Source organism: Corvus kubaryi, unplaced genomic scaffold, assembly GCF_017639235.1.
Source record: "Corvus kubaryi isolate FWS band 111438036 unplaced genomic scaffold, C.kubaryi_AGA036_p1.0 split3-73, whole genome shotgun sequence".
NCBI classification, from domain to species: Eukaryota; Metazoa; Chordata; class Aves; order Passeriformes; family Corvidae; genus Corvus; species Corvus kubaryi.
In genome coordinates, this window is record NW_024582091.1 from 16,156,075 (window position 1) to 16,298,291 (window position 142,217).

General features: G+C 40.7%; 5 protein-coding genes and 2 long non-coding RNA genes across 18 annotated transcripts; 4 read left to right on the forward strand and 3 right to left on the reverse strand.

Moving 5' to 3' along the window:
* Positions 1–2,464: 2,464 nt before the first annotated feature.
* On the forward strand, positions 2,465–7,669 carry LOC121659217. The gene is made up of 3 exons (XR_006014212.1): positions 2,465–2,746; positions 4,191–4,230; positions 5,691–7,669. It is a non-coding gene; the product is annotated as an uncharacterized LOC121659217 (long non-coding RNA).
* Positions 7,670–18,732: 11,063 nt separating this feature from the next.
* On the forward strand, positions 18,733–34,981 carry CFAP206 (cilia and flagella associated protein 206). 2 transcript variants are annotated; one of them, XM_042016120.1, is made up of 12 exons: positions 18,733–18,963; positions 20,278–20,361; positions 20,658–20,748; positions 21,813–22,001; positions 22,268–22,426; positions 22,893–23,101; positions 23,821–23,940; positions 26,427–26,625; positions 27,349–27,486; positions 29,449–29,642; positions 30,665–30,808; positions 33,254–34,981. In XM_042016120.1, the coding sequence occupies exons 1-12, from the start codon at positions 18,856–18,858 to the stop codon at positions 33,482–33,484; spliced, it is 1,866 nt and encodes a 621-aa protein (XP_041872054.1). In that variant the 5' UTR covers positions 18,733–18,855; the 3' UTR covers positions 33,485–34,981. The 2 variants fall into 2 exon arrangements, with proteins under 2 accessions (XP_041872054.1, XP_041872055.1); XM_042016121.1 differs by lacking the exons at positions 18,733–18,963; positions 20,658–20,748 and having other exon boundaries at positions 18,970–20,361; positions 33,254–33,562.
* Positions 23,077–35,266, reverse strand: LOC121658818. The gene is made up of 3 exons (XR_006014057.1): positions 34,993–35,266; positions 23,803–27,247; positions 23,077–23,163 (listed from the first exon to the last, which is right to left on the reverse strand). It is a non-coding gene; the product is annotated as an uncharacterized LOC121658818 (long non-coding RNA).
* SLC35A1 (solute carrier family 35 member A1) lies at positions 33,957–51,455 on the forward strand. Its single transcript, XM_042016127.1, has 9 exons — positions 33,957–34,045; positions 35,082–35,371; positions 38,571–38,748; positions 43,058–43,217; positions 43,582–43,734; positions 45,461–45,527; positions 48,855–49,031; positions 49,432–49,566; positions 50,901–51,455. Exons 2-9 carry the CDS (start codon positions 35,116–35,118, stop codon positions 51,029–51,031), a joined length of 1,257 nt encoding a protein of 418 aa, XP_041872061.1. The 5' UTR covers positions 33,957–34,045; positions 35,082–35,115; the 3' UTR covers positions 51,032–51,455.
* A 1,405-nt stretch (positions 51,456–52,860) lies between these two features.
* On the reverse strand, positions 52,861–84,446 carry RARS2 (arginyl-tRNA synthetase 2, mitochondrial). 5 transcript variants are annotated; one of them, XM_042016123.1, is made up of 20 exons: positions 84,344–84,446; positions 83,596–83,669; positions 82,888–82,993; positions 79,495–79,578; positions 78,068–78,165; positions 76,886–76,941; positions 75,270–75,353; positions 71,727–71,803; positions 70,075–70,230; positions 68,509–68,615; positions 67,824–67,919; positions 65,762–65,822; positions 61,239–61,315; positions 59,814–59,938; positions 58,476–58,543; positions 58,267–58,376; positions 57,156–57,251; positions 55,338–55,412; positions 54,365–54,428; positions 52,861–53,003 (listed from the first exon to the last, which is right to left on the reverse strand). In XM_042016123.1, the coding sequence occupies exons 1-20, from the start codon at positions 84,380–84,382 to the stop codon at positions 52,917–52,919; spliced, it is 1,740 nt and encodes a 579-aa protein (XP_041872057.1). In that variant the 5' UTR covers positions 84,383–84,446; the 3' UTR covers positions 52,861–52,916. The 5 variants fall into 5 exon arrangements, 4 of the variants coding, with proteins under 4 accessions (XP_041872057.1, XP_041872058.1, XP_041872059.1 ...); XR_006014054.1 differs by lacking the exon at positions 52,861–53,003 and adding an exon at positions 54,766–54,891; XM_042016124.1 differs by lacking the exon at positions 75,270–75,353.
* A 140-nt stretch (positions 84,447–84,586) lies between these two features.
* On the forward strand, positions 84,587–120,419 carry ORC3 (origin recognition complex subunit 3). 4 transcript variants are annotated; one of them, XM_042016116.1, is made up of 20 exons: positions 84,588–84,694; positions 87,100–87,154; positions 88,851–88,948; positions 92,878–93,022; positions 94,278–94,382; positions 95,136–95,290; positions 96,227–96,363; positions 98,020–98,179; positions 98,999–99,112; positions 100,515–100,648; positions 101,137–101,200; positions 104,154–104,270; positions 105,172–105,251; positions 109,033–109,166; positions 111,553–111,638; positions 112,115–112,212; positions 113,110–113,251; positions 117,503–117,619; positions 118,663–118,742; positions 119,858–120,419. In XM_042016116.1, the coding sequence occupies exons 1-20, from the start codon at positions 84,671–84,673 to the stop codon at positions 119,961–119,963; spliced, it is 2,151 nt and encodes a 716-aa protein (XP_041872050.1). In that variant the 5' UTR covers positions 84,588–84,670; the 3' UTR covers positions 119,964–120,419. The 4 variants fall into 4 exon arrangements, with proteins under 4 accessions (XP_041872052.1, XP_041872053.1, XP_041872050.1 ...); XM_042016117.1 differs by having other exon boundaries at positions 111,556–111,638; XM_042016118.1 differs by lacking the exon at positions 117,503–117,619 and having other exon boundaries at positions 84,587–84,694.
* A 4,567-nt stretch (positions 120,420–124,986) lies between these two features.
* On the reverse strand, positions 124,987–141,923 carry AKIRIN2 (akirin 2). Of its 4 annotated transcripts, none has more exons than XR_006014056.1 (6): positions 141,286–141,921; positions 130,594–130,737; positions 129,763–129,897; positions 126,915–127,108; positions 125,980–126,051; positions 124,987–125,669 (listed from the first exon to the last, which is right to left on the reverse strand). XR_006014056.1 is itself a non-coding variant. In XM_042016128.1 (5 exons), exons 1-5 carry the CDS (start codon positions 141,488–141,490, stop codon positions 125,659–125,661), a joined length of 582 nt encoding a protein of 193 aa, XP_041872062.1. In that variant the 5' UTR covers positions 141,491–141,923; the 3' UTR covers positions 124,987–125,658. The 4 variants fall into 4 exon arrangements, 2 of the variants coding, with proteins under 2 accessions (XP_041872062.1, XP_041872063.1); XR_006014055.1 differs by having other exon boundaries at positions 129,763–129,912; positions 141,286–141,909; XM_042016128.1 differs by lacking the exon at positions 126,915–127,108 and having other exon boundaries at positions 129,763–129,912; positions 141,286–141,923.
* Between the last annotated feature and the right edge of the window lie 294 nt (positions 141,924–142,217).

The following is a 142,217-nucleotide window of genomic DNA, read 5'->3' on the forward strand; positions in this document are numbered from 1 at the left end:
AAGCTTTTCAATAAACCATGAATTCAAACAAAGTGTTCTTAGATGTCGTAAGTAGTGGTTATGCGAGTAAATGCATCACTGCTGTGCTTGTGTCCCATTCCCTTTAACCTGACTTCTAGCCCAGATGTGGTGACAATATGACAGGTATGTTCCACTGTGTCACCGCAGTGAATCCTGGTCAGACTGCCTGAATACAAGCATATTCTTGCTTATGTGTGTATGGCTGTGAAAATGTGAGTGAATCAAATTTAGTTTAAAATCAAAATTGCCTATAAATGTAATACACAAGAGCCCTTTGTTCATTTGAGGAAGAGGAAGGTATAACACTGAAAAGGTATTTCAAAGGGAGATCATAATGCTTCTTTGAGCCTTTTCCTTAGTTTGCTAAGTAGAACCAACACAGAAGGTTTTGGGAAACTGCATTCTCAAAGCCAATGTTGTCACAGTTCTTGTTTAGCTACATGCAGAGAGCACATTTTCTTTTGGGCACTGGCTCACAGTATTTCAGGCACTTTATAACTAAGGTTGTGTTACAATCTTTATAGTAGCACACCTAGATAATGAGTTACAAATTAAACATTTATACAGCTTACCTGGTACTTCAGCAGAAAAAGTATGAAAAAGCCATAGCAGAAACTTGTGGAGGCTCTTGCCAAGTCATAATAGGAGCTGCTATGGTTGAACATGCATACAAGTTATCTGAAGATGGGCAGTCCTGGAAAAAGAAAAGTGTAGCCTATGGCTCTTATGAAGAAGACCTTTATGAAGAGTTCCTGTCAAACACTACATAAAGTGTAATAAAGTATGTGAGGCCTGCAAACTCGTTAATCCCAAAGAACCAGGGTGCATGTGCCTCAGATCTGTCAAAGCACAAACTAGACCTGAAATATTTCCAGCACTGGCAAGGCTAGTATCAAAATGCCAGCTGGGTCAGCACTGGAGCTCAAGTGTCAGTTTTCCTTAAGGTACTGTAGGGCTGCAAGGCAGCACTAAAGAGGATCCTTTGGGGGTAACTCTTAGTACAGCCTCTCCCCCTTTGTACAAAAGGAGAGTTTTCTAATTAAAACTGGAAAGTTATTCTGGAGTTGGAGCTACATGTTGAAAAGAGATTGTGACCCTTCACTTTCTGAATCGGGTATTAAAAGTACCCTCACCTTGCTAAAAAGACATTAGCATTACTTTCAAGTAAGGCCACATTTTCACGTAATGAAATGTTCTGTATTGTCCTTCCCACCTTCTTCTTTTATTATGGCCCAACCATTTGCTCTGGTGCTGGGAACTGGATCAGGGACCTGATTCCACTTTAAGAGGGGAGAACTGTGAGTCCAGTCAACACAGCTATTTGTTACAAAACAGGATCTTTGCTCTTGATCCAATAGAGAACAAGGTAAATGCTTGCTGACATGTTTAATGCATTATCATGAATCATGTGGGGAATGCAGAGGAGGAAGTGGCTGCTGCTGTAATGTCTGTGTTAAACTTCTCCTAAACTCTCTTATCTCTGAGATTGACTGTTTTGTGGGGTGTGTGTGTGTTAAACTTATTTCCCTGCTAGAAATTAAAAGTCATATTAGTGGTCACTTTTGAATAATAACTTGGACGAGCCTAGGTTAAACTTTCTGACAACAGAAAAAAAACTCCAAACCTGTAAATGTGTTTGTCTTCTGACTTTAATCTAGAAGTATATTTATACATTGCATTCTTGTGCCAATGAAAAACCAGAAAACAAAGACAACAGATGCCATCACTATGATGAGGAAGAGGAGGCAGCTCAAGGAAATGAAAAATCTCCAATTTCTTAATGTGTTTAATCAATATCAGAAGATAGCTGTGAAATTATTACTCTTGTAACCAGCTTGTGTTAGTTTCCTATTTCTATTTAGAAATAAATGATTAAATAAATGGTAATTTGTCTATGGATAGTTGAGAATGGAAACTGGGTAACATTCAAGAATATATATATATATATATATTCAATAATATCCATCTCTTAGTTATTCAACAGATGGTGCTCTTCTATAGAAGGCTTGCTGACCTCTCCTGGATAAAGACTCCTAAATGGTTGGGAATGCTGTATTTGTTAATGAGAGAAGTCTGATCTCCATCACAAGCTGGATTGATCCTTTCATTTGTTACAAACCACATTAGATGAAACCAATTGCTGTAGTCAACAGCAGAAAATTCCTATTCCATCTCACAAACCATGTGAAAGAAACGGTGTTTCAAAGCGTGACTTGAATAAGACTGTAATACTGGGTTCAGTTCAGTAAGCTGAGCTTTTTAAGTGAAAGCTTGGAATTACTAACTTTGCTGCCTGTGGCTGTTGTCAAGGCAGACATAAAAGCCACACTAGTCATAATCCATTGTCGAGAAGGGTAGAAAGATTTTTTATTTTCTCTATTGCTATTCTTATGCCTCTTCACAATGGCTGTGGCTTGATTTAAGATTGGCTACTTAGCAAACAATGACCATTCAGGCAGTAAACAATCAGCTGTACAAGCAAAAGTATAGTTGCTACATATTATCCACAAGTTCTTCCTTGTACACTCTCAATGTCTCATAACAAGAACATCCTCCCCCCATACCCAGAACATCCTCTCTCATTAATATCTGCTTGGCCTTCTCTGTGGGTTTTACTAAAGTTTCAGAATTTCACTGTAATATTCTCACAGATAAATTCTGACTGGTTTCAGGTCTGATTCTGAGAGACTGTTAGTCCAGCTGTCAATCTCCTCAGCTGCCAAGGGTAAGTTCTTTTTTTTAAAATTCTGCTGCCAAAAGGAGCTCTATTGGCAGGTACTGGAGAGTTCCTGGTTGACTTTGCTGGAAACCTTGCAATGTTACAGAAACCACCAGCCACCCAGTGTGCTGCATATGGGACACGAACTGTAATTCACTGACATTATTGCTGGTCAATTAGAGGTGCACCCGTGTGACTGAGGCCTTGATCTGCGTCTCTGCTGTGCAAGCTGACACATGCTCTTGCAGGCTTGCCAGTTCTGCACTGAGCTCTGTAGAGACCATCCTCTGCAGGGCCTTCACCGAGGACAACGAGGAGTTGGATTCCTTTCATAGTATGATGTGGGACCACTATGATCTTGCCAGAGGATTCCTGGGAAGCTGCCAAAAAGACAGCAAAACTTTCTTTTATTCCATTCAGAAGGAAAATAACCTGGGATTCTCTACACATACCACACTAGCAGAGCTCTTTCAGTATGTGCCCCCAATCTTTTTAGCTTTAAATCTAAGGTTAAAATGTTGGAATGTACATGGTTCAAAGATCCTCCTGAACAAAAAGCTTCTAATACTGTAAAAGCCTGAAAGCCTAAGTTTCATCTGTTCCTGTGCTTGGTTCTATATAAGCAGCAATATGTTGAGTGACTTGGAGTGGGTCTTGAAAGTTTGGCAGTGTAAAAGGACATACATGGTATTGAAAGACTTCTTGAAAGAACTGAGCTCATTTGGAAGTGAATAATAAGAGTTCAAGTGTATAAGCCCTGTTAGTTTCTAAAGGCTCTGCTGCTTGCATCATTTTCTTGTTTACTAAAATTATTTTTCCTTTACTAAAATTATTCTTCCTCTAAGAATACTAAAACTGCATCTCTTTCTGTTCCTCTAGTGAAAAAAAATTACTTTTTTTGATACTGTAATCCTTAACATAAAATCATCATATTTTAATTGCCTTGCAGCCTTACTTAGGACAAAAAGCTCTGTTCTGCTGCAATTTATTTACCAAATGCTGGTACAGGAAGCTGGCTGGAAAACTTGAGCGGTACAGTACTGTCTAAAGCCCAGAGGAACAGTAAGAACCCTTATAACCCCACAGGAGGATGGCAGCTGGTGTTAGGTGGTGGCTTTTTCTTGGTTCTGAATAGGTTCCTGTCAGGCCTCTTTCCTCTTGTACACGAAGCGTTTTGTTAAATCCAACGTACGGCATTAAGAAGTTTCTGAGTTCAAACATGCTGTGCGGATTTGTCACTGTGAGTTGCTGCAGGTCTTCCAGAGCTCCTGGCAATAATGCTCTTACAGCACCTTCTACTGAACTCTCTTGAAAGTGGGAATTGTCCTTCCGGTAAAAAGTCATGCAGGCTTGATACCATAATGTGCTGGAAAAGCTGTTTGTTAGCTGATACCAGTATGACTTTTTACTGAGGATGGCAAAACTCTTCCCCTTTGCCCTTTCCTTGCAGGCTATCTTAATGAATCTGATGTGTGTGGACAAGAGAAATGGTGAGTCTGCCAAAGATTTACAACATTTAAAACCACCCTCTAGAATGTATGCTGGAGGCAGGAATTTCTTGACTATTTTGCAGCAGTTTCTTTCTCCCTCTCCCTGAAAGTGACCATCCTACAGTGTCACTGTATGTGCACACAGAGGGGAGGAACCACAACATTTTTTTCAAAGTATTTAAATGATTTTGACTAATCTACTGGAGTCAGAGTCAAGGAAACGAGAACTAGCACAGAAATGTGTGAAAAATGGCAGACTAGCTTCTTCAGGAAATACACAGAATCACAGAATGGGTAAGTATTACAGCTGGTGATGGGGTCCGAGGCTGTGACCCAGGAAGAGATGACCGGTCCGGGGAGATGGTCCCGAAAGGAATCGCCTTCCCGAGGTCCGGTGTCTTCCTCTCAGCTGCTGGCAGAGGAGCCCTTGCAGAGGCTGTCAGCTCTTTAGTGATATCAGCTCGTGGTTTCAGTTCAGCTCTGCAAGGCAGCCTCTAGGCCAAACCAGACCAGAGGGAGAGACGAGAAGGCCCGTGTGGCTGGTTCCGCACGAAGGTAGCTTTATTGTGGGTCCCCTCCGGCGAAGGGAAGAGCCACGGATGACCTCTCTCTCGAGGGGTTCAAGGGAGCTTGCCTTTATAGGGATACAGGGGATCAGCAAGGGGACCAATGGATTACAGAGGGTCTGGGACAGACCAATGGGTTGCAGAACGATCTGCATAGTGTCTCCCAAAGGATTGTGGGTCTACCTTTCCTCGCCATGACCCAAAAGTAGTTGCCTTTCCAGGGAGTCCTGCTGGGCGATTGCAAAATCTTTTACCTCAGCAGACATCCCTCCAGGGCAGTGGCTGGGCATATCCCACAGGTAGGACTGGAAGGGACCATAGTTCCCATCTGGTCCAACTCCCCTGCTCCATCAGGGTCATCTTAGAGCACATTGCACAGGATTGTGTCTAGATGGTTCTTGAATATCTCCAATGAGGGAGACTCCACAACCTCTCTGGGCAGTCTGTTCCAGTGCACAATCACCTGCATAGTAAATAAGTTCTTCCTCATATTCAGGTGGAACTTCCCATGCATCAGTTTCAGCCCATTGCCATTTGTCCTATTGCTCGGCACCACTGAGAAGAGCCTGGCTCCATCCTCCTGACAACCTCCTTTCAGAGAGTGATAGACATTAATGAGATCCCCTCTCAGTCATCTAAAGGCTGAACAGCTCCCTCAGGCTTTCCTTGTAAGAGAGATGCTCCAGTCCTCTCAACATCTTTGTTGCCCTCCACTGGACCTGGTCCAGGAGCTCCATGTCATAGACACATACACAGTCATCTCTCAGCTTTATTTCCCCCTCACACACACCCCTCACACTGTATGCATAGCCCATTTTTCTTACCTGTTGTATTTTTTTCTTCTCTTCTTGACTTCAAATGGTGGAAATGTTGCCTCTGCTACTGTCAGTACAGGTAAGAAGCAAACATCTTCCCTTTAACTGCAGGCCTCTAGTTAGCCCTGAATCTTCCACGGGACATGGAAACAGTTTTTTTCTTCACATGCTGATCAGAAGTCCCTTCTGTAGCTCATTACAAGACTGCTCTGAGTCACTCGGGTAGAAAATTTTTGACCAGCAAAGTAGACTGCCTCACCCACAGATGTGTGCTAGGAATATCTGTCTTCATTAGAAGTAGGGGGTGCAATGCAGAAACAAAGCAAGAGGATATTTCGTGCATGCCCTAAGTACAACAGCATTCCAGTCAGGTATTGTGTAAATGTTTGATCTGCTGCTCATGTTTTAAGGTGTGACTTGGGCCAGATTCTACTTGATTGGGATGTAAACAAGTTTACTGCCAGATATGCCCACTGATGTATAGTCATTAACTCAAGCTTTTGGGGGAAGTTTTACATTGTGGGTATTTTCCAGACAGTTCTAGAAGAAGTCTTATATAGGGAGGATACAGCTCTTAGCAGGCTGTAAACTTATATTCTTCCTTTTGATATTCTGTATTTATTTGCCCATCTATATGTCCATTATCTAAAATGCTGTGAAATCTCCACTGTAAGCAAAAGGTCAAAGAAATACCAGTGGTCTTTCATCAAAACATCCTTCCAGAATTTCACAGGTTCTTTTGAGAGCAGTCTGTGCACTAAGGGTCATCCACAATGCTGAGAAATAAGCTTTAATGTCAGTGTGTGCTTCCTTCAAAAACTCTAGGAAGAAGAGGATATTTTTCAGGATGAAGTAAAAGGGAATGTAATTTTCAGAGCTGACTGAAAAGTTTGAAGGTCTTCTGAAATAAAGAATTGCAACAAGTGCAGCCACCAGGCTTAGAACTGGCATGAAAATCCTTGCTTTGCTCCAAATGTCCATTTCTCTAAATATGTAAGTTACTGCTTTGATAGTGTTAGAGAGTTTGATTCTGAATTCTGTGTTTATGAAAGACACTTGGATCAATACTTAATGTGTTGTCTTTTAAATCTCATCCTGTAGGGTGCTTACATTTAAAGTTAATTCTATCCCAACTGAACTTTGAAAAGGGGTTGTGAAAGTTGTCAGTTGGAAGTTCTCAGCCCGGTGTGTGAAAGCTTAAAGATGGCTAATATGATGTGTCTTTTATCAACACAAGTGATTCAGTCCTTCAAACACTATAAACCAAGAATTTTACAATCAGATTAAATTGTTAATTGGGAGGCCTATTGGGAGGAATTATACTCGCCTAAGAACAGAGCAATGACATGAAATGAGCTAGGAGTAGCACTTCAAGGTAACTAATGCTTAAACATCAGTAATATGGTGACACACAGGTGGAGAGAATTATATGAAGTTCAAACAGATTAACAAAACTGTGGACTAAAGTCCACAGAAAACTGATTAAAGTCACAGATTAAAAGTAAAACAAGAACGTCCTTCTCTGTCCTATAAAAGCAACCACCCAGATGATTACCGAGATGACCCACCTTAGCTATTTCTGAGAACAAATATCCTTTGTCCATTATTGGAGAGCTTAAGATTGAAATAGCATGATGTTGCACATGTATTAAGATAGAACAAACCATGAAGAATAGTAGAAAGAAACTCGGTTGAAAGAAGAGCATTATGCATTATGGTTAGCTGTTTCAAAATTTGTTTCAGTAAAATAATCCTGTTCAGTTCCAAATGGAACAACACAGGGGTTCAGCCAGTTAAAGAAAATCAGATTTTAATTGAAACTATTATGAGGAACTTTTTTTGTACATAAATATTGTGTTTAAATATGTTTGTTCTAGCCTAAAAGATCACCTGACAACAAATTAAATTTTCTACTAAAGCACAGCCAAACATTCTACAGTAGAGATAAAAATCAAACCTAGATTTTCAGATTGTGGTAGATTATCTATAATACCTTGTCGGGGTCCCTTCCCCCCTGCCATGTGGTCCTGGGAGAGGGGCCCTAGGAGGGAGACACGGGGTTTCCCTGCCCCTGGTCAGTCTCGTTCCCCATTGGTTGTTCTGTGTTCCCCTGCACGGGCAAGGACCCTCGGGTCCCATGATTGCCGGAGTTCCTCGGCAGATCCCGGCCATGCGGGTGGGAAAAGAAACATCTCTGAAACATCTATCAAGAATCAGTCCATAGATATTTCTTTTCCATGGGCCTCGTTGATTGATATGTGTGTTGCAGTATCCCCACTGTAACAAATGGTGGGTAATGCGAGCAGAACGATCCCCGATCCCTAAGGACAGTGACTGATTTGTGAGGAAACTCTGGATTTCTCTTGTTTTTGTTTTGCTGTTCCATCTCTAAATTATGGAGGAACTGTGGGAAGACTCTTGGCTCTCAGAGTCGCATATGGACATTTATCTTAAACTTGAAAAGATTCTAGAACAACGATTTGTAAATTTTAGCTTAATTCAAGCTCAAAAGGAACTGAAACACATCTTGGCATGGTTGTTGAAGAACTTTTTCTACGTTTCTTGGGATTTAATTCTTACCAAAGACTTTTGGAAGACTGGACACAGTTAGTTTCTGAGTCAAAATATATGCCGATGGAAGAATATTTTTGTGAATATTATTTAATTACCAAGACCATTGAACAATGTCAGCTGCGTCCTTGCGAAGTTAAAACTGCTTCAGGGACCGTGCGACCCAGGCCACGTGGACCGAGCCCTCTGCCTGCAGCAGCGAGGCAGTTCCCATGCGCAGGCGGAGCGGCGCAAGCTGCAGTGTTGGCGGCGGAGCGAGGCATGGCGGGAGTGGCGCAACCCGGCGGTGCCCGCCTGGCCCCGCGCAGCGCGTGGTGGAGCGAGCCCCATGAATGCCCGACCAAGAGGGGAGGTGCACGGGCAGCAGCTGGTGGTGGAGCGGAGCCGCGCCCAGCTGAAACTCGCGCTGGAGCAGGGTGTGGGGGGGTCGTCGCTTGGGGGCCTGGCCGAGACATGGGCGCACCAGGCAGCGGCAGCGCAGCTGAGAGCAGAGGAGGCGGCGTGCAGGGACCTGAGCTCAGTGGTGTGGCCCAGCTGGGCCCGCATGGCCCTGAATGCGACCCCAGGAAGAGCACGCAGGCACGAGCAGCCCCGACGGCCCCAGCAGCACTGACAACCCTGGCAGTTCCAACACAAAAGCGAGCGAAAGCGAAAAAGAAAGCAAAACCACAGTGAGACAGAAGACAGCAGCCACTTGGAAAAAGGAAAAAATCACTGTAGCTAAGGTTTTTGGAATAATAAAATGGTATAATGTTAAACAAAATTATGGTTTTGTAACAAGATGTGACAACCAAGAAGACATATTGGTTCATAGAACTGCTATTAAAAAGAATAACCCTAAAAATTACCTGCAAAGTGTAGGAGATGGGGAAGTTGTACAATTTGATATAGTGCAAGGAAAGAAGGGTTTACAAGCAGCAAATGTTACTGGGCCTAGGGGTATTCCAGTCAAAGGCAGCCATTATGCACAAAATTATAAACAATATCCATCCCAGCAACTTCCCTACCCACAGCCTACTTTCCCCTTTTACCCTATACCCAATATGAACCCTTTCTTAAGTTTACCCCATTCCCAGTTTATTCCTAATCCGTTTTTCACCCCATGGCTTCCCTATACAATTCCCTTTCCCTACAACTCCTATCTGATGCCGAGGGGGGGATGGAAAGGGGGAGGGAAGAAATTAACTATTGTTGTTTAGAGTTCCAACAGGTACAAATGGAAGAAACCCTCTCCTGCCTCAGTTTCCCCACAAAGCATGCCCGGAGAGTCCTGTCTCCCTTCTGTCAGCCTTAAGATGTTCCAGAGAATCTGTTTGGACATTTAAAGACTCAGGAGGGTGGCTTGTTTTGTTTTGAAACTGTTCTTGTTATGTTTATCCAGTTGTTTTCAATGTTAAGCTTTAAATCTCTTTTTGTTAAAAATAAATGGGTGAAATGTCGGGGTCCCTTCCCCCTGCCATGTGGTCCTGGGAGAGGGGCCCTCAGGGGGAGGCACCGGGTTTCCCTCGCCCCTGCTCAGCCTCGTTCCCCATTGGTTGTTTTGTGTTCCCCTGCGCGGGCAAGGACCCTCGGGTCCCGTGATTGCCGGAGTTCCTCGGCAGATCCCGGCCATGCGGCTGGAGAAATAAACATCTCTCTGAAACATCTATCAAGAATCAGTCCATAGATATATTTCTTTTCCATGGGCCTTGTTGTCTGATACATGTGTTGCAGTATCCCCGCTGTAACACATAACTCTGCATAATCATGGCCGTTGTTATAGGAAGGTTCTCACAACAGCCTCCGAAGCATCTGAGATAGCCATCCTTGGAGCTAATGGGCTGGATGAGATGGGTGGCACTTCATATCCAGTTTGGGAAGACTGTTGAATTTACAGATCTGAGGATCTGACATTGTCTATCTGTGAGGTTATGGTAGGAACCAGACTCCTCCTGCACTTTCATTTTTTGGTTGAGAATGCTGATGGAGGTCTGACATTGCACTTCTTCCTTGCAAACCTTCTTCCTGTTTGTGGAAAGTTGTTAGCAAGGAATTTAAAAAAAAAAGTTCTGTTGTTAGATGAACCCTTAGAAGATATGTTCTGTTAGTGGTTCAGGCACTGAAGAACTTTACTCAATTCTTTAATTCCTAACCATCCCTGGGCAAATGACTCCACCTCAGTAGTCTCTACTCAGCTGTGCAGCATTAATGATTTCAGAATGGAGCTCTCAGCCTCAGTTCTTCATCTATAAAGCCATACTAGTCCTTAATTCATAAGCATTATTTGTGATCAGACATACTGACAAGGTGGACTACGTAAGAAGACTTCCTTACTTAAAACTTTCAGAAATGGACTGACTAAGAACTCTGGGAGATGTCAGTTAGCCTGCTCTGGGCTAGAAGATATTTCTTACAGCTTTCTGCTCCTGGTTGATGCTTCAGACCAAGAAAGCTATTAGCATGCTGCTTCCCTCATGTGCAGGTATCCATATGTGCATGTCAAGATGTATGTAACTTATTAATAGTCTTCCTCCCAGGCACCACTACAGATATCTCTAGAAAAAAATCTGATTAAAATGAGACTCAATGTTTACAAAAAAACAGGGTTGTGTAAAAATGTGGTCTCCTTCAGGATGAGGGGGTTGTAGCATTGGCTGGTGACTCTCTTGAAATGATGACTACCTCTGGCACTTCAAGGGAGAAAGGCATGCTCATGACTGATGGTCATGTGTTTTACATCCTTGTATCTCCATACAGAGCTGTTACTGAGGAAATGCCAGAGGAAACGACTGGCAAAGCTTTGGCAGCAAGAATTCAATGTGAATGTAGGGATTTTCTTTCTGCTTTTCCCAAATAGTCCTAGATGTTGCAAGTGACCAACTTGAAAGAATTGCCCAGAACTAGGGCTTTTTGGAAGCTGTTACTTCACATTATATTTCTCAGTAAAGCAATGTCTTGCTGCAGCATGGGAGAGCACTTGTGTTCTACATTTATTAATATTGAAAACTTTTAATCTGCCATTAAGGTTTACTGTGCTCAAAATTATGTGCCAGCAGTCACATTTCTAAGTGCCTCAAAACTATAAAGGATAGGTATTGTCTTGCCAAAGTGTTCCTGACCTCAGTCCTGTGGTTATGCACTGGAGTCAGCCTGCACGTCTACATGGCCTCCAGCTTACACTTTGATAAAGGCTTGAAGAAAACTCCAGCTTCAGTCATGGGAAGGACCTGAAGAGAAAGTCAACATGGTAAACTGTCCTAGCAAAGGGCTTTCAAAATTTTTTTCAAGACATGTCTTTGATGCAAAGCAAGCCCAGCTTGTGCTTCTCCGATGTTTGTGCATTCCAAGGAATAGGACTTCTGCTCTTCTGTCAGCAAGATGGATTTTATGACCATCTCTAAATCCTTTCATTTAGATTTTATTGCTACAGTTGAACGGTTCCTTCCGTATCACGTTTTGTGTACTTGTAATTTCACAAATTAGTTTCCTACCTCCTTAAGTTATTTTCTATCCAAATATTGTTTTCCATTTCTTTTAGCAAGATTAGCTGACATGCCAGATTGAAAAAACAATCACAGCTGGCCAGTGCTGTATAAAGTCTTAGAATTCATTTCTAAAGTAAAAGGTAAGAAAGAAGTGCTACTTCAGCAATATTTCTGGTTTTCTAAAGGTTATTAGGCATCCCATGATGTTAAAATACCCCTTTTTTTCCAGTTCTTAGTGCTGCTTTTGAAGATTGCTACAAACAGGCACAGCTCTCTAAAGAGTTTTCCTGCCAAGTATTCAGCGCAAATTGACAGGGTCTTAAGCCTTAATAGTTGCTTTAGGGGAGAGAGGCTGTATTGGGAATAGAACTGCTTTTGGGCTAAAAAAATCAGAATTTTGGAGAACAGTTGAAATCTGCATATAACTACAAGGGTATCTATTTTGTTCCCAGCTCATTTCTTGACATGGGGAAAACACTGCAGGGAGGGCTCTGGAGTACTGTGGATAATAATCCTCTTGCCCTCCCTGTCTGATTCCCTGATCATTCCCTTCCTTTCTGACAGATGAATTAAGAGCATCCTTGTACATCAGTGAGAAGCCTGTAGCTGGATAAAAGTAAGCAGAATGAGAAGTTAACTTACAAACTGTGGAATAACCACATTCCCATTACTAGTACATTTTTTCTTCTCACACTAATGGAGTCAGACACAGCAGGATATTTGCTGTAAGATTCTCTCCTTCATCTATTTATTGGATAGTTGTAGTTCCATAACTTTGAAATAAGTTCCTATAGCCTGAACTGAGAAGAAAGTCTTCAGTCCTGCATCTCCTCAGGAATCCCATCAGTGCAAGGTGCTGCCCAGCAGTTGATTCTTAAAATTATTGAGCTCGAAAGAAAATTACAGCACCAGGGATTTTTTTGCTGTTGTGTTTTGTTTGTTTGCTTTTGCATAGTGGTGGGACATTCTATATGTTGCAATGACTCATCTGAACACTGTACAAGGAGGTGGTCACCTGTAAAAAAATTTAATGTTTCTGAATTATTATCAGGCCCAGTTACTAACCCATGAAGTAGCAGTGTGTGCTTCTGGCCAAACTGCTCTTTTGAAACATAACTCATCAGGAATATGTGGCAACTACTTGATAAAGATCAAATCTATGATAAATCCTGCGTCTAGCTTTGAGCAGATTTTTTTAGAGGGATGATTAATGCAAAATTATCTTGATTACTTTTGTAAATGCCTTTAACTGAAATGTTAATGTAATGTTAATATTGTTTAGGAGCCTTAAGTAGTGATTCATCTGAATACAGCTGAATAATGCATCTTTTGCAGGAGTTTCCAGTTGAGGCACTGATGGTATGTCTGGAATCTCTCCACTCCCTCTGCACAATGACTGCCAGAGCTCTCAAGGTTTGAAGGACAAATAATTGTGCTCTGCACCCTTTTCTGTAACCTGGCAAATACAGTATATTTATTGTGCCTACTAAGGGATCCAGGCTAACAATAGTGAATTTATGAACCGGGTTTCTATGCTTCTGGGGGTTTTTTATCCAGAAATGCTCAAATGAAAGGTAAAATTTTTGTGCCGTGTTATCTGTCAGTGATTTTTTTTTTCTATTTCTGAGTTAAAAGCCAAATTGGACTTCTTTGTCCAGCAAAATCTTGCTGCCCGGGTGACAGTTTCATCCTGGGGTTAACTGTTGTCTTCCCTGATCTGAGTTCCCTGTACAATGATTTAGTCTAAGGCCCCTTCTAGGTAGCCTCATATTGTACTGAGTCTGGTATGTTGGGACTGAGGGGAGACACAGCACTAGCCTACTCAGACATACTTTCTTTAATGCAGAAAAATGATGGAGCTGGGAGAGGTAAAGAGAAGAACAATCTAACATTCCTTTATCATATTTCAAAAGTGAAGGTCAGACCCTAAACTGTATGTTAAATAATTGCTATAAATGTAATCTAGGATTCCTTTGAATGTTAACCATTAGTCTACACTGTGCCTCAATGAGTCTGCAGTGGTTACATACCTAGCACTTATATAGCTTTCCAGGAAAGTCATGGGAGCTTAAAATAGCACTGCATGCTCTTTTGTGACTATGTCATTAAAGCTGAGCTGGTCAGCTCTGTTGGCCGGCACCCCAACTCTGTGCTCCAACCAAGGCATCACAAGCACAGAGGTTTCCATTTGTTGATATACAGGTTTGAGGAAGAAGAAAGAATAAAAATCCTTGCACCAAAACATTCTCAGCTTTGAAAGTTGGCTTTATTGTGAACTAATAGACAAGCTAAAAAAGGTGGCATGACTTGTCTGTCCTCACAAAATGGATTTCTGACTGTGACACTTCTCCATGACACTTTGGAAATAAAGCCAGATAGATGGAATGTATCTTCCTCTTGAAAGAGACAGGTCTTTGATTCCTGTGTGAAGACAGCCTTTCCCTGCACGGCTCCTTTGAAAGAAGCAAGCATAATAAAATGCACTTCAGTTTCTGCATCAAGGTGCAAGGTAGTTTTAGGACTCTGAAGAGTAGAAAACAAAAACCTGCATCACACATCATATGTTTTAACTTCAGAGATGAGGAAAGGGACAATATCTCAGCTTCTGCTTGTATCCTGCACTGTCAGCTGTAAATCCCTGCACTTAAGTGTATCAACTTTGAAGAGCTTTAATCGGTGGATTATTGGAATATTTATGGCAGCAGAAGACCTTCAGGCCGAGGAGCTGGTGCTCATTCACCAGCAGGGCATCCAGTCAGAGGAGGTCTGAGTGCAGAGAGAGGCTAACTGAGCTGGAAGGTCTCTTTCAGATGAGCCATGAGTAGGAATGACTATAGGGTGGTTGCAGAATTCCTTGGTGAATGTGGCTGTGTTAATGGAACTCAGACAGACTCTCCCTCAGCCCAGCATCTCCACTGGGCACAGGGCAATGGGTGAAGCTTCAGAAAGCAGTGCTTTTTGCCATCCTGGCAGTCATTATCTTCTGGGGTGCAAGCTCTCTGTTCACCTAATGTGACTCAGGCTGTGCCCTGAACTGGACTGCTGAGTCATGTAGCTGCTTCTGGGTTGTGTCCTCTGCAGCTCAGTGGTGTAAGAGCACCCAGCTGCAACTTTGTCCCCACTCTAGCAAAATGAGGGTATGAGCTCAGACTTGAGCAACCTGTTAAGTAAATCCCATTTTCTGTATGTAGCTGGATAAAGGGGTGACTTCCTAGATGTCAGTCTATCTTCCTAGATAGCCAGTCTAATGCGACAGCAAATTCATCAAACAGCTGATGTGCTTTCCCATGAATAAAGCACTAGGGTGTCAAACTTTGCAGAGATTTTTAAAAAACTGTGTATGTTGTTTTTAATGTCTCTTCAAACTAATCAGGGAAATCCTCCTACCCCAAAACCAGAAACTTTTTACTGACTGTCTGTCAATGGCTCAGATACGCCGCCAGGGGGAAGAGTTTATCTGTCTTTCAGGTACCAGGCCTCCATTCCTGGAACTGTTTAAAACTTGATACTAATTCCAGGAGAGGAACCCAACTGCTTTGGTTATAACACAGTGTTCTGCAACCTAAAGTCTTCGGTAGGTTACAAATAAGTTAAAGTAATCTTTGTGGTTTAGTACAGATTACATACCTTCCCTGAAAGTACGTTTTTCTTTGGAAAATAAATCATTCCCTTCCCTTCCTGTCCCCTCCCCATGTTGCAGGCAATTTGTAATTTTTGGATTCTAGTGCTATCTGAAATACAGGTTAATGCTACTGAAATGCTTAAAACAGTAAAAGAATTTAAATTCTCAATATGCTAAACTGAAAATATATTTTTCTTTCCTTCCAGCCTGCAGCCTAAAAGTGTACAGGCAGTTGGACATCTCCTACTGGGATTTATGGGTGTGGGCTAGCACTGGTAGCTTTTCAGAAGCTCCATATAATTCAAGTTTTTGCAAAAGGAATGCAGTAACAGTGTGATACAGTCACTCATATTTATTCCCAATATTTTGTCTTTTGAATTAAGTTCTCTTCGGCATATAGGTGTCCTACTGACAACAGCAAAGTTGTATTTTTCAAAGAATGTCAGTTATTTCAATTGAAGTAAGATGTTCTTATATCTTATTTTTCCCCCAGGAAATACTCAAGCAGACTAAAATGACTGTGAATATTGAGGCAGGGGGAAGTGGGATGTTAAGGTGTGTGGTTTTTAAATTTAGGATCAAGCGTGTGTTTACTGAGAGACTCTCTACATAGTCCTCACCTGCTGTGCTTTGGTTTGCACAGTACAGCAGGCTTTGGGCACGTGAATATTTTGGGTGAAACTAAGCTTGAAGGAGAGCTCTGGCTCTTAATGAACTTAATGCACTTCAGCCACAAACAAAGGATCAGTCATTGGGACCAGACTAAAGTTAGTCTGAAGGAACAACTGCTAAAGTATGTGTGTTGTGACTGTCAGGTCCTCAGCACCAAATGTTGTGCAGAGATTGTGCTAACTGCAGATATAGACACAGACACACATTGAAATAGTCTGTAAATCATCTTTAAAAAGTCCTTTAATTGCTAGGCCAAAACTGCACAATTATACGGGCTGTGCATACATACTAAGAACCTGGTCACATCCTACCTGCAGATTCATGCTCTCTCTGAAAGTATTTGTTTATGAAGCCTGTGAATGTGTCATCAGAAAGTCTCACTGACTGTTACAGGATGGAAACTGACTTTCTGCATCGGCAAAGCTGCAAATTCCACCTCCATCTCTACTGCAGACAGTGTTTGGTTGAACTCTGTAAAACTGCCCACTTTTAGATGATAATCTTTTCAGGAGGAAGTGTTACCATCACTGCTTTGAGCACCAAGTTTTAGAACTAACTTTCAAAATTTGCTTTTGTAGAAAGAAAGTTGGCACTAGCACCTTCTCTTTTTCCTTCTAATCCCAAAAACTACGTTCTTCTTCTCCTCTTGCTCCTCCCCACCTGCAACTCCAGAAGAGCTGGTTCTTGTGTGATTTACCACAAAGCACAGAGGAAAATCTCTATGACCCTAAGCTCACCAACAGCAACACGCTTCTGCTCCAGGAAGGACCCCAAAAGCTTCTCGTCCTGCAATTTGTAGAAAAAGAAAGGGGTCCTGTAGATTTTTATTCTCTTGATGAAAGCCTTGCTACAATTACTGAGCTTAAGGGTATTGAATTTTTAAAATGTCAATGCAGAAGACATATTAAGAAGCCCCATTATCTGTGCTACTAGAATGAAACCTAAGACTTCACAATGTCCGTTGCAGGATTGTTTTGATGCCTGTTCCACAGATCTTCCCAAAACATTTCCCATGGTGATGCTGGCACTCCTTGCATTGTACCTTTGTACACACACTGACAACATGGATGTAACCCTGCAGCTACTTGCCAGGTAGCATAGTATCATCTTAATTTTACTGATAAGAGTGACTTGTCTGAGGTCACAGTGGAAAAAAATTATCATTTTGATCTCATTGTGATTCTCAGTGGAGTTCCCTATGTCTGACAGCATAAATCAAAGGGAAAAAAATTAAATCAGTGGAAAACTTGTGCAGCTTTTCATCTGTTATCCCTGCATTCCCTGTGCCTTTTGAGCTTATTTGATTGCCTTTCAGGGACATAGCTTTTAAATTTAATTAGCACATTATTGCTCTTTCCTCTATCTGATATGGAAAACCTGGAATTAATTGCATATTGACTAACTGAACCAGTTACAGCAAAGCATTGCATTCATCCAGTGGTGTACCCACTGGCGTGTGCAAGAACTTGGGGGTCGCTGGGCTGCTACTTGCAGGCACTATATCTGGAGGAACTGCCACCTCCAGCAGCAGGGATGAGACCTGAAAGCAAAGATGGCTCTCTTGCTTGTGTTGCAGAGCAAAGTTGCCTCGTCTGTATCGCCTCTGCCTGCAGCACTCACTGTGTACCACAAACACATTTTGTTTATACATGTATGTGTGAATTTATCTACATATTATATGCATTTATAGGTGTGTAAATGCATTTATCTGTACCAGGTCTGGCTGGGATGGAGTTAGCTTTTTTATCAGCATCCCCTGTGGTGCTGTGCTTTGGATTTGGGGTGTGTTGTTAACACACAGGTGTTTTAGCTGTGTGCTTGCTTGGCCTGAAGGTTTTCTTTTTCCCACTCTACCTCCCCCCACCCCCGCAGACCATTCATAGAATGGTTTGGGTTGGAAGGGCCCTTAAAGATCACCTAATTCTGATCCACATATACTCATACATACAATATATATACCCCCCCTGCTGCCATGTGGGGTATATATATTGTATGTATGAGTATATATGGGTCCACAAAAAAACCATTTGGGATCTGGAACATCTCTCTCATAAGGAGAGGCTGCAGGAGGTGGGCCTGTTTAGTCTTGAAAAGACTGGGAGGGTATCTCATTAATGCACATAAATATCTCAAAGATGGGTGCCAAGAGGATGGTGCCAGACACTTTTCAGTGGTGCCCAGTGAGAGGGTGAGGAGCAACGGCCATAAACTAAAACAAGAAGTTCTACCTCAACATGAGGAAGAACTTTACACAGAGCGTGGCAGAGCACTGAACAGGCTGCCCAGGGAGGTTGTGGATGTCCCTCCGGAGATGTTCCAAACCCACGTGGACACATTCCTGAGTAGCCTGCTCTAGGTGACTCTGCCTTGGCAGCGGGGTTAGACTGGATAATTTCTAGAAGTTCCTTCCAACCCTAACGATTCTCTGGTATTAAGGTATGTATACCCACGGACGGTATGCATGTGTCTTTATACACACGTATGTATGTATATTTACGCGCACCTACATACAGCCATAGCCGCAGACGTCCACACGGTTTGTGTGTGCACTGAGATGTTCATGTACCCATACACACCTACACTCCTGTGCCTCTACAGCTGGGCATATATGCAGGCGTGTATGTTCTGCACGCACACCGACCCATGCATCCTGTACAAACACGCGTCTCCCTGTGCGCTGTGTGTCAATTCACACCGCCGCGTGCCCCTCGCCGCTCTCCCGGCGGGCCGGGCCGGGCTGGGCCGCGTCCCCATGGCAACGCCCGGGGCTGGCGCTCGGCCGCGGCCGCTCCCGCCCCTCGCCAGCGGCCGCCGGCGCGCTCTGGGGTCGGGACGGGCTGCCCGGCGGGGCCGCGCCGAGAGGAACCCTCGCTGAAGTGAATGTAACCCCGCTAAGGCGTGTGTGCTTGGCCAGCATGTCCGGCGAGCTGACCCAAAGCGTGATCAAGAGAATAATCCGCCAAGTCGGCCTGGAGTGCGCTGCCCAGGGACAGACCCTCTCTGAAACCTTGGTGGCCTTCATGGTAAGCGCGAAGGGAAGCGTTCAGGGGCTGGCGGCAGCTGAGGCTTTCAGGGCTGACCTGAGCTTGGAAATCTCTTGGTTTCCAATTGCCTGCATTGAGAAATTTTAAAGGGGCATCCAGCGACATCTAGTAAAGGGTCCTGTAAAAGTATTTTATTCCCCTGAAATCTGTGTGAATATAATGCCCCAAGAAGGCTGCAGGTCCTGAGTCTTGGAAACTCTCTGAACTCCAACTCAGAGCTCTTTGTCAGTTTTGTTATGCAGGCAGATTACCATTATTTTCTTTCAGAAATGGAAAAGAGAAGTGTTCTCAAGTTTTAATAACGTTTCTTCACAATCTCATAAATGAATGTGTGATCCATAGGTGAATGTTTAATGCAGCACCTATATTTGTTCTTCGATGTTTATCTCCTCTCTCTATTGTGATGGATAATTTTTTTTGTTGTTTCTCTGTTCACACAGGGCCAGGTAGTACAAATGGGCTGAATATTTGAAGGAGTGGGCTCTGATCCCACTTAAAGTGAAAATTTAATGGAATCAGTCTCAGTACTGTCCTTGGTAGACAACCATAAGTATCCTAAAAACATTTTACATTTTGGCTTCTCTTAGGAGACATAGCACTGCTGCAGAATATAGTCTGAATGCACCTCCAGAGATGTGTCTGAAGAAAGATGGAGCTAGGTTCCTTTTAAATTGTTGATCAGCTCTTGATAAACTTGTGTATAAATGTAAATGGTTCACAGCAGTACTGTTAATCTGCTATTTTTTCCCCTAAAGGTGACACTACAGATCTAGAAAATAGATTGGGCTCAAAAGCAGTATTAATCAATTAAGCAGGAAGATTTTAATGAGTAAAAAATTCATACAAGTGGCTGGCAAGGCACCCAGCATGAACACCAACTGCAAACATGCACATATTTTGCTGCATGCAGAATACTATGGGTTTTTTATTCAAATGGTAAATGTTTATACTGATGACTATAACACCAACAAAGAAGTTTATAAACAACCATGATGGATTTTCAAAAAATGTTACTTAGGAAAATATTTTTCCAAGTAATTTTCAAAGGAGCTGTATTTAAATGTTTTTTCCAAAAAAAAAGGTTTTTTTCTTCATTTGCACCTGAGAACTGAGATTGAAGCTGACTAGATGAGAAATGAAGTGATTTTGTTTCATTATCAAAGATTGAAATGGATAAAAATGAATAGTAAAAGAAATACTGAATGCATCTGAGATTTTTCAGAAAATAAAAGGTGAGGTGTGAAGATGATATTTTGAGATGTAAATTAGTATCTTTGTTTTGGCAATCTCTAGGTGAAAGCTGTTGTTTTAGATCCAAGAAATGACTTTAATATGGATCGAATCCTTACAGAAAACAATATGCAGGATCTTATCCAGGTAATTCTGACATGATGTTGAGAGTCAGTATTTAGCTAAGACTACAGCATTATTTTCTACCTGTTCCTGTAACTAAAATGACATGCACACTTTCAAAATTCTAGTGCTACTTTATTCTCATGGTTCTGTTGCTAAAGACAACAGTTTCTGTAAATAAATGCCTTAGAAAAGCTTTATATGGAGAGAATGGTAGCAAGGGGGCTCTACAGCTGTTGTGAAACCTGTAGTAGATCCCTGTCAGTTCAGATGTTTCCCCAGAGATGAGAAAGAATTCACTTCTCTGACTCTCTTTTTAGCGCTGTGTTACCAGACTGCTTGACACAACAAACCCATCCCTAAGCACAATTAAGATGCAAGTTTACTTTGATATGAACTATGCAAACCGAGGTAATTTCTAATATGTTTTCATAGAAGTTGATGCTGAGTTTAGAATTTAATAATAGTAATTACTGTTAAATGAATGCTGGCAGTAAAGCAAAATAAAAATCCCATGAGAAATTTACTGTACAGGAGTCTGATGTTTCAGTATGGGTATAGTAGGGAAAAGTGTACATAAAATTTGAGAGTACACTCTTCTCATCCTGTCTGAGAGATTTACTGAATAGAATGTATTAGGTTGCTTGAGGACAATTACACTTTCAGGTTCAGTGGTTAGCTGTTTTCAGCAAGAAAAGCTTGCACCTGCACCTGCACCTGTGTGTCTGAAGGCACTCAGAACTCTGCTCATGTATCTCAAAGAGAACTCAGTGTTTTATCAATATCCCTAACTGGGAGATGTGAGTAATCTTGAACAATCAGTTACAGTTTTAATTGAGTACATTTTTGTCTCATCAGTAGTAATTTCATATGGTCTGAGAATGGGAATGTGAAAATAAAATGAGATGGGGAAAATGCCTCTGCTGTAAATGTAACTTCAGATCTCAATGGGACAGTGGAGGCTGGCTGGGAAATAGAAGACACAGAACAAGTACAGACATGAGAAAAGCATTTCTGTGTGGGGAGATAATGAAAATATTTTCCTGGTAGCATGGATTAAACCCAAAAATTAGCAACACTGGGAGCTGCTCCTAAATCTTCTGAACTCTATAAGCTAAGTAACTCCAGCAAGTTTTTGAGATCTTGAGTAGTGTTCAAATTTGAGCATGTAAGTTCTGGTGTGTTTGAAATACGTCCTACAGTCAGAGGAGTCCAGAGAGCCAGAGACTTGCTGTTTAATTTGGCCTGAATAGTTCTCAGGACTCTACTGGCTGATGTTAATCATGCTAATTATATTAATGTGTAACTCTTCTGTATTAAATTCTAATGGTGTGGTACTATGAACATCTCTTCCACATACCTGTGCTTCAGAAACCTTAAGAGGGTGCTCTGACTGTGGAAATGAATTGTACCCTCTGTATAAGCCAGATTTCAAAGAATTTAGATAGCACTTTCTAAGCGTCCTTGTTTCCTAGATGATTTACTCAGTGAGCAGCAGCGTGTTCTGGAAGGAAAACTGGCTCCTATGGTCAGAGCTATCACAGAGGCTGGTGCACGTGCACAAGAAGAAAGAGAGAATATGTATCAAAAGATTGTTACCTATGTGCTGCTGAGATCTGGCCTGGGAGCCCCAACAGATATTGAGGCTGTCAGGGAGGTAACAGGTCAGTAAACTCCCAGCTGTGAAATTGGGCTTTTCTTCTTGAAAAATAAAATTTCACCTTCTCTTTGCTGACATTTAGATACAAACAGGGTAAACTGTGATAAATGCTTACTATCCAAACTGTCATTGCTCAGCCTTGAAGTGTAAATTTCCTATGGGTTTCCTACTTTTTGCATTTGTTCAGGAGAGGGTATTTTTTCTTATTTAATGATTTTCTTTTCTGTTCCCTCATATTGAGGGTTTTCTCCCACTTTGTAATGCTTATAGCTGCCTTGCAGAGTGTATTCCCCCAGGCAGAGATGATTACTTTCATCTCACTCAGTAAGAAGGACAAAGAACAACAGCTGAAAGATCTTGCCATGCTAGTCACAGGAATTCGTTTGTACAACAAGCAGTGCCAGAAAGGAGGAAGCGGCATTGAGGACTGTAAGTAAACAACTGCATTTGATCTGGGTATTCCCAATTCATTCTTCCTGGCCTTCTTGACTGGAGCTGCTCCAATAATTTCCCATCCCAGGGAGGCCTGTAACTGTTATTAATATTTTACAAATTAGGAAACTGAGAATTCAAAATTGTGCAGATTCTCTCAGGAAACCCATGTCAGTTGTAGCAACAGAGTTGCATCTAATATAAAGCAAGCTTTCTCACATTCCTTGACTTCACTGTGATATTTCCACACCTGTAATTCTAAATATTTGAAACAACCTGACTAGTGAGATAGGGTGGTTGAATCTGGTTCGCAAGTATTTGGAAATGCATGAATATGAGGACAAAATTTAGAAATTAAAATTTTATTAGAGGACCATTATGCTCAAATATTGCACTTTAACCATTCGATAATGATTTCATTATTTCTTTTTATACATATTTCGTATTTATTCTACGTGAATAGTGCCAGCCATCCTGAATGAAGCCATTCCGTCAGCTACACAGACTGTCGATGAACGTCTGAATTCCTGCCAGCTGCTAGCCCACCAGTACACAGCCCTGCTGGAATCCATGCAGGAAGACCCCCACAGATACTCCCGGCTTAGTACTTTTAAATTAAAAGAAGCACTGTTCAATGTGAGACAGTACGAAAGCTTCCTAAGCATCCTTCTGGTGAGATATCATCGTGTTATATCCTGTGGACTTTTATTGCAGATGGAATGTCTTCAGCTTACCTACTTGTACAGGACAGAAATATAAGAGAAATTATTCGGAAATAAATGAAATAAAATAAAATATATTTTTAGATAAAGAACCATAGATTGTTTAGGTTGGAAAATACCTTTAAAATCATCAAGTCCAGCCATTATCCTATTAGTCTGGCACTGTCAAGTCCACCATTAAAGAGTTGTTTGCATAATGATTCTCTGCCCCAAAAGGCATGAGAGAAAAAATCTCTGTGATGAATCCATAAATTATCTCAATTTTAGTCTGCAGACACCCCCAAAATATATGGAGTCATCAAAAATCTTTGAAGAATACAGCTTAAATGCTTGTTAATGAAGAGCTTTTCATTTGTGTTTTGAGAAACTGCAGGCATTTATTAGTCTTTCCTATATAAGGCATTGAAAAAATATTTTTTATTTTATTTTGTTCTCTTCATTGGGAAAATGTAGAGGATTTTCTATAAAAATTGGTAGTTTATGTGTGAGTGAAGTGTCTAAGCACCTGAACATTTAAGGAAAAATGTATTTTGTAGAAAGCTAGAGTACATTTTGTTCCCTAAAACAGTTGTTCTGAAAATAGTTGAATGAAGAGATCCAAGTAAATACTTATTACTAAATACTTGATTTTTTGAGTATGATGCATCTTACCTGGAGTTCTCTTTCCAGTCTGATGCAATTACAAATGCTCAAGAAGTTGAATCATTGGGTGTTCAGGTTGAAGCAACAATGATGGTACTGAAAAACAGAATGCAGGATAAGACTTCCATAGAGTCCAAAGACGTTTTTGTAAGTATTACAAATGGAAAACCCATTACTTCTTCAATAGAAAGAAATTATTAAAGTAAGATACTTTGCTGGTGTGTTTTTGACTAGTTTATATTAAGAAAGGGGCTGCATATTTTTTCTCTATATTACAGTATCATCTGTGATTTTTGAAGGGACAACTAAAAGACTTGCTCTTAAGGCATAAAAAAGGCAAGGTACAATAAAGGAGCAAAGGAATTAAATGGTATTTTACTGTAAGTGTCTTGAGTTATTTGTCAGTATTTGTAGATTTACAGTGATATTTTCCTTTTTTGTGTGTGTAAATATTCTTTCCTGTTCCTTGCAGAAACTGTAAGAACATAATGGTTGCAGAAAACAGCACATCAGAGTGTGATTCTTTAAAAGTTCCCTTAGATAGCAATCCCTGTAATTACAGTATGAGTCACTGATATAATTTTTCTGAAGAAACTGGGTTTCTGTGATAGGGGTGTCAGCCTCTTTTCCCCTCACAATAGCTTCTGAACCTGTTGGCAAGTTTCAGTCACATTTGTCAGAGTCCAAAGATCTCAAAATATGTCATTTTCTGCAAGTTTTGTGAAAAAAAAAAAAAAAAAAAAAGAGCAACTAGAAACACACAATTAGAGCCTTACCAAGATCAAGTCTGAAATGGTTTGTGTGCTGCCTGGCCAGTGAGCAGCCACTGAAGGTACCTCTGCAGGATTGATACTCTGTACTGTTGCACCCTTGGTTGGGAGCTACAGGACATGGGAGGGAGGTATTGGGGGGAGAGGGAATGAGTGCTGTGAACTATAGGTATTATGGGGGAGGCTGCTTGATGAGCCTGGGAAAACCCGGGATTATTATGCTGGCATGTTATAAAGGAAACGGGAGAGAAATATGCTAGAAACCAGCTTCATTTAATTTGCTTTTCATGTAACAGCTCGTTATTTTGTGTGATTTGATTACCATTCCAATTCCTTGTGGTTAGCTCCTGCACCAGCATGCAGTTTCATCCATATTTTAGGTTATTTTTCAACATTCTAAGCTAATTATTAGAAAGCAAAATAAAGCCTACTGTGGAGGAAGAGGAAGATTATGACCTCCACCTACTCAGTTTATTTTTTACACTTTCCATAAGGGCATCCAAGCTGGAAACTCTTAGGAACAGCACTTTAACTGAGTGATCCAAGCTTCAGTTTATGTATGCTTTTGATTTTATAAACCAGATGTTCTCATTCGGAGAACATTTTCCCCTCTTGTCCAGCTGTTCAAAGCAGTTTTTTCTCTTCTGTATCTTTGTGGGGCTTAAGTGACTGATATACCTTATCCCTTTCCCTAAAAGCTGACTGTTGTTGTTTGCTGCCTTCCTAGAATTTTTTTTTGCTCCAGGTTGGTTAGTTGTTTTGTCTTCTCTGCTGAAGACAGAATATATAATGCCTTTTGATTTCAGATCCTTTCCAGATTTTTATATTAACACACCATTTAAATAACTTCTCTTGTCTTTGGTTTGTTGTTGACAAGCTGGATCCTCTACAAAGGTAGAGAAGCAGGGCATTCTGTCTTTTAAAAGCATAGGATAAGGCCTATATCTGTAGTAAATATTTGTTTTAGGAAAAATAGTACATTTCATTAGTATTCCTTGTTTTTTCTATTAAAAATGTTTTTGATCTTGCTGCCCTTCCTTTAATTTCTTCCATTTTTGTAACCATAACATTTCCACAGCATTAGCAATGCTGATGAATTCCAGAGCTGGCTCTGTTGGCTGTTCTTACGATAATGTTGTTAACATGCATAAAATGTGTTGTTAAGTGCACATTTCAGATTGGTTGAATCTCTTCCTGTAAATGGTAAATGCTCTCTGTGTGTTTAGATGTAACAGGGCACTTTTTATGTCACTGTCATTGAAAACAGCATTTATACTTAAAGCTTATAGGCTGCCTCTTTATGTGCCTACACCTGTATACCAGCGTCACTGCCAGGAAGGGCAGCTTCCAGTTTTGCCCTGAACCATGGACCACTCTGAAGAGGCCTGCACCCCTTCCATTTGGCACACGTGAGGCTGCAGTACCTAGTCACTCTGGAAACAGGGCAGACAAAATAAAAAAGCCTGATAGTTTGTACCTAGGTGTGGTTTTACCTAGTTTGGTAATTAATCAGCTGTGTTCCTTCTGGTCCTTATTCCTGTACACCATATTTTCAGTTATAAAACTGTATTGTCAATGAAGTGCTCAATTCAAGGCATGGTCACAGAATACATTTATTTGGAGTAAAATACAGAAAAGTACTATTCTTGCCTGTGGGATGACATGCTGGATATACTTGCTTTAGGCATATGTGGTGGAAGCTCCTCTTACAGTGTCCCTGAGTTCCCCTTGAATTTATGGTTGCTGAAGGCCTTGGAGATCAGCCCTGCTTTGTTCATAGCGGAGACTTTTGTGCACAGTGCTTGGGTTACACTGTAGACATAAAACAAATCTGCAGTTCGGATCATTTTCTTTATGTTCTAGCCTCTGTTTATGGAACTTTCTAAGCTTTGGACCGGCTTTCAGGATGCAAAACTACTGCTAAGCTTCTTCACAAATATGACTGACAATCTGCAACAATTCTTGGAAATCCAATCACGGCTTTTTCCAGAGGAAATGCTAACATCTTTTCTGGAAGGAGTGACTGTGAAAAGTGATGAGGAAAGGATAAAAGAAACCATGGGTATGGAAAGTTAATACTTGTTTGTTTTCCCTCATTTTCCAAGATTTTGTAGTTGGAATTTTCTTTACAAAAGGTGCTTTACAGAAGGTGGTATATATTGATTTTTTAATACTCAGAATTTGCACAGTAAATTAAAATAAGCATTGTAGGGTATAGATTTACACTTTCATGTAGTGTAGCTTGGAATTTTATTTTTACATGTAAAATTTAAATGCAGCTTCTAGATAGAAGCATACCTTGCAAAAATGGCAGAATGATCAGAGAATATATATAATATTTTAAAAGACTTTAAAGTGTATTTGTGTCTTTTTATACCTTTCAGAACTTTGGAAATGGAGGGGTAGGTGATAAACAAGATAATTTAGCAGGGTTTCAGTTACCAGAAGTGTTTGTTTGTAAGATGGTATCCCTAGGAACCAAGTGTTATGCCAGGGAGTTTGTAATACATGCGTGGGTGAAAACAAAATGGAAGAATAAGATATTACCTTCCTGTTGTTGTCCCCTGTTTCCAGAGAAAACTAATGCTACTAAAGAAGATTCCTGCAGGACTGATTTTTCAGTAGGTTCTCTTTCAAGGCAGGACTAAAGTTTGGCTTTTGGGATCTGGGCACTGCAGGTCATCCTGTGAAAATCAGAATAATCTGGTCATCCTGTAATATTATTATCTTTTAAACAACTGATATTTTAATATTGAAATCCTTCCTTTGTTTTATCTTTTCGTAGAAACCAGAGTGAATGTTTCTGATTTCAAGAACCAAGAATGGCTTTTTCCAGAGACTACTGATAATTTTGATGAGTTGCTAATCCAGTACCATGGTTTCTGTGCACATTCAATTGGTGTGAAAGGTCTCACCCTAGTAGGTATGCTTTGTAGTTAGACATTTTCCATACTATATATTTACACAAGGACTAGGGAAAATGTAAAGGCATTCTGAATGCATCCTCTTATGTCAAAGCTGGAATACTGTTTTTCCACATTTGCAGTTTTCACCTCAGCTAACTTACTTCCCTTGTTAAAGTATGGTTCTTTAAATACATGAATAAACTGCCCTTAGTAGAAGGTAGGAGGGCTTGAAGAGCAAGCAGGGGCAGAAACAAGATGGGATGGAGAAACGTTTCTGCCTGCTGTATGTGCATCTGTATCACCTCCACTGTAGCAGAATACAGGTTTGTTTACTGTTGTTAATGTGCTATAATGCAGGCATAGGGAAATGACCATTCCTTCTATTTTGTGTATCTGTATGTTGCAAATATAGCCATTAATGCCTACATCACGTGTATTTTTAAATAGTCATGAGAAAGTACTAAAAATCTTTCCTGAAAAGAGTGCAAAAGTGCACTTGATTAAGTCAACTAATGGTAGGAATTTTTGTCTCTCTAGGCTCATTTGTCTTGAAAGTAAGCCTTATTTCAGCTACCCTAGTTCATGTTTTCTGTCTCCCTATCCTTTCTAGAACCTGTCCATATAGAATTTTTTTAAACCTACTGGAGTTTGGGAGGAAAATATGGCCATTTACTTGTCAGTATTAAAGAACAGCTGTTTCAATGGCAATGTAGTTTATTTACACTTATTTAGTATTGCACATGAGAATATCTGTCCTGAGTTGGACTGAAGGTCTCTCTAGCCCTGTATCTGATTACTGCTCATGGACAGTCATGAACACTTTAAAATTACGAGAATTCCAGTCAGAGTGATCCTTCCTTTATTATATCTTTCCTTGTTCTAGCAGTTATGGGATTTCCTCTGATTAATGTTGAGTCTGTAACCTTCTGTTAAATAATCCTTCAAAGAGGTTTTTCATTTATCTAATTGATTTTTGAATCCATCTAGAGTTTGCCATGGGATATTCTTATTCTCAAGAGCCCCACAATTATATATGCTATGAAAAGGTACCTCTTCTTGAGATGGTTTTAAGCTCTGGCTTGATAATTTCAACAAAGACTTGATAGTCCTTCTATTAAAGGAAAGAAATCTAGTAAATAGTAATTTTATATTGCACACAATTTATGGTTTTATAACCCGCTATCATATTATTTCTTTTTTTTTTTAATGCTGAGGAGGCTTCTTCTTTAACCACTCCTTCTATGAAAGGTATCACAAGCCTTTGATCACTCCTAGATCCCTTTTACTTGTTCTGTTGTATTGGAACAAAATGTATTATTACAAATGTAGCCTACAGGTTGTTATAATGTTGGTTTTCTTCTCCTCTGTTTGCATACTAATAATTCCTTTTTTGACTGGGTATTTTCAGGGCACTGTCTATGATGATTCTGGTCTTTCCTGGGCAATGACATCTGAAGCACAGCCTGCCACTGTCCTTGATATCAGTTTGTGTTTTCCCATATAAGTTATTTGGCCTTTATTGACACTTCATTTTCTCTGTTAATTTATTGTTCAGCTTCCCAGCTGCTTTATCTGCTTCTTCAGTTATTCTCAGTGTTATGCTCTTTGGTATAAATGCACTGCTGATCTGCAGTCAGATATTTGCTGGAGATTATAGGGGAAACATTTGAGAGTAGAGACTGGTTTCTTATGCCTTTGCTATATGTGTTTGATTTGTTGTTTTTCTGAGACATGCACTAAGGCATGCTGGATGTGAACTGATCAAAAGCAGTTTTACTGGCCTAACAAAACAGACTTTTCTATATTTGAAAAAGCTTGCTTTCAAGGGTTTATACTGAGTTCAGAAAAAGAAGGAAGTGAAACTAACTTGAGGGAAACACAGAATCTTGATTACAAATGTCTTTTGTATTGGATATCATACTGTTCACTATTTTAATTTGTGGAGTTTATTTTGGGTTGGCTTTTCTTCTCATTTTTAGGAAATCCTACTATTGGAATTTTGAAGCACAAGGAGAAATGTTATGTTTTCAGTTCAAAAGAAGCTGCATACATCTTTGCTCAAGATCCAGATAAGTTCATTCAATTGAATGTAGAAAAAGCAAAAGAATATCCAGAGCTAATTCAACTGCTTGAGCTCCATCATCAGTTTGAATACCTTGTTCCACATGCACAGGTACACACTGCCCATGCCTCTTGCGGAACAGCTGTTGCATCACTGATTGGCCTGTCCTTTCTAAAAGAGAATAGATGATACCTATCTTTAGTGAAGAATAAACTCTTCTGCCTATCTGAAGGTCCATCTTTTCCAGGTCTTCAGTGTTGAAAAAATGTTCCTACTTAATGTCATTTTCACCTTATCTCTTCATAGGAGAATATGCAGATCCAAAGCATTCTGGCAGTGATAAAAGCTATTAGTCCACAGCCTAGGCAGGTCTTGTGTCTGATGTTTATTTTCCTCATTTTTGCAAAAAGTAGCTTAAAAGAACAGTAAATAAATGCAACAGAAGATAAGTCAGATATCGTGTTAACTGGAGTTTTAGCTTAGCAGTCCATCCATGTGTGCTGGATGAGGGTGTAGTGATACCTGGGGACAGAAGTTATGGAACATACTACAAAATAACAGACAAAGTAATAGGAGAGTTATGTGATGGTCCTACTATGTGAAATTCAAAGACTTGATTTGGATTTATAGACAAGATTCTGTGTGATCCACTTGTGAATTTTAGGTCCCTAGCAGTGGAAAGAATGTAGTCTTGAACTGGCCCTTGGTGTGAAACATAGTTTATATCCCAGCTGTAGCAGAGATGTGTGCATTTCTCCCAGTTATGATTTGTGATACTTTGTCCATTCATAAAGACAAACTGAGGTGCCTGCATCATAAAATACTGGTGGTAGTGGGACCCTTTTTTTTCCAAAAGCCAACAATTAAGTACTCACTAGGTATCCAGGAGCCTGCAACTCAGCTGTGGCCTCTGCCTCAAGGGTTTTCTGTCAGAAATTAAATCTATCAGATACTTAATGTTTTCCTTTTAGCAGGGGTATGGGGAACAAAAATATTGTTGAATGTAAAAATCATTATCCACTTGTGGTTTGCAGGTCTCTACTTGCTTTTAAAGAGTAGCATATCCATATGCTATTTCTCTGTATCCTTCTCATTAATGCCTTGCTTGGCTTTGGTTGTTTTTTTTCATTCAGGCCAGAAATGCAAGCAAATATTCGATGAAACCACCCCCAAAGCGTGACAGTGGTACTCAAACTGATACCCATATCTTGCCTCCAACTATTGTGAGATCCTATGAATGGAATGAATGGGAACTGAGAAGAAAAGCTATAAAATTGGTTTGTACTGTTATTACCAGATTTTCATTGTTATATAACAAAGTTGAGAATAAATTATTCTTAACTTTTGTTCCTTGAAACATAAATCTAACCTTTTATTCAAAGACATACACTTCATTACAACTGGGTCAGTTTTTTTTTTCTAGGTATTTTCTCTCCTTATTTCTAGACTTCTCTCACTTCTTCCATATTTTTCCCTGTTTTTTGAGCAGTGCTTCCACTGCTGTATCTATTAATTTCAAATTTTGCAGTTGCCTTCCTTATGTAATAAGAGTTTGTTGTTTTGAATTGAATTGCATGGAATATTAAAGTTGTTCTACATGCAAATCGATTTAATGGGTTGAAGATACTACATATAATTTATTTGGGAAAAAAAAAGCCAGAGCAAATGTTTGTCATACTATCATGATGATTTTCTGATGGATTGGAAATCAGTCTGTCCATAGAAGGTTGACCACATACGTACATAAAAACTTTTCAATCAACAGCATATATTTCAGAAGCTTCTTTCTAAGGTTTGCCAGCACAAGTAGTTGTCAAGGTATAGCACCTGATTTTCACAATTCAATCAAAATGAACAACTTGTGAGTACAGGGAATATTGCAGTTAACAATATCAACCGAACACAGAATATTTAAAGGGATTTTTTTTTTCTTCTGTGAACAGATGCACTGTGAAGGCCTGTGGTCCACTGGGCAGCCTATTTCCTTTCTGTTTTTCTTTTTGCCACGAAATCTCTAACATTATAAAAGGAATCCAGAATTTTGAACTGAGGAGTCTTGCCAATGTTGATAGCTTATAAAGGATTCTAAGAAATAGTTGTTACTGAGGTATATAAAAGAAGCCAATTAGGTGTACAAGAAACCTAGCTAAAAGCCTCTTTTGCTTCTGTAAAGGACAAAAGTACATAAATAAACATAAGATGTGGTCAATGGCTCTTCAGCATAAGCAGAAGCGGATATCTTCCAAAATCTGGTCATGAAGATCATTCACAAACAAATTTGTAGCTTGTTAGTTTGAAATATTTAGAGAAAGTACTTTAAAGTACTAAGGGTGTTTGAGCCTCAGCTGTCCAAATGGGAGATTAGTGATGTGGAGCTGAAACCCAGATGCATGCAAAAGTGCTTTGACTATGCTCATTTGTAATATGGAGGTGATAAAACATTTAATATCAAGGTGATAAAATGACAGAAATAGTTTATCAGTGCATCAATGAATTTGATACTTCAGGAGAGCATCAGACATATTTGTGGGTTTTGTTAGAGGATGAGCTCAGATGCCTTTAGGGTTTTTTGTGTTGTTCATACTTAACCAAAGCACTTGTAGTGGTATGAAGTGTAAAATATTACTTTGTTAGAACACCTATATGCTGTTAGAAGTAATATTTTTAGCTCACATTTGTTTCTCTCTGCAAGCCCAGTTCCTTGTAATTCAGTCATTAAAACCCTCAGAAAAAGAAAAGACTTAATATATTGTCTTTCTTCCCATGCCATCTCCTCTGTAAGTTCCTTATTGTTCTTTTCTGGATTCTCCTTGATGACTCTGTGTATAAAATTTGGTTGTAGATTAAGGTACCAAAATGTGCCTACATTTACGTGCTTCACCTAACATTCCAGCAGAGAGAGACCTCAGTGGTGGAGTCTGGAGAATGTTTTAACTTGCCCTGATACAACATTTAGAACATTTGGCCAGCTGTATCACTCTCCAGCTTCCACTGACTCCAATCTTCCCTGACTGGACTGGACTTCAGGGACTTTCTCACTTACATGGAGGGGTCTGAATTCCAGCACATGAGACTGTATTTTGTATATTTTGAGAAGAACATTATATTATAATTTACAGTGTTTTACATCGTTGCTGACATAGAAGGCTCAGTCATTTTTTTTGTTTCAAGTGCTGGCTTTAGAATACTAACAGTTTGTGAGAAGTGGTTTTGTTGTTGTATCTACAGCAATTTCTGTGAATAACCAGCTTTAATCATAAATTACCCTAACTTTTACACCTTGTCAAGGAGTTAGTGAGCAACCTGGTGTAAGAAGGCATTTTTTCACTTTTATCTAATACTTTGTGGCACCAACCCCTAAACCTCATCACATTTGGCAGAAACCAGACAAAGACTGGAAGCACTTGCCATGAAAACATTTTTTTCTAACAAAACAAAGGTGAAGCATTTAAAAAAATTTGAAGGACAATGACCAATGAAAAATATGAAATTATAAAGAGACTCACTTAAAATTGTGAGGGCTACCTAAAGTGCTGTTCACACATCCTGTTAGTTCAGGAGTTAAAAATCACAGTCGCAACCAAGTATTGACAGGAGGGTAAGGCAGGCCGTGTTCCAGGTTTGTGAAGCCCATGGATGTAAAATAGACAAACACTCCTAAGTATATACTAGTGCTAAAATGTTCAAAGTTTACCTTAATCTGATTCTTTTTGTGTCTTTAGGCCAATTTGCGCCGCAAGTTAACTCATGCCATGCAGACTGATCTCAGCCACATGAGAAGAGAGAACGTCACCCAAGTGTACTTGCCAAAAGATGTCGGCACCCAGACTAAGCGTGACAACTCAAGCAATGTACCCAAACCCCAGATTTTCCTGAAGGGTCTCCGAGGAGGATCATCTCCCACTACTCATATGGTTGCAGTAGATTTAACAAGACCACTGGATGAAACCTAAGTGAAAATGAGAAACCTGAAGATACATCTTCAATGTGTATATAAAAATCCCTGAATATATTCGAATTTAGACACTAAAGATTTTTCTGTGTCTGTTGATTCCAGGAACAGTTGGTCTGTTTCATTTATCTTATCTGTTGGGGCTGCTGACTGGCATTAAGTGACAGAAGTGATAAGACTGAAGCACAGATTTTAAATAGCAATTTAGAATCAAGATGTTCCCAAGGACTTTCACTTCTAACATTTAAATGCATAGCATTGTGGGATTTTACTGAAGTTTTAATGCAATGGTTGCTTGTTGAAAATCTGTCTTTAAGTGAAAAAACTTAGCCCAGGAGAGTCACTCAAGTGTCACAGCTCCAGCCTTAGAGCAGAACTGTGAAGAAGGTAAAACCAACAAAATGAAACCAGTCTGGCTGCTTGGGCCTGTCCATTTGTGATGGCGTTAACCCAACCCAATGAGTGTAGGCCAAGGCTGGGAGGTTGAGAAGAGGGAATCTGTCTTGGATGGTTCTGGCACCCTTTTAGGTCTCTAGCAATTTCTTGACAAAACAGTGTACAGGTGAGCACACTGCAAACTGTAGGAGCTTGACTTCAGGGGACCTTTTTGAAAGCTCTGTTTTGCTTGTGTTTGAAAAACTAAAGCACAACAGAGAAAAAGTTTCTAGCTTTATGTCATTGTGGCAAATATGTACCAGGTCTGACCAATGCAACTGCGGATAGCATTTCTGTTTGTGAAACCCTGAATCATTTGAGCTTTAGGATGAAACATCTTCTCAAATGGAAGCAGGGGGTACTTTAAAATAGATATTCTTTTCATGACAGTAAAGACTTCCACAAGCTGCTACCTGCACAATGCCCAGGTGCACAACTCTGATTGCATAGGGTGTGCTAAGGTTTCTAAATCTCTTTTTCTTGTGTGCCTTGTAATGCAGTGTGGTTTCCTGGCTCGTTCTTAGACAAGCTTGTGACAATGAAGCTCAAAGATTCAAGCTGCTGAATGATTTTTCTGTGGCATTGTGCAGGATAGCATTCTCTTGTTGTTTAACTGTTTGCAAGACACCTGACTTCACTTTTAGAAGTTATACAATAGGGATTAATCCCCAAAGCATTATTTAAAAAACAAAGGAGCGTGAGGGGAGCACTAGGAAAGAACTTTGCTAAATGGTTTTTGACTAGGTGATTTTCTCTGTTGGGAAAATAAACTAGTAGCAGCCAGATGTGCTGCTCCTCCATGTTTTTAAATCATGAGCAGGCACCAATGATTAGATTTATTAATTAAAATATCAATTCAATTACTAGCTGCAGTTTTATTTTTTTCCCCAGAGAAAAATACCCTGTCACTTCTTTATTAATGAACACTTTTTCTTGCTGTGATCTTTCTATATTATCATCATTTGCTTTGAGGCTTTTATGCTACAGTTCTTACCAACCAACTGGTATTTCAAGAATCCAGAAATACATTTCATTTAAAAGTAAACTGATGATTGAAATTTCATTTTATCCTACTTTGTTCTTTTCCACTGGAGAAGGTACTGCAGTGCTGTAAAATACTGGAGAATACAATTGTAACCTCCATCTCGGTTTTGTCGCGGCAGAAACGTGTCGGTGGCTACGAGCTTACTCCTGGCAATGAGAAATGCGTGTGAGATTTCCTGGATGTTTGCTGCCAGTAAAACAGTTCCGAAAAGCGGCCGGGTGGAGCAGGATGCTCTCCAGGATATCCAGGCAGGACGGAGCTCGACTCGATGGTTCGGCGCGGGCGGCGGGGCGCTCTGGGCGGCCGCGCTGCACTCTATGGTGCGATGGGAGGAGCGGCGGGGCACGGCGGGCGGCTCCGGCCCGGCGGTCCTGGCGCCTTCGGCGAGCACCATGTCGCCTCCGAAAGGTGAGGGCGGCGCCGCGGGGCGCCCGGCGGGTCCCGCGGCTCCTGGTGGGCGGCACGGCCGGAGAACGGGAACAATTCCCACCCGCTTCCCCAAGAGGAAACGCGACCCGCGCGCAGACTCCCCCCCGCCTCCCCCCTACCAGGGGGAGTGGAACTGGCCTCCCCGCTGGGGAGTGTGGCGCCGGGCGCCACCACCGCGGGAGCGAAGGGGGGGAAGGGGCTACGCGGGGCCGCGGGGTCGCGCTGGGGAGGGGCTCTCCCCGCCTGCTTTCCCGCCCTGCCGCTCTCCTCCCGCCGCCCGGGAGCTTCTTCCCGCGATGTGGCACCGCTGCGTCCCCGGCGTGTGGGCGGCGGGTGCTCCCGGTACGGGGCTTACCGGGTCCCCGGGACGCCTCCGCCTTTAGGGTCAGCCACAGCCGCGTCTCTCCTGCTGCCAGTTCCCCTCTGAAGGCGTCTGACCGTGGCGCAGCATCTTTGGGGCTTATTTTTTGGGGCACCTTTGGCGCAGGTGTTCAGTGCATGGGGACATCCCCTGCACCCACCCTGTTTGCGCCGCAGGTGTCCCTGAAAATGCCGGCGCGCCCGGGTGCCTACTGGAGTGTGTTTAGATTGGACATTAGGAGGAATTTCTTCACAGAAAGGATGATTAGTTGCTGGAATGGACTGCCCAGGAAGGTGGTGGAGTCACCATCCCTGGAGGTATTGAAGGAAAGACTGGATGTGGCATTTAGTGGCACGGTCTAGTGGACTTTGTGGTGTTCAGTCATAGGTCAGACTCGATGATACCAGAGGTCTTTTCCAGCCTAATTGATTCCGTGATTCTCTGTGATTCTGTGTACAACGAGGCCAGAGCCCACACGGTCCCGAAGCCAGAAGCTCGGGCAAGCCGGGAGGGTTTAAATCGGCCAGGAAGGCGCCGCCTGCCCCTCTTCCAGCTCCCCCATGGAGGGCCTTGCCCAGGGCTCCCCAGCTCCCGGCAGTGCCTTGGCGGGGCCTGGAAGGGTTAGGGGCAGGAGGCTCCCAGCGGTGTGTGCCAGGTGCGCAGCACCCCGGATAACCTGGCAGGGAGCGAGTTGTGATCCCTATGCCAGGCTTGGCCCGCGGCTGCCTTCCAGGAGCCCTGGCGGGGAGCCCTTAGATGAGCCGTGGAAATGTGTGGGAGGCCCGCACTTGTAGCCCTTAGATGAGCTGTGGAGATGTGTGGGATGCCCGCACTTGTATCCTGAGGCTTTTGGCCTGTCTGGTCCCTTTTTGCCAGAAATCATTTCATCCAAGTGGGATTTACTATGAAAAAACCAAAAGCTTCTTCCAGTTCTTCTTTTCTTTAGGCGAGTATGAGTTCAGATTTACCAGCAAAAGCTACAGATGCCCCAGCTATGTTTTTCTTCTGCTTCCCTCACTGCACTGGTACTAATGCAGACATGTGAGCCAGGCCGGAGAAATGTCCAGGCTGAAAAGAATTACAAATACTTTTTTACATAATGCTGGAACTATCTAGTCTAGATACTAGATTCATTATGTCTTGCTGCATTTGGTTTACCCAAGTTTCCAAACCATTGACAAATTGGGGCGCTTTTTTTTTCCCTTTTTTTTTTAAAAGGGTAGTTAATAGAGGCAAGGATTAAGTTTAGCTTTAGTTTGGTGGTGCATAGACTTAAAATCTTCACGTGTCAAATCGCAGCATTAGTGTAATTTTTGTCAGCACTGAAACATCATTAGAAAATACATTTTTGTAAAACCATATGGGGTTAATTATATTTCCTGGTTGTTATGCCCTTGGATTCCCTCCCCACAATCCAAACTTAATTTAAAAATGGATTACAGCTTGTAAGTCTCTTCTAAGCATTGTTAGTCCAGAAACTAACTGGCTCTGTCTTATGAAAGTGGTTACTGACGTGGGTAAGATTTTTATCTATAAGGAAGTAGCTAATTTAAATTATTGCAGTGGCAGGAGGTATTAACTGTACCTTGCAGAAATGTTACGCAATTGAAGACATCTCTGGCTTGAAAGAAACATGAACCAAAGCATTGGGCGCATTGGATTCAGCAACTCATTCCTATATTAAATAGCAAAGTTTTTACAAAACTACTTATCCTGTATCTTGTTTCCTAATCAGCAGAGGAACACAAACTTCCACCAATTAAAGCACATTTCTTTAGGATATTCGAAACATGACAGTGGCCCTAAAGGTGCTGCTGAATGACCAGTATCCACCAGAGAGATGCCAAACATAACAATCTACCAGTTTGAAAAAGGATTTTGTAGAAGCCACACGTTTGCTAATGTCTCACGTTGGGTTGTGCCTTTATGTAGAGAAATCCCGTTTGGAGTTGTGTGCTGTTTTCTTTGCTGGTTTAGATGTTTGCTTAGCCATTCCCTGACCTGGGAATGCACTGGAGTGGCCTGATAGAATTCTCAGGCCTTAGAGGAGTGCAGATTTATGAAAAACTTCCTTGTGCCAGGAGAGCTTGGACAGGCTAACTCCCAAATTTTGCTGGATAGTAGTTGGTCCAGGTCAAAACTGTTACAAGAATTGCTACTGATGTAGGAGTATAGCAGTGGGGAAGACAGAGGGCATAACGCAGATGATACACAGTCCTTGTGGTGTTTATTTTACTAGGAGAGCCTTAACCTTAGACCTTTATACAGGGAGTTTTTCAAGAAAGCCCTTTGTGTGAAATCCCATCACCATTCAGAGCAAAATCTTCTTCTTTTACTAACTTAGGTGGAAAATAGGGCTGAAGGAAATTCTGCCTTATTTATTAAGATTTGCTAGATTTCTTTGCTGATACTGAACTTTTCTTCTTTCTGCTTTTGCTAGTCCGCCAACGCTCTTTGTGTCAGAATTCAGTGTATTATGTGAAGAGGATCAGCTGCCATTTCAGTGTGAGTGCCTAGTGTCAGCTAAAGAGCAGGAAAGCATAGAAAGACTTTTTGATTTTTATTAGATAAATATTAATGTATAATTCGTTTTTCTAGAGCATCTATTTTCAAACAGTTGGAGTTCCTATACCAGCTTCTTTGAGAAGGCTGTAAAATTTAATGAAAACTTCTTTATGGGAAGTGTTTCCTAACATTGTAATTATTGTCTGCTGACACAGTGGTGTTTGATACAGCCCTCCAGCTGGAGAACACACTGTTTCAGTTTGTAAATTAAAATGGGGGTCACGCTGAGTCGTCTCCTCTGTTTTGTTTCAGAAAATGTCAGCTTACTGTTCAAGCTGTACTGCCTCACGGTGATGACCCTGGTTGCTGCCACATACACGGTGGCACTGCGGTACACCAGGACAGTGGAGACAGAACTCTACTTTTCAACGACAGCTGTGTGCATCGCTGAAGTTATCAAGTTGTTCTTGAGCGTGGGCATCCTGGCTAAGTAAGTGTGGGAGTGCTGATCAGTGTTTTGAAAACCAGTCCTTGCTTCTAACCTCAGGTTCTCAGGTACTGAAGTGCAGGTACATTCGAGAATGTGGCTGGATAATCGTGCTGTGGAAGGGTAATTTTAGAGCGGGTTAGAGTTTGTGAGTCCTCATCAACTGAAACTGCTTTGTATACAGCATGATATTGAGGTGTGTCCTCTCTGCATATTTTCTATTTTTGTATGCTTTGGAATCAGTTCACAGTGTCAGCATGGATTATCCACGATGTTTTGGGTCTTTAAAATGTTGGTGTAGATGAAAGTTGGACTTTAATCATCTGCTGTGAGCCATTATCTGCTGAGTTACATAAAATTCTAGTGTTCCTAATAAATTTTCCCAAACAATGTTGCAGACAGACATTTTGCTGTCTCTAATAATCTGCAAACCAATGCTGAAAGACTGTGATCAAGAAATACTCGTTTCTGTAATCCCAGACTGCTGCTAAGAACTAGAACTTGTCCATGCATGAGCCCTCCCTCAAGTAGGGAGGCTGTCAGTCTGGTGCCTTTTCTGTCAGCTTCCCTGTGCTACATCCTTCCTAGGAAGAATCTTCATATTCCGGACTTTTCCGAAGCCCAGTTCTTGCTGTTGTGGTGTAGAATTTGTTCTTTTAGGGTCTCTGTCTCTCTTTGTGGCTTTTGGTACATCAGAAGGCTGGCTGTTATCTGCCAGAGGATCGTGGAGTCACATGATGTACTTCAGATTTTCATCAGATCTTTTCCTCTTAACATACAAATGGCATTTTATTTGAAGTGAGGCAATATTTGAGTGTGATCAACTGCCTTTTTTTTTAACCTTTCATTAAATGGAATGTGTTAGAGTAGGCAGGTGTGAGCAGTAGGGAATTTCTGTTTTTCTCTTCATGCACCCTGGGCTTCTCACTCTGTCAGCACAAAATGCTGGCAGAAGTGACTCTGTTGACACGTGCTGTGGTTCTCACTGTTGTGACCAGTGAGGATCCCACTGGCTCTCTGGAGACTGTAGCAGCCCATGTTTCCCAGTAGTGAGGGACCTCTGGGTAGCCTCACCTGTGTGTAATTTGTCAAATCTTGTGCACCTGGGACCCAGGCTGTGTATAGTACACCTAGTGCAGTGGGGTAAGCCATCCCTTTTGTTAAGGGTCTGTAATACTGTGTTCATTAAATGTATGAATGGTCTTTTTTACTTGAAATAATTAAAAACTAAATTACTTTTAACTCGGAAAGGAGTCTTAGCATGTTGTTGTTTTTAGAACAGCCCTGCACAGCCAAAAGTCTCTGTAGCTCCTCATCGTCCCTTTATCAGCAGAGGATGTGTAGAATAGAAGTGTAGCCAAGGGGGCAAGCATGGGCTGAGCTTTTCTTAGCTGATGGCAGAAACATATGGATTCTGTTGTCTTGTGTTGGCAGATGTGATGAATAATCTTTCTTCCTTCATTTTGCTTTTCATATCTCTACGGATTTGTGTTTTCATCTCTAATTTATTTTCTAAGCTGGGAGTCCTTGTTTAATTTTCTGTGATCATTATAGTTCCCATCCTTAGAGCATTTCCAGTATTGTTAAATCCCTTTTGAAACAGGATCCAGAGCTGCATGCTGTATTCAGGATGTGATTGTGCCATGACATTAGGCAGAGGACTGAAGGTGCTTTTTCTCTTGGCCTCAGTTCTTTTCCTAAGGATTCTGCTCATTTCTCTGAAGCTGAGCCTTGAGCTGGTGCCGTCCAAGAGCTACTTGCATCTTTTTGTCAGGTGCCCATGACTAGATTAGAGAGGGTTGCTGTATTTAGGGGTTGTCATTTCCTATGGTTCTTTCTCCTTTATTGACACCTGAGCCTTATTTACCAGCTAAAATGGGAAGAATCAGATTCACTGAGCTGTTTGGAGGTTATAATGTCTATTCTGATCTGGTCAGCTGGTGGGGTTTTTCTCTCCATAACTGAGAGCGATATGGGCACCTGCAGGCACCATTCATCAGGCCATGCTCACCTCTCCTTGGTAGGATGTCTGGCATGCTGATGGGTCCAAAAGATGCCAACTTTCTAGTAACCTCCCTTTTCAGATCACTTATGAATATGCTGAACAGCATCAATTCCATGTAGCTTCATTCTATGTCTCCTTTACATCTTCCTTCAGTTTTAAATCCTAACCAATTTGTCTCACCCAAGGCAAGGTGCCTTTGTAGTTCAGTAACCAGTCAGAAGATAGAGTACCATCTCTTTTTACTGTACAGCAGGATACATTTGTGTGGGTACCTTTTCTTTTTGAAAGAGACAGCATTGATAACTGCAGTATGCAGGATACAAGAGTACAACTCCCGCGTTGTTCCAGCTGCAGAATTTGTTTTCTTACACATTATTATATGGTGCCTTCACTGTTTACTCTTAAGGTATCTCCTGGAGGGCACATTGAATGGATAAATGCCAAAGAATTGTCTTTCAAAAGTGAAGCTTACAATAGTTTAAACTGTGCTAAAAATTAAGTCAACTGTACCCTCCATTTCTCATGCTTATTTAAAGTCCTGTTCACCATCTGGTAATAGCATTTGCTACATTCTTAGCTGGTACATAACTACTTAGCAATGGATGAAGAAAAGCAGAGGTGTTTTGCAAACTCTAGTTTTAACTTCAGCTTTGCTAACAAATGCGTGTTTCTGTTGCACAGATGATAATTATTAGTATCTCTCACCTCTTCATACCTAGGAATTGGCTTTGTGAATGGGGTAATGAATTTATGAAAGGAGAAATGGCTTTAAAGTGAAAGAGAATAGCTTTAGGTGAGATATTAGGAATAAATTCTTTATAGGAATTCCTTTATAGGAATAAATTACCCAATTTTCTTGTACATCTTATTTCCCAGTCCTAGACAGTGTAATAAATACATTCAGAAATGGAATAAACAAAAAAAAAATTGCCCATAATATCAATGACTCCTAACATTTTGTACAGTTCTGTATCTAGTGCAAGTTACCATGGTGAGCTGTAGCATGAACTCTTCCCCTTTTCTTGTATTGCAAACTTCACTTTGAGTGCTACTTGTCCATGGATTTTTTTGTCATGGTTGTTGTCTGTGGCCAGACATGTCTGGTTTTTTGTGTGTGCTTTCTGTTATGGAAAAATACAAAAAGAATCCTTTGCAGCTGCCTGTATAAAGACTGCTCTTCCTACGGGGGGAAAAAAAGCCAGGAAAAGGAAGTATATGCTTGGTGCAAGTAGGGAGGAAGGTAAGGAAGGGGAGAAGTTTGAATGGAAGGATCATGAGAGGGTAAAGCCTCTAATTCTTTGTAGAGGAAAAGTTGAAGAACTGGAGTACAGAGTCAGGAGTTGATCAGGAAAGGAAAATATGCTGAAACGAGGTGGTTAAAGCTATTTATTTATACAAGTGTGCAACAGAAGCACAAGGAGAGTTAAATTTAAGAGCAGTACAGTTTGCAAGTTGAAAGGCCTGTGGGAGGGGGCAGGAATTATTTTGGATGTTGGTATTTGTCAGTGCTTAAGCCAGTGAAGATTGGAAAGGGGGGCTGTGGGAGAACTGGGAAGAGGACTGGAGCAGCAGCAACAAGTAAGCAGCAAATGTCAGATTGATGTGCAAGTGATAAGGGAGAGCCAGTAATGCAGAGGTCAGCTGTGAACAGCTGAGTAGCAAACTGCAAAAGGGGGCAGCAGCCAGCAGCAACGCGCTCTTCCCCATTGCCTGCTCTTTCACACGCTGTAATTACTTGAAGGAGAGGTGTGAAATGCAAGGACAGGGACAGGCACAGGGAGCTGCCACACACCTGCCAGACCTCTTCACGTGTGTGCTGGTGCTGGTCCAGCATCTCCCACAGCACAAGTGAGACCGGGAACCCATGGCTGACTGAGGAATGAGAGTTTTTTCTAGGTAAGTAGTGTGCAAGGGTACAGTCCTTTTTTGGCTGTACTGTGAGGCCCAGTTTAAAGGGGATCTGGAAAATCATGAGCATTTGACATCGCACACAAACATTAATACCCAGTAAAAAAAGGGAGACACAAACAACAACCTTCTGTTCCACTGCCTGTATTGACCCACTGCTACACAATAATGCATCTAACTTCCTGATTCTAGAATGTTTCTCTCACCTTCAGGGCTTTCTACTTGTTGAAAATCTCACTTGTTTTTTGCCAGTTAACCTTTTTTTCTTGTATGAGCAGAAAGTACAACTGATTGTGGAGAACAAAATTTCAGGCCTCCCAAAGGATTCATTGATTTGATTTCTGTTGTAAAATACCAGTTTAAGAATGCCCTCAGTTATGCTAATATTTTATTTTGCAGAGAAACTGGAAGTCTGACAAGGTTAATAACATCTTTAAAAGAAAATGTATTTGGAAGTCCTAAAGAATTGCTAAAATTAAGTGTTCCATCTGTGGTGTACGCTCTCCAAAACAATATGGCGTTTGTGGCTCTTAGCAACTTGGATGCTGCAGTCTACCAGGTAATACACGTTTCTGTCAGTAACAGATCTGGAAATATATTTCTCTTTCCTGATTCATGAGGCACATGTATCAGGTATTTGTCTGCTGTGCACGCAGCACTCTCTTCAGCCTCAGTGTTAAAAGCCAAACTGTGCTTTGTTATATTCAGAGCATACACTCTGCTGCAGAGCTCTGGCTTTCTGAGCTAAGCCACTCACTGCTAGAGTCACTTCAAATTCACTTTGTTGTAGTTGGCGATGGATCTGTAGGAAATCAATGAATATAAAAATCTATTGTTCTGTAGTTGAATTTTCTATTTTATTTTCTTGTCTTGGAGGAGTTTCTAAAACCATGTCCTCTACACTACATTCCCATCTTCTTTAGGTGACGTACCAGTTGAAGATCCCTTGTACAGCTTTATGTACAGTCCTGATGCTGAACCGTACCCTTAGTAAGTTGCAGTGGTTCTCTGTCTTCATGCTCTGTGGTGGTGTTACCCTTGTTCAGTGGGAGCCTGCTCAGGCTACAAAAGTACAGGTAAGAGTTAGTATTTTGCCTCTTCAGCTAAAGAATAAACGATCATTGATCACTGGCTTTCACATTTATTGTGTACCAGTTCAGGCAGGCTTATGGTATTGCTCCAGTCTCGCTTGTTGGAAGCGCAACTGATTGCTACAATTAGTATAAATTACTACAGTCATCATAATCAGTCTAATGCACCATCCTAGGAGTGTCTGAGTAATAGATTGTTTCCAGCAGTTGGCCTTGGTAACATCATAATTGTTGGAACAGAGAATTTGGAATCAAAGCACTGGGAGGAATTAGGAGCTAAGCTCCAGCACAGTGTGGGTATGTCATTTAAACACACCCTTCAGAGGTACTGACCTAATCCGGTTCTAGGGATGAACAAGTGTCTTCTGTTTCTTAGGTCATAGCTGCTCCTCAGCTGCATTAGTGGGAAAGGCAGGTCAGGCCTCTGGGAATACTGGCCACAGCCCAGTAGACAGTGCCTCTGAGCACTGCATGAGTACCCACAGAAAATGAAACACCACACAGCTACACCGAGCTGAGCTGAGGGACAGCCCTAGATAAGCAAGTGCATGTTGTACTGCAGTGAAATGCTAATAATTTTGCTCCACTTAATGAACTACTTCTGTGTCCTGATTTTGGCTGGGATAGAATTAATTTTCTTCCTAGTGATGCCATGAAGATTTTTTGCCTTCTCTTTTATACCCCTGTTATACCTTTTTTACAAGTTCTATATTCTTAGTGCTTTTTGCCTACATCCTTGGACTTATTTGTCCAGCTAGGAGACTAAACATTTTAGAAGCTTCATAGGTAGGGGTTAGTGTGCCCCAGACCCCAAGGTCCTCTCCAGAACACATTCTGTAAACTAAGATAGAACCATCCAGGGGAAGGCTCCTTGGGGAGGGGGGCTCATTCAAGCCTCTCACTGGGGAATCTTTGATAGATATGCTAATTAGTAAGACCTATAATGTTATACCAGATCTTTTGGGGGTGTGCACTGTGGTGTGCATTTCGGTGCATTCGACCTGGATGTAGTGCACCTAAGGATCCTTAAAATAAATACCAAGGTAAAATCCCTTTTCCCTTCTACCCATGTTTGACTCTTGATTTTAAGATGAGGAAAAGGCATCACTAGTAGCTGGTTCAGTGCTGTGTTTTGGATTTAGTATGAGAACAATGTTGGTAACATTGGTGTGTTACCACACAACACAGTTGTGGCTCAGTAGTGCTTAACCATGAGTCCAGGTCTTTTCAGTGTCTCCTGCTCTGCCAGTGAGGAGGGGCACAAGAAACCAGGAGGGAACATGGCCAGGACAGCTGACCTGAACTGGCCAAAGGGATATCCCATACTATAGTATGTTACATCCAGTATTGAAAATCAGGGAATTTGGCCAGGAGGGGCTGATTGCTGCTGCAGGATGGGCTGGGCATCTGTCAGCAGGTGGTGAGCAATTGTCTTGGTTTTCTTGGGTTTTATATCTCTCTCTCCTTTTGTCAATAGTAGAATTATTAGTAAATTTTATTTTGATTTAAGTATTAAACTGTTTTTACATCAACCCACAAAGTTTCCCTTTTGTTTTCGATTCTCCTCCCCACTGTGGGGCTTGGGGGGGAATGAGTGAGGAGCTGGGTGGTGCTTAGTTGCCGGCTGGAGTTAAACCGTGGCACTCTGGAACTGATTACTGTGAATTACTGAAGTGTTGTATCTTTTTTAAAGTAACGGCTGATGTTGCAGGTGGAGCAGAATCCATGGCTAGGGTTTGGAGCGATTGCTGTGGCTGTTCTGTGTTCAGGATTTGCAGGTACAGTATTATTTCTGTTCACGGGCTGCATCTAAAGGACTGGAGAACTCACAGTGTTTAAAACTGAACACTCTACATTTGTTAACTGTCTTCCTGTAATAGTTTATTCCCTCTGCCCATAATTATCTTCTACTTCTGGTAATTATGGCAGATTCATAATATGATTACTCCCATTGTCAAGCAAATGATAGGAGCATGTGCCATTGGTTTTACATGATGCAACATAGAAGGCTGGTTTGCAAGTGGAAGTGTCTTTCAAATGCTGTGAATAAGACTGTAGGGAGCAGCATAATGACTCACTGTGTACATTTAATTAATGTACATCAATTTTATAAAGTTTACTTTGCAGTGAATAGCTCCTCTATGGTGATCACATGAAATAGTTGTATTTTTTTAACACAGGGAACTGAGCTCCTCTCTCAGCTCTTGCACCAGCCCGGAAATACACATTGCCATAGTTCTGTAGGTGGAAAATCTAACTGGGATGCAGAGGGAGCATGAGGAAAGCAGAGAGGTAGATTAGTAGCAGGAAGTCTGGATAAACTCAGTGAAGGATTTTTGGTTTTATTTATTTTTGCTTTGTTCTAAAGCCAGTGTCTCTCCTCAGGGTAGTTTTTTCTTTGTCTTCTGGAGAAGGACACCAAAACTTTAGGACAAGTGAACTGGTGCTCAGAAATAAAGAAATGCAAATTACTTCTTAATTTGAAGTTTGGCTCACAGGGGCATTTTCCCCTGGCTGTAAACTGGATTCTTCCTCCCTCCTCTGTAAAAAACCAAGGTACTGTCACCCACCTCTAGTACTGTAAAATCCTGAAAGAATAATCTTATCCTGTGCATAGATGCTCATTACTCATGGAAAAACATTCTGGTGGGCAGAGGAGGAAAGGAGGAGAGTGTCATTCTTATTTGGTGCTGTTTCAGTGAAATGGGCACTTTGGAGCAGAAATACTAAATAAAACTGTATAGAGCTCAGTCAGCTTTTCCTGGAAGGTTATGAATTTCCTCATTTAAATAGATGCTCCCAGGCCACAAGACAAAATACAGCCTTCAGAGTCTCCTGAAACTCCTGCTTTCCCCAGTAATGTGGGTCAACAGCTGTGCTTCCAGAGGTCTGCAAATTCAGAGCACTGACAGGCTGATGCAGACAGCTTGAGACACTTAGGGCTTTCTTCTCCTGCAAAAGGATTGCAGCTTGGGTTTCCTTGCTGACAGCTGAAGCTCTGGGGCAGCTGGGAGGGACAGTGTGTTTCATCCGCAGAGCTCCTTATGCCCTTGGGGCTTTACATGTTGAAAACATAAATCCTATTCAAATTCCCTTCCTCTTCTTCCTTCCCACGCTCACATGAAGCAGTTATTTTGGCATTAGACCTCCAGTTTCTGGACTGACCATGTTTTACAGTGTGTTTTATTATTCAAGCAAAAGAAAAAAAAAGGTTAAGTGTTTTTGTCACTTAGAGATCAAAAATAAGGTTTTTCTTCGAATTGCTGATCCTGTGATAATTCTCAAGTATCTGGGGCCCCAACAATGCTTTTAAAAGTATTGGACAGATAATTTAATGGCAGATCCTTTATGACTTACAACAGTTCTGAAGAGTGAGTTCTCTTATCGGCCCCCATACTTTCCTTCCTCTTGCCTAGTGGATTTGTGAACTGTATATTCACAAATCTAGAAGCATAGTTTTATTGGTTTGCTTACTGTTTTCTCAGTTTATAAAATTTGCAAATATGATTCATACTTGCAAATTTCATGCCAAATTTCTGTTACATTGGTTACACCTGGTTGTGCTCTGTGGGTCTTCTCAGGGGGCAGAAATCTCAAGGTAGTTATTCTGAGTTATTTTAAAGGTTGCAGTCAACTAGTTTGTTGTTGTTTACACTTCAAAAATTTATATTCCTATGAGGTAATATAGTATTTCCTTGTTTTTGTAATTATTTGAACCCCTGAAATAGAAATCTGCTCTGTCATTTATTCACCATAAATACTCACTATACTCTATTAAATTATAAATTGCATTTTTTGTCAATAAAAGAGTAGCAAGACCTTCCTTGAAGCTAACTTGGGGATTTTAGAGGGGGATGTGCCTAGGCCTTCTAACACATGGGTCTTTGTGCCACCTGTGTTGGTTCCATATTATTTTCTCATATGGTATGAAGGATCTTGTGTGATATTAATCACCAATAAACTTCTAGTCAATAGGGCTCTCACCAGAAGGTCATGGAAGTGGCTGGTAAGAGTCCTGCAAACTGCTCTCCCTGTTTTGAAATGTGGAGGAAATTCCAGAACTTGACAGAGTCGTGATGGGTGAGCAGTGGTTAAAAAGGCAGGTGGTGATGGCCTTGCCAAATGTCTGCCTTTTAGTCTGACAAATGCCTCCCAAGTAGGATAATGAAGAAGTATTTGGGGAGTTTCAGTAATGCAGAACATAAAAATAATGCTCTTCAGTATGAGCTTTAGATTAAAATGAATTCCACTTCCTCAAAACCAACCTGTAGTTTCAATTAGCAGAAGGCTTCGATTTTGATTTGCTCTGTAATCCTCTGTGGTTTCAGAACGAGCTGCTCTGCCAAGTGCTCTGTGAGCACAAAGCTCCTGAGGAGTTTTCAGTTTCAGTGCTGAGGTAATAGAGATCCTCCCTTCCTCCCCTACCCCCCAAGAAAAATTGAACTAAAATCAATCAATCTAAAACTAAAATCAACATTAAATTATTTACATGGAGGCTGTGGATTGAAAAAGGGCAAAGATGGGAAAGGGTAAGGATAAAATGGATTGAGGGAAACCTTCCTGTTGAGTCAAAGCAGATCCTCTTGCTAGACTGAGCCCCAGGGCCTGACCAATGGTTTTGGCCTAAAGGTTTTAACTGCACTTAAACTTAACAGCCTAATTTGAACAATTTAACAAAAGATTCTGTAAGACAACAGTAACTCGCTTATAGGCCTAAGTTAGTTACGAATCTGAAGTGTTTGAGAATGTAAGAGAGGACATCCATAGTCCCTTTGCTGTAGCATATGCATGCTCACACAGATGTAAAGGAGTTTGTACAGGGCAAAGAATGCCCCTGGAGTTCAGTGAAGGGCTCACATGGGATGCCTTTTCATCTTCTCAGCGGGCCAGGGGTTGAGCCTGGAGGAGTGGGGGCACCAGCCAAGGATCCATCATTGGCCTTCAGCAGTGGTCTTCCAGGGATAGTGAACTTGAGAGTTTGCTGGCTCTAAGCGGTGTCCCACTCTGAGCAAGGTTGTCTGGTTTTAAAATGCAGTAAACCGTGAATCATTCTTCTCACTGAAATGTTTTTGGTTTTTTGTTTGTTTTGGTTTGGTTTTTTTCAGGAGTTTATTTTGAAAAGGTGTTAAAGAGTTCAGATACTTCCTTGTGGGTGAGGAACATTCAGCTGTACTTATCTGGGATTGTGGTGAATTTATTTGTTGTGTACATGTCAGATGGAGCCCAAGTTCTAGAGAAAGGGTTTTTCTATGGCTACACATACTACGTCTGGTTTGTCATCTGTAAGTATCTTGTGGTTTTAGTCTTTTGGCATTGCTTTTCCTCTTTAACAATGATATAACTGATTGCAGGAAGCTACAAATTCAGTCTAACACTCCTTCTACTGTGTTTTGATGGATTTTATTTAAAAGTATCATTTCCTTGGAAGTTACTCACTTACTCAATTTAAAATTGTGCTGAAACAGCAGCCTAAATAATTGACTAGCAAGTAGATCATCTTTAAGTGAGTCATATCTTATTTACTGGATGCCACATAGACATCCCATTCCACTGAATGATATGTTAAATCACTAATTAGGACAATGTAGCCCAAACCAGGAGCACACTAGTGGAGTAAAATGCATCATTTCAAGAGTAACCAACTGCACCTGTACTAATGGTAACACCTTATCTACTTCCTAGTTCTGGCCAGTGTAGGTGGCATCTACACCTCGGTGGTTGTTAAGTACACAGATAACATCATGAAAGGCTTTTCTGCAGCAGCAGCCATTGTTCTCTCTACTGTGGCATCAGTCATCCTCTTTGGCCTTCAGATAAGTAAGTGCCTTTTTGCCTTTGATTTGATGGCCGTGCATGTTTCCTGCCTGTCCAGCCTGCTATACACAGCCCATACCAAAGCCATCATTTGTGCCCCCTCTCAGTTTTTCTGGTTTTAGCTTCAAGTCTTCTCCAGGACTCCTGTGCACTAATGCATCATTGTCTCTGTTGTGGTGCACAAGGTGCCTGATGACTCTGTGCTTTCAAAGGCATCGGTGGTTTGTTCTTTCAGAAGCATCTACAACATCAAACAGAAAGGTTCTTTTGGTTTAAACAGCTTTATTTTCATGCATCACTTTCTGATGCAGTTTAGTGTGTGATACAGCTGTTTACCTGGAACTGCTGTTGATAGGTTATTATTTCTTGTTTGGTTTAGTACAGCCAGTGCCAAATTAATTCCTCAGCTATTTCTTCAAAGGGCTTTACACATCCCTGTTGAGTTACACCCACTACAGCATTAACTTCTACTTTCCCCATCTGCTGTGGACACCATGTCAGAAAGTCAAAGAGCAGCTGAGGTTTTGACTGACTGATGTGGTGGATATTTTTGAGGGCAAACAGCAGATGGCTCTGGGCTGTTCTGCAGCTACAAAGGATTTTCTCCCCAGTCAAGTCTGCATCTGGTACTGTGCCCAGGACTCTTACTCAGTCCTTCTCTGTTTAGTTGTGGGTAGTTTCCTACCTTAATCCAAAGATGATGTGGCAAAATAGTGGAAAAACTAGCTTTCTGATGTAGTATTAGTGAGACAAAACTTAGAGAAAGTTTGCATAACGAGAAGACAATCAGTGTTTTGCTGCAAAAGAGCATCATAAAGCAAGGGATGAAAAAAACCCCACTTAATTTTAAAAACTTACTTGGGCAGAGTGTTTTACTGACAGTTGACACAAATCAAACCTGGACTAATGAGTTTCCTTACTTGTTAATAGTTTCTTAACCCTGTCTAGACATGGAAAGGCAAAAAAGATGTGTCATCACAGGCTACTTTATTACATTCACTGCTTTTTATTAATTTTATCAATAAGCAGTTAAGTTTATTGTAATGTAAGCCTGTCCAGATGGCACCTGGGACTGCAGGAGATGCTTCACTCTTGCTTTTATGACCACCACCACCACATTCTTGCTGATGAGACTAACGGGAGATGCAGGGATTGTAAACACTCAAGAGTTCGTGACAGAGGATGAAGCTAAATGCTGTGACTTACCAATAGCTTGCTGTCCTGTTTAGTTATGGGTGACTTCAATACTGTCATTCAGATCTCATCATAACTTACACAGCTTGCTGAAGGTTTCTTCTTACATGAATATTTATTTAAGCTATTTTGTCTCCTTTCAGCGGTTACCTTCTCCCTGGGTGCTCTACTGGTGTGTATTTCTATTTACCTCTACGGATTACCTCGACAAGACACCACAAAAATCCAGCCCTCAGAGACTAAGAGCTCAAAAGAGAGACTTGCTCCTGTGTGATGTTGTCCATAAAAAGGGACAGATGGACAAGAGAAAAAACAGACTTTAAAAATGATTTTTTTTTCCAAAATTAGCCTTAAGCTAGTCATGAAATGGTTTAAGTGGGATAGACTAAAAGCAGAAGTTAGTTCTGTTTTACGTGTGGAGTTTCCAGTGGCTGACACTGAGGCTACACTGCAGCTGAGGAGCTGGCTGGGTATTTTATGGAAGGTATTCTTCATTCACATTGACAATGAAGAGTCTGATTTACAAGGAAAACCCAATGAAGGAACTGATCACTCAATTGTATATAATGTATATAACAGAGGGAAATCAGTCCTTTGTGTATTTGATAAACTGTCTTGCTCTTTGAGGGCAGAAATGCCTGAAAGCTTCATAAGAAATTATTAAAAAAAGCAACTACTGCCAGCATTTTCTCTTAAAATACTTGGCAATTGTAGTTTGATTAATGACAGGAACTGTTTCTCTTCTAGGCAATAGGTACAAGATGACACAACTCTACAGGGACTACCCCTGCTTTGAGCATCACCTACCTCAGAGTGATTAGAGGCAGCCCTTGCTGTCTGGGTTAAAAAGTCAGAGAAGACTCTGAAGTTGTGGATTTCCTTCTTCTCTTCAAATGTTTTCTATACCTGCTGTAAGGGGTAGAGGGATCTTCTATGTGTAGTACAGGGGAACATTTGTATTTGTTCCTGTACCTCTGGCTTAATTATGAGTTAGTCAACACAAAGTTTCTGTCTACAAGATTTTTTCTCTCTAAACTTCTCTGTGCATACAGAGTGATGCTTGAAAATGGTTCCTGTGCATGTTAGCCTTTAATTTATTAGTGCCAACTCTGTAATTTCAACCTCCTTCCTCATCTTGTTAGACTTTCTAGAAATTTCAGCTCTACATTGGGGGAAAACTGACCCTGGTGCATTTGGGCAGCTTGTTGACATTCACAGTGGAGTTGTAACATGACCAAGTTCATACTCTTGGATATATTCCTTCAGACATTAATTAAGCAGCTGGGTTTTACTTGAAAGTGGGGCACATTAAACACAGCAGTAACAAACATGCTTAAATTCTCTTCCAATGGGAGAGGATGTTCCCCTCTGCCTTTTACTGACTGTTCTGTGTATCAGAGCAGCCACCACAGTGCTGCTCTTGGGAGTTGAGGCTTCCATGGTGGAGGGTAGTGCCAGGCACCTGCAGGAGCTCGCAGGTGCTGCTCCACCTCTCTCCATCAGTGTGAGGCTCAGGGCTGCCAAGCAGCACCTGCCACATGGGTCAGTGTACACAGTGCTGAGGGAACACTGCGCTTCCTGTTCCACCAGCTGGCCAACAGTCTCTTCTTGCTGGCCATCACGTCAGCGTGACAGAGGAAGGGCTGAGGAACAGGGTGTGGTGTGACAGCTGCCAGTTGGGCTTGGCTGAGGCTTCTGAAGGGGGAATGCAGCACAACACACAGGAAAAGGTCTCTGCATGGTCTGAGTAACTCTGTTAAACAGACAGAGCACCTTGATCCATTGTGGCATTAGGCCTTGGTACACAGTGGCAACCACAGGAATGGAGAACTTTGCTTAGGGCAGCACAGTTAACACCACTTCCTCTACCAAAAGGATGTGATATTTACATGGCAAATACACAGCGAGTATCGTTTATGGGAAGTTCCAGGTAGAAGTGCCACCAAATGCCCGAAGAAAGTGATTGCGACAGCCTTGCCCCCTGCAAATGGCCATGCAGTACCTGCTCTTCTGCAGTTGGTAGGATGGAGAACACAAACTTCCCAGCGCAGATGGAGTTTTCAGCCTGCAGGAGCAGTGACACACAGGAGAGGATTCATATCATTGTGGAAAAAAATCATTTTACTAAGAGATGTGACTTTACATCGCATATGGCCTCGTTACATTTGAGTTACAGGTGTAATGCCAAGAAGTTTCATTCCGTTGGCTAGAACCAAGCGTGCAGCTTGGAAGAGACAGAGCCGTGCCTGGAAAACAAGAAAAAAGTCATTTTAGGGTAGTGCTACAGAATAGGGTGTGGTTCCTGGAACAGCAGTTTGAAGCAGAGGTGAGAAGACCGTGTGCAGCCTGTCCCTGTGCAGTCTCAGCCCCTACCAAGATTCAGATCTACACATAACCTGAGCACTAGGGAACACACCAATGCTGCCAGAATTCACACCAGCTGCTGGCAGCCCATTATTGCACTGTCAACAGAGGGACACTTTGTCAAACAAAGGAAGCTGGAGAGGAATGTCCAGCCCAGCCCTTGTGGCAGAGCAAGCAGAGATGCCTGAATAAGAGTGCAATGACTAAAAACTGAAAATCTTTCATGCACCACGGGCTAGTACAGCCTGAGGATACTGCTGGAATCCCTCCCCTCGCTGTGCCTGGGTGACAAGCTGTCAAACAACTATGGGCTGCTTTGAAAATTTCACTCTCCCTTGTCAATGTCTTGGCTGTTGTACAGCTGGCTGTTGGGAAGGGCTCTATCAAACTTGATCCAAAAATCATAGTTCTTGAAAGCTGTCACATTGCAAGATATTTAGAAATATTTTTATTTACAGGATAAGGTACTGAAACTTTCCTTTAAATCTGATGTAGTCCATCTCCAAAGGCACAGATGCCTACAGTATCTAAGCTCAAACACAGACTGCAGCTCCACCATTTCCACTGAATGCTTTTCCCCTACAGCACAACTCAAGACTTAAATGTGACTTCCTACCAAAATCAAATAGGTAATTCCTTTTGAAATAGATGAAAGAAAACAAGAGAGGCAGTGTAATTAATATATCATTTACTGAGTCATTAGGGGGTCAAACATTGCCTGGGAGATCAGTAAAAAGAATTTGCATTTATAAGGAATGGCACGTTAACAGTTGTCAGCCTATGTGCTTTAGCTAGAGAGGCAATACCGACAACTTGGGATATGTAGGTGGCAAGAGGGAGGAGACAGATTCAGTTCTCTCCTAATTCTCTATCTTCCCACATAACCACTAAAGGAAACCATCAAAAGTCAACCACCAATTAAATGCTCAAATGTTTACTCTTAAAATATTTAGAAGGAAAGGTGATGAGAAGGTGTTTGACTGGGTCTGGAGCAGCTGTCCTTAAGGAACGTTGTGTTTTGGGAGGATCAAGCAGAGCAGCCCTTTCCAGGAGGCACAACTGTGAACAGCAATCCCTGCATTCCCTAAGCAGTGCCGGCCTCGGGAGAGCCTGACTGTCGGCTCCTCCACCTGTGGGTGCGTATTCCCCCCAGTGGTGACACAGCTGGGCTGGCAAAGCCCTGATGGATCCTTCCACGGGGCTGCCTTGCCAGGCTCCAGCCCCCAACCCCGCGGTGCCGTACCTGTGCCACGTCAGGCGTGCTGCCTTTCACGGGAAGGGTTTTGTGTGCCACGGCTGCCAGGTGGCTGAAAGGGAAAACACGGGAGAACAGTGAGAAGGAGCAAGTCACTTGACAAATGCAGCGCTGTGGGCTACAGAAAGCAGCAGAACTGGAAGAGCCACCCACAACTGCAGCATGCCAGAGGCTGATTTCCAACAGCTTCTTCACCTGGCTGAAGGAGGGCATGGTTTTCTGTAGCCTGCATGGTGTTGATGGCACGCCCTGACAACTTAATTCTCCTGAAATAACCCCAAAATAATCTCCCTGCTAAACACATACCCTCCCACTCCCTGCCCTCCATCCCCCCAAAAAACCCACAAAACAATCTCAGGACTGCTCTGGGAAGATCCTTGACAACCTACCCTATCATTCCAAGATGCATGATTCTTTGTACAGTTTTCCTTAACTTGTTAAAGCCTTCCCCATACACAGGCTCTACAGCTTCCTCCACCAAGCCTACTCCAGCATTTCATGGTGCTGTCCAATCCCTATGGGAATCAGATACACAGTAGAACTTACACTAATAACAAGCTTTGTTCATGGGCTGAGATAGTGGTTAAAAGCAGTTTGGATAAAATTTCCTAGCTGAAATGTTGATATTGAGAGGATGTTATCAGCTCAAATCTGCTCCTTAAGACATCATTAGTCCACCATGATTTTGGGTTCAGATACTGTGTTTCAGCCAAGTGATTATTTTTTCTTAAAAGCTGTTAAGCTTCTGAGGAGGGTCCTGGCTCCAGCCTTGATCTCTACTGTTTATTACATTATTTGCTATCCTACTTTATATATTTCCTGCTTCATGGAAACTGTCCCACACATTTGTATCTTCCTACTATTTTTACTCTTCAAAGCAGTGCAGATATGAGGGCTGCAGAGCCAACTCAGGAAGACCTGTCCTCACTGGAGACACCACCAGTATCAGCAAACACCTTACCTCAGTGTGAGGAGGTAGCTGACAATGTGCTTGGGTTGCAGATCCTGAGAAGATCTATACAGGACCTCGTCATACCTGTGAAGGAAGAAAAGGATTGTTTGGTGCTGAAGTGGTACAAGGTGTACTCAGATAGAAGGCTCGTCAGACTTGCTTAAGTCAGAACAAGCACACAACCACAGCTGTAGAATTAGCACAACTAATCTTCTGAAGCAGACCTAAGCCATGTCATTAGCACACAACTGATTATTCCTTCCTTGTTCACTTGTTACTGAAGGAGATTGCTTCTGCTCCTCATCATGCAAACACCTCGGAGAGGCAGGCTATAGCAAAGAGAACATGAGAGCTATATTTGCTCCTGGAACATTATGTCTGGTTTTACATCTCAACACTAATTGTAAGTTTCTAGGAGCAAAAAATGTGTTAAATAACCAAGGAAATCAAAATAGTCCGTTAGAGAGCATTGCCTTTAGTAAATGCAGCTTAGAATTTTAAGTAGATAAAAAGAATATTGCAACATTAGAAAAAGACAAATCCTGGAATACAGAATCACACAGAATGGGTCAAGTTGGATGGGACCACAGTGGGTGGTCCAACCTCCCTGGTCAAGCAGGGTCATCCTACATCACTTACACAATACAGTTAACTTTGTAAGACAGTATTAAACAGGGTAGTGCAAGCAGAGGCAGGAGATCTATGTTTTTTCTTCATGTGTTTTGCTGTCCTTTTTCACAGCCTGCAAGAAGGTACCAACACCTCTGGGGCTGAAGAGATTTCAAATTCAAAGTGGGGAGTGGACTTCTTGATCTCTGCTCAGCTCCCAGGCCCATCACTGCCAGCATGCCCAAGCTGACCTGCCATGGAACCTTCCTCTCTTAAAGACAAGCTGCAGAACTGGGGAGTGCACCCTGATAACGAGGGCTCTGCAGTCATGTAAGAGTATAAAAAAAATCCCAAGAAACAACTCACATGTTTTCTGTGAAATACAATGGCACTGGATAAATAAGACACTACTGGTTTTACTGAGAGCTGTCTGGTCCTGCTGTTGCACAAGAGAGCAGGCAGCAAACCATGGACTGCAGGCAGACCTCTGGAGGCAATTACAGTTAATGGTAGGGCTCTGCAGCCAACATGTGCAGGTCAAAGGAGCCACCTGGTGCCCTGGCATGACTTTTGGAAGTCCTAGTTTTAAACAGATGGCCTCAGGAAGGTCTTAGTATGGTCAAAAGAGTTAACTTGCTGGCACTGCACAGTGTGCAATGCAGTACATAGGAATTCTGAAAGCTTTGGTCACCTCCAACTCCCATCACAGGCTGCACAACATGGACAACTCCCTTGTCTCCATAGTTTAATTATACACCTATGAAATAATGAAAACAGAAACTGCTACACTTTAGGACTGAATTAATGAAGAACATTACTGCTATTAACAGGTACCAATTGTGCATGTTCAGTAGCTCTGAAGAATCCATTTACCTCACCTCCTCTCTCTTTTCTCACATGACAAAAACAGAACATGAGGGACCAAGCAAATCTGCAGCTAATATTTATACAGAGCTTAGCACACTTTTGTGAAGACAAGAAATAATTAGGAGGCTCATGTACACAGAGTACATTCCGAATACTGCTTTTTCCATCATATGGCTTCTAAAGCCACAAACACTTCAAATGTTGCGATCCATGTGGCACAAAAGGCAAGTCATTGCCCCAAACAGCCATTTTTTCTGATGATCATGCAGCCTGTGCCTTCTCAATAGGTCAGTGGCATATCCAGATATTTATTTTAAGGGAACTGGTATTTAGAAAGAACACTAGACAAACCTGAGAAGATGCTGAAGAACAGAGATGGCATCTGGCTCTTGCAAGCACGCCACATTAACGTCAGTTAGCTCTGCATTCCCATGCATCTGTTCTAAACTAAAATGTAAGAATGGAAAACAAATGCTGGATGTAAACCACCTCTTAACAATGCTGAACAAAAAAAACCAGTAATCTGTGTTTTTAAGAGAACAGGGTAGGCTCTGCTCAAGCTGAATAGAACACTGAGACAGACTAGCTGACTGCAACCTAAGATAAAAAACAAAAAGATTTGTGCTGGCCATTCAGTTAGCAACACGGTTAGAGACATGCATGGACAACAGGTCCAGAAGCTAAAAGGACTAGGGAGGTAGTCAATCCCCCACTAATGGTACCCTGGCACCACCAATACCTACATGATAAGGGAGTACAAGAGGAACAGACCAGAGAAAGGGATCAGGCTTGCATGTTCTCCCCGAACACCATGTCCTGCTACCATTGCCTCAGAACATCAGGCTGCTACACACCTTTGGCCTGACCCAGGAAGGAATCTTACATGAAAACACATATTGAGGTCCGCTCTGGCAGTTCAGTAAAATTGATTAAACTGTTCAAACTGGACTCTTCTGAAACTCTTTTAAAAAAATAATTAAACATGTCAGGTGTTTGACCTAAGCCAACAGGAAGAGATCTCCTTTTAATCTTGGTTACCAACAGTGGGAAATAACAATGTTAAAAATAATCCACTAGTTACTGTGCTAGCCAAAACATCCAAGTTCTGTGATGTGGTGTATTTTACAAGTTTTGTAAAATACATTTTGGCTTTTACATCAGTTTCCTTAGCTCTAGGCTACCATTCCTCATCACTGACACCAGCCACAAAGAGGCTGTTCCTAGAACTGAGAAAGTACATGAACAGTTAGCTCAGTTCCGTGGAAACGAGGTAGAAAATTAATTTTAATTGGCCTGCTCTTCTGGGAAGTCTCAATGATTTCCATCTTAAACTCACACCTCTGCTGAAAAAGTGAGCATGTGTCATATTTAAGGAGTTAGCACTACTACTACTTAGCAAAGCAGTAAGTTAATAAGGTTAAAATTCATGTCAAACTGTACTGTGCAGAAATGCTCCTCTTACCTATGGAGTCTGGCATGGGTGTACTGCAAGAACACACCTGTATCTCCCCGACTTTGGAGAGCTCGATCCCAGCTAAACTGGTAATCAGATGACAGAAGGCCCCGGAAGTCCTGCAACAATAAATTGGTGTCGCCCAGATAGGGCTCTTCATCTCAATTTGTAACTTCTCACAGATGATGCAAACACCTCGTGAGGCAGCTCAGACTCACCTGAATTATGAGTGCTGCAAGACCAACCTTCTCTGCTGTCTCCACAGGATCTTGTACCTCTTTGGTTGCTGAAGAGAAACAGAAAAAAATCATTAAGTCTGCAGTATCATAATGACCTCTTGCTCAGACCTGGAGATGCCAATAAAAGAGCTTATCTTCCATAACTGTAAACTAGCAATATGGAAATTGTCAGCATGCATGCAGCAAGGAGTCTAGGATATAAATCTCTCTTAAAAGCTGAAAACAGCTGTTTCACATGGGCTTTTTCCCACTTTCCCAGATTTTGAGGTAAGAAGGGTTCATTATGACAGGCCACACAGGCTACCCCGAATTCCTTTTCACAATTCTGACAGCCAATCTCCAAGATCAGGGAAATGCAGATTTTGCTGAAAAACTGACAAAAAGCTCCAAGTGATACAAGATACATAAAAAAAGGAAAAGTTGTTCTAATGGCTAATGGACCATTTGGATGTACGTTTAGGGAGTATTCACACCATCCACTGTAGATATCTAAACTGACTATACTAAGGGCATCTGAACTGGGAGAATCATGGAATGCTCTGGGTTGGAAGGGACCTTTAAAGATCATCCAGTCCGAACCCCCTGCCACGTGCAGGTAACACCATCTCCTTGTCCAGTTTACAAGGAAAATCATCAGTTTTAAAAAAGCTGAGAAGGCAGAGCAAGGAAGATGCATACTACTTAAGATGATCACATTGCTGACTCAATCCAGCACCTAACTCCAGAGAGCACAAGAGGGGGCAGCATTTCACTGGGAACTGCCTGAATCTGTACTGCATCAGGAGGAAACGATCCTGGAACCACAGCCCGATCGAGGTGCAGGCAAACTCTCCCTTCAGTACAATCTGGGGCAGAGCAGTGACCTCCCGGGCACTTGGAACAGCCACGAGGCTGGCAGGGTGACAAGGCAGTAGTGGGAGGCAAGCAAAGGTCACTCTTGCCAGAGAAAGCTGTCAGAGCTATAAATCCTTTGGCTGAAATCTGACTGATCCCTGAACTCCAGCCCCAACCCCACTATTGACTAGTTTGTCTCTCCAGAAAAAAGAGATTGTTGTCCCCAAAGGCAGGTAGTTCCTTCCCAGGGTATGATGAAATAATTTCACTGAATGTGATTTGCAAATCTGTAATTTAGGGGAGTTCACAGAGTTGCAAAGAATTATTTTAACATTGTTTATATTATGGGAAGTACTAAAAGAAAGAAAAAGGGTGTATCACTGTGATTAGTGCAATGCAGGGAGAAGTGAAGGGTGGAAAAGATGACACAATTTGATCAACACAGAACATCAAAAGAAACTAATAAGACCTGAAATAGCTAACTTTTTGTGGAAGTCATGTTTTCTAACATCCTTGAGCGAACTTCATTTAAAACATCTTCCAGAAAAATTACTTCTCCTCTCCGAGTCTTCATGCCTTGAACTAGACCAAAAGACACATGCTGGCACCTGTGTTGAGAAGCAGCAGGACCAAAATTACATTTCAATTGAGAGAAATGTTTGTGGTGTTTGTTCAGAGCTGGATTCTCTATCAGGAAACAGCAATAACAGCTGAATAAATAACACTCCAACGTGGGAAGCTTAGTGATATAATCAGCAACTCTCGTTTCAGCAACCAAGCTCCATACTTATTATATAATGAGAAAATTATGATCAGAATTATGATAGCCTGGTCATTTGTGTGCTCTCAGGAATCTCTCTTGCTACTAGCTTTAGTACAGAGGCCTCAATGCAATAATTTGCAATAAATTGAGGAGAGGCAGGATACAGACAGATCAAATTACTGTGGCAACAGAGATCTGTTAATATAATTAGAAAAGGAGTCATAATAATTCTATTGTGGCCACATTAAACTAAAAGTATAATTAATCATTGCTAATAATAAAGTATTCATTGTTTCTGCTCATAATAATCCCAAGTATTATTCATGATTGAGAATCTAAGGTAATTTTAGCACAAGCTTAAGCACTGTGAAAGGAGGCAGGTTGGTATTCCTGAAGGCTAAAACCCTTTATTTAACCACAAAAGACACACAGTCTGGCAGAGAAGAATATGATTTAGTCTGTAGATCCATTACTGACCTTTGCTCAGATTGCTAACAAGGTTGGTAATTACAAGGAATTACAGCAGGGATACAGTTCCCTGCAATACATACTTCAAGCCTGAAGCATGATTCAAACTCTGATTCTGATCTCTGCTGAAATAAAATACTTCAAGAGCTAATAATTTTATATGTGACCACACAATATCCCAGAAGCTATGCCACAAAGTCTCTTAAAAATTGTTTACCTTTTTCACATCAAGCAGTTATGAAAAACCTGTTAAATGAGAGACAGGGCTGTTTTTCCCATCCTAAACACACGGCAATGACTCCATTCACAAATAAATCAGACCAGCAGGAGTGGACACATAGAATGAAAAGGCTGCTCATGAGGACCTGAGGCTCAACTGCACATAATTCTGAGGGTTTGTTTCTCTGCTGGACTAGTATTAGTTGGGTCCTACAGACCAAATGTCTGCTTGTACCCTGGAGTCCATTACTTGCACACCAGCACCACATCTTCTAGCTTAGTTTCATCCAAAATGCCTTCATGATGTGTGCTATAGCATGGTGGTGGATGGACACCATCAGAAGATTCTCTTCACAAGAGCACTCCACTGAAATTCCAATGTACATATTATACACATTCTTGGGGGAAAAAAAATTAACCACCAAACCCAGTATATAATTAAGATTTTTAGTACATACCTTTCTGCCCAGTCATAACCCATGAGCTTCAGTATTTGGAATAAATGTTGAAAGTGATTACTTTGACTTTTATCTGTCTAAGGAATAGAATTGATGCATATCAGAAAACACTACGAGTCTGATAAGGAGTAGCTTTTAACACACAAACACACAATACCACAGTGCCAGTAAGTCATTGCAAGCAAAATTAAGACCTACAAAGACAAGCAAGACTTGAAAATTGTGACAGCTGGAATCTATGGCAACGGGACTTCGAGTTATGTTAGAAAAAGAAATCCACCTTTTCAGAAATTATTATTCTCAGGTCATGAAGGCAAAGACACAAAGTGAAAGGAAACCTTGATGTTCTTTAGTTTCTCATGATCTGTGAGTTGCCCATCAAACAAAACATCTCCATTTTCACTTCAGAACCTTGCTGCCCATTATACCCCTGTGTTACATCACCAGACTCCAAGGGTCTTCTGGCTTAGATACAGAACACCTCTTTAAGCTCTCTGCCTCCAGAACCCACTAGTTTCTATCGTCTCCAGTGTGATTTGTAGTTTTACATCATAAGGCAGGTACATAAGTTTTTTTTAAAAAAAGTACACATTATCACAATTTCATAATGATACATCTTGTGCTCACTTCTACTTTCGGTTACTCTCCTACGAATTGAAGTAGTTTCTGACTGTATGTTATGTCTAACAACAACTACCATATGGGTTTCTAGCCACAGCTGTTGCTATGAGGTTCATTTTCCTACCTAGTTGTTTCGACTGCCTCACTCAAACTCCTTTTTATCCCTCCTTAAAGAAAAATGCAGAGATAACCAAATAATCACTATTTCCTCGTTTGTTTGGTGTTCTGCGACAGGGAGTGAGCAGTGCACGAAGTGCTTATCTTGTATTCATTCTCAACTCTACCACTGTATCAAGCACCTGCCTCCTCTCTCCTAGCTCCTCATAAGCTGCTCTGCTCCTGGGAGTCACCTCCCCATGCCAACTCACAAGCAAGGCTGATAAGTGGACAGCTGATAAGTGGACAGCTGATAAGTGGACAGCTGATAAGTGGACAGCAGTGGTCAGTGCTTCAAACAAGGCCTTCCTTTTCCATGCACCCTACAGATGAGGGGCATCTCTGCACAAAGCCAGACCTCTCTCACTAAATGGCTGGCTTTAAGGTAGAAACCTGCAGTCTGACAGCATGGATTATATTTAATTGTTCATATATAAAAGCATTTTCATCTCCTTCTTGAGTGCAACATTCAATGGAATCTGAGTACTTCTTTAATAATATGCCACATCTTAAAATGTTTTGAATATTTTGCTCATATCACTGCCTTTTTATGAAATAAGTAGGATTGTTTTAAAACCTAAATTGGTGAATGCACTGATTTACAGCATTACAAGTAGTAAACCAAATTAATGTTCTTTTAAACAAGTTGATCTGATGAAAATAAGATCATCTTATGAAATAAGACTCTAGAGTCTCTAAATAATTTTCTTGTAACAAGATTAGGATTCTGAAATACATTTGTATTTAATTATTAAAGACTAAAATCATTAGCATTCTCATTTAAACCCATTAAGTCCTCCTGCCTCTGGTAACACTGAATAAAGTCCTAACTCACCACAAAGCAGTGCCACAAAGCAGCAAAGCTCAGCAAGACTGGCAGTTCCCTCACCAGGTTGTCTGTCCCACAAGAGTCTCCTAAGAGTTTGTTTCGCTCTTTTAGGACCCACTTTCTCAGCCCTCAGAAAGTCAGAAATGATAAAAATACTAACCAGGTCCTCTGAAAACTATACAACCTGAGCAAGGCTGAGAGGACAGGCCAAGGCTGATCTGTCATTTCCAACTTGAATGAGACATTGGCTATGATGGACAAATCAATCACATCACAGTCTGGATGTGCTGTGCATCTCTTTGGACTTGAAGGAGACCAGGGAGGCCCAGGCAAGGAATTAAATAGTGACTGATGTTCAGGTACAGCAGCAGTCAGCTCGAGACTATTGCTCCTATGCTTGCTCACTCCATGAGCTGAACATTCAGCTGACACCCCGATTTGTGCGAAGTAGACCCCCAACTGTTCTTTTTCCTGACTGTTCCTTCTCCCTTGCTCCCTGCTACCTCCTGGTATAATAAACACAAATAATTACCTACCCACATGAACTAGACAGGAAACATCCTGAACATCTAATGCACTGAATTTTAACAGCCAGACTGCCCTTTGATGCCAATGAACCCACTGTTCCAGCCAGCAGGGGCAGAAAAACTGCCGCCAAAACCAAATGTTGGGGTTTTAGGAGTTTCCCTTCTGTTTTCTTTTTCTGTTAAAGAATTTTCCCCATACATGTTTCCAGGGGGACAAATTACTTGGTGCTTAAGAAAAACGAAAGACCTGGCCACAGGAGGAGGGGTGCATCTGGCTACTCTCTTTCACCTGGGCTGGTGGGCAGTTAGTTCCCGGCGTTTGGACGGAGAGAGAGGCTGGAAGGAATTCGTCAGCATAGCAGGCTTCTGCTTTTTCAGCTGCCTTCCTTCTACCGGAGAAACCCCGGGATCCCAAGCCCGCCTTTCCCTGCCCCACTGGGAGCCAGGCTGCGGCTGCCCTGGCCCTGTCGCTGCTTTGAGCCTTCACTATATCGTAGCCCCGCACGCCCTGCCTGCCGAGACCTCCAGGGGTTCCCGCTGCAGCTCTGGAGTTCGATACGTCTCGTCTGCCACCCGGGATTTGTGCTTGTCCCTGCAGTTCCAGCCTGCCATTCCAGCCTGCTGTTCCCAAGGGTCCGGCCGGACACCGGGATCGGCTGCCCAGGGGTTTGTGAAGCCTTTGTCCCATCCCTTCCCGGGATCCCAGGGCACCGGTGCCGCGTGCTCCCCGAGCTCGCTCCGGAGCGCCCCCTGCAGCCGCGGGGGAACCATCGCACCTGCCCTGCTCCCCGGGAGCCGCCAGCGCCCCTGCCGGCTGCGAGCGGAACTGCACCCGAGGGGAAAGGGCCCGACAGCCGAGAAGGCTGGCACTGGGTTTGTGATTGTTCGCTGTTACTGCCATGGTTATTGCTCTTTGTTTGACTGGTTACACACATATAGATATATAATAGTAAAGAACTGTTATTCCTAGTCTTCATGTCTTTGCCTGAAAGCCCCTTAATTTCAAAATTATAATAATTCGGAGGAAAGGGGGTTGCAGTTTTTTTTTCCTTCCATTTCAAGGGAGACTCCTGCCTTCCTTGGCAGACACCTGTCTTTCAAACCAAGACACCAAACGATTTTCCCCCAAAATAACCAAAAAGTTCCTGTTCTATGACAACATGTAAGAATAGTAAGCGATGGGAAACTTCCTGAAGACTGAAGCTAAAAGGAGGAATGCGGTTTAACTAGAAGTTGCACTTTGAACTATCTCTCTATTTACTGTTTTGCTTACTGATCTCCCTCCCTGCATCTTGCTATGTGTCATATTATATTGACTTTTGAAAAAGCTGTACAGAGTAGGTACAAAGACATTACCAAACACATCATGACCACATACAGATTTTTTCCACGTTACTAATTCTGGACTTCATATAAAAGAACATGGCTTTCATGATTAATTTTTTTTCTAAATATGAGAAGAAGAAGATTTAAAAGCATCACATGATATCTCCTTGTTAATATGAGATCAAAAACCAGTTTCAGACAAGTAAGGAGATAGTCCTGCTATTCATATCCATTACTGATACTGCTAGAATTGTTAAAAAACAAAATAATGAAACCAATAAATATAAAAGGATTCCCTGTCTACAACTGCTTCATTTGGATTGATTAAATAGCACTTTATGTGCAATTTCTACATAATGAAACTAAGGCATTGTTCAAAGCCATAAAAATGTACATTTCAGATAAGATATCAGGACTTCAGAGTAGACTGAGAAATTAACGGTCTAAAATTAATCTAAATTAGCATTTTAAAACCCTTTATAACACTAACAGCTTTTTCTGGTTTGTTTAATTATTAATTACAACATTTATACAGAAAATATGTCAAATCAAGTAAAAGTTCCTTTCAAACTAATTGCAATAAATTTTTTTAATAGAGAATAACTCCAGAGCTTATTTCCATAAAATCATGGAAAGGCTTGGGTTGGAATGGACCTTAAAGATCATCTTGTTCCAACCCCCCTGCTGTGGGAAAGGACATCTTCCACTAGAAAAGGTTGCTCAGAGCACCATCCAACCTGGCCTTGAACACCTCCAGGGATGAGGCAGCTTTTCTGGGCAATCTGTTCCTATGTCTTAGCACCCTCACAGTGAAGAATTTTTTCCTAATACCTAATCTAATCCTACTCTCTTTCAGTTTAAAGCCATTTTTCAACCATTGTAGGGGTCATGCACTGAAACAGAACCAAGAAACACTGCCACACAGAGGCACAGCTGCTGGGCAGTAAGGGCATCTATTTTAGTGCCAAAAATACTGTGTGTCAAAGTCGTATTTCAAGCCAGAGGCCCCTGGGTTACTGGAGAGAGTCAGCACAAAAGTGTGTGCTGAATCTAGAATTACTTACCACATAAATCATGGTATCCCAGCTGTGCTTGTTCATTCTGTCTATGGCAGCTGCGAGATCTCTGAAAGAGATAACGAGAAACTATTTGGACTTTCACTCAAACATACCTCACTATTTGCCTCTTAGAAAAATAATCTGCTTTTTATGGAGGGGAGAGGACTTCCTGAATAGAAGGATCCATGTATGCCTTACACATAAAAAAGGATATGTATACTTTGCTGATGACACATTTGAAATGTTTCTTTAAACCACTACCTAATAAAATAACTGAGAAAATAGTTCTTTGGTGCAGAGTAAGTCCAGTCTCTGTCTGTCTATTGGGATGTGAGAAAAACAACCCTTCCCTGGAAAACTAACCCAGTGTTCAGCAGCAGCTGAAATAGTACAAAGCTCACCTTCACACACACACACACACACACACACAGAGGAGTGTCACAGGAGAACCATCAGCCTTGTATTCCAGACTAAAACCCTCCTCAGGGGTCACCACAGCAGCCCTCCAGACCACCTGGCTGAGGGAGGGTACTTCCTAAGGGACATGCAGGATGAAAGGGAAGAGCATTTGCAATTGCACAAGACTTGTTATGGGATGCTTAGGGGAGGAACCAAAGGCAAGAAAAGAGAAGGAGAAGATGGTAACCGGGATGGGTGGCTTTGATGGCTGGTTTTATGTTTGCCTAGTTCTGCCCTGCGCCTCATCAGCACAATCTGTCCTCTCTGCCCATGAAACTCCATTTCAAACTCTCCTGGGGTCAGGGGGCTCTCTCCTGTGTCTGCATGCGTGTTTGGAGTGTCAGTAGCTGGACCTGGGGACTACAGCTCATGTAGGCCCTGCATCCGTGGTGCCAGCAACTGAGGGAACTGGGCATAAGCAAAATGAAGTGATAACAACTGGAGTCTGACCAAGGGTCACAAGGCATCTCTGCTGCCAACAGCTGGAGTGAGGGCACACACATCCACGCATGACTGACAGCAAATATCAAGCTGAATAGCCAAGCAAGTAGGTGAAGTATCCTGGGAAGTCTCCAGGTGTGCCTTCAAAGATGAGGTACCCAGAGGAGTCTGTACTGTTGGCATCAGAGGGTCCAGGCCAGCTGCTGGAGAGACCACAGGGACCTCCAGCTACTGGAGGGATACATACTGCACATACAATACATATGTATATGACTTAAATTATTAAATAACATATATATCACATACATAATACAAGTATATATCTCAATATATATCACATACACATGTGTATCTATACACATACATATATATATGCCTATTTCTTCACAGTAATAGATACTCATCCTGATCACCCAGAGGGCAACAAAATGCCCAATGTGCTGAGTGGTTTTGGCCCTGTGCATGGGCCTGCTGAGATCAGGGGTTCAGCCTTATTCCTGGCTGACCGGCAGACATGGAGCTGTGGCATCTCTGTCTCTATTTGGCTACAGGATTCAGCAGCTCCCTCATGTGCAGGATTGACTGTAGCATCTCTCTAATACCCTTGCCCTGAAAAGCTGTGCAGTTTACCTTGAGGGCTAGACACTAGATTTATTTACGTTCCTGGCACAAAGAAACTGTTAAGGCTTCCATATTAAAATACCCAAGAGGAATTTTAGGATACTGATGAGATGGCAGGAAAACAGCAGTAAAATTGATGTTACAGTGCTGGTGGTCCACTGAGTCAATGAAGACATGGCTGAACAAGCAATTTTTTTCTGCATCACACTGTCAATAAATATTTTAAGCAAAGGTCTTTCTAAAACCTTCATCATTTGGCAACTATTTATTAGATCCAGAGATCCCAGCTTTGTTTTCAAAGTTAGTAGCTGGAGAGAGTATTATGATTTATGCGAAGAGGAGATTTACTAACAGATTGCTTAAGGGGAGGAAAAGTATTTAAGAGCCATTTTCATCCCACCATAGTTACATTGCTAGTTTCACTTACTAGCGAAGGTGTTCCATCCTAGAAATAAAAAGCTTCAAAATCCATGCTATCAGTTACAAATGTGCTCATGTTCACAAGTTCCCTGGCAAAATAACTGGCAACGAACAAAGATGGGCTTGCCTTGTTATATAAAGAGATGTCCCATCACTGCGCATGACAGTGGAAACTGTTGAGAGGTCTTTCTTCTCCGAGAGATCCACAATTCCTGTCCCTTTTCTGTAAGTTGAGGGAAGACACTGATGTCACTGCAAGCTAGTACACAGGTATGTTCAGGTAAGACTGAGGTCAGAGCCAAAACAAAGGCCTCTTGCCACAAGGAGGCCTCCCTCTAGACACTCTCATACTTTTTCTTTGAATGATTGTCTCCTTTAAGTCTTTTTGTAAGTTTGCTGTCACCACTGCTGATGCCAGGGAGCAGCCTGCCCACATTCTGGTGCATTCCACGATTACAGCTTCCACCCCAATTCAGCCAGGCACCTCTTTCATCAAGGCAAGGGTCTCATCCAATTCCGCTCATTAAATGGCACATGCAGCTACCCAACTAATCAACAGGCTAAAACACCATTAGGAGTTGAACATTGTCATTGTACCCAGTTTGTCACAGCCAGGCTTCTGTGCTGGTCACAGAAAAGGAAAATGTAATTTTTAGCTGTGACTGCACAAATCCTGACGGTCTACCAGAACAGCTACCAAAACCATCTAGAGAAAACTCTTCCCCTCAGATTATGTACAAACCTCACTCATCGTATCTTGAGTGCAACTGAGATGTTAAATAAGCTAACCAATAGACTGCATGAGTTCATACATTGTTTTCTGAAGGAGTCCTTTATCTTCCAACATCTTTAGAACTTCCTGGGCCTTCTCTTGGTAAAATGATTCTCCAGAATATTCATCAAAGTGCACTCCTAGACGCTGATAAGTTCCAAGAATATCAAAGAAGGGTAACATCGTTAAGATTAAGGCTAATCATTTTTCTTCAGACTAAGTCAGATTATAGGTGACAGATCAGATATAGTGCAAAGTTTAATTTTATTCCAGTAAATGTCACTTCATTGTTAAAACAAAAGGATGCTTGAATTTTGATTTAATCAATTTCTGCATTAGAATGAATCTCTCCCTGAGTTGAATACAGTGTTGGATATAACATTCATGAGAAATCAGGCATAAACTGGTTAGAGCAATTAGTACACAAATTCTGAGACAGGTTTCTAACTTGCTGTGCCAGAGGTGAAACAAGTGGGTTTGGACATGAAACCAACCCTATTTTAAAAGGATGCTAAAAGGAATTTTAAAAAGTAAAAGCTACTCACAGACATTGCTGAGCATACAGAAATCACTATCATGAAGGCTAAGGGTACACTCAAGAGAGACAAGATGACCTTAACTGTCAAACCTGGTCAGGTCATCAGTTCAATACTTTTTAGTTTGAATGAAATTGGGAGAGAAAGACCTAGCTGTACCAGTCATCATGTGATCGATGATGGGTGACCTTCAAGATCCAGCCCAGCACCTACTTGCCCTCAGAGGTCAGCTTTCCACAAGAATTATCAAGTGCCTTGCTCAGGAGATCTTAACTTACAGTACTTTCTTGGCTCCAGTGATATGTTTCAGGGAAGAAGTTAAAGTACAGCCAGGTTATTTGGATTATAAACTGTTTCCCAATTTTTTAAGATTAATTTTTCCGTCAGTGGCACAAACATGTCCCATGGAACAGCAGACACTGGCTCCAGTCATGAGATCACAGTGTGCAACAGATGGCTGTATGTTACCTCAACTCCACCAGCAGTGAACTCCTGCTGCTACAATTTCTTACACCCAATTTAATATGCAACATTATAACATTAGATCAGAAATGTGAAAACAGAGTTATCTTCTAATAAAATTTATTACATGGAAACTATTAAATTTGGTGGGTTGTTGCTGACTTCAAAGATAAAGCAAAACTGAGCAATATTTATCCAGCACTGATTTGCCTTGCTGCTTAGCATCACACTCTGAACTTCAGGACTTCTGAGAAAGGAGAATTAGTCTAAAAGCCAGTTACGTGGACACCATTAGATAAAAGGTATCTAGGATGTCAGCAACTAAAGTAACAGCCTGCTTGGATGAGAAATCAACTACTGTGCTTTTTCCAAGCAGAATGGGGCTTAACTGGGCATACTGGGAAAGAGCGTCCCCACAACATTCTAAAGTTTATGGGAAAGGCAATGAATTGATAACATTAGAGCAATCTCTGATCCCAAGTCAGTTCACTGCTTGGCAGTTTCCTGGATGAAAAGGTGCTGTGCACTGTCAATTATATTGATGAAACAATGGAGAAACAGACACCATTTTACCAGCAACACAGAAAAAACATTTGGATGATTTGTACCTTGTAAATCCGGATGTATTCCTCAATACTGAGGTCTCTAAATAGCTTCCAAATTGACAATGTCTGCTCATCATGTTCCTCCAGTTTTCTAAAGAAATCCTTAGCCAGCTTTTTTGTGTTTTCATCTTCTGCTGCTTTGTTAATCTGCACATACACCTAAAATATAATGACACTGAAAATGTTGAAGTAGTATAATCCTCTCCTCCAATAAAAACAGTTCTACAAGAACAATACAAATTCATTTAAAGACGACATTTTTAATGTCAAAATTTTAAAGACATGTTAAAGCAACACATTTCCCATTTAAAGAATGAATGAATAGCCCAAAGCCCAATAGGAAAATGTTCAGCTTATCTTGAAAGAAGATGAATGTCCTAATTCCTTACTGCTGTCACTATCATCCTCTTCATAACCTTGAAACAACTGCAGCAGCAAAATATGGAAGAACTAATTTATGCATGAAAGGGAACCTATCGTGGACTTTTAAACCACAGACTTGTCTTCAGAGGACCACAAAATTGACATTTATAGCAACTGCACTGCCTAAAATTGAGATAGCAGTTGAAGCAGCAAAATCCTTGACAGACTCAGTATTTTACAAGCTCATATTCATAAGAAAGATTGATTTCACACAACAGCAGAAAAAGCACCATTTTGAAACACATCTCAGTCTTTGATATAGCTAGGGATACAGCTGAACAAACACTTAAAAACTGCGAATAACTGAGAAACTAATTTGGTCTCAAACAACTACTGTTTTAGAATCTTTTCCGTCTTGACTGAATACTGTTCTTTACACTTAAAGACAATTTTTTTAAGGTCATAAACCCTACATGCTACTGCAATAGCTGGTATTTTAAAGCTTTAGTGCAAAATTCAAGTATTAAAAATTTAAATTCTAAGAATGGACTGAAATTATAAACAAAAATTAAGTAATACACAGTGACGCACAACCACAAAAATATGACTGCTTCTTGTTTTCTCTTTCAATCAGTCCTACAACTCTAGAACACCTCAGTGTTGAAAATCTATCAATTTAAATCCGCAGGGCTCAGGGACAAGGGAACAAGGGAATAGAATTTACCTGTGTCAAAGAAGCTGGCAAGCTCAGAAGAAGCTACCCTGCCACATAAACAATCTGACTAACATGCATTCAGCTGTTGCGTGTCCAAGTATTCAAACACAGTTTGCTCCTTTGCCGGGAGACAGATTTATACTGTCGTGTTTGTGACACGCTGCCTGAACACCAGAATCAGCCATAGCTCCCATATCCAGCTCCAAGGGTGAAGCACAGCTCAGCTTTGCGATAAGCAAACACTGACAGTGCCACACAAGAACCCTGACTGACAAAGCCCCATTAACATGTGAGATCTTTCTTTTAGAGGACGAGGGCTTGAACATCAGCCATTCATGAAATTTTGCTCATCTCTCCTCATGGTTATTGGATCTGTGCAGGAAAGTACATAAATCCCTTATGTGCATTGTTACACCCAGCACCGCTGTCACACAAAGATCACTTACAAGTCCCAAAAGATCAGCAAAAAGTAAATAGTAACTCAGATGGTATTAGGCATATTTGAATGAAGCATGCCAACAACCAAACCCCTATTAATCCTGGAAAGACAAATCTAGTTGGTCTTCTCTGAACTTACCTCAAAAAGGTGTTGTAAAGGACTGGATTTTAGTTTTTCTTTGCTGCCAAAGGATTGGAAACCAACACCCAATAAGCCTTGAATAATAATTAGATACAGAGTTAGACAACAGACCAGAGTATATTGAGAAGTTATTTTTGTAAGTCTAGTCTTAACACCGTAACCAAAGCCTTACACTTTAAAACAATATAATGGGTGTATGCTACAAAAAAAAAACCAAAAGCATAACCTATTATTGCACTGCAAAAACACCCCCTCTCCCCCACCCCAACCACGGAAAATATAATAGCTAGAAAATAGTCAGAAATACTATGTTGATTTTTCAATTCCTCACGAAAGGAATTTGTGTTTCTGGACTTGTACAGAAAATTATCTTTTACACAGCAGCAAGCAGTAAATGAGAAGCCACACAGTGGAAACTGTCCAGCAACAGAACATACTCAAAATTCCTTGTTTTGCTTCCTCCCTTACTAGTATTACCATTTCAAGGACGGTAAGAACCGGGATACAATGTGGAATTCCTCGTATCACTCATGCCATGTTTTCAAGGGAAATTTTTGCTGCCTGCTTAGAATATGCAGCTTTTTTGAGCATCCAATTTGGCTTCAGGACTTTCCAAAAGCTATCCAAAAGGGCAAGAAATCCAAATCCCAATCTTTTTGCCTAAATGAAAAGACCCCATTAACTCTGTCAGTAATGTAGCAATATTAACATGTCAGTCTCTTAGATTATCTGAGGCTGGCTTTAAGGTCAGTTCATTCCTCTGAGCTGACAAGGACCAGGACCGATGTAGGAAAAGGTATGCAGGTATCCCTTTGGAAAACTCTCTGCAACTAAATAGCACTGTCTCAAGAACTTCCTTCTTAGGAACACTGAGTACAGAAGAAGATATGGCAGACTTAAAGAAGAGGAACAGGTTAGGTTTTAGGAAATAAAATTAGTCTAATCCAACTGACAGGGAGTTTAGTTAAGGACAGCTTGTTCTATGGGCAATCAGAGCTCGGTTTCCTAATGATCTCTCTTAAATATTAGTGTATCTAAACATTCCACTATTCAATGTTGACTTTACACTCCAATCTCGAGCACAGCTGCCAGTCTTTATTCAACCCAAACACATCCTTCCACACATTTGCTGTCTTTCCCAAATTATTCCCAGACCTTGTTACACTCACTGGTTAATGGCAAGATGCAGCACATGTTGGGACTGATTGTGACTTAGAGGTGCTGACTGGTTAGCCAGCAAGTTAAACACAACAGTTAACGTTCTCTCTCAGAGGTTAATGCATTGTATTTCTACCCTTACTCAACTGCCAACTGCCATTAATTCCAAAAGAAATTCACTCTCTCGGAGATATCTTTCTTTGTCAGATCTGGCTAAAGTTGCCCAAAGCATTCAAAATTTATTAGGAGCAGAGTGACAGGAAGACAGATGGACAGATAGTGTGACTGCATAAGCTTTGTTACCTTAAGAAACCTGCCCCAAAACTGCCTAAAGGCTGAGGGTTTCTTTGCTATGTTTCAGGAAAATATGTTTTCAATTATTATATTTTAAAGCTTCTGACAACAGCAGTTGTAAAACCAGCTGACAGATCGTTAATTACAGCACTGCTTCTGAGAAAGGACCCTTACAATAACATTGCTATGCTATAATTCTGCGAAGCCTGAGTATTATTTGTTATAATACCTGCCATATATTTGAGCTGAGCCAGCCCAAATAGAGAGGGGAGTACCTACTTTGAAAGAAATAGTTGGAACTACTAGGTCAAAAGCATGATTGTAAGAGCTGTGTGCTGCACAAATGGCACACATGTAAATAACAGGTATTGTGATCTCATACCTTCAGGAACCTTTTTATTAAAATACATAAAACTCCTGATATTCAGACTTCAGAGTGCTATTTAGTATCTTCAAAGGCAGACTGAATGAGGTCAGCTGAGAAGCCTTTTATCCACATAGCATTTCACTGCTTAACTGTCACTGCCACATTCATTATACAATAGTGCAGTGATAAAATTATGTCTAAGGGGCAAAAATGAATGAAATATGCAATGATGAAATTTACCAAATTTTTGGTGAACTCATTCTGTATTCAGTTCTTATGAAACAAATCATAAGTGAAGCAAAGCTGTGCTATAAGCTACTGTTTCATCAGAAACAGGATCAGGAAAGACAAGCTGCAGGGGAAATAATTTAATAAGGAGCATTCTATTACCGCTCTCACAGTCCTGAGAATGTTATACTGCACTGTCTAAAATCCAGGAATTTAGTCTAGAAGGACAAGAGGTAGAATAGAAATATTCTCGGCACTCTGGGTTCCTACAGAACTGAACATATTTTAGTTTTCTACACTTACAAATCTGAATATAAAAATGGAGTGAAAGTAGGGTATTTACATTCAATTTTTAACCCAATTCTCTTCATAAAATTGATTCCTTGATGTCCCCATAAACAGCAGTACCATTGAAACTTGAGGAGGCAGCATAAGGGCTGGAATAAACAAAAGTGACCATTTAACAGACACTGCACTTTGTGTTTGCCATTTAAACATCAATAAATGGATGGTTTCCAGGGCCTACTGCCAAAGTGGTGGGGATTTTTATAGTTTACAGAGGTGTACCAGCTTTCAAGAATGAGGAAGTGGGCATGACTGCCTTTTTTTTAATGCCTAAAAATATTCCAAAACCAGCTTTTTGGGGGAAATTGGAAAAGTAGAAGAGAATATAGATCAATTTCTAATGCAAGATTAACAACAGAAGTCAACAAAGTTGTGAATGCTATGGATGGGTCAGCTGCCATAACAGAAGGATAGCTACAGATCCAGCAATGGGACATAAATGATCTCTGGTCAGGGAATAAATACCAAGCCATGCATCCTCAGGCTACACTTGAGAGGACTTTTCAGTCTCTACTGATCTAATGGACATTTCAGAAGAGGTAGGGGTGTCTATGTGTGTGCACACAGGACTGATAGTCTTCCAGGCCCTATTCACTTGCACATTCTCCACCTACACACCTCTCTTTTGCTACATTTTAGGGGGAAACAGTATTTTGGGGAAAGTGCAGGGATATCTCTAAAGATACAAACTCTATGGGCCCCAACATGCCAAAATGTGGTTGTTGCGGAAATTAATTATGCTCTATGAATAATGAGAAAAGGAACAACAACAACAAAACCCTCAAAACCAAGCAACCAAAGAAAAAAAATCCAAGCTCAAATGAAAAAACCAAACCCCAAACCAAAACATATAACCCCCAAACTACACGTTTAATCTGAGAGAAGAGCTACTGAGGGACAGAAGGACATTTGGATAAATTTGGTCCTGTCTTGTACATCAGTACAGGTCAAACTGCTGATGGATCAGTCTGGATTGTTTTCTTCAGAATTTTTTAAGGAGATGAACTATACATTACATCCATGGAAACAAGATATCATTCCTTATGAGTGCAGAGTGAATCCAACGGGCCTACAAAAACTGAAGCTGGAAACCTAAATCATATCATACAGTAGAAAAGGGCACAGAGTAAAAAAATATTGAAACGTACCAAACTGCATGCCCCAATCACCAAGGTAATTTATTCTTACTACTTCATGTCCCAGTGCAACTTTGAGATTTGCTATAAAATTCCCTGGTAATGAAACAAAAATGGTATTATTCTTCAGTAGTAGGTAGTCTCTCATCTCTATAGAACAGTTTTCTGGTTTTGTATGATCAGTATTCAAAATGAAGAGGAAAATACTCCATAGAATTTGCTAAAATACCTGACAACCGAAAACAGCAGTAGCAGTAACAAGCAAGTTCCTTTCTGAGCAGGAACAGAAAGGCTGGGCATCTGAACTGTGCAACAAAGTATTTCACACAACAGGTATAAAAACACACACAGGTGTATGTACTGCAAAGTATAAGATCATGAAAAACCTTTTAAAGTCTTCTTGTATTCTCACAAATATGTGGCATTATACGCAATTCCATCACAGTCAGGCAACCTCATATACCAGGTTAGGCAAGCACTCAAAATTCACGAACTGCTGTTAACTGTGATGCGAAAAAGAGAACATCAAGTCCTGAATCTCTGTAGGCTGTTGGAGCACTTCTGAGTTCTACAATTAACACACTATGCTCCAAACTTGTCATATCATATAAGGACTTCTTACTTTCAACTGCTTTTACAACAAAAACCCTTCATCTCTTTCCTGAGCTTAGTTATAGCCTTAGAATTTACACAGTAGAAATACCCACATCTCTTCCTCTACTTTCCTGTGCTTCAAGGGTATCTTTTAATTACAATACTGTTGTAAAGGATGCAGAAAGCTCTCTCTTCTGCTGCTGTTACAACACCAGATTACAGCTTGCAGTTACTTTCAATTCCATTCTCTGTAGTTAATTAATTCTCTTACTCTGGGACAAACATAGATCTACAGAACTATTTTTGAAAGTGGTTTTCTTTTGTAACGAAGGATCCAGAAATGGAACATAAAAAAAGCTCAAGATATGTCATTTCACTCAACTATCTGTCCATAGAAGAGGCAATTACTTTATGCAATTAATAACTACACATGATACATTAAGTGTAATTAAAAACTAATACATTATTAGATACAGAGATTTTGTAGGATCTTCTGCTATAACCTACTAGTTTTTATTGTGAGATCAGGAAATGAGGGAGAAGTAAAGTTTTCCACTTACCATTAGAGCACTGCACAAGAAATTTATTAATTATTCTATTAGAAATTACAGCAACTGTGTCAGTAACACTGGCATAAAGTAATTAGCATATAAAAGCAAGCTTTCTGCAGGACAGCCACCAAGACATAACCATCTGAACTGCTCTGCAGTCCAGTGCAAATTGAGAATTTAAATTTCAAAGGACTCTCATAACACCTCAATGAAAACTGCCTTGGGTGTCTTTGAAGACCAATTTTTAACTACTTCATTTAATATTCACAGTCGTAAAACTATATTATGTGTGACTTAATAAATCTGCCAGCAACACACCATGTTCTTTTCTTCACTGCATAATGAGCAGAAGGGTTTTAATTAGCAAGTTGAGCCTGACACAGCCACTCACACCCAAGCAGTGAAATGCTAGCAGTGCTCTCCTGTCAAGGGAAGCAGGCAGACAAAGCAGCCCTCCCAGGAGACAGTGAAATGCACACTCACCTACTATGGTGGAACGCAGATGTCCTATGTGAAATTTTTTGGCAATATTAGGGGAGCTGTAACAGATTTTTACAAATAATGTTTGTTCAGTGTACAAAACTACCAGATCACCAAGTTAAAAGAATTCAACTCATGCATCTAGCAGAGCTGAAATAAAACCTCCATTTTCAATCTTCCCGTAAGATTCCCTGATTAGCTTCTGTCCTAGACAGCAAGTTTTCCTATCCAACCAGCTTTCCCTCCAGTATCAGATAACAGACAGGGTTGTGGTTAAACCACCCCACAAACCAACCCAACAACAACAAAAAAATCTAACCAAAGCCCAGCTGTGCTAGTGACAAAGAACCGAAAATATCTCCTCCCTTTTTTACATGTTTAGGACACATGGATCATTCTCCTCTTGTCTTTATTAGAGATAAATCTGATACCAGGATGAGAGACCTTGTGTACAAGGATCAGTAAGCAAAATTAAATCTTTCCAGCAATGCCCACCCCCACAATGAAAAAAAAAACCAACAAAATCCAACTCTCTACACAACTGTTTGCCCAGATTAAAAAAAAGAAAGTTCAGCTATGAAAATTCAACCTCCAAATTAAAGCCAAGTTCTTACTTTCTGTGACTATGGAAGCCTGTAGAGGGAATATTACTAAACAAAAATATTTATCCATAAAAAAATCTGAGTCAGCCACTTTTCATTCCGTGAGTAGGTGACAGTCAACAAAATTGCACTGGAAAAAAATTTAGGGGGCGGCAATTAACAAGATTTAGCCAGACAAATGCCTGTCTGCTTTAACAAGTCAGGGAGGAAGGTATTAAGGTGAAAAAAGAAATGGATTAATGGCTGGAAATTCAGATTTTGTTGCTTCATAACAAAATAAAAAGATGCTTTCTTAAAAACTGAATGCTATTAGGCATTAAATGACAATATTCTTAATGGAGGGCAGTGTAAGGCACAAGCTCCTTAAATACCACAAGCATGTTTTGGGAAAAAGCCTCAAATCCCCGAATACAATTTATATTCTACTTGGTGAATATATCAGTGTCAAATACAGCTTAATATAATCCTGTAAAAATATGGTTTAACATCACAGGCATGACACTTTACAGCAATGAATGTCAACCGGAAAATATCAATCAGCAGACAAGGCAATTACCTCAAAGGACCCCTCAAATGGGCTTACCTGAACTCAATCACTGCCTTTTGTCTGGGAACTGTAGAGAAAAGTTCACTTTTTACTCCGTACTCTGAGCCATCTTTCCACACCTGCTGCAGCACAGTCTAAATAAAGCACAGTTGGAAAAAAACAAAAACACACACAAAAAAGTTTCATCAACAGAAAGTATCACCAAGAAAACTGTTTACCAGCCACAAAGGAGACTGATCCCACATCCTTTACTCACATTAGTAATCAGATTGCTGGTTTGCCAAGCAAACAAGGTCTCATACACAGATGAAAATGCCACCAACTTTTGAAAGCTGTATCTGATCAAGTAAAAAAATTAAGAGAAATTGTAGGCAGAATTTTGGTGAAAATAAAGGCTGAATTTTGTGGAAACCTTCTACTTTTTCAGTGCCAAAGAAAGCCAACTCTTCAATTCCCATGTGTCCAAACACCCCTTCTTTCTCTCTCCCATCTGCAAGTCTGTAAGGCCACTATGAATGATCTGTACTAAAATGTGTCTACTTTGCAAGTCTGGAGACTGTGTAAAATGACTTAAAAAATTCCTCAAGACAGTTTGTGTGAGTATTGTCAGTAATGTGTTCACAGCACCAAGTCAGTCCCTACGTAAACTGAAACATGTAAGATCACACAGGCCAATGCTCTACAGACCTAATCCACAAAGCTGTATGCACTGGACAAGTTTCCTGAAGATAACAGAAGCCTTTAACAAAGTGAAATAAAGTGGAAATCTCACTTCATTCAGTGGAAATTTTTCTTATTTTTCCCACTCAAAAAAGCACTTTAAAATTTTTCTGTAACAGCTATTGATTTTTTTTTTTTTAAGGAACAGCATCTGTAAAAAACCCTTTAATTCTGTTCTTACTATGACACCTAAGAAGGCAAGCTAGACACACATACAAAAATTACTTATAGATCTATTCTCTAATAGCCATTGACTCGGTTACAATGTATATGTATACTTCAGTCAGGATATTGAGGAATATATCTTCCCTTTGGGCTTTTTCCCCCTTGATTTTTTTTTTTTTTTTCCAGTCAAGTGTGTAATGAAGGATCTGCTATCAAATACTTCTACTTCAGGTAAAACCAAGAGTATTTACAAGATCAAAACTTTTGAGCTGTATACTGTAAGAACTCAAAGTAGATGTAACCAAGCCTGCCTTTTAAAGCACAGAGAGAGAGGAAAATAGAAGAGTTATGATTGTCAGTGAACATTGGATGCATTGTTTTCTCACAAGAAGAAACTTTCTTCAGCCTCATTCCAAATTCTACGCCCACATAGCAAACCAGCAACAGGGATCCTCAGGGAAAACTTGTGAAAGACAGTTTTACATAGAAAATACCTTCCTAAGACAATAATAGGTATTCTATAGTTTTATACTGAGAAATTTATTTTTACATTAAAGCACTTGGAAGACACTACTCACCTTTGCTAATAATTCCCTGTTTATTGTAAAATTCACTGTTCCTGGACCAGCGCTGATTTCACTCACTACTGAATCACATTTTAGCTAAGAGAATAAAACAAAACAGAAACTCTAAATGAAAACAGGTAAACTGGAAAACTGTAATTCAATCCACTGTAAATATTCATTTAATCCCCTGTAAACATTAAATGTGATTTATTGGTTTGAAGCAATCACAAATGGATCATTTCATCAATGCTGTCAGAAAAGGGATGATTTTATTATTTCCCATACATGCTTAATAAGCTCTGAATACAACTCAGCTTGAAATGTCACACATATGTTCCACTTCAGACCCTTCCTGTGCACAGTCTGCATTTTCTTTTGATTGGGAACAGTAGTTGAACTCTTTGTACAGACAAAAGCTGAGATACATTTGACAACTTACATGGTGGCTGCCAGCAGTTAACAAAAAAAAAAAAAAAAAAGTTTAGTGACAACATTCTGCAATACCCAGTGTCACAAAATAAAGATATGAAAGGCCAATTGATTAAAAAGTTCATTTACAATTTTCATAAGGCACATGTCTTGAAAATTCTGAACCCATAAGGAATATTTGGCCAACCAACACCTAATGTCAACACAAATTTGGGTCTCTTCCTGTTGAGAACATTGGATCTCAACCTGTCAGCATTGAGAGTTTCTTATTAAACTAGCTGTCTTTCATAGTCAAGAAATTGTCTCAAAAAAGGAAAAAGAGGGAGGGAAAGTATATAAAATTATGACACAATCACCTTATCACTCAGTTAATATCTTTGAGAGAGGCAAGCTATACATTCCTACTGAAGCACATCACCATGAAGAGGAAATTGTACCCCCATGCTAGGTCTCCAGCTTAAAACAGTGACTTAACCAGGAGAAATCACAGCTAGCTTTGAAATTCCTTCATTTTCACAAGCTCTGCTGACAACAAATTCCAATGCTAACTGACAAGCTACAGGAAAAAAGCATTTATTGTGTTGACACTCAATTTCTTACCTTACTGTTTTACAAATGGTCCTTTGTACTTATGGGGCAGAGAAAAAATAGAAATACCCACTGGACTTTCTCCATAACATTTGTTCTGATAAAGGTTTTTCTACATAATCTGTTATTTGTCATTAGCTTTTATCTCTCTTTAATATGAGTGCTCATTTGTCCTCTCCACAACTTTAACAACTTCTTTTCCAAGTGCCCTGTGGTCCTTCAGTAACCAGATGTCCCCATGCCCAAGGCTTGGAGTAGGATGCCACTGTGCAGTACAGAAGCACTAAAAAACCCAACACAATGTGCCCTCCACAAAGTACTAACAGTACAAAAATGAAACAAGAATCAGACAGCCAGATGAAATCAAAAACCCATGGAAACAAGACCCTTCTGACCTTTCTGACTATTTTCAGTACTTCAGAGCATATTGCTTCATTTATTGTCTCACTGCCCTACCATTTAGGCTATTTTAGTCAACTGGAAAAACTTCCATCTTTTTTTGCCTAGCCTAAATATCTGTATTTCAAATATTGTGACCCATTTCCTCAGAAGTCACTAAGAACATTCTGTTGAACCCTGAGGCACTCCATCAGCTGTTTATCACGACAAAAACTGGTAACTGCCTGCATTTTTCTGTCTCTGCTAGTTTTTGATACGTGGTTATATTTTGCTAGTTTATACACTGCTTATTACACAGTAGTATTATCTTCTTTGGAGAAGACATGACCAGTCTAAACAAGTTAAACTAAATGCATCTCCTATATTCACCACCCAACAAAAACACATTCTGAAGAGATTACGGATTGATTTTTTTTTTTCCCTTTGTCTAGTTGGCATGGTCTATTCATTTTGGGGGCTTATATTGATGGTCTGTTCTTCTTTACTGTTAAAATTGCTCTTCCATGTAAAGCTGTCCGGCTAAACGTCTCAGGATTATTTACTGAGCCACAAACAATAAAGAAGGGAGGAAACCTGCAGCTTCCTAAACACAGGGACTAGCAGCTGAGTTTAAAATGACACACAAGGGAAAAAAACCAAACTTGTTACTGTGATGATACAATCATTGAAACAGATTGAGAGGGAGGGTGTATAATCCTTGGAAGGCTTCAACACCTAACTGGATTTCAAAAGTCCTCAGCAACCTTATCCAAAATACCTGCGCTGGGGAGGATATGTGAACAGATAACTTCCTGAGGTACTTTCCAACCTGAATTAATGTTTCTACATCATCTTTAAGTTGTGTCAGAACTTTTGGTTGTATATCTGTGCATCAGCAGTTCTTCTTCCACCTGAGTCAGAATATTTACCTTGCTAGAAGAACAGGTCCAAGATATGGATAACTTTAACACCTCAGCAGTGAAGAATGTCATGAGAAATAGTTTAGCTTCTCAGCAGTATTACAAATGGTTTTATTTGTCCTTTTTTTAGTCTTAAAACCTCAGCTACTGCCATTTCCCAAACTAACACACCTGAAAAAACTGCTGTTCTAAGAAAACTCAATTTCAAGCAGTTATGGATTTGAAAGTTTGGCCTGTTTGTCCCACAGGCTAACTTTATCCATTGCCTTTCCAGAGGTAGGTTTCGCAGTCTGGCTTTCCAAGCCACCACTCACTCAATTTCTTCCTCAAGTGCTGGACAACAGCACAGACCATGGTACACCCTTCAGATACCCACCTAACTTCACCAGTACTATTCACCTCAAACTGTTTGAAGACAACAATTTCGCAAGAACCTTAACCAAAGCTGCTTCTCCTGATGCCTTTTCCTCATCTTAAAATCAAGAGTCAAACACGGTTAGAAAGGAAAAAGGGATTTGACCTTGGTATTTATTTTAAGGATCCTTAGGTGCACTACATCCAGGTCGAATGCACCGAAATGCACACCACAGTGCACACCCCCAAAAGATCTAGTATAACATTATAGGTCTTACTAATTAGCATATCTATCAAAAATTCCCCAACGAGAGGCTTGAATGAGCCCCCCTCCCCAAGGAACCTTCCCCTGGATGGTTCTGTCTTACTTTACAGAATGTGCTCTGGAGACGACCTTGGGATTTGGGGCACACTAACCCCTACCTATGAAGCTTCTAAAATGTTTAGTCTCCTAGCTGAACAAACAAGTCCAAGAATGTAGGCAAAAAGCACTAAGAATACAGAAGTTGTAAAAAGGTATAACAGGGGTATAAAAGAAAAGGCAAAAAATCATCATGGCATCACTCCAATTCCCTGTGAAGAATTCTGTGTACAATTACAGAAAGTACAGTCATCAAACTACTTTGACCCAAACAGATGCTTGAAGAAAATAATACTTTTTACCTTATGATGCCCCTTACACCTCTAGTCTGTAAGTTCATTATTGCATAAATATATAATGAAATCATTAGCATACCCTTTCAACAAGCTGCTGAGCTTGAAGATGCAGGTCTTGTGCTAAGCAATTACTAGAACTGTTTTCTATTACAGAAGCAATGGAAAGCTGGAAGTCAGCAACATGCCTGAAAAAAAGAACATATGAAAATCAGGAAAAAACCTTGGTGAAATGCTGGGGAGATTCGGCAGATCCAAGCTGACTCTGCATATGACAGCTGTAAGCATAACCCACAGATATCTGGAGATTCAGTACATTTAGAAAGCTGGACAAGAAGGCCAAATATCACCTTTGCTCTAATACAATCAAAAAGTAGATATGGTGAGAACACCATCTCCGAATAAACAAAAACTATGCTCATGAATAAGCAAAATTTACTTGCTAACGTTATTGCAACTCTTGAGCACAAGACTGAAAAAAAATCCTTTATAATTTCTACATTGGCTCTAAGCAGTTTCACATTCAGGTCATCAATGCTGAAGCATTTGCCATCCATGCACTGCCTATAATTTGCACAGGCTTGTAAGCAAATATATTTACTTTGAACTTGCTTGAATAAATACAGGGATTTAATTCGATTGAACTATCTTATAATTAGATTGGTATAAAAGGTTTGGGCTTTTTTGGTGTATTTTTTTCCCCATAGTTCTGTTAAGCTTTTGCAGTAATAGGTATGACATGAAATAACAAAACATGACCAACATTGTAAGATAAAATGTAAACAACTACCGTTTTTTGGACACAGGAACTGCAGATATGGACTTTATTAAATTCTCTGGTGGCAGATCCAAAACTTTTGAAAGCTAAATTGAAAATAAAGAAAAAATTGGCTTAAGCAAAACGACAAAAATCCAATGAAAAATACGGCTCCCTGTTTAAATACCTACAGGGGATGCATCCTTTATATCAGAAATCTAATTTCAGCCCAGGTAAAAAAAGCACAAAACCTTCATAACTATTATGAACAATACAATAAAATACTAGCCTAAGAGATGTTAAAGGACCCTTAGAAAAAAGGCAAGGGGAAACACCACAGAGGGTTGGGGGGTTTTTTCCCCACGAAGGATCCCATCGAACCCTCGCGTGCCATTATGGACTGAACTCGCCATGGAATGTCAGAACTGTTTGGATTGGCAGGCACTTTACACATCCTTTCGTTCCAACCTGCCATGTGGAGGGTCACCTTCCACCCCAGGCCGGGTTGCTCAGAGCCCCATCCGCCCTGGCCTGGGACACTTCCAGGGATGGTCGCTACACCGCCCTCAGCTCCCCCCGACCCCAGCGGGAACCCCAGCGCGCGCCCCAGGGACGGGCGGAGTGGGGCGCGGCGGGGAAGCGCGCGCCCAGCCCGCGGCTGCGGGTCGCGCCCACTGTGAGACGCCCGCGTAGGGGGGACCCGTTGTGAGGGCACGGAAGGGACGTCTGGCTCAGGGTGCACTCCCGCTCCGCGCCAGCCGCGGGAAGGAGCGGTGCGTACCTGGGAAGCAATGCTCCTCCGGAAGGAACCTACTGCCATGGCCGCACCGCCCAGCGGAAGCTCCACGGCCGACCCTTACCCCCCCCGCCCCCGCTCCTTTCCGCCCGCCCAGGGGCGGGCTGGGCCGTACCACTCTCAGGTTACAGGGGGAGGAGGAGGCCATTGGTTGCCCTAGGAGCGGAGGAATCGCGCAGAGAGGGCTGCACCACTGCTCAGGGAGAGGGTGGGGGGGCAGCGGCACGGGGACGCGCGGGGAGGCGGGCGGCGCGGCGGGAGCGCGCGTGCGCGGTTGCTGCTCCTCTCCGGTACCGGCGGGCGCGGGGCGACATGAGCACGTGCTCCGTATCCAAGGTGAGGAGCGGGCGAGAGGGAGGGGGCTCCCTAGGGAACAGCGCGGCCTGTGCGGGAGCTGGACCCGCGGCACTGCCCGCCGCGCCCTGTGCCTGCTCCTCTTCCCGTCTCCTCCAGCTGCTGCTTTTCCCGCCTCCCTGGTGCCCAGGCTCCCGGTTGTCCTGTTCCGCTGCCCGCCCTTTCCCAAAGCCTTGCTGGCTCTGCGTCCATGCCCGGACTCGGTTTGCCCAAGGCGCTGTTTGTCCTCACTGCAGTCGCACAGAATCATGGAGTCTCCTGGAAGAGACCCACAATGACCGTGGAGTCCAGCCCTTATCTCTGCACAGGGCAGTCCTGGGGTCACACCATGGGTGTTCAGTGACGCTGCAGTGTCACCTGCCCGCTGCCTTCCTGGCACAACAAAACCCATTCCTACTTGGAGTAAATCTCACCCAGAACAGAGCCAGGGGTGTTGTGGCTGTAGGTTTTGTCACTTCCAGCTGAAGTCTGGTGCTATCGCTTGCTGCCACACTCATTGCTTCCACTCCACCAAGTCTAATTAAACAAAGAAATGGAAATAAACGTGCTGTCTCCCACACGTAATGTTAAATATTTGTTATTGCTTTGATATTTCCGAATTGAAAGCTTTTATATGGGCTGTGTTCAGAGCTGGCTGTAGGGATAGTGCATTCATCAGAGCGTCAATGCACAGCGAGACTTGAAGTGTTGGATTGAAACATTTAACTTCTTACTTGATCATACAGTGACCAACAGCAGTGGTTCACAGCGTGTGTTTTATCATCACAGGAAAACTCCTGCCCCTTCTATTGTTTTTCACTGAGTTGTGATGTGCAGCTGCATCCTTTGGTGTGGAAGGCACTGTGCAGGTTATTACTTCCAGGAGTAAAGTGCTTCCAACCAAACTTAAAACTTAATCCGAAACAGCTGGATTTCACTTTTGACAATGGCTGTTACCTGATAGTTTTGCAGTGAATCATGTCCCCTTACCTTTCCTCCCACATCTTACATGTAATACTTCTTTGCAGTTTTATGTTCTGGTCTCAGCTACGTTCAGTGGTGTGGAAAAGCCAATGCTTGTAAAGCATTGAGCAGTATTTGTGTTTGGTTTGATTAAGCATACATTCTTCTTTCGTATATATGATTTGTAGTTACTGTGGCCAATTCCATTTGTGCATGCAGCAGCACAAATAAATCCAGAGGATAGATTTTTGCAGTGGAATTGTTCCAGAGTGTTTAGCATCTGTAGAATAACCACAGCTTTTGTCCAGCTGGTTTTAAATGGCCCTTAATATACTCGGTAAAATGGAATGTGTCTGAAGGCATCTCCAGTTCATGAGGCCGTTTTTCAGAGAAGGTCAATATAAATTGCTGTTTTACTGCAATTTCAGTTCGAAGTAACGTGTCTAAAGTCACTCAGACTGGCAACTGTGATCAAAATTGAACACATCTCTGGTGTTTGATTTTCACTACATCATTCTTACTCTAGTGGCTGAACTATCCTAGGTTGAGTTCAGTAATCCTTGCTTGTGTAAGCATCTCCATTGAGAAATACAGGATTGAATCAGTCTGTTTATCTATTTCCAACACTTAGGTGTTTCCTTCCCCCTTGCTGCAGCACAAGAACCTCACAGGGAGAGTTGGGCAGTGCATGTGATTTCTGTTACACAGGAAATCTTTATAACTCTTTGAAAGAGATGAGCTTCTGTAGAGAGGATGGGGGAAGAAATTTCAGATTTTCTAGAAGAAAATGAAAAAAAATCTTCAAGAATTCAAAGCTTAATACTTGTGTGATGAAATAGGTCTAACTGGGAGATGACTTCTCTCTACAGGAATTCCTTGGAACAGAGGGTTTTATATGAACCTTTTCCCAACCATTTGTCATTCTGCTTCTAACCATCTACTTTTTTTGAGTTGGGATGCAGTTCACTGTGGCTTGGGCATGTCATTTCCTTTTATAAGTGACTTAATAATACTCATTGCATTATTCTGGATTGTTTTCCATTCATCTCAGCCTCTTGCCTTTTGTTTTGTTTTTAACTGTACTGAGAAAACCATACTGATGTGTCCCCAGGGAATAGTTTCCTTTTAATTCTAAACCTATTGGAGGTTTTGAGACATTTGAAGAATCTGCTGCTGGTCCAGTTAATGGTTGAGTTGCAAAACATAGTGGAAAAATGAAAAATTCCTAACAAGTGTGCTGGGTTACTGCTTCCACTAGTGTTCTACCTTGAAACAGAAATATAAAGGGGCAATATGTAACTTGATATTCTTAAGAGGCTGGCAATTCAGTTCAAATTATTTGTTTAATGGAGCACTGAAATAAAAGGACAATAAAGTGGCCTCAGGAGCCAGTCAGATTGATGCTTGTATTGAAGTCTGTTTGGGGTTTTTTTGCTGTTCTCTAGGGCTGCTTTGTTTTTAAACCAAGTACCAAGAAGAGGAGATCGTCTGAGAAAGCAGGTTAGTGCATTTTCATTTGTGTTTCTGTTTGAGAAGGGTTAATCCTGAAAGGTTCATCACATCTGATTGACTTCATATGATGAGTTCTGTAATTGCTGTGTGATGTTTTCTCTTGCTCCTTGATTGCTGAAAATGCATTTCTTTGGAGGAATGCAAGCAAATTATTGGCTAGACTTTTTTCACCTCCAGAAATCAAGATTGTGTAGCCATCTTTGTCTTCGCACTTTTTTTTTGCGAGAGAACTCCTCATCATGCTACCGTAAGGTTTTTACTCACTGACAAACAATTCACCTGAAGGTCTGAATGAGCCATTTTTAAGCTGTGGGAGTCAGAAATCATATCCCATCCGTAAGTCTCACATTCTGGGTATTTTGCCCAAATTTCTTGTGGAAAAGAAGGAAGAAAAGCCATTTGTGGCTTCTGTCCACTAGTATTTGCTGCATACTTTTTCTCTAGATGTGTATGCAGGTTTGTTTTTGTTTGAGGACTGACTCTTCTTGGAACCAGAAATAATGCATCTTAAATAGTCGCTATTTGAGACTCAGTTGGGAAACTGTTTTTATTCCTTATCATCACTAGAGCTGTCAAAAGATGTGACAATTTGTATGAAAAAGATGGAGAGGAAGGTAACGAGGCCAGATTTTTGTCATTGCAAGTTATTGCAACAAGCGAGGCCTGTGTACTTAGACCACATTGAAATTTTACCCCTTACTGGATATTGTGGGGTTTTTTTGCAAGATTAGAAATGCTTGGATAGAAATGCATATTGTCCTAGTTAGCAAATACTTTGAGGTGGAAAAATAAATTTGGCTGGACTAGCCCTAAAAGAGAGAGGCAGAGGTGAGCTGGTTTGGCTTTTCACAGCAATTGGTTAGAGTGTTGTTCTAAAACAGTACTTGGATGTGCATCTGTTCAGTCTGGAAGCCCAGTCCTGTCCAGTGTGAAGTTTTAGTTGTGAAACTCCACAGCATCAGTAGTTGATAATACTGTCACACCTCACAAAAGGCCTTCTGAGAACATTTGCACCAATAGTTTGACTTTTGGTAGTGAAAAAAGGATATTATGCCTTGGAATGTTATCAGTAATATGGTGGCTGGATTTTCTTCAACTAAAAGCCTAAGATCTGTGTAATCAGAGCTGGTTATGTATTTTAAGTGATTTCTCTTAGGGATACAAATGAGGTGATAGGGGAGACAATGAAAATCGAGGCAGAGGGATGTCTCATTTGTCATTTACAGACCTGTTTTGGGTGGGTTTAGTGCTTTAGGAGATGGTGCTCATCAACTGGCTCTTTTCTAGAGATCCACTAGAAACCACTGCTGGTGTTCCACTGAATGGCAACCAGGTGGACCCACAAAACTTTCTGAAGCAAGAGAAAGTTGTTTTTTTTTTAAATTATTGTTTCTTATTTTGTTTATTTAATAATAAAGGCTGTTTGCTCTGATTTAGTCTTTAGCTTATCTGGGACTTGAGATAGAAGCTACTTCTTTACCTTTTGCCTGCATACTGGGTAATAGATTCTGCTTGTTCCCTTGCTTATTCTACCAAATACTAGCAATTAATTAACTGCTTAAGAGAAAAGTCATCTCCCTGAAATATGTATGTACGGTTGGGTCCTTTGTTTTATTCTCAGGGAAAAAAAATGTTTTGTTTTCATGAACTTATTTGTGCTTTCCTTTGCTTTCTTTGTTTCCAGCTCATGATTTCAGAAGCAGAAGTGATGATGCAGAGGATACTGAGTTACGGTTTGTCACTTGTCAGTCTTTATGGAAACAGATCAAATCAGAAACAGAGGTGAGTCTTGTGCCTCACGCTGAAGGGGTGTTTTGCATTTGTGACAATGCTGCTTGCTTCTTTGTTTCTGGGGATCTTTTTGACATGCTTAAAAGTGCATGGCAGTTAGTTAAAGCAATAGGAGGGCCAGAAATACTGGTATCTGTCCAGAATATAAAATAGTAGTAATAAATGCATCAAGTACACCTTACTTGTAACCACAGAACTGTACACTTTTGAGGTTTCAAGCTGCTGCTTTTAAGCTTCTCTTCCTACTAATTGTCTTTTTTATTAACTCCTGGCATACTGCTGTTTCCTGCCTTCAATTCAGTTAGTGCTTAGGTGGCTATGAGGATTTTAGGCTGGTCTTGACCTTAGTGTTCCAGAATTCATACACAGCAGCCCAGGATTCATAGTGGATTTATGTGAACACAGCTGCATGGATGTCAAATACAGAATGATACTGCTGCAAGTACGGTCTATTGAATTAGTATGGTTGGTGTGAATGGGGTTGTCTGGTGGGGGTCAGAGTTAATTTCATACTGAACTGTGGTCTCCTGACTGCTGTGTGTTACATGGCATGCTGTTGTTGTGTCCCTATAGCCAGCTGGCTTGCATTATAGTATGAATAATTGCTTCCATACAGCAGGAATTTCCTCCTCTATTCAGTGTCACAGATTCTGGGCAAGTATTCTGTATTCCTCTGCTTGCTCTTGGGCTCTAGACATTATGAGAATTTTTTCCCCGAAGTTTGTTTTGGGATGTGCAGTAGAAGCCAGATGGATGTAGCTTAAAATCTGGACCCTTGGGCTAAGCTCATAAATTCCTCTAATTCTATTCCTACCCTTGTTTTCTTTGAGGCTGTTAGGAGTTTGCCAGATACTTTTTTCTTGTCTTACTCCACCTGATGGAATACAGTTCCTCCTCTACTGACATACTGATGAGGGCATTTCCTTAGAGTTTTAATTGGCCAAGGGCAGATTACCTGTAGTTAATTCTCCTGCTACACAAAGAATTTTCTTCGTACTGCTTCTGAGATATCTGTGATATTTTTCCTTCTGAGTTTTGAATCATCATCCTTTTATCCCACTGTTGGCAAACGTGGAGCTGATGGTGGTTCTTACATATAAAATAGTGTGATAATTTGGATTGGAAGGGACTTTAGAAAGTTTCTAGTCTGAACTCCTTAAAGCAGCATCACCCATGAGGTCAGGCCAGATAGGTGAGGGCTTTAGCTAAGTCAGGATTTCATTTCTTACATGCTTTCAATCCCTAGTGCAGCAAACCTGATCGGTGGCAGAGTATGTGGGAAGCGGGTGTCTTGCTGGTTTGGGCTTCTATTCTAGGGGTTCTGGTAGTGTGCTAAGGGAACCTAGCAGGACATTCTCCAGAGGTTTTGCCTGTGCACTGCTGCCTGGTGATTTGTTGGCAGACCTTGTGCTTGTGCTGGTGTTTTCCTGGTTCTCTGGTATCTGCTCGAGGTGTTGAAAAGACAAGAGGATTTGCCCCCCAAGGCAGAGCACTTTTGGCCTTTATATGTCCATCAAAAACTGTGGTGTGGTTGTGGCAGCACCATCTGTCATCTGGCATTGACATCCTTTCATGCTTCTCACAACTGGAAAGCTGACAAAAGTATGGCAGGAACTGCCCTTTGTTTTTGGAAGGTGAATTTTGGGCTTCGTTTTTCTTCAGTATTGCAACGTATCCCAGTTTTGACCCCTGCTGTCAGAAGTGGCCTTGCAAATGTGCTTATGATTAACCTCACCAAGGGCTTGCAGAAATATTCTTCTCCTGTGAGGTGAGAATTCCATTCTACCAAGGTCCAGGCTAGAAAGAAAAAGGTGAAGTGCAGGGCTAAAATACAGTAATTTTAGCTCTAATATGAAGATAATGGTTTTCAGACCACATAACAAATAGTCATAACAAAACCTGGTGTCATGGCAGTGACTGAACTTCGAGTTCCTGTGACTTTTCCAGAGTGAGCAGTGTCGTGCAAGCAAATTACTTGGTCACTTAGGATGCAGAGCAGCCTGGTGAACTTTCTGGAACATTATCAAAACAATGCTATTAGCAAAGTTGTTTTGACAGGAAAAGACTGATGGATTTTAGGAAAGTGAAGTAATTGTGTAATGCTATGGCAGACCAAATTCCATCATTACAAGTGCCCAGTGGAAGAAATAATATATACTGTAATCGTGCAAAGTAAGAATTGAGGTTCTTGTTAGGTCATCTTAGCAAAAACAGTAGTGATCACAGGAAGCTCAGGGTTTGATGGAATCTGAAACAGAAGCTCAGAGGATTGTTACAGGATCTGTGATAATACAGGAGTTGTTACAATGATGTTATAACACTGATGGTGTAAATTCTTTCAAAAATGTCATGTTACAATTTGTTCTGAGTTGCGTAGAATTTATCAGGTGGGAGTTCAGAGCTGCACAATCAGAAAGGCCAGAAGGACATTCTTCAATAAGTAGAGGATGAAAAGACTAAAATTACTCTGTGTACAGTTTTATCAGTTGTTTAGGAGACCAACAGAGGCTCTTCTGTATTATGGAAATAGAGTTCAGGCTATTGAGCAGGGAGCATCTGACCTTAACTCTTTTATAGTGGCCTCTTCTATGCTGCTAGAGATGACCTTTGCCACCTCGCTTAAAATCAAATTCACTGCTGTGTGTGTCACTTTTTGCTGCTAATAAATCTTGATGATGATTTTGTTTGGGACAGGGGTTTAATCTTGTTTCTAACATCTGTGTTCTAGAGTATATATTGATATCCTGAACTTCAGAGTACAGGAGGGTTTTTTTGTCTGTTCCAGCACAAGGCATATCTTGGTTTAGGGACAAAGACACACAGATCAAGAAAAGAAATACAAAATGCTGCTGATATACATACATTTGTCTTTAATATTTATATGTTCCTGCTTATAGAAATTCTTGTGTGAAAATCATCCTGAAGGTCAAAAGACAGTGTAGCAAACATGGCAGTCATGTGGTTTAGTATTTTTTCCTATAAAACATACTTAATGATTTCCTTTATTACTATTTTTACTTCTTTCATCCTGAATTCGATTTGGAAGAGCAGAATATTTTCTTTCATTTAGCTCTCTCAGAAAAATGTTTACAGGTGTTTTGTGAGGTGAGAAGGAAGAATAAGAATTTCTATGAACATTGTTCCAGAAACTAATGATACTGTTTTATATTGCCTACATCACTTCGGCTTTGTCAGTGTGTTGGTTTTTTCTCCTTCTTTAAAGCGTGTGATGTGACAGCACAGTTAAGCTCACTTGCTTTCCAAACTGTTGTTGAGGCACTTGACCAGAAGTTCCAAGATGGGAAACGTGATGCCTTAGGTTTTAACTTTCATATTTTTTAAATCCTGTACTGCCTAGTGTGTAACTCTGAAGTTTCTTGTAGCCTGTTAACTTCTGCTCTCTCCTGCTAGGTAGACATAACAAAGCCTCTCCAGGCTTTGTCTTCAAGGACACCCAGACCGTCCTAGGCCCAAAAAGTATAAACCAAAAGCCTTTGAGAGGGGGGCAAGCAGAGGGGAATTACATCATTAAACTGAAGCTTTAATTGGAGAATTAACCCTGATATGCAAATGAACCAAACCTATAAAAGTGTGAAGAACTCGTGACCTGTTGTCCATCTTGGGGGGTCCATCTTGGCAGCAGCCTCTGGCTCCCCAGGGTGTACCTCTGAAGGCCCTTCAAATAAATACCTACCTTTATTCCCTTACTCCTGTCTAGTCTCTGCTTTTAGGTGGACTCTCAAGGCATCAAATGTATGTTTGCCACACAAGGAATAAGTTAGTGTGGTTTATAGATCACAGTAAAATTTAAACCCTGGAGTTTTAAGGGTTAAAGATTATGCAGGAAAGGAGTAGAAAAAGGAAGCTACAGTGGTGTTTTCACATTTTTATAGATAAATTCTCTCTGTGTATGTTTGCAGCAAATACAAGAAGACTTGAATAAGCAGTTGCTTGATAATCTGGTGAGTTTTTTGAGCCGGTCTCATTCTGAGTTTCAAGAGAAGACAACAGAATGGACTTGCAGGATGAAGTTCAGAGAAATCCCTACTGCAGCTCTTGTCTTAGGTAATTTTTTTAAGATATTTTTTGTTATGTACATCTGATTAAAACTCAGACAGATCAAAGAAATTTACATTGCTGACTCCTACCAATTACTGTGAGTAGTATCAGCTTCAAACATGTCAACAGAAGAGATTGGGCGGGGAGAAGGAAGTCAGATAAAGCCTCCTTCCCCTTTTGCCTATGTTGCTTAATAGTCCAGTAAGTCAACAACTCCCCTACAGGTCTGTCTTAAGCAGCTGGTAGTGATTTGAGGTTTTTTTGTTTGAGGCACTGGAGATACTTTGATTACATCCGTGTTTCTGCTACCAGCATGCTTGGTGGTTTCTACGACTTAACCCTGGAATTATGTAGCTTCTGTATTTCTGGTCTGTGTTCTTGCAGAGCATCTTTACACATAGGAAAGTAGTGTCTTTATCTTGGGAAAAGAGCAGAGGGTGAAGAAAATAGCTGGAGATGAAATTAGTGAAGTTCTGAAGTCTTTTTTTTTTTCTTCCCTTCTCCTTTCTTTCAGAGGTTTGCAACTGTAAATCCTAAACCTGATTGAAGGCAAGTTGATTACATTTTCAGTGGATTATTTTAGGGAAATTAAGATCAGGCCTGTGCTTCAAACTTACCATGTAGCCACTAACAAAGAGTGGAAGGTACTCTACTTTTGTAGGTAGTATATTGAAAAACTACTGCTTCAAATATTTCTGTGGAAGCAGCTCTGGATTGCCTTCTGGAGGGGTTTGCTCTTTTTTTTGGTTGATTTAAGGATATTAACAAAGACAGTAAATACTACGTTGGTCATAGTGAATTCAGACTGTGGTTCACAGTAATTTATGGTAATTTTCCTCTTTAGATGAGCCATGAGAGGATCCAGGTATGGTTACAGTATCCTTCTAGAGAAGGTGAATTTAATTTCTTGTCTGCAGGCCTTACATGGCTGTGGGTGGATTCTGAGGGATGTTAGAAAACCAGTCCTGGTTCTTGCAGGTTTGCACCTTGAGAAGACTTTCTTTAAAAAGCCCCACCAAACTATATGATAAAGGGTCTTCACAGTGGCTCCCTGTTTCTCTTAATTCGGGAGTGTCAACATGTGTGTCTAATCTTTTGCTAGTTTTTCATCTTTCCTCACAGCTGATGTGATACTTTTCATTCTTTCCTTAAATATTTGAGGTATCTTCTGGTTTTTGTCTACTGTTCAGTTTACTGTTCAATCATTGTGCTCATGAGTCATGGAAAAATGCGCCTTAAAATTTTGTCCTTTTCTTTCTAGGTGTGAATGTTACAGATCACGACTTGACTTTCAGAGGTCTCTCAGATGCCCTTCAGGATAACATTACTCCTTATATAGCCTTGCTGGAAGCCAAAGATTGCCCAGGTAAATACTGCAATAGTATTGCTGCTTCTTTTGAATAAGATATCAATTAACTAGGAATTCTAGCTTTTGACCCTAAATGTAAGAATAATGGACAGAGGGATCTTGAAGACTTTCCGAAGATTTGCTCAAACCTATGTCACCAGAGCAGTAATGCCTAGTGTATTTTGAGAGGTAGCCAGTTCTGTTTAGAACAGTGAAGATTGACATGCTAGTTAGCTGTAGCATAAGTGTTAAGAACATGCTGCTTAGTGTATTGCATGTTGATATTGTAGGTTGGTTTTCTTCTTGTCTAATTGGACAGTGTATGTATGCATTCCACTTCTTAAATGCTTACAAGTCACATTATTTAGTGTGAGAATGGGTAGAATAAAATTGCCCCACCCTCCTTGCTCCTTCTTTATTTTTTAAGTAAAAAGATTAAAGTCACTTAAGGCAGCATCTTCAGTTCTGTGGGTTGGCTGCCTTACTTATTCTTAGGTCACTCTAAAAAGCATATGGCTGGAGCTCAGGGAAAGATGGAAGACCAACATCTTAACCTCAGTTGTTGCTATCTAGGCAAATTGCATTAACAGCATACATATCATTAATGCTTTCAGGAGCATGAGATGTGCATTCTGGAGAGAGAAGGAGAATAATCAGAAATGTGAAAAATAATGACTAATAACTTCAGGGTGGTTTTTTATAGTATGAGACGGAGAACTGTTGTCAGATAACCAAATGTTTTTACCACGTGTCTAAAAATGTTTTGTGAAGGCATAAAAAACCTGATGCAGAAGCTGATGGGGCAGCTGATGAACTGTGATATAGATGTGGACTCACTGGAAGATGAGGACTGTGTGCAGGTTTCACAGAATAGAATACGTTGTTCAATGTCTTCTCTTATCAGCTGGTATGAGAGTGTAACAAAGGTATGTTGCTGGCATTTTTTTATCCCCAGTTTATGAAAATACCTGACCTTTAGATGTTTTTAAAACAGAAATTTAATAACTCAGCTTTCTGTGAGAAAATGCCAAAGGTTAATTTTTAATGTAATGCTAAAAAATAATGTGATATTGAGGTGATGTGACTATAATATGTGACACATAGAACAACTGTGGAGTTAGTTACTGATGATGCATGAATGTCAGAATTCTGAAACACAAGCAAAAAGTACTTTTTTTGTCTTAAGTTTAATTGGTAACTGGAAGCTTAAAATGCAATATCAGCTTCATGCCAAATGCTTTTCTCCCAGGAGCGCTGAGATATTTTGTTTATTAAAACAAAAGTTTACAGAAGAGCGGCCATCCAGGGCAAAGGTACTGTATTAGTGCTAATGAGCCATGATGTCATCTGCAGCCCACACTACATTGGCAAGCAGTAAGGAAATAACTTTCAAGATGTGTTTGTATCTTTGTGTTTGCTGAAGCTATTGAAGTTTCAAGTTGTGTTTCTGTCATGAATACAAGTTACAACTGATTTTCTGACGACTTCGTCGGAGCAGTGTGATAAACCAAAGTGTACTGAGTACATGCTCTTTTTATTAGTGGGTAAAGATACAGAAAATAAGCAATATCTGTATACGCAACTCAAATCTTCTCCCTCAATCCCAGCAGAACTCCACCAGTTCTGCCTCTCAGAGCTATTCTTTTCATTGTTGGGAGTGTGTGTTTAAAATCTGTTTATTCTTTGTACTTCATGCTGTGCCAAACAAAAGGAAGAAAAATGGCAGTTCTAGATGCTAATAATAAATACAGCTGACAAAAAGTCAGTCATGTCACTTTGGAGTACTATAGTATCATAGATATGATTCAGTCTTCTTATTTTGCTGGCTTCTGTGTATTAAAGTTTAATTAATGGCTTTAAAGAAAACAGATTCTGAAACTCCAAGCAAAAAAAGAAATTCCTCCTCTAGACACTGGCAGTCTCCTCCAGTTATAGTAATATTCAAAGACATGGAAAGTTTCACCACAAAAGTTCTTCAGGACTTCATAGTCATCAGCAGGTAAATGTGACTTGAACTTTAGTTCTTCCACTCCTTTACCCATTTTTTTTGCAGCTGTTTTGAAATGTAGCAGTGAGGCCAGTGGAGCATTGGAATCAAATATTGGTGCTGCTTCTTTGCAGCAGTGATTGAGCAAAAACTACTTGCTGGGTTTTAGGCATAAATTATGCTAAAGCTAACTTGTGGCTGTGAACCAGAGTGCATAAGGGCTAGGTTGAGATAACAGGTGGTTGATTTAATTTTTCACATAGTAGAATTTATTGGTACTAGTTGTTACAGAATTTGTGAATGTGAAACTAAGCTTTTAAGATGTGTATATCTTTTAAAATTGTTTTCAGAGTGTATTTTTGTGTGACTACTGATGTAATGCTGTGTAAGGGTCACTAGCTTACTAATAGGGGTGTATATGAAACTTCCCCAGTTGGCCAGGATCTGTAATCAGCAGCTGACTACTGTAGGTGCTCCTGTGCTTCCGTTCTTCTTTAGCCTGTCTTCAGGCATGCTGATCAAAGACTCATGCTGCTCTCCAAAAAGAGCATCTTGCACTTAAGTCCCCAGGTTGGAGCTACAGTTAAAGCTGTCAGAATTGGGGCTGCAGTTGTACAGTTAATTCAGCTGCAGTGTGTGCACCTGATATTACCTCTAAACAAGGCCTAGGCAATTCACTTGCTGAGACACAGGCAAGAAATCGTATAGCTTGTATTACTCTCTTCATCTCAGTCTTAAGCATGTTTAATAAAGTTGAAGTGGGTAAATATGAGAGGTTTCTCTGATTTGTTAATCACAAGTTCTGATTCCCTTCTAAGATTATCAACAGTGGACAGTAATATATGAAGTTTATTAGTTTTATGTTTAAGTCTTCAGTAATTTCTTTTGAGGAGTTAGAGAAATGAAGTAATTGTGGGATAACAATTAAAATATAAAGTCAGAAGGTTGCCGTGGCAAAAACAAAGGAAAGAAATAAATTTACAATTTTAACCTAGATGGTATTTAAAGTAGCAGAATTTATACTTCCTTGAAACTACTAAAAATGGAAAATAATGATGAAATGATACTGAAAACACTGTATTTTGTATAAATTGTATGCTGTCCACAAGGAATACACATTCAGTCCTGGTTTTCAGTTCTAAAGCAAATACTAAAAAATTACCTGAAGAGAAAGATAATCTGGGGAAGTCAGAATTTTTTTTCTTACATGTGGTTGGAACATAGAATGTTGGAGATGTTTCATACTTACTTTGAATTTATTAAATGGTGTAAATCTTACAAATTTTCTTGACTGTTACCTATTTAATGCATCTTCTTATTTTTTCTCTTTGAAAAAATTCTATTATAAGACTCAGTTCTCTGGATATAAATTTTTGGGAAGGTAGGATCAGCACAAGACTCTATCTGAAATGATGCTTTTTGTGCCACTTTCTGAAATTTAATCCTAAAATGAAATTTCATTTTCTTATCTACTTCAGGGCTTTAAATAGCATCCTTTCTTTTTCGTTTTATTTGACCCCAAAATTCTTTTGGTTTACTGGCAATGAATCTTTTAATTTACCCCTCTCTGCATCTAAGCTCAGTGCTGTAGTAGGAACACAATGCATTTGTTACACAAGCTTCTATAATGTAACTATTACTTTTTTTTTCCCTTCCCCCTTTATCCAGTCAACATATCCATGAATTACCTCTAGTGCTGATTTTTGGAATTGCTACATCACCAATGATTATCCACAGATTACTTCCTCACTCAGTTTCCTCTCTGCTGTGCATAGAGCTTTTCCAGTCCCTTTCTTGTAAGGAGCACCTGTCTACTATAATTGACAAGGTAATTCCCTTTATAAATAGAAAGGAGGAATGTGTGTGTGTTGAAGCACAGTTTGCATGTGTTGCCTTTAAAGGGAGGTTTGTCTGAAGGTTTTGAAAAGGACTCTGGTCCTGAGATCTGTGGGTTTTGGATATTTCTACTCGCAGCTGCAGAGCAGTGTAATACTGAGAGCTCTCTTCTCATACTGAGACACATACACACACACACACCTGCTTTCGTCTTGCATTTGCATTGGCTTGTGCAATTACACTTTGACATTCACACTTCTTCATTAAAGTCAAGCTGTGATTTCAGTTTTACTTTGGTCCAGAAAAAGATAGCTTTGAAACTTAGCCTAAACTTTGAAAAATAAAGTTCAGCCTGAGTCTTAACCACCTGTCAAACATTAGCTGAGTTATCCATATGTTCAGGCCATATAAGTGTTGTGTCTGTGGATTCTTGGTAGAGTGTGCTGGATTTGTGCTGGATTTCCAAAATCTGTGTTACACATGCTAAAAGTAGTGGTATCAGTGTTTATTAAGCAGTCTCTATCCTATTTGTAATTTTACAGAAATAGCATTAAGCAAAACTAACTTCAAACGTTATATTAGTGGAAGATACTTAGGAAGATGTGGTAAAATAATAAACTGAAAATCAATCTTTGTATGGATGTTTTAGTAGAAATACTATTTTTAGGAGTTGGCAGTGTTTTTAGTATGTCGTTTAGTTGAATGTTAACACATACTAAGAGTTGTATCAAGTTGTTTATATAAGTTTTGCTAATTTGAATTCAGGAGAAAATTTCTACTATGGCTACTTTTTCTTTTTTCTCCCTCTTAGCTGCTTCTGACACCCCGGTTTCCCTTTAAACTGGGTGAGAAAGTTCTGCAAGTGCTCATCAACATATTCCTGTACCATGATTTTTCTGTCCAGAATTTTATCAAAGGATTTCAGGTAGGCAATGGTAACAAGAATTCAAATTATGGTTGTGAAAACAAAGGGTAATTACAAGGCACTGAAAGATGTCTTAGGTTCTAATATTGCTGAATTGTATGAAAAAATATCCTTTGGAAACAGTTTGGATCTGTGAACAGATGGGTGTTTTAAAACCTTTACTGATAAGGGTTTAAGAGCAAACTTGTAGGACAGGTATGAAGAAGCACATAAAAGCTTACTCTGCCACAAAACCCGTGATATTTTAAGGTTACATTTAAAAGGGTGACCTGGCTTAAAGAAAGTGGGCAGAAAGAGCTGTGTTTTGCTATAGATTAATTTGTAGCTTTCTAACACCCCTGGCAGAAGTCTCCAGTTCTGATCATCTTTATGGGGTCCTTGTACTCTGGTTTGTCTTGGTGTGAATAGGCTACAGGAGTGTCTCTTCCCCACTTGAACTCCTCTGGCAGTTCCTACCTTTTCAGGGAAACAGGAGCTGCAACATCATTTACTTGGTGCCTCAGAGTAGGTAATAATTGTGCTCTAAGCAGCCATGTAGCAATGTGGGAGTTACATTTACCCTCTCTCAGGAGGCAAAGTGGAAGAGCTCAGGGTTTCCAAAAAGAGTCTCTACCGAGCACAATAGTTAAATTTTTATTGTCTTATATAGTTCTTCATATCTAGATATATTTCTGTGTCTAGGTCTCCTTGTAGCTCTTGTGGATTGCAGACAAGAGTTCTCTGAAGAATTTGTAGCCCCTGTCATGTGTTTTAATGTGGGACTGTGAAATTGTTTCTTTCTTGCCTAGTTCCATGTGTGAACCTGAAATAAGCCCTTTTAATGTCATAGACATTTAGAATTTCATTTAGAATAGATTTTTTGGTACATAAGATTCAGTGATTACATGTGGCCAGGAGAAGTATCCTGGCCATAGTACCTCTTCCTGAAGACAGAGCTATGTGGGCTCTCATAGGTCTCAACTCCTCTTATGTGAAAGAGTCATCAAAATTTAATACTTCTCCATTGGCCTGACATACAAATACAAGTTTTAGACCTGACAGTGTATAGCTGTGTCCTTGTGTATTAAAAGTATTCAAGGATGAAGCAATTTCAGATCAGATTTTCTAAGTGATAGATACAAGAGATCACCATCATGTCATTATATCTACGTGTGATGTTATGTAAGAGGGGGGAAAAGCTGAAAATGAATAGCACATATAGCAAAGAAGGTAATTAATGTGACTGTTTACAACTGTGTAATCAATGTCCTGTAGTGACTTATGGAATATTTATGAATTGTAATTTTTTTTTAAAGGAGTATCATTACTACCATTGTAGTATGTGCAGTGTAGTGGTAAGAAAGCATTAAAAGGAAGGAGCTGGAATTTTATTAACATCCCTAGTTCTTGGTTTGTTTTCCAGCTCTGTATTGTGGAACACTTCTATTCCCAGCCTCTAAGTGTACTGTGTTGCCAACTGGTAGATGTTAAGAAGAGAGTTTATTCTTTATCACATGGTCAGTGTGAAAACATTCGGAGACTGCCCTCTTTCAGAAGGTAAAGGTGGAAATACATTTTCTGAACAATCATATACTGAGTCAGCTTTAAAAAAGATGAAAAGAATCTGTAAATGTAGTTCTGTGAACACTGTAGCTCATTTGTGCACTTGTTTCTGTAGCAAAGGTAAATTGATCAGAGGACAGTTCTAAATAATTTCAGGAAGCCTTAATATTCTAGTCTAGAGAGTACAGCTTCTGTGATGTGTAATCACTTGAATTGATTTTTTTTTCTTCTTGTTCTTAATACAGAAACAAGTTATTCTGACAAATAACCATAAATGACTTGAACTTGTTAAACTGATTTGAAGCATAATCTCTAGGGTTTTGGAGTGGCCTTTCAACTTGTTGGATTTGACTGTCCTTTTTGAATCTTTCCAAAGAAAGATACATATTTCTTACAGCAGCATAAACATTTTAAATGTTTCTAATCCTAGAATCTTCCTTTACATTATAATTTTATGTTGTTTTTTTTTTCCTTGCCATAAGGTATGTGGAAAAGCAAGAGTCAGGGAAACAGGTTGCACTGCTGACAAATGACAGCTTCTTAAAGGTAAAATTTTAAGAATATCCTTGGAGAACTGAAATAACTTGCCCAATATATCACTTGGTGGAGGATAATAAAATACAAGACCAAGATGTATAGTTCTGTATAACATCTTTCATACAGAACATACTGTGCTTTGTGACCAGTAATGACAAATTAGGATTGGCAGGTCAAAATTCCAGATCTCTGGGGTTGCCAGGTCAGCCTTTATACAAAGCTGCTCAACTTTATTACATCAACTTTTAGTTATATCTAGAAATATAACTGCTTAAAAAGAAGGATACAAGGTTTATTTATGGCCAGGTCTTTCCATGCTTACTCAGACTGCCTTTTTTGGAAGGTCAGTTAAGTGTTTGAAGAATGTGTAAGTAACCTTGGAGGTTATTTCTTTAGTTCTTAATCCTTCATAGCCTCACTTTCTGTTTGAACTCAGTAGGGCAGAGTCTCTGTCCCAAGGCACACATTCACACTAGACCTCATACAGGATTAAAACTAATTTGTTAGATGTTTATCTGAAGTTTTGCCAACTGATTGAAGCCAGACTACTACTTTTGTGAGTCCTTTAGGAATTCACCAACAAAAATCTGTTGGTTATTTTCACCATCTGAGCCACTCCCAGTAGAAACATTGCTGAAGGTAAAGGGTTTCTCCTGACTCTTCATTTCAAGTATTTGTAACCTGTCAGGCAAATGGTACTTGCCTGGTGTGTAAGGCTTTCTCAAGTGTGAAAAACAATGGTAATGGCTGGAGGGAGGTTAGGAACAGGCAACTTTGCAAGTGCAGTTACAGTTTTCAAGATGAGACATGATTTTACATCATTTTATGATCCATTATCTTCACTGGCAAAAATAGCTTAAGCTACTACTATTCCCTTGTCCTTTATCCACACCTGCTTTGGAAGTTGAATACTCATGCGCTTAAACTTTATATGTTTTCAACTTTACATGTTTTATAATACACCCCTTATTTCACAAGCTTCACCCTGTAAGTTTGGGAAGGAAGCTGGAGTTCTCGTGTTTAGTTGCATATCATGCTTCTCACAAATTTTAATTGAAGACACTTGTTCTAATCTCTACAACAGAGGTAGGACCATTACTGCCTTGCCAAGCTGGCAGTGTATTCTGCCTGGGAAGAAAAGGTGCTACTGCTGCATTAATGAGGTGCTGTTTATTCTGGTGTCACACTGATCTACAGTATCACGCCCAACTTTGGAAACACTTTCAGAGTCGCTATAGTAGTCTTCCATATAAACTTACTGTTTGTGTTTCAGCACCAGGTCACTTGAGTCTTCCATCTTAGCCCCTAAACCTGCAATACACTTTATCAGATGCATTTTTATTCCATGTTGTTACCACTTCTTTTAAGAACTATGGGAAGAGTTCTTAAAATAATGTTTAAAATAATCAGTTTTAAAAGTAATTTTACATCCTAATTTTTAACCAATCTGTCTGAAAGGTTTCATGGCAACTTTAATTTGAAACTATGTAAATGTGGCAATTTGTGTCTTTTATCTCTGTTCTGGAAATAATATTGCATAGTCTTCTAATAACATTTTCAAACTCTTCTAAAATGGATTATGCCTTTTCACTTCATTATTTGGCAAAATACATTGCTATTTACTTATATTAGCTATATCTGTCTTGAGCTAGGACCAAGATGAGGGAAATACAGATGTGTTAATAATGCTTGGGGTTTGGGGAAATAAGATTGATATAGCAGCATTAGAGTGAACTTGCTTTCTTTTCTTAGCTTATTTTGTGGTGGGGATAATTTCTTTCTTAATGATCCTACTTAGAATTAAAATACGAACTTGTGAGTGTCTACCCTACGGTTTTGGAAGTTGCCTTAACAGTTGTTATATCAGTGACTCTTAAATTTCAATATATAAAAAGTCTAGGGGGAGAAATGTCATTCATGTTTTTAATAATTTAAAACTTTTTTTAACATCAGAAAGCTCTCTGTAGCACTGTCTTTGTTACTTTCAGTCTTTGCAGTATGATACCTTTTCTTTCCATACATCTGTACTTCCTTATATTGCCTGCAGACAAGGTTTTGCTTTTCTTTTATTGTTGATACCCGTTGTTTCAGTTTAACTCTGGTAAACTTCAGTGGCTTATTTTATTTTCCTCTTTCCATTTGGAATAGTTTGCTCAGAGTTAAGCAAAAGGGTAATGTAGAGGATCCTGTGGTTTTTTCCTCTTTATTTTTGTCTGAAGACAGGGGAGGGAAGATCTTTTGATTCACAAACTTAAATGTAAGGAGCCCAAAGTACTTTAGTACAGTTACCAGAATTTTCGAGTGTGGCTTTCCAGAAGTGTTAGTATGTGCTTCCATGGGAGGCCAGTGATAATGTGGTGCCATCCAGAAAATTCAGTAGAAGCAGTCAATAATTTATTTTTCCTAAATGTGATTTTTTAATTTCTGTAGTTTTCAACCCATGAATAAACAAAAGTCAAATTAAAAACACGTAGGAGCAGCAACTGAGTATCTGCTTGTTTTCTGTGAACTGGTCTTTTTATGTACACATAACTAATAAAAACAGCAGCCACCCACAATATAAGAAATAAATTTTTAAATGCATTTGTAGTATAAAAATGCAAGTTTTCAAGTAAAAGTAGCTACATAACTTCTCACTGCCTGATAAAGGGATAGTGTATACTCTTACTTTTGTGAGATGACATTTCAAATCTAAAGGCCTAAATATAGCTGAAAATGGTAAAATAATGCTAATCAGTAGCAAATCTCTACTGAGCTGGAGGAAGAAAGTAAAGGTAACAATATGCAATGTGAATGCAGTGAACTGTTAAAATACAGCTTGTTTGCTTAGTGGTCTCAATTTAAGATGGATGATTTAAATCATAACACACTACAATATCAAAACTTCAGAGTCATTTTAAGTGCTGTATGAGAGTTTTAAATGGATGTCAGAATTACTTCAAAAATTGTTCTATCACTGTAGGAAGAAACAGAGAAGTTGCTGGAGGACTTACATGTTTACCATGAAAATTATGTTTCAATTCTGAGATGTCTTCATGTTTTCACATCTTCTCTTCCGAAGTATCCTTTGGGCAAGCAGGTGATGTACTGTTATATGTGCTTTTTGTTGTTTTTGTGGTTTTGGTTTTAGGGGGTTTTTTTGGCCTCAAAGTATGACATCTAAATAAATATTTACTCTTTATTTACTAAAGTGCTGTTTTGCCCCCTGCTTCTTAAAATGGAGACAGATGCTTTCTTGCTATGGGCGGAGGACAGCAGCGTGTGGTTTCTTTACTGGCAGGGATGATACCATGTCAGTCAACAGGAAGGAGTTTCCAGGAGGAGGCAGGTGCACAGATTAGCAAAAAAATCCACACATTGACTTTCCCACATCTGGGATTATCTGTATGCATTGCAGACAATGTACACTCTCCTACCATCTATTAGATCACTAGTCAAATTCAGATTAAGAGACTGAGTTTTTAGCAACCTTCTGTGCAGAAAAAAGCAATAGTAGGAGGAACAGTGATAATTGCTCTTAATAGTCCTGTTGCTCTAATGTAGTTTAATCCACCTTCTCATGCTAAGTGATTTCTTCCAGTAGAAGAGCAATTATATATTCTGTGCATGTGCACTTGTCTCTCAGTTCTCAATGTATTCCACACTGTTGCTAGAATCTGTCACTGACTACAAAAGCAGCATGAACTGTCCCAGTATTTGAGAATAAAAGGATGTTTTAGTTGGGGCATTTGATTGGAGTTCCTTTCTGCTCACTGCAGTTCTCTTCACCTGAATGTTGTTTGCAACTTGGTGCAGAGCAACAGCCTCCAGCAGAAGCTTAGTTCTGGAAGATATTAAGTGCTCTCATTTCTTTTGCAATCATTCTACATCTTTGGAAAACAAGCTCTAAAGGAATTGCATATTGCTTTGAACAGCTTGTTGTAAGATTTCCACATTACTTTGTAAAACACTTTATCCTTTCTTCACCTTCTGCATAACAGATCAGGGAGTTGCACTGTGCGTGTTTGGAAACCCGAGTGTGGGAGACAGAGGAGTATGAGTCATCTCTTCAGCTAGCAAGGTGATTTTTTTTCCCCCCATTTTGTTTTAATACCACTGTACACATGGAAAATATCAGTCATCATTTCTTCTGGAAGTTAAAGCTGAGGATATTGCTTGTTCACAGCTAGTTTTAGGGTTGTTTGCAAGTGTAATTGGCTGCTGTTTTCAGTTTGGTTTGCTACTGATTTCTGTGAAATTCAGTCAGGTTCTAATATCTCATATGCCCTGAGTAATTATGCTGAAACCACTGAGATTACTTTGTGTGAATGAGAACGAGTTGGGTTTTGCCTTTTAGAGTATAATTGCAGTAGATATTATCAATCAAATTATTAGTCTTAGTTGGCTTAAATTTTAATCTGTTAATGATAATTAGAATCTGTTCCAAATGAATAGTAGCTGAGGCCTTTCTTTCTTATTTTACTGTTTCCTTCTCTTCCTAATTGCCTTAACAGTTTTTATAGGGACTGAGTTAATTTTTTGTGATACTGTGAGCGTAGGACTTTGGGAGAGCCTGTACTTGTGTTGTCTGTCAGTATTTAAAATGCCAAAATCGTCAAAGGCAGTTTTCTTGATAGAAAACCTTTCAGTTGCAGTGTTGCAGCTACAGACTTCTAAATGTGCTTTAAACAGACACATGGCAGGTGTCTGTCTCCTGATAGTTGCACTCATTCAAACAATCCCTTGGCTCTGTCCCACAGGAAACTGGTGTGACCCCCGTTACTGTAGCTGCCTCTTCCAGACCCCCTGAGCTGGTCAGGTTTGATGTGTCTGACAGTAAAACTGCACAGAAAAGCCGTACCAGTGGTGGGTGGAGGGTAACTTTCTGGGCTGATACACACACAAGGAAACACACTCCTCACACTGTACCTTTGCCATACTGAGTGGTTCTTACGCACAGCCACTTTTCTGTGTTCTTTCACTCTCATCCCTTTGAAAGGATTACATGCTTGAGTTGTCATTTCTGCAGTCGTTCCTTTGTGTTCCTTCTCTGACTCTCCTGAATCTTGACAGCACTCAATCACCTCTGAGCTCTTGCCCACAATGTGTCATTCTGCTTTCCTCTACTGTCTGTCTATAATCTCTTACTAACTCTTGGCCATTTTTCCCTCTCCTTTTTCTTCTCCTGTGTTAAATTTGCTTTCATCCTCTCTGAATTCATCTGTCACTACTCCTATCTCAAAGTTGATGCTGCCATCAGATTCTGGCTTGCTCCCCTTTTATTCTTATCTGTTCATCTCCCTCCTGTTGTTCTTCTGGTCCTGGCTCCCACTGTGGGAGCCTCTGATAGAAATACAGTGATCATGGTTGCTGCTTTCACTGATGATGATTCTATGATTTTTTTTTTTTTTTTTAATCCAGAAATTTTGTCATTTTCTAACAAAACTCCTCCAGCACAGTTTCTTCAAATACTTTGAATTCTAGCTGTGATTATCATTTTTTCAGCTTTTGACTTCTGTTTGTCTTTTGACAAATACTTCCTCTTGTCTCTGCTTTTTCTATATATAATCTTGCTGCTGTCTTTTAGAAGAAAATGATAAAATGTAGTCTTTCCCCTTCTACTCACAATCTTTTTTTTTTCCCCTTTTGCTCAGGTTTAGAAGTTATTCACTGTTCCTTAATATCTCTGCCTTCCCAGGAGCCACATCACCTGTTGATATGTCCTTATGTTCACCCCTCCCCATCCCATATTTGTTTTCAGCGTTTTTCTGGAATCCATCTTTTTTCCCCTTGTATTTAGAAAGTAAAAAAATAGAGAAGCTTTAGGTCAGCTTATTTCTCATTCCCTAACGAAATCTCTCGCTTGCTTTTTATTAATTATGTTTGAATATGTAGGGTTTTAAGTTGCTGAACCACGTTTCTTACATGATCCGTTTCTCTACTTCAGCCTTTCCCTGGACAGGCTTTTATCCCTTCTGCTAGAAGTGCTCTTCTCAAAGATGGTGCTTCAGGTAATCTAACTTGAGCAATCTAGACAGTAGTTACTCTACCTGAGTTTTCCAGAGTCTAAAGATACCATGGGATGACAGAGAGAATGTGTGAGCTTTAGTTCATTTTGCATTAATTCCATCAGAAGAGAGAGATCAAGAAGATTGGAGAGTGTCTCACTTGATTGGTTATGTAGAGTTAACTGGCTGGGACATCTCATCAACATTTTGTGTGGCAAAACTTCAGGGACTGTCTGCCCTATTGTCTTCTGTCTAGATGTTGTACTCTGGTTTTTGTCTGCTAAGTATGGATGGCTTTTCATCACATGCTGCTTATCACAGTCCTTCCCTTCTGTGACCAGTCATTTTGGTGCTGACCAATCTGGTATCGCTTCTTCAGGTGATTCCCCACTTCAGCATTCAGGAGTTTCTGTGGACTTCATTCTAGCTTCCTTTTTTCTCTTTCATAACTTTTGTCTGAATAATCTGAGACATTTATTTACTGCCTTTTGGTAATTTGAGATCTTCCTTTCTGCTTTAACCCCGACTCCTCACGAAATTAAAATCTTAACCCCACTGATACCTGGCATACTTTGCAGTAATCTGAAACCTAGAAGGTTGAAAAGGATCCTTTACTGATTTCTCATTTGTGATAACTGTCTTCTTACCTGTTCTTTGGGCCCTGTAATCCCATTGTTGTAAATAATTTTTTCTAGAACTTGCAATTTCCTTTTGAATAATACTATGGAAATAAATTTGTTCTTTCCCATTCACAGATCTCCAGATCTGGTTATCTTCTCTCCATCTTGGGTGTTTAGCTGCAGTGTTTTGTCTGGCCTAGAACAAGCTATCTTATTTACCCATTATATTATACAAGACAGTTTCAAAATGTTTTCTAGCCTTTTGTGTGGTCAAGGGCATCCTTTCTGTTGTTAACTCTTTATGCTTTTCTGTATAAAACAAGTGTATCTGAAGGCAGTACTTGACTTGCAAAAAATCTGTAACCCTGAAGCAGATAAACTGAAGTTCTAAATTTTAACCTTTATAAGCATTTAGTATCAATTGCCAGTTAGAAACTAGAGCTCAAATTGCAATTATCCCTCCAGACATCCACAAAGCTTCCCCAGCCTCTTCTGAATTCTTCCTTAAAATCTTTGTCAGTTTTTAGGTAGCTGATATGGAAACCCACTGCCTGAGACACTGCCCACCATCACTGCTTTGATATCTTTTAAAGTAAGGTTTTGAGACTGGGCAGTGCTTGGTGACATTTGGGAAAAGCCCTAATGACAAAATAGTAAGTAAATGCCGAGCTGGAGGCTGGCTAGATGATTTCGAGAGATACCTTCCAGCTTGGATGGTTTTGGGATTCTAGTGATGGTTAGATGTACAGCAATTAAATACAGAAAACAGCATACAGATTTCTTTTGAGAGTAATTTTGAGTCACATAGAGTAATTCTGTGGATGTGTTTACATAGTGGGGGTTTTTTTACCATTTTATTTACCGTTCTTGGGAATGAGTTCTCAACCCTACCATGATTGGGTTTTGGGTGTTGGGGTTTTTTTGTTTTGTTTTGGTGTCTGACTCACAGTTTCAAAAATTGCAACTCCTGCGTCCAGCAAGTGTTTTTAGATAATCAGAAAAACTACTGTTCTGCAGGAAAATGTGAAGGACATCATCGCCAAGCCTAATTGGTTTGTTTCTTTCTGTTAGTGACAGCAGGAAAAAAATTGACTTTGCTTCAAGATTGAATGCTTGAAATTGTGGAGATTTTTTCTATTAAAATGAATTTTTCAATTTTTTTAAACTTTTTTCAGCTAAGAACACTTGTTTCATCATTCTGTGTTTCAACTTCAGCCAACAATTTATCTTTTAGGATGTTGAATAAGACTGATTTGGTAACCATGCTCCAACAGTGTGTGGAAATTTTGATGTCATCTTCTGGAAAGGAGTTTGATAAGACAGTAGAAAAGTTGAAGGAGTTCTTGACCCAGTTTCAGAATCTAGAAGGTGGGTGTGAACCATCATGTATTCCATTGCAAATTATAGAAAAGCTGTTTTGTAATCTGACCAATGAGTTCCATTTTCCCTGAGATAGCCTGTCATCGTATTAAACCATCATATTTGCAGGATTTTTTTTTTTAAATACATGCACAAAATTAGGAAATGTTTGTATTCTTTACTGATGTGTGGTTTGTGTTTTTTATAATACAGAAGAGTGATGTAAGATAAGAAATTGGACAGATCAGCAAACATTATCCCCTAAATCTCTCATAAATGTATTTTGAGCATTTTAGCAGATGTTGCAGTCGGTAAAAATGAACTATTTTGAAAGATAAAAAGCAACAGACTTCCTTATGACATGGTATTTAGCCCAAACGTGTGTAAGTTTCTTTCCCCTGCACGTTCAGAGCTAGGACCCCAAGTGCAGGTTGTCAGGGCTCTGCTGTGAGGCTGTAACTCATCAAGCCCATAGACTTGATTGTTCATGGTAGAGGACATATTTCACAGCTTAGCAAGGCAAATGAGTAGCAGCATTGTGTCTGTCAGAGGCAGGTTAACTGAAACTGCTGCATTCTTTCTGAAATAGGAGTATGATGTATTCCAGCATTCTTGGAATAGGACTTTCCTTGCTTCCTCTGAATTATGGAGAAGCACTGCCCAAAGATTGGCTTTTGAAGATTAATTGGTTATCATCGGGTCTGTTTTATGCATATTAATTAAGCTCATGACCAGTGTGGTTGCTACCCAGCATTTGGACAAGTAGGCAACAACCCCCAAATGCAGTCAATATTAATTAAAGTAGTCGTGTAACACTGTAGGGTTAATGGAGGGTTGTCTAAAAGAATCAGCTCTTGTCTGTAGCATGTATTTTTTAATAGTTGTAGTAAGAGCAGAGCTATGGTAGAGAAAGTAGGTCATCACTCTGAAAAAGCTGTGTGTGTCACTGATGGTACCAGCACTGAGGAATCTGAACTATGATGGAAAACTAAAGGTTTGTCTAGTTTGGAAAAAAGAATTGAAGCCAAAGGCTTTTAAGTAGTTGGATTTTTACCTTGAGGAAATAAATAAAGAACAGCTCTGGGGATTCAGAACTTGCAGAACTATAAAGCAAAGACAGTATTTATTTTCACTTAGGACTTGAAGATGGTTTTAAAGTGGAGAAGGTCTGCTGTATGCATGAAAGATCTTTGTTTTCAAAGTGGATTTAAGCTCCAAAGGAAAAGTGAGAAGGGGAAGTTAAGATACACTGTACATTAATAGATTGCTGGGTTAGAGAACTTACTTTATATTTTTGTGATGGTATTGATCTTCAGTGGGAGTTTTCAGAAGTCTGCCAAGAATTTGATGTACTCAAATTGCCGACAGAGCCCCTAGAGTGAAAGGATAGTCCAAAATACTATTTTTTTATAACAAACAACAAAGTCCATTGTCCTGACTGCCTAATGAACTGAAAAACATAAAATGAAGCTTGAACAAACAAAATGTCTTCACATTCAGTCTATTTTGAGCTGAAGGATTTGTAAAATAAAAAAACCATATTGGTGTACTAGTGGAGAGGAAGTTCTCTGATTTGAAGTCTTCAGTACTCTCACAAATGTCCACAGGACCCTGGAAGATACCAAATTGTTCTCTGCAGGTCACCAAAAAGCTTTTAAATATCATGATTGTCACTGCTGATAGAGCTTTACCTGTGATGTGTGGGTGAAATCTCCATCTGCCATCCTCTTAAGTAAGGCAAGAAATCTAGATACCTTTTGTTTTGATTATCACTCGTCCTAGCATTGATTGTGCTTTGGGATTCTGCTTCTTTGTTTTTACCTAAAAATTACTAGTAATTGGTGCAATTGATCAACAAACTGCATGTCCATGAAGATGAAATTTTGTTCTAAATTAAGGTGATGACAAAACGGCGCAATGAAATACCTCAGCATGTTTCTGTTTGCTGCTCTGGTTGCATTTTCTGGGTTATGTAGGGGGAACTCGTTTCTTACTCAGTATTTTTCTGCACATGAGAAGGGAAAAAAAATGCAGCATGTGGGTTTTTGGAGACACCAAAGGCATCAGTAGTACTTAGCACTAATCTGTCCAGTTTATAAATGTTGAGAGTATGACTTAGGAGACTTAGGAAGGCCTAAACAGAATTAAAGCGATGTGCAGGGCTTGTGCTGGGCCTTTGCTCAGGGCTGAATTGATTCTGTTATTTAATCGCTGTTGGCTAAGTTGCACTGCAGACTCCTTTTTTAACAGTCTTTTACAAAATGCAAGACCCAAAAACTGCCTGTGGTTGGGTCTATGTGAACAAGTAACTACTGAGTACTTCTAAGATTGCTTGGGTTAGGAGGTTTATGTAGGAAAAATTTACCCCACATATCAAACATTAGTTTTGTTCTAGTAGCAGAAGCTTCCCAAGAACGAGATGTGTCCGTATCGTCACAAAAGGAGCTCCAGAAGAAGACAGACCTTTATCACCTTCAGAAGGTTAGGCCTGCCTAGGCTTTACTGACTGGTTCCTTAAATTAATGTTTTAAAATGTTCGTGGTTAGTTCTTCCCAGCTTGCTGGAGCTCTAAGTAAAGGGTTGTGTGTGAGTGTCTCATCTTAAAAATGAATGAATAAGTACCAACTATGTATTTCAGGCCTTCCTGACACATAGAAAATTACAGAAAATATCTATCATAAACCAGGATTTTAAAATGCAAATTAGATGGGTTTTCTTTTTATTTAACTTGTAATTTAGACATTTCGCCTAAACATATTTCTTTGAAATTCTCAAACTCCTACGGGTTTGAGAACTGAATACATTGGCCTAAATAAAAATAACTGCGTGATTACATTTCAAACATCATCAGTGAGAACATGCCAGCAAAAATTAATTATACATGCTAAACATGTAGATTGTGTTCTCCAGAGAATAACTGCCTCCCATGTAGTCTTATGCACCACTTTTTTTTAAAGACTTTGTTGGAGTTGAAGGAATCAAGAAGGTCTAAGAAACTGACAAAGTTTGAAATGCTTCGTTTTGAAGTTGTTGACTATATAGACAGTCTTGTAAGGTGAGCCTTCCTGTTTTATATTCCTGCATTAGTTTGCACCACAAGTTGCAAATGAAATTTTACTAACATGTTAATCTTCTCGAAATTGTGTCTCAGTCCCTGTGGCACACTTTTTCTTTCCCTTCCTATTCTTTCTTTGAGGATTCTAAAAATAATAACTAAAAAAACCAAAAAAAACCCGCACCTCTTTTTCAATAGATCAGTTGAAATAATTAGGATACGAATTGACCAACCTACTTTGGCTACTGAGACAGTGTTGAGGGAGGAGTGGGTGTAAGTGGCAAAATAAAGTCAAAAGTCTTTACCCTAATCTTTGCTGATCTGTTCTACTTATGAAACTGTACAGATGTCAAGTGTGATATCCTGTCCATTTTGGGAACTGTTTTGGTGAGCAACCCATAGCAGATACAGTTTTGGAGGCAGCTCTGTAGTGGAAAATGTGAAAGGCTTGTTGTGGTGGGGGCAGAGATGAAGGCACTTGTTAATTATAGAGGGTGGGGGGGAGGCAGAGAAGCCAACAGAAGTATGACTGTGCCAAGCAAAAAGCTTCAGATAGGAAGACAAAGATGAGCAGAGACTCATGATGAGTCCTTGAGATAGATAAGCAAGATCTGTGGAGCACTTGACTGGGTTAGCACTGTAGCTGCTGCCCTTATTTTTAATTTGTCAATGTCCCAGCTAGAGTTCTGTGCTAAGTCCATTAGATGTAGAGTTGATAATAACAGACTTCTCTGCTTAAAAGTTTATTTCAGTGCTGTTCATCTTGTTTTGCAGAGATTTTTCAGTACTGATTGGGAAACATGCATTTTTGTAGTCTGACTGCAGCAGACTTCTGTTGTTTCCCTTAAGCTGAAGCTTGTGTCTCCACCACTCCCCCCATACCTCCTGCTTTTCCAGAAAATACCTTGTTCCTGCAGACCACAGGACCCTGCATGAGATCATGTATTTCAACGCAGCCACCGTTCTCCGAGGGCACCTGAATGCTGCCCCCAGGACGGCGCTGCACACAGCTTTAAATAACCCACACTGGTACCTGAAGGTAAGAAACAAGTGGGCTGTTTGTGGTGCCAGGGTGGTTCTGGAAGGCTGTGTGAGGATGGTGTGCAAGGCTGAGTTTTGCTGTTTCATGAAGCTTGGCACGTATTCAGCTGTTTTGCAGAGAGCTAGCAAGTGCTGATAAGCAACTGGGGACTTTGTTCAAAGAGCTGGGGAATCTGTCTGGCTGAAATAAAGAAGGTAATTCTGGAAAGAATTCTGTAGGAGGAATCCATTTTCCAGAGCGTATTCTAGCCATGATATTTTCTTTCTTCTGTAAATGTATCAGGAAAGTAATTTTGTCCTCCATTACAATTGGGATGACTGTCCATGGGAAAAATACAGTGTCTGTTACTCTTTCCAGAAACTTTGTTTATGGGGCTGGTGCTCAGTCCTCACTATGTAGATTAGCTGCAAGGTAAAGACTGTTCAGGTGGAATCATAACATTAAAATAGCTTAAATACAGCATATTTAACTGAGTCCTTTGTTTTTCTTGGTAATTTTATTTTCATACTTGTTATGTATTGATATCCTATGTTTTCTGAGTCCAAGAAAAGGATTGTCCTTGATTCTATCAGCCTAACCCTTCCCTTTTCTAGAAGAGAAAAGCAGACTATATTCCACTTCTTTCGTAAGTCAAACTGACAGGATGACCAAAAGAAAAAATAGACTAGGATTTGGAAAAGGAGTGAACATACATTTCTTTTTGTCCTTTATTATAGGTGGTACTTGAAGTTGTTCTTTTGCCCTAACATTTTTCTTTAAAAACTGATCATAATTTTGAAGTGAGTATTGGTTGTAGCTGTATCTGAGTAATGTGCTACTTGAGTCAAAGCCAACACTTACCAGGAACCATACTTGATAAAGATCAGCCTCTGAAATCTACAACCTGATTTGTATTGGGTTTGTTGGCACTGTCCTTGATTTGAATGAGGGTTATCAGTTTTGCTGTGTGCAGGAGTTATTACTGAAACCACTTGCAGAGCTTATTTGTGAAAACAGTAGTTAGCAAGTTACCATTAAAGAAACCTAATATGAACCTCAGTAATTTATATTTTTAGAAGACGTGTAAAAATATAGACTAGGACAGCTAGGAAGATCTAACTACCGATGTGTTTAATAAGTATTCTTTTCTCTGTGATGAGTTGACCAGATTTAAAGCTCTCTGTCATCCTGTACTTTGTACTTGGACATGCTTTAACATATTTCCAATGTTTTCTGAGAAGACTGTGAATTTTTGGCATAGTTTCTAACAGGAGCAGTATTGGCTGAGTACCTTGCTTAGCATTTTAATCCATGTGAGTCAAGTATTTTTTCTGTCTATAACTTTTGTGTGGTTTGTATTTTTCTGCGCCGTGACCAGAGCAAAGTTCTCCAGAACTGTTCCTTCCAGAGGGCCAGTACAGAAAAGAGCTTCAGTCGAGTACCATAATACGTGATGCATTGCTTTACAGGAGTCCAGTCCAGTTACTTATTTAGCAAAACATGAACCAAGGGTTATATTTATGGAGGTGGGGGAGAAGAGAACCCAAAAAAACTGCACCAAACCCAGTATCATTCTGTTTTCACTGATCCCTTGAAAACTGAACAAGCTGAAACTTGGGATACCAGCTCCCATATTAGGGAAAGAGGATTTGGTCCTTGGGATCACAGCATTGATTTCAGAGCAGGGTATGAGTGTATCCTCTGTCTAGCCTTGGAGCAGGGTCAGGCAAGAGCATTTCCTCATCAGCAGTGTTCTGGGTTGCTCCCACTCCTGTTCTGTTCTTTTGGGAGCAGCACCTCTGTGCTGTGCAGATGGTTTCACAACTGGCTGCTCGTTCTAGGGCAGCTTCCTGCTTGTCAGCCTGGTTATTTCTCTTGGGACCACACGTGTGCTGCAGCCTCAGGAAGGGGAGGTTGCCCCACTGGTAGCTGCTGCTCCCTCCGGCTGCACTGCAGAGGCTTGGCCCAGTGATCACAAGGGAGGCTGGGTTCTCTCAGGTGCTGGCACAGACCCCGCAGTGCCCATCAGGAGTATCTTCCTGGATCACTCTCAGCACTTGTGTGTGACCCAGCTAGATACTGATTTCTACGGATGAACCTGTTCCAGGAGTGTGCAGTTGCTCTGGAAGTTGCATCCTGTCTTGGTTGTGATAACTGTCTTGACCTTAAAATTAGAAAATCAGTGCAAAGTGTCCAGCATTGCCAGGGTGGCACCTGGGTGAGTAGTAGGAAACCACAGAGCTGGGTGCAGTAAGAGAGGGGAAAAGAGAAGGGCGTAGTGTTGTCCTTCTGGGCAGTGGTGAGCCACTAGATCTAGATCAGCCAGAAGTGTAACATCATGTGTGCCAGGTACTAACACAGGAGTATTTGACACTATTATGGTACACTCCTGAGTTACAGTCTGATAAACTAATGTCTGCATTGTAATATTTTGAGTTAGCCATATTGCTCTGAATTTTTCTGGAAACCATCTTGTAATGAACTGAGAGATATTAACCTAAGGTCTACAGCTTTTTATGTTCCTTGTAGAGAGTAAATAAACTTGAAAATTGCTAGGTGTACTGGAAATTGTGAAATATCTCATAAGTACCAGAGTCCAAACTGGAGCAGAGTCTCAAAAATTGCAGGGATTGAGATCTATGGGTAAACTAGAGATTCTTGAGCAAAGTTACATTCTTTGCCTAGCCTTCTTTCCTATCTTGAAAAACATTTTTCTTTTGAAGGTGTCTGTCATTGCTACAGCTTAATAACTTCCCAAAAGTAGATTGTATATTTTACTAGCATATGAAAGCATTTCAGAAAAAAACTTACATGAGCTGAAAGGAATGATCAGTGGTTGTTTTCATGTTAAGACAGCTGACTTCTTAGAGTGCATGAAACTGAAATGAAATGCCGTCAATTTCTCCAGCTGTACAGGGGGTTTTGCCTCTGGCTCGAGTGGCTTTTTAACTTCCCAAGTAAATGGTTCAGTGCTGATGACCTGAATCCAAGGGGCTGGAAATCTGCCCAGCAGAAAAGGACCTGGGGATGCTGGTCGAGAGCGGCTGAACATGAGCCAGCATGTGCCCAGGTGGTCAGGAAGGTCAGTGGCACCTGGCCTGTATCAGCAATAGTGTGGCCAGCAGGACCAGGGCAGGGATTGTCCCCCTGTACTCAGCACTGGTGAGGGTACACCTCGAGTGCTGTGTTTAGTTCTGGGCCCCTCACTTTAAAAAGAACATTGAGGTGCTGGAGGGTGTCCAGAGAAGGGCAACGCAGCTGGTGAAGCGTCCTGTAAGGAGCAGCTGAGGGAGCTGGGGGTGTTTAGCCTGGAGAAAAGGAGGCTCAGGAGGGACCTTATCACTCTCTACAACTGCCTGAAAGGAGATTGTAGCCAGCTGGGGGTTGGCTTCTTCTCCCAGGGAATCCATGACAGGACAAGAGGAAACGGCCTCAAGTTCCACCAAGGGAGGTTTAGGTTGCATATTTGGAAAAATTTCTTCTTGGAAGGAAGCAGCATTGGAACAGGCTGCCCAGGGAAGTTGTGGACTCACCATCTCTGGTGAGATTTTAAAAGACATGTAGATGTGGCAGTAAAGAAAATAGTTTAATGGTGGCCTTGGCAGTGCTGGGTTAATCATTGGACTCAGATGATCTTAAAGGGCTTTTCCAACCTTAACAATTCTATGAATTTCCTGCAGTGTAGAATACTTTGTGAGAAATTAGATTTTTGCCTTTATAGATGCTGAGTTTGCCAGAGATAAATGATTGTTACATTTCAAAGATAAAACTCTTGAGATGAGAGAAGCAATTATGATTTTCAGGACATACAACAGATCTGTACTAAGTCTTCCTTTCAAGGGAGCAGGGGGAAAAGGATACTTTCCTATTTTCTACATGGCAAATCATGACTTGTATCTTCTCTTGAGTCCATAAAACTGACTATTTCTCTCATATGTGAATAGAACTAGCAAAAAAGTGCATAAAAGCATAATCAGATAATCACTCATTCCAGTAGATACTGCGTAAGTGTATGAAGTTACTGAAGGAACACCAGGAGTGAAGTAGGTGTGTGGGGTTTTGTTGGGGTTTTTTTGATGGTATGCTTTCTTATTTTCCTGTTTGTTGGTTTTTTTCTTTGTACCATCAACTTGCCATTAAACACACAAACAGTAAACATTTGCTTAAAATACCTACTATCTGAATTACCTGAAATAATGCTTTATCTAGCCCTTAAAATTGCTCAAGATTAAACACTGACCATTACTGCCTTCAATTTTTTTTCATCAGAATCAAGCTTTGAAATGTGATGGAGGAGGCATTTCTAATAAAGCCCCTGACATATGCATAGTGTATAAGCTTCATTTGGAGTGTGGCAGATTGATTAATCTCGTTGATTGGTTAGAGGTATGTGATGATGCAAACAGTACCTTTACCTGCTTTCAGTATTCTGATTTATCTTTCTGCTGCATGTCTGCTTTTCTTTAGTGCCCCTTTTGACAGCTTAAATCATTGCATACCATGGTCCACAGTACCCACAGTAACTCAAATAAGTCATGCTCTATTGTGAATCATTTATTTCCAGCTCTGTTATTCTCTGGTGAAACTGTTTCGCTTCTGTTTTATGCTCTGCACAGATCAGATTTTGTGCTTAAAAAAATGGCATTTCTTTTTTGTTTTTAAGTATTCTGTGACACTTTTACAGAAACAGGCAAGTGGGGCTCTTGGAGAGAATGCTTGTGCCAGGGAAAAGCACGGGTCATTCTAGCTTGATAACCTGTCTCATACTGTAGCCAAGAGAAGAGGTAGTATAGGAAGAGAACATACATTAATATGATAAAGTCTCCGTGGCTAACAATCACACTTCGGTTCTAAAGTTTCCTGAACTTGAGTGCTTCTTCTGTATTTTGTAAACCTACCTGGATGTCATTACCAGTACATTTTAGTAAACACAGCATCCTCTGCAAGAAACTCTGTAGTTCAACTACCTGCAGTTTAGAGGATACTCTTTTTACTTGTTCCAAGTGTGTTCTGTTTGCTGCTGTCTTGCTTGTGTATTGTATATTCCTATCCAGACTCTTGCTGTCCCTCAGTTTTAAAGATTTCTTCACAGCCAACTTACCTCTATCACTTCCCCAGAATATTTAAGCAGTCTCACTTTGAGAATATTTTTTCAGTTCTGTAGTTTCTCTGAGAATGGGTCAGGACCCGGAACTGTTTGAGATTTAAAATGCAGGCACGTGAGTTCACAGAATGATGTCTTGCATTTTGTATTGCCATGGTAATATGTACCTTGCTTGCTCTTCAATTGCTGCTGAACTGACACGCTCACAGAGTTCTCCTTGCAAGATCTTACTGCCCCTGAATGATAGCTTTCAGCTCAGAGCTCACTATTTTGTATCTGTCTGTCTATGAACTGGAATAAATCTGTGCTGTTTTTCCCTTTCTAGGCTTTCTCAACTGTGGTGATGGCAGCTGAGGAACCAAATGCAGATGCAGCTTCCTCAGACCAGGTGGATGATACTATCCAGTATCCTTTCTCATTTCTCTCAAGCTTGCCATTGAAAAGCTTACAGGATTTATGAACCAGGGGTTTTAAAATACAGTTTCATGTGCCCTAATTAACTAATTTCAGAAAACTTAAACAGTTAATGTACTGAAAGTGTCTAAGAAATAGATCAGTTGAAATAGTTGGGCTGGGAGTGGTGTGGTAAGAGAGCAGCTTTTGTCTATAGGAGTTGTTTGGGTCTGAAACAGAACCAAAAGTTCATAAAACAAGTTGAAACTGATATAATCATCAGAGTTGGTATGGCTGCTAGATAGGGGTAGAGCATTACTGGGGAACAGATGGAAAGAGGGCTGTGACCTAGAGAGCAGATGGAGAAACAGAAGCAGTAGTTCATTATGTTCTAGTACCTTAGAGCTGAGAACTTCATTTCCACAGGACACCCGTTCTGCTCCTGACTTTGTCCTGATCCTGAACTGAGGTCTAAAAAATATTTAATAGATGAGCATTAGAACCAAAACTCATGGCTACAGCAGTAGTGCTGCTACAGAGAAGAAATGAATAGTTGTACCAAAAAAGACTTAACTAAAAGAAGGATGATTATATGCTCTAATACTATACCTGGCTTTCCCGGCTTTCCTTTTTTACAAGCTCCACTGTTAATTGTCACTCACAATAAATTAAATTCTGTAACTCAGGAATATAAACCTGTATGTCAGGCAGGCAGCAAGAAAGGCAGAGCAAATAAAAAGTAAGGAGAAGGTGGTGCTGTGAAACCTCAGAAGAAATCTCCATAATTATCTATCCATTTTTTTGTCAAGGGACATAAAAGTATAAATTCTTGTGAGACGCCGCATAATTGGTATGTTTGTAGGCTTTAAGCTTCTCTCAGCAGTGGGAAAAAGAACTCTTCCTTTGCTGTCACGTTGTATGCATGTGGCAGAAGTACTGATCAGATTGAAAATTTGTGCTTCTGTAGGCAACTTGTGCTCTGCCCTTATTTCCAGCAATTTTATTGTGCAACACGTTGTGTAATCTGTGCTTACCCTGACTTAGAAATCTTGCCCTCCTAGAAGAGAACAGTGTCTCTGTCACTGTGTCATAAAAAGTGTACTTGGTTTCCTTCACCACATGTCCAGCGCTCGCTTTATTCGAGCTGTTTCTGAACTGGAGCTCCTGGGCTTCATAAAGCCCAGCAAGCAGAAGACCGACCACGTGGCAAGGCTGACATGGGGAGGCTGTTAATGTGCCACCAAGGTGCCAGTAAACCTTCCCAGCAGAGCGAGGGCTGTGTTCCCACTACACCACTCCTCGCTAACTTTGCATACTGAGTCAAAGTCAGCGGTGCCTGAATGTTGAAAGATACATTCTGAGTGCCTGGACAGGCTTGAATAGAGATGTTGTTTTTTAATGCTCATCTTCCCTGTGTAATGTTCTGGTCTATTAATGCTCATGTTCCAAATACTGTATTGTTGTGCCAGTTCCAGGCTTCTTTGATGTGTGATATTTAACAGACCCCTGATACAACTCAGGCTAGCAAGCCAAACGGGCAGCACTGGCTGTGTAGGCCACAGAAGTGATGAAGCAGTATTAACATCCTTATAAGCTGATAGGATTTGAGTCATTATTATAAAATGCCTTCTAGCTCCCTGAACTAGATTTAAAAACAAATAAAACAAGTATGCTAAAGAAGACAACAAATTTTGTGTTCAGGCTCTGCTGTGTGTTCTTCCAAACTGGTCCTAACTCCCTAAAAACTCCTTGAGGAAGAGAAGGGGAGAGAATAATTACGAATACATGAAGTTTTGCTCTTTGGTAAGAGCAAAAGTTAACTGCTTAAATAATTTCCTTTTTCTAGTGAAGGTGGTGGGTATTAGCTGACTTTTGCTGTTAGGGAAATTTGTGTCAGCATAGACTGAGTACATAGTACTTGTGCACTCAGGTGGAAGATAGGAAAATCCCCACGTAAAGCAGATGTTGTAACCTCCCTCTGCCGAGGGTTTGTGTTGCATGCAGGCACAGGGAATAGCTGTGTGAAAGGCAGTGGAGGCTGAGCATGTAAAAGCATTGCTCATCTGATGATCAATTTTCAAAAAGCCTTCTCAGACCAGCCTTTTTCCTTGACTCCGTCCTGTTTCTCAACCACGGGAAAAGCCTTTAGGAACCAAAAGGGAAAAGCTGCATTGCCCTCCAGAGCAGTGTGTCTGCTGTGCTTCAATAAACCCTGCCGGGGGCTGTGACAGGCGCATTGCAGCACTCTGTATGGGCAGGAACTTCAGGGCAGCCCGACCACCTAGGAAGGGCTGCAGTTAAGGGAGGTGTTCAGACTTCCTCCCTCCCAGACAGCTGCAAAGTTGGGTGGTAATTACTTTATTGTAAAAGACTACCTCCACAACTTCCAGACATCCTCAGTAGACTGAGAAAGGATTACAGGCTTCACTTGCCTACTGAGGAATTGAAGTGCTGCCCTTGTTTAGCCATCAGTAGACTCCAGATGCTCCTACTTAGTTGCACTGGCATTTCAGCCTGGAGCTGTGAGGATGAAATCATTTCCATAAACCAGAGCTGCACTGGAGAGGGGAAGTCATGTTAGAAGAACCAGTAACTTACGCAGCCGTTTCCCCAGGAATGTATGTAAGAGATGTCAGGCTTGTTTTAAATATGCTCAGAGAAGGTAGGAGTCGTGTGTTTTCCAATTACAGTAATTGCAGAGTCACAGCAACACATCCTGCTGTGTCTAAGTGAGAGTCTGGTTCTAAATGCTGCCAGACAGTTCAGGAGAGGGAGGAGGAGGAGCTTATCAGATGCTGCCTGAACACACAACTTGGGAAACAAGGACAAAAACCTCAAGAGCTCAAATTTTTAGGATCACAGTGGAGCACTTGCAAAAGTTCCAAGACACAGGTAAAAAATTCCCCTGTTCTTCCCTGGAGCCCAAGCTCAGGGACCTGTTCAGTAGCATATACAAGCAGCTTTCTAGCAGCAGAGGAAAGCAAGACATTTCAGCAGAGGGGAATCCTGGACACCCCTCATCCTGAACCTCGCCCCATTTATCTCAAAAACACACTTGACAAATGAAAGGCAGCAGCACCAAATGTCTCTGATGTGCAAGAGGAGAGGGAGCCAAGTGCTTTGCTGTGTAGCTGGCCCCTGCCACCCCTCTGCTAACCTCACCCCAGGTAACTTTCACACCCCTGGAGGGTAAAACATTCCGAAATAAAGAGAAACCAGCCTCAACAGTGTGTGGCCTTTAATCCCCAAATGTGCAGGCAACATGACATTAAAACAGTAAAATTAATAATGGCTGTTTCTTCCCTTTAACTAATAACAAGTTTGTAAGGTTAAAGTCACATTTGCTGTGCTACATATGGTTTCTCAGAATCAAATCTTTAATTCTGTACTTGGTGCTTCATCTTCTTCAGCAAGGAGGGTATGAAGGTTGAACAGTTAAAAACACAAACTAAACTGGTCATAAATTTAATTTAGTTCACCTTTCTTTCTTCAGAAGCTGGACTCTGCAATCAGTCCTACCTTCCTGGAAAGAGCTTAAACATCACTGAATCTGGAACCAACATCAGCAACAACTGAGACATCCTCACATACCTTAGCTGAAATACAGATTTCAACTGGAAAATTAAATTCTACAACTGTCTGCACAATAATAACCTTTTGCAGACACTCCAGAAAACCTTCACTGTCTGCAGTGTTCACTTAAAGAAAACAGGACCAAAAAACCCCAAAGTGCCAGTGTCTGTAGTAGTTCTGAAACCCTTTTTACAGTGTAAAGCCTCACCTCTGAACTAACTGTATCATATTCTTAGGTAGCCACATCTTTCAACAGAACTGCTGCCAAAAAACAGACCTGAATGCAAGTTAACTCTTACTAAAATAATTTTCCAACCCTTAAGAGTTAAAGATGCTGTTCTTTGACACCTCTTTACACTACTGCATTACTGGTTTCAAACACCAACTTTGTAATTTTTCTTTTATCTTGAAGCCTACAACAGCAATAAACTCTAGAAATAGGCCAGGTGCCTGTAAAAGCCATTCATTCTCACATTTTTCATCACTGAGAATGACTTCTAACACAAAAGTCACAAGCACTGGTTAACATGAGCATAAACTCAATACTTTACCAGCCTCCATTTTTCTCCCTACTGTGGAATCAGAAAGCTTAAATCCCTCCCAGTTCCCAGCTCGGGAATGAAGAGAGCTTTCACAAAGCAGTTTCTAAGCAGAATCTGTGACTAGTCATGCTGTTCAAGAGCACACAAGCAAATCCCAAGTATCAGCACACAAGATTGCTTGAATCTCCTTCCTTTGCAACCTTGAAAAATGCTGAATCATCTCACAGCTATAAGCTCTCACGCCTAGACACAAAAATCAACACATGCTGCTTTTCAAGTACACAGCAGCAGATCTGCTTGGAAAGACATATACACATCAATACCTTAAAAACAGGTTAACCAAGATCTTTGGTTTCACTCTGTTCAAAGTTCCAATTAACTGTTCTCAGCTTGCGTGGCTTTTGGGTAAGACTGCAGTTACACACAAATAGCTAAAATATTCTGCACGTGGGCACCACAAAGTGTAGTGCCAGTGCATAGTTACTGAATTGTACCCATTTCTCCTTGACTCAAAAGCCTTTGAAAAGGCTCTGCAAAGCAGGTTTGCTTTCAAGCACCAGCCAGCGCCTCACAGCACCCCAATTTCCCTACTTTTTCAACAGCCATCAAGCTGTCAACCATTTTCCTACTGAAGAGTATTACGTGTCTTGTTAGAACAAGCCTTTCATGTGTGATTCATCACACCAGATACTGGCACTGAGATTAGGAAAATGAGCCAGTTTGAAGTCCAAGACAGGTTAAAAAATGAAAAATTTCAAAGAATGCAACCTCGTTTCCAAAACAGGCGCAAATTAGGCATACCACAGCTGTGATACATCAGCACCTACGGTGCCATGCTTTTCATCTGCCACAAGACTGCTTATTATGCATCACTTTAGAGCAGTACAGGAATGGCTAGGTGCTAACATGACATCACTTCTTATTTATAAATCCTAATATCCCAAAGGAAAAGATAAGAACACAGGAAATACATGAGATATATCAGGATCCCAGAATTTGCACGGTGGTCCACCTAGAAGCAGTGGATTTTCCTAGCCTGGGCAACTTAATAAAAGGTCAAAAAGTGAGGAGCAGGAAGGAGAGGGACTGAGGACTCCAAGGCAGACAACAGAAATTGCAGCCCTTGGTAGTTTTATCTTCAGTGACAGAAGACCTGAGAGGGGAGTCTCTGAGAGAGCAGAGATTTCTCATTTTTGGGATTCTGAAAATAAAGTAGAAATAATCCAAATATTTAGGTAAGATAGGTTTCAAGAAAGTGAGCAGAAAATACTCGATACTTTGGCAGTCTGTCCAATTCTGCACCTTCAATCTCACTCCTAACTGAAAGAGTTCACCAAGAACCAGAGCTCAGCACAGGGTTTCTCTGATACTGTTAAGTAAGCATCAGCATGAGCCAATTACTGAGTACATCTACCAGCTTCAACTTAAAACTCCTCTGTTAATTTGAGATGGCACAAAGATCTATCACAGAGCAGACTTCCATTTCACCAGAAGCTGACAGTAAGTTAGAGAAGACAGCAGTTTATAACCAAACGATTACTCTGAAACTGCTTTCTTGTCCCCAAAGCAGGTAACTGAAGGCCTTTGGGAGCAGTACTTCCACCCCACAACACACAGATCTAGACTTGCCATGTAGGAACTTTGCAGTGATCCAGAGACTCAGCACTGCCCAGACAGCAGCAGCCAGCAGCAGTAGAGCAGTCTGTCAACAGCTGAATGCATCCAGCAAGCGCCTCAGCCCTTAACAGACATTACACACCTTCAGCTCTTGCAGTACCTACACTGTTCCAGCTTGCAGGACATGCACCTGCTCTATCTCATGAACAGATTTCCTTTAAATGTGTCATTGAAATCTGACGGAAGGCAAGTGCAGCTGCTGTTTGAGTCAGCTGCAAGTTACATCACCAGTTTCATGTCCATTCTGTACCAGACGTACTTCCTCAACACAAAACAATACAGCTGATCTAAGGAAGATTTCTCTGCCTCTGAAGAATGACCTGAGATTTTAATTCACCTTCTTCTCCTCATCTTAAACTGACCCACCCACTATTGCTAGTAAATAAAAGTTTTCATTTAAACACTCAGATTTAAGTTTATTCATACACAGCAAAAGTTCCACCTGCATATTAAAAACAAACAGATTAGAAGTAAATGTTTTATTCTTCCAACTAAATTCCAGTACTACAAGGGCAGTAAAACAATGATACACTGAAAAATTGCAGCAATAAACATTTGTTAAAGACTGATAGAATAAATAAAAACTACAAAAATGAGAAATCATATAAACCCATTCTTAACCCCCAAAAAAGTCATGGAATACAGAAATGCCCTCCTTCACTATTTCACAGGCAGTACTGTGGGCTATTTGCTTAAAATTGTCCTGGGATTACATTCTAATTTAACTGTGATTACAGCTTTGTTGTAGTGCACAGTTATGAAAACCACACTAACTTCAGTCAGAAGTGTCATTCTACATTTTTATTTACACAACCAGTGAAGGGCAACTTCTAGAACACCAGCTTTAATCCTTTACTTTTTCAAACTTATTAACATAAGAAGCCAAATCGTAATGATACAGCAAATGAGGCCACTGGTATTATTACAGGTAGCAAAGGTCCACATCCAGGTGGTACTGACATCAGGGAGCACTCCAAAACCAGTTGCTGCATAAGAGTGGTTGCCACTGACAAAAGCTTGAAATAACCTGTGTTCACAGGGGGGAAAAATATGGCATTGCTGCAAGTCTTTACTGGGATAGCTTGCAACAATAAAACAGGGTGTATAGGGCAGCCCACATATGCAGAAAGTGTGATTCATGAAACATCTGGAAAGAGAAAAAAAAAGAGTTAGTGACAGAGGTAACAAATGTCAGCTCTATGCAAACCTGCTATGGTAGTATCAGAACTGGTTTCAAAATGAAAACCCCAGCATGCTGTGGGAAAACAGTTCTAGATGTTTTAAACACAAGCTGCGTTTTCTCTCACACATTCCTTTCAACCTCAGTATTCCGTATCATCAATTTCGAGTATTTTACCTTGGGGCCTAGCAGCTTAACAGCAAACAATGGCCATTTAAATTATTGAACACTTGGTAATTCAATGCTACTACAGGGATCAGAAGAAATAGATACTCACAGCTGGCAGGCTGTTCTCCATATCGTCGCATGATCTGATCATGCGTGAACTTCACAAATGCGTCATATTGTTCTGCAAGGATGAAGCATTACAAGTGTGAGTATTAAGTTTAACTCAAGCTGAAAAATACTCAGGGCTAATTTTTATACACAGAAATCATCCAAGTTAAACACACCCCCAACTAGCAGTAGTTTTAAGTAACGTTATACAGTTCATAGCTGCCGTTTCTTTTTTTTCCTCCAGAACAATCCAGCAAATGTCCCCTTAATTAAAAGACTTTCCCTTACAAACTTCTGTGAATGAGGAAGATAGCAATAAACTCGAAGAGAATTATGCTGCACATAACAAAGACCTCAATATACCTCACACCTGGTGAGTATCACACATTGTATTTTGAACAAATGAAGTCTGCCCAATTTACAGATCCATAATGGAGGCAGAGTAGTTAAGGAAAACATGGCATAGAGGCCAGTGCTAGGGTTGGAAACATAATCTGTCTGTTTCTATCACTACCAGATGTAACAAAATTAATTTAATGAAATGGAAACACAAAAGTACAGGAAAGGGATTTGCTACAGAGTTAGAAAATCTTTTTGATGACCACCGAAAAATCAAAAGCAAACAAGAAACTAAAAGGATGAAATGCTAAGTGACTAACTTTTGAGTAATTCCAATCACAAAAGTAGCTACTATGGGAGACACACAGTTGACTGTGGACTGCATGAAAACAGTTACTGTGTCATTTGAAATGAAATTTTGATATGAAACATACTTGGCTTTGAACTAAGCACTGTTATTTCCCAGAAAGGTTACTCTTTCTATACACACATACATACAAATACATTCGCAATATTTTATTCAGTTTTAATACTGCACTCATCAGCAGGATATCACCTTTCAGAATTAGGAAATTGAACAAGGAGAGTAATATCTACCAGATGCCGCTCCTCTCCATTCCCCTTCCTCCCTTGTGGGAAAATACATGTGCAGCAATGTGGGGTGTTCTGAGAAAAGGGCAAGGTCAAAGAAGGCAATCTTCAACCAAAAATGCAGTTAGATTTGTAGTGGTTCCTAGTCCCACAGGTTTGCCCCAATAAAGTCCCCATCCTCTTGCAGGGATGAGCTTCACCTTTGAAGTAAACAGGGTATCAGTAATCAGCAAGTAGTGCAGCAGCAGCAGCCCAAAGTACGGAGCAGACCCAAAGATCTGAGGACATTCATCCCTGACCAAGGGGGAGTGGGATCATGGCAGCCAGCTCCCCTCTGCCCACAAGCAGGACCTGTTTCACTGCAGTTCTGACCAGCGGCTTTTCAGCAGCCATGCAAGGACTTCAGCCAAACAACAAAAAACCACGAAGAGCAGACTGAAGGATCTAGTGCCCTGAAACCATTTCAAAAAATAACAGCAACTGGAACTTTTCCTAAAAGTATGTATTAGAGGCCAAAACTGAACTTGCAAATGCTCTTTTTTAAAGGTGGTAGTCAACATACACAGCTGCTTTTTAACATCATCCTTGTTAGAACTATGGCTTGGCAAATTATTTTAAAATCCAGTTACTAAAAAGTCCCTTTCTTGTGACATTCAGATTCAGAAGTTAAGCAATCCAAAGGTAGGAGCAGCCTATAGTGAACTACTTGAAAATTTAAGTGAACACTGCACAAATATTTACATCACTGTATCATATATAACATCCTAACAAAATATTTTAAGTCAGGTGACTAAATGACATGAACACAAATACAATTACAATACTATAAAAGGCTGTTTTTCACAGATTCTTTAAAACCTTTCAAGCTAGTGTTTCGCTAAGGCGCTTCCAAAACCCAGTTTGTGCTAACACAGCAGTTTCAGGTAACAGAGGCAGAAAGAGAAATCAGGGCATTACAATGATCTGAGTTTTCCATTTACCCCGCATTTATTCTGCATGAAAAGCAACTTTGCTTGCAAAGAACATGGAAGAAGGAAAGAATAGGCAGTATCTGGCTAACTACCTACATGACAACTCTGATTCAGAAAATATCCAAAATGCAAACATTAAGTCATTTGAAAGAAGCTATTCAATTGAGATTTATTATGGAATTTCCAGTTACATTTCCTTTGACTTCACTTTCGTAAGAAAGAGTATCACCTTACTGCACAAAGTTTAGAAAGGGATATAACCATTCTGTCAGCACACAATCATAACTGGCCTTCTACGTGAGGAATTTCTAAATTCTTTTGTCAGTCTCTCTTTCTAAATTCCCATATAATGTTGAAAATGTATTACTAGCTTAATATATGTGATGCAGTAACATGATCTTCCTAACTGCTCTTTTGGTGAGCACCATGGCAAGAACAAGTAAACCTAAAAATCATCTCACTAAACCACAACTCCCCAGATAGAATTCAATCCCCTCCCTTTCCCCAAAAAAAACCCAACAGTGCTCCCTTTGGGACTGAAAGACAGTGCACATGTAAGGAACTTGACAGAGGGGCTTCCTGTTTGTAGCTTGTACTCCAAAAGTGTCTGGAACAAATGTAAATCTATCTGGTCTTCAAATGGTTATGATGCCTGCTAAATGAAATGCCATTTAAGAAAATACTAGAAATGACCCAATTCCTAATACACATAAATTAGGAGAAAAAAGTTTTATGGAGCCCTAATTAATCACGCTGAAGCAGATTAAGAAAAACACTGAAATGGAACACCAGGCCCAAAGCAGCAGAGTATTCATGGCTCTAGTTATAGTTTTAAATAGATGTAGATTTAAGAGGGACATACAACTATAGCAATTTCTTACACAGAAATGGCAGATCAGCAAGTGTAGAACATGAACAGAATCTCAGGTGCAGAGACAATACTATCACAAGCAACCCACAAGCCTGGTGACTTTCCACATGTGCATGCTTGTAAAGGTTTTATTCCCACACCTGAAGAGACCTGCCAACTTTAATTCTGATGTGTTTGCAGGACAGAAGCAGAACAGCAGTAGGTACTCAAAACCAATGCTGCAGAACAGTGTGCTCAGATTTTTATTATCATCACACTAAACATTAAATTAGACTCCAAATAGTATTGTGAAAGCACCTAACTCTGAATGCACAAGAATTTAGGTGCTCAAATGCTAACAAGAGGCTTAGAAGTAAAAGACCTCAAAAACTGAAGAAAGGTCATATTTACAATGCTGACATTAGCATGATCCTTATGGAAAGATAAGTTGGCATCAGGTGCCAAGAATTTCAGCTGAATTGTGAAATACAAGAATTCAGCATGGAGCATCAGAAAAGCAGTTGAACTGACTCTCAAGCAGATACCAAACACTGCTGGCACCAGTGTAATGGTAAGTACTGGGAAGAGAAAGGGAAATCTTAGCTACTGTCATCTTGCCAGATTCCAGAAAAAGGAAGTCAGTTCCCAAGCAGGAAAAAAAAAAACCAAAACAAAAAAACAGTCCTTCAAAAAGAGCTCTAAAGGCAGTCTTTCTGGAAGGAGAAAAAAATAAGAAAAAGAAAGAAAAAAAAGAGGAAACTACCAATTCAGACACAATAGCGAGAGAAAGTTCTAACTGAAATAAAACCTGTCTGCACTGACTAGTAACAGCTAGGAGTCATAGTTTCTATCCAAAGCAGCACAGAAGGAAAAAACCTATTAAAGGGAGTAAACATCGTTTTTTTCTGTCATGTATGCAACCCCATTCCTTCATCAGACTAGGTCAGAAAAAAACATACACTGTAACAAAAATAAGAGAAGTTTTAGGCTTTCAAACTCACTCTGACATATTATTCTGAACTGTGTAAGATACCTGCAAGTTTTGTGGTCAAAATTTCTTCATACTCTTCACGGATTTTCTCTTCACGTTCTTTCAGCAAACGTTCACAGATCATTCCAACTTGTCTGAGAGTAAACAGGGGCTGTTCTTTTTTCAATGGTGATGATGCTGCAGATGAAGTACCTAAGATTAAATATTTGGGCATACCAATTTACAATTACAAATAGATCAGAACCCGTTTTTTATAATCAGTTTTTTCACACCTTCCACATTAAAGGAACTTTACAAAACATTTGAAGAAGACTTTCTCTGCTGTTTGATCCTCCTAATCACTATTGAAGCAGAACTGGATGCTCAAAAGGAAGACATCTGCAATGGACAACAAGTACAGCTATCAAACCCCCAAGAGTGTTACACAAACCATGCGAACACCATTTACATGGCAGTGTCCATGTACAAATTTAAGCTTCTATTTTATATAAAAATTACAGTACAGTATTACAGTGTATTGGTGCAAAGACAGATGCTTTTGCAAAAGCCTATTACAGTATCAACAACAGAGCAGACAGGATGGTCTCCTGAAAACGATGCCAGCTTTCTGTCCTACCAATTCTTAAAATGAAAAGCTACCATCTTCCAGACCAATGCTATTATTGCCAAAAAAGTAACCAAGGGGGAAAACTATTTACTCAAATGGAATCTGACAAAATAACAGAATATAGCAGAATTACACACAATTTACGGCCAAAAAAACAACAGTAACTGGTGAGAAGGTGCCATAAAACACCAAGTAACTAGAAGAAAATGTTTACACAAGCAGAGTCTAAGAAAACATATGAAAATTACACAGAATTATCTGGGTACCTGGCAAAGCTGGTCCAGTATGGAGAAATGCATGTGGCTGTGCATCAGTAGAACAACAAGGATCTGTCTGCTGGAAGCTATTTTCTAAATGTCTTCTCTTCTGCATGCGTTTGTACTCCTGTTTTATGTTGTACAGAATTTGTTCTAAAAAAAAAAAAAAAAAAAAAAGAAAAAACCCCTGAAAGAATCATCTTTACATTTCACCATTTTGCTTGATTTCCATTCAAACATCAAATGCTGTAGATAAATAACAGATGATAAAAGATACACAGACTCTTAAAAAATGACCTGCAAAACCCACAATGTTTTACCTAAGACATAAAACAATTAAACTAATTAAAAGAAAGGTAACCCAGACTGTTTTCACCAGGAGAACACTAGCAAAAGTGCTCTTAGTTAAGGTCAAGTATTGGCACCAGAGTACTGCTAACAATAAAAACCCAGCATCCTAAAATTTAGGAATACACATAGATAAAAACTTGGCTGTAAAACTTATACTGGTATTAATTATCTTCGCTTCATTTATTTAATCTGCAATTTAATCTTTCACCCACACACAGCATTTATCACTCATGCAGTTAACAGTAACAAGAGACTCTAGAATAAAACATCCACATGAATTACCACTCCTCTCTGTAGGTTGAGTGGCCTACAGGCAGCACACTGAAGAGGAAAACACAATTTAGGCAATATGCATTAAGTGCCTACTGCTTAAAATATCAAAGAACTGGAAGCTGACAAAATACTAAAGCTTTCCAGAACATTTCTGACAGCCTCAAATTAATCCAAATAAATACAGTGGATGGATCAACAGTCTTTTTCAAAGCAGTATGGCAATATGTAGTGCAGCTTTTGATTGCAATGAATAAAGTACAGCAAATTATTTTAATAATCTCATCTCCATTGTAAAATCATAAAGGAAGAACTAATCCTTGCAACAGAACTACCAATCCTGTGTGCATTCTCTCTGAAATTCCACACCAAATGGCTCTCAGGTGCATCAGTGGCCTAACTCCATATCCTCTGGCAATGTAAAATATTCAAGAAAAAAAAAAGTCATTTTCCATTTTTTACATGAGACCTTCCCATAAAGAAATTTCCAAAGATTCTCATCCTTTATGAAACTCTTACTTTTAATGCTCAGAGGCATTTAAAAAAAAAAAATCACCTGCAGGATTGGCTTCCACTTAGACTGCTGGACTTTTTACCAAAGACAGCTTTCCAAAACTCAGGTACATACAAATCCATGGGATCATGTCAGAGTTGCAAAGGACTCCACTCAGAACCTTCCTGTTTCTGGTTCTCATTTTGCCAATACAATACCATGAAAACGTAAACCAACTTTCATGTTTGTAATCCGTAGGCTACTGAAGTTCCATACCTGAACATTTTCTAGTAAGGAACCATGTGATGCAGGTAACTTCAGCTACCACCTTCTTCAGTCAGTGGCTGAAGCCTCTGCTAGACCAAGTGGAAGCAAACCCTTAACAATTCTCACTCAGTTCAGATGTTTAAATACTGTCATGGTTCAATTCCATGAGTCAATCTAGATATTTCCAATTTATGAAAAGAGAGAAAACTGTTTCCAGTCAACAGGAGCGTCAGCAAAGGAGCTTCTTCGATTTTGTCCATTGATTAAGGACTTAATACCTTTCCAGTCCCATGCCTGCAGTTGTACAATTTTTAACTCTCTACTGGGATGTCAGTAATATGGTTCAAAGAAACAGCAAATGCAGAAGATGTAATAAAAAAGCACAGCATGTAAATTAAGAGAAGGAACCACCAGAAAGTGGTGGGGGGTTGGGGGGAGGGGGGGAAGGAAGTACTCAGAGGGGATAGAAGATTCATACTTTCTGTAGGACAAGATGCACTCCAGTATGGTACAAAAGTACATAAATCATGTTAAACCAAGATGCAGTCAGGCTTCCAAAATTAAACAGAATCCCATGTAGAGCTTGTCATGTGCACACACACATCAGTCACAGAACAGCCTAACAATATTTATCTTCAATGGCATTATGATGGTAGAACAATACTTCTCCTCAAAATCAAGTGCTGTTCTGGCTGCAGTGATACTGCATAATTCTGAATGGGAACCAAATTAGCTCAAAGGATCACATCTGTCCTAAAGCACGTTCACACTATGAAAAACATGACTGCACATATTCACACGGCATTTGTATTAACAGAAGAACATAACAGACCATGATCATCCTTCGCTATGACTACTCTGTCCTGGCCATACTTTCCGAACTCCATGTGAACTGCAAAAACGTCAGCTAAATTTCAGGTGTAACAACTTGGATAAAAATATTTTCTACAGTTCTTTCTTTTATCTTTTTGCAGAAACATTCTCAAACCACATTAACCACCAAAAGCATTAAGGACAAAAAAAGTAAACAGACATTGGTCAAATGATAAAACTGCAAGAGTTAAATCAACAATCATACGCCATGTTTCCTCCAGTCCTAACAACCCCTGGAAACTAAACAAGCAATAATTTAGAAGAAATGTTAAAATACCAGCCAGAATAGAAGGAGCAAAAGCAATGGGGGCGTGTGTGTGGAAAACAGGGAAAGGAGGGAGAGAAATCAGGTGTGGACTTTGGGAAAACACTAACAACTGGAATAGAAAATTAAGATTTGTGCACCAAAGATACATGATTCTATTCCAAATTATACTGAATTATGGACAAGGAAGTCTCAATGATATCACAGCAATTTAATCTACTTCTAATTTGGCAACACTTTGAACTGCCACCTTCAAATCTTGCTGCCAAAATCACAAATCTCAAGAAGCACTACTGACAGATATTGGGAGATCCCCATCCTAACAAAATCAGTTTGACAGTTTGCATTACTGTGACTTCAGCTAAAGGTACAGAACTAAGCAAAGTGGGCTAAAGGAAGAGACTATTTAAACATGACACTGCCTACATTGCAAACACCAACCAGAAGAAAAAAGCCTGAAATGTTAAGCACTGACTAAACACTTGATAAGCATGTCCAGAACCTGGTTTGGTAAATGGTATTCCTCTATTCGGAATAACTTAGAAGATTTATGGCACTATTGCCTCACCACAGGACTGGACTATAAGCTGTACTCAGTACCTTCCTGATAGGAGGCACAGAGACTGAAAATGACTCATCTCATACTTCTCGATTTCCACCAGTTATAAAATAGAGATTAACAGTCAAGAAACACAAGTTTAACATAGCACCAAACTTTCAGTGACTTCTCACATGAACGATCAGACCAGGAATGCTTCAATTAAAGCAGGCACGTTTTTGTATCAGCAAAGACTAAGTAGATATTAACTTACAGTACCATAAAATCTTAAGACTTAAAACAAAACTACTTCACTGTGAAGTGAAATGTAAGCCTGTGAATACTTATGACTCATTCTAAATGAAAATCTGAATGCCAAATTAAAATAATCTAGTACAGTAAGAAAAACTGCTTAAATGCACCAAGTTACTTCCACCGCTTACAGTTCTGTTTCGTAATTCCACAAAAATACTTTTAGAGCATCTCAGCACTTGCAGGAAGCCATGAAATATTAAGGTAGTGCAAACCAGACAACTTCTGAACACCACCTATATGGCAGACATCTAACTGTAAAGACTTTTAAAACTCTGACCCAGTTAAACAAAACTTAGAATTAGTAGATCCAACCTAGTATTGCTTCCACAATGCATTCCTGCTTTTTCAAGTTCAGTTTTTTAACTTCTCTTGCTTCCAATTAGTTCTGACTATTCTCTCTGCAGTGCGTAACTGAATTAAAGCATGCACTGAACTGGTGTCAAACACAGGACAGTTTTTTTATGTGCTCCTCAGTGTGGAGGACCAAATTGTCCTTTAAAATTATGACATGCACTTTAATTAACCAATTATTTTATATATAAAAACTCACTCATTAAACAAAATTTAGTCTGTGAGTTTCTCTAAGACTATTAAAATTGAAGTGAGAACTTGAATCACACATATTACAACTTATTACATATTTTAAATAAAAGCTTTCATCCATCTTGAACATATGCTGAAGTTCAAATCAGATATTGTACATCAGACAATGATTTGATCTGAGACGACAAAAGAAATATATTTAATATGATGAAACACACATCACTGTGGCCTATCCTCAATTTCACTGTGCTCAGTGTTTCCTACTGGTTAGAGATGCCTCTGAAGGCACAGAGCTATTTAACAGGAAATACCAAGCAGAGGTGCTAAAAGTGAAAATCAGACTTGCTTAATCTGGTGTAGCAGCAAGAAAAAGCTACACTGCTAACACACCAAAATGAATCAGTACTTCATAAATGGCATTTCAAATTCAACATGACTACGAATCTCCACCAGCTACACAAGAGTCTGTTTTATGCCCTCTTCTCTTTCAGGTTCAAGGCTAAGATAAAGAATGACAAGCAAAAACTGCTATTGTCTCACCATAACCACCAAAGGCATCAGGGATTCAGTCAAATATACCTGAATATAACAAAAAGCACGGATACTCTTTTTTTTTTTTATCCAGAGCTGTGTACTGAGAGCATAAAGTTCAGTACATAGGCTCATTGAAGTTTGCATTCAAGTCTTTCAGAACTTGAGATGCTGTTTGGAGAAGGAAGATTTCCAGATGAAGAGAGGATGAGATATGAACATGGCAAATTAGAGTTCAAGTTTGATAGTGAAATATGATTGTCACACTAATGGATTACAAAGCCAAATATTCATTTCCAAGGATGATGCAGTCTTCCTACTTCCTTTAATCCATGATAAGAAGTTAATCTTTTGCAAAATTCTGCCATCTAATTGCGTCACCCTGACCTGTAATTACCTAGAAATTATGTACAAAGGAAACAGCAGTTCAATTTAAAAAGGTTACAAGACAAACAATTATTTTCTCCATTTTAGTAACTGCTTATCAACTATGAAGGTGCTGATTGTTTCACCTGGACGATTTTCTTCTTTGGGTTTGATTTTTAAACTATCAATCTCTCATCACAGTTCCTGGCTTCTCTCACTTAGCTAAAGGAAAATTCAGCAAAACACACAGGAAGGTGACTCAATGTGCTGAAATCAGACTAGCAGTCTTCCTGGCCTGAAATGGAACCTTTAGCTCACGTTTCAGTTTGCAATGTCACCATTCAACATATGCATTCCAACTTGAACCATGCTTGAGATTTGTTCTAAGTAATCAATTAGATATTATCCTGATGTCAATGGCATACATCTTCAGAGATTTCAGTTCTGTTAAAGCAAAACTGCTCCACTATCCTAGTTCAAACTAACATACAATATTTCCATTAGGCCTTCACCCTTATTCAACACTAATGTTGAATGATGTTACCATACTCCTACTTCTGGTCTCCCCACCCGACTACTGACAAACAATGTTAATTTTAAGATGCCAGTTTCCCCTAAAGGCAGCACTACAGCACAGCAATGGGTAAAGGTATTCCTCAGGGGGTTTTTCCTACTTAACTAGAGAACCCTAGCAGAGACATAAATTAAAACAACTCTTACCCTCTTGCTTTGGTCTCAGATATCAACCACTCACACTTTTTAATCAGGCATGTTAAAACGTTAGTAAAACAAGGTATACTCTTGGAAACCATGCTCCCCCTCAGAGGAGCATGCTCTAAGCCCAAGAAAAAACACTGAGAATGGGTACATGCTGACACCTCACAGCCACTGGCTATAGCTACAGCACAGACAGAAGCAGCTTGCCACGGACTGGGGCACAGAGCAGGCCACCTCATGAGACCCTATTACTCCAGGTTCCAGACTGACAAAAGTTCTGGTTCTCCCACAGGCTGGATGCTCACATACGTATTAGCTAATTCTACAAATGTGTTATTTCAGGCAGTCCCAGTTCTCCTGATCAAGGGACTGAGGAATGAAAAATAAATCAAGCAATGCAAAATGTATTAGGCACAGCAATTAGATCTTTCCCTTCACATAAAAAATTGTCACATTGCATTTATCAGACTTGCCATTAAAACAGAAAAAAACTTCTTCAACATTTTATGACATCTACAACCAAGGGTATTCAACGCTTATAGACACCACAGGCATCTATACAGAATTTCTCATATAAATTAAATTATGAAGTCCAGATGCAGCTATTATGTGACTTCTTTTAAGGGGTGGGAATGTTTTGTTTTGTAAAATCCTAATGATTTCTGCAAAACTGGAGCACAATGAGAAACCTGGCATCTCACCAAGATAATTTAGCAATAAATACACATGTGGATAAGCTAACAAAACAGAAATTATGGAGAAAGAGCAGCACTACTAATATGTCACATTCCAAAGCCACTGGATCTGTTCATTTAAAAGCCAAACCTATGCTTGGCCATTGCCTGACCAAGTTTCAGACAGAAGTAGTTCAGTTTGCTCAAGAGGGCAACTCAAAGGTCATAGGAGGACAGCCCACAGGGAAAACTAACAGTTCTTTCTATACAAAAAGGTCAAAGGCATTTTCTTGCATTAACTTTGAAAAACTGTGTCAATTAGATAAATCTTTTTCCAGACTCTTCTGCAAAAGAAAAAGGACCTATTAAAGGCAAATTTATCTACCTTCTGTTTTGTAAAGAGTCCCTCATAAGAGGCCTGTTCTCAACAGCTCCACCCACTAGGGTTTTTGGTTTGCAACATTAGTTAGTTGCTGGGGAAGTGTTGAGGCAGATGAATGTTTCAGATGGAGAAAAAACTGCATGTCCTAAAGTCTGTGGATTTTTAAGTGATTTCATTAACTGTTTTTAAATGCAACATTCTTTTTGATTGCAAGAAGTCCTTACAAGTTAACCTCTGATTTTGGATGGAGTGTGAAAAAAAGCTACTGATCTCAGTTTGTCTTCAGAGTTTCTATGTACCAGGACTTAGGGGATTTAAATCCCTAAGATCAACATTATTTCTCCCTTCTGTCCTCCCATCTCTTTCAACCATTATTTCCCACCGTAGCTTCAATCTCAGAAAGATTCAGACATGCAGGCTTTCAATAACTCACCTGCCTTTGAATTTAAAAAATTTAAGTGTAGTTTTTTCTTTTTTTTTTCCCCACTTGCAAACAACCTGTCTGTCATCAGGGTAAAAACTGCAAACAATGACTCCAAAACATCCACTGGAGAAGAGAGAAATAATATTGCCACTGCCTTCTCCTTTCACCCTTGAATTCATTTAACAGCTTTGAAACAGAAAAGCACCTTTTGGACTTCAGAAGAAACCCAACAAGTGTATGCATAACACACAGGCAGCATCCAGACCCAGGTGCAGTTATTCTGGTTACATAGAACAGTCTCATTTATAGGTAGAACTTACGTGAAACTAAAACTCATCTGTAGTTATTTAAGCAGTAGAAATATTTTTAAGAGGAGCCACTGTTTCAAAACTAAACCAGTTTTACACCAGGCAGGCATGTTCTGCACTGCTTACAGTGAACACAGTTTTAAAAACATCATTCTACATGCAAATAATGCTATTCAAAAATTAGCAAACATATTCATGAGTATGCTCAAGCCAGTAAGCACAATTCCATAGAAAGTAGACTGTAAAAGCCACAATTACAGTTTGGCTGCCAAATTCACCAAGAAACTGGAAGTGACCTAACAGCTGTACAAATAACCACAAAATATTAGAACACTCTTGTGAGAGAGAAATTTCATCTTGAATAAGCCTACCCTCTCTCAAACAGACATTGGTTATTTGTCTATGACCACTCCATGCAGACAGCTGTTTTCTCATCTGACTACCACACTGTATTCTCAAGTTCTCAGTACACCCCTCAATCAATTGGTATTCTGCTTCCAGATAATTCATTTCTGAAATGATAAATGATGTGATAAGAAGTCCTGGTGCTGACATGGTCTCCACCATGTGAAGTTAAACACTACCAGAGTATCAGAAGAAAAATGTTTAAGCATGAACTTAAAATCAAGTCTAAGCACCAGGTCCTTTATATCCAGAGCTCTGATTTCATATGACAATTAATTTTCATTACACAGAATTCAGACAGATGCTTCTTAAGCGCTGGAAATCTAAGCATTACAGTAACAAGCTGAGAAAAGCCTAAGTCAAATCAACTGACTTCTGGCTATTGTTAATAAATTTCCCAACACAAAAACTAACACAAAATGGTGACTCAGTTGGGAACACTTTTTAAATTGAACTGGAATTCTTTTCACACACAGAGCAAGATTCATCTGATCCTAATGGAGACATCTGCATCAGAAATAGTCATGTAAACTCATTTTAGAGTCAATGGAAAGCAAGATATGTTTCTGCAGCACACTAGGCCCCAACCTAAGTCAGAGCTCTAGAATAAACCACCTGATTCTTCTAAGTGACTACCAGAAAAACTGCAAACTATTAGGTCAGATGTACATTTACAAAATTAGATCAATCACACACAATCCTTCAACAGACCCCTATAAAACGATGAGCTCTACTTTGCTCAGTTGAGGGTCGAAATGAAATACACACCATGTCATAATACCCCCAAATTCAATTTAAAGTAAAAGCTACGCAAGCTGATTAACAGATGCATTTATACAGCACAGTATAAAGATTTTATTTCTGTAACAGAAACCACAGAGGGAGCTTTTAAGCAAAAGCCATGTAAACGTGCACAACTTATAAATGCTTCAAGTTTTCCTTAGAAGCATTCAAGTGCTGTAAGAGACATTTTGATTTACTGTGCTTCACTCTTCATTATATAAATTTTTTATACATAAAATACATCCTTGTCTGTACAGAAACCACCTTTTCACATGGATTGCCACCTGCACCTCTGGTTTTCTCAGGCGATAAAGGGGCCTGTGTTTGCTCAATTTCAATAACATTTTGGTTTTTAAGCCCTTCAGAATGGTTAGGGTAGGAGCTTAGGTATTACCTCAAATACTGCTGTAGATTGCTGAAAATTTTATTGATTTGTCTCCTTTCAGCAATACATATTTACTGACCAGACAATATCTATATTAAAAATTCATAACCTAAGCTCTCCAAATCCCAAAGAAAGAAACCAAAAGATCATTGCAAAGAAGCAACACTTATCCTTTAAAAGAATCAAATTAATTCTGATTTTAAATATCTATTTCAAAGTACATGTAATGCCTCACTGTACCAGGGAGTGCCATCCATCACAGCTCTCATCCCAGACCGCTGACTCATTCAAGATCTTTTCCTAGAGGTTCAAAAAAATATCAAGGCACTGATGCCAAATTTAACTCTGTATGCCCTCTGTATTTCCTCCATATCAATTTTTTATTATTTGATTAAAACTTGTTAAAAAATGTATTCTATGGTGCAGTTTTCCAAATTAAGAATATTGAAACAAGGCACTGTCCTACGTGGAGATGGCAATTTGAACATTCAAACTTAGTGCTTGGTAACCTGGAGCCAACTTTTGTTACAAAAGGGAGTACCAAACACAACAGCGGAAGGAATTCTGCTGCAACAACTGCAGAGGGCTTTTTTTTTTGCTGCACACAAAGGACACGGATACATCCATACCTCGGCGCTACAGCCGCTCATGGCCGCGAGCTGCACCGTCCCTGAGTGCATTGCTCGAAACTGCCCACTGGACTAAGCACGGCACGGGCCAATCAATCCTGCGTGCTCAGCCAAGACTCGTTCCTTTCTTCTCTCCCTACTCGCTGCTAAAAAGAACTCGGTTGATTTTTGACAACCATTACACAAGCAGACCTCGAGCTTTTAGGGCCGCCGGTTGACTCATCTCTCGCACCTTAAGAATGTAAAAGGGTTTCGTTCTTGCCCCGCGTCTCACAGACGAGGAGACCGCCCGATTCCATTTTATCTGCCCTGAAGGCAACTCTCACCCTTGTACACAACCGCTTTACGCTCGGTTTTCCTACAGAACTTTTAAGGATACCACAAAATGGGTTAGCCGGGACGATGGCCCGTATTAAGAGGCTGGGAAGTGGGATTACCCCTTTGTTTTATCCGCTTTTGCCTTTTCCCACTGGCGTTTTGCGGGTGATGGATGACAGACCAGCCTCCCCGCCCTACCCCCCTCGCCCTCCCCTGATGTCTGAGCGACGGGAGGAGGTGCCGCCGACTCGACCCACCGATAATGACTGCGAGGAAGGAATCGACTGGGGCCCCGCCGACTCCCCCACTCCCGACCCCAGCCCCACCTCGGTCACACCCCCGTCCCCTGCCGCCCCAGCGTTTCCGCAGCTTGACTCGCCCCTGCGGCTCTCCTTGCCACATCCAGGCACCCGTGGAACAGGAGGAAAAAAAAAGCCGGCCTCCTCCTTTCCTAGGATCGAACTTCCCCCAAACAGCACCCCCATCCCCCCCTTCCGCCGCTCGGGTCCCTTTCTCCAGTCTCACCCCCCCGCCTTCACCGACCCCTTTCCTATGGCCACCCGCCCGCATCGGCTCAACCCGCCCCCCCTTCTTCCTCCCCGTTCCTCCTCCTCCTCCCCCTCCTCTCCTGCTGCAAACGGCCATTTCTATTGTGTCTCTCGGTGCCAAGCCGAGCACGGATCGCCCCGGCCGCTGCCAGTCGCACAGCCCAGCAGAAAATGGCTGGAGGGGGACGCCAGACCCACCCAACCCTCCCCTCTTCTTCCTCCTCCCCGCTTCCCGACCGCGTTCCCGGCCCCCTCCCCGCTGAAGTGCCCCCGGGGAGGGGGGGCTGCCGGGCACAGGGGGTGCCGCGTCTCTCACCTGTGGTGAGCCGGGACGACACCTCTCCGAAGGGCGAGGGCTCCATGCGCAGGTATTTCTGCGGGGAGGAGGCAGCGGCGGCGAAGGAGGAGGAGGCGGCTGAGGCCGGGGCTGACAATGGCGCACATCGCCTTCGCTTCGGGGACGCCGGGCTCAGCAGCGGGTCGAAATCCAGAGTCCTTTTCAAAGTGGCGCCGCAAGCCATGGCGCGGAGCGGCCAAGGGGGCTCCGAGTGAGGGGCAGCGGTGGAGGCAGCAGCAGCCGGCCCTGCCCAGAGGCGTCTTCCCCGCTGTCTGGAGCGGGCTGGGGGGGAGGGAAGGGAAAGGAGGGGGCGGCTGCGTCAGGGCCGCCTCCGCCGCCTCCCCGCCGGCCTCTCTCTAGGGAGCGGCCCCGGCAGCGGCAGCAGCAGCCCCGGCTCAGTCCGGCTGGATCTCCGCTCTCCCCGCCCGCTCCGCCCTGCCTGGCCGGGACAAATTCCGCCCGCGGCCGGTGGCGGGGCGCGAGCAGTGCCGAGGGGCGCGGTGCCGGTCCCAGGTGCGCGGTGCGGGGCGGCCGATGCGGGGCGATGGCGATGGCGGGGCCCGGGCGGCGGCGATGGCGGCGGCGATGGCGCTCCCGGCCGTAACCCCCGCACCAGCAATATGGCGTCAACAACAACGCCGCCGGTTCAAACGCCAACCCCCCCCCCCCGCCGCGGAGGCTCACGGGACTCGTGGTTTCTCTGCCTCGGCCCCCGCCGCTCAAAGGCAGATGGCCATTGTGGAGCTGGGACTACGACTCCCGGCGTGCACCGCGCCGGCAGGGCAGGCTTCCGGGTTCTGGTTTAAATCCCCCCTGGGAGGGTGCGGGCTGGGGTGTGGATGGAGGACGCGGCGGGACCCTGAGGAAGGGTTGGCGGGCTCCCTTTGGGACGCGGGGACACAATGGGGGCG

Excerpts from the sequence above, each read along its gene's own strand:
- AKIRIN2 (XM_042016128.1), bottom strand. The coding sequence starts at position 141,490 with ATGGCTTGCGGCGCCACTTTGAAAAGGACTCTGGATTTCGACCCGCTG. Across the intron at positions 130,738-141,285 it reads GTCGTCCCGGCTCACCACAG|AACAAATTCTGTACAACATA; the intron begins GTGAGAGACGCG and ends TTTTTTTTTTAG. Across the intron at positions 129,913-130,593 it reads TACTGGACCAGCTTTGCCAG|GTACTTCATCTGCAGCATCA; the intron begins GTACCCAGATAA and ends ATTTAATCTTAG.
- CFAP206 (XM_042016120.1), top strand. The coding sequence starts at position 18,856 with ATGTCCGGCGAGCTGACCCAAAGCGTGATCAAGAGAATAATCCGCCAA. Across the intron at positions 18,964-20,277 it reads AAACCTTGGTGGCCTTCATG|GTGAAAGCTGTTGTTTTAGA; the intron begins GTAAGCGCGAAG and ends GGCAATCTCTAG. Across the intron at positions 20,749-21,812 it reads TATGAACTATGCAAACCGAG|ATGATTTACTCAGTGAGCAG; the intron begins GTAATTTCTAAT and ends CTTGTTTCCTAG.
- ORC3 (XM_042016116.1), top strand. The coding sequence starts at position 84,671 with ATGAGCACGTGCTCCGTATCCAAG. Across the intron at positions 87,155-88,850 it reads GAGATCGTCTGAGAAAGCAG|CTCATGATTTCAGAAGCAGA; the intron begins GTTAGTGCATTT and ends CTTTGTTTCCAG. Across the intron at positions 98,180-98,998 it reads TGTCTACTATAATTGACAAG|CTGCTTCTGACACCCCGGTT; the intron begins GTAATTCCCTTT and ends TCTCCCTCTTAG.
- RARS2 (XM_042016123.1), bottom strand. The coding sequence starts at position 84,382 with ATGGCAGTAGGTTCCTTCCGGAGGAGCATTGCTTCCCAG. Across the intron at positions 67,920-68,508 it reads GGACTCCTTCAGAAAACAAT|AAAAGGGACAGGAATTGTGG; the intron begins GTATGAACTCAT and ends CTCAACTTACAG. Across the intron at positions 55,413-57,155 it reads GTTCTTCAGCATCTTCTCAG|GTATGACGAGGTCCTGTATA; the intron begins GTTTGTCTAGTG and ends CTTCCTTCACAG.
- SLC35A1 (XM_042016127.1), top strand. The coding sequence starts at position 35,116 with ATGAGAAATGCGTGTGAGATTTCCTGGATGTTTGCTGCCAGTAAAACA. Across the intron at positions 49,032-49,431 it reads CTACGTCTGGTTTGTCATCT|TTCTGGCCAGTGTAGGTGGC; the intron begins GTAAGTATCTTG and ends TCTACTTCCTAG. Across the intron at positions 49,567-50,900 it reads CCTCTTTGGCCTTCAGATAA|CGGTTACCTTCTCCCTGGGT; the intron begins GTAAGTGCCTTT and ends GTCTCCTTTCAG.